The 121,896-nt window shown below is 45.1% G+C and overlaps 8 protein-coding genes across 20 annotated transcripts; 2 read left to right on the plus strand and 6 right to left on the minus strand.

Annotated features, from left to right (window-relative positions):
* Window positions 1–13,055: 13,055 nt before the first annotated feature.
* On the plus strand, window positions 13,056–23,518 carry LOC111856311 (uncharacterized). Its single transcript, XM_023836158.2, has 2 exons — window positions 13,056–13,390; window positions 18,962–23,518. The coding sequence occupies exon 2, from the start codon at window positions 19,475–19,477 to the stop codon at window positions 21,230–21,232; it is 1,758 nt and encodes a 585-aa protein (XP_023691926.1). The 5' UTR covers window positions 13,056–13,390; window positions 18,962–19,474; the 3' UTR covers window positions 21,233–23,518.
* A 17,258-nt stretch (window positions 23,519–40,776) lies between these two features.
* On the minus strand, window positions 40,777–58,057 carry LOC111856310 (ral guanine nucleotide dissociation stimulator-like 1). 4 transcript variants are annotated; one of them, XM_072704952.1, is made up of 19 exons: window positions 58,002–58,057; window positions 57,207–57,283; window positions 56,499–56,559; window positions 50,884–51,173; window positions 50,431–50,475; window positions 50,157–50,326; window positions 48,665–48,798; window positions 48,193–48,432; window positions 48,006–48,109; window positions 47,750–47,834; window positions 45,801–45,872; window positions 45,025–45,111; window positions 44,521–44,553; window positions 44,183–44,307; window positions 43,699–43,785; window positions 43,398–43,518; window positions 42,559–42,846; window positions 41,687–41,801; window positions 40,777–41,561 (listed from the first exon to the last, which is right to left on the minus strand). In XM_072704952.1, exons 3-19 carry the CDS (start codon window positions 56,538–56,540, stop codon window positions 41,395–41,397), a joined length of 2,205 nt encoding a protein of 734 aa, XP_072561053.1. In that variant the 5' UTR covers window positions 56,541–56,559; window positions 57,207–57,283; window positions 58,002–58,057; the 3' UTR covers window positions 40,777–41,394. The 4 variants fall into 4 exon arrangements, with proteins under 4 accessions (XP_072561053.1, XP_072561054.1, XP_072561052.1 ...); XM_072704953.1 differs by having other exon boundaries at window positions 57,207–57,278; window positions 58,002–58,017; XM_072704951.1 differs by lacking the exon at window positions 58,002–58,057 and having other exon boundaries at window positions 57,207–57,430.
* Window positions 58,058–61,977: 3,920 nt separating this feature from the next.
* On the minus strand, window positions 61,978–78,078 carry LOC111856312 (choline transporter-like protein 2). 4 transcript variants are annotated; one of them, XM_072704790.1, is made up of 22 exons: window positions 77,818–78,075; window positions 71,948–71,996; window positions 71,775–71,848; window positions 71,037–71,121; window positions 70,451–70,535; window positions 68,912–69,025; window positions 68,745–68,805; window positions 68,483–68,606; window positions 68,164–68,247; window positions 67,896–68,008; window positions 67,662–67,793; window positions 67,399–67,498; window positions 67,224–67,316; window positions 66,885–66,969; window positions 66,516–66,778; window positions 66,296–66,390; window positions 66,034–66,137; window positions 65,580–65,653; window positions 65,408–65,478; window positions 65,189–65,277; window positions 64,565–64,649; window positions 61,978–62,852 (listed from the first exon to the last, which is right to left on the minus strand). In XM_072704790.1, exons 1-22 carry the CDS (start codon window positions 77,852–77,854, stop codon window positions 62,746–62,748), a joined length of 2,124 nt encoding a protein of 707 aa, XP_072560891.1. In that variant the 5' UTR covers window positions 77,855–78,075; the 3' UTR covers window positions 61,978–62,745. The 4 variants fall into 4 exon arrangements, with proteins under 4 accessions (XP_072560891.1, XP_072560892.1, XP_072560889.1 ...); XM_072704791.1 differs by lacking the exon at window positions 77,818–78,075 and adding an exon at window positions 72,828–73,081; XM_072704788.1 differs by lacking the exon at window positions 61,978–62,852 and adding an exon at window positions 63,512–64,067 and having other exon boundaries at window positions 77,818–78,078.
* A 923-nt stretch (window positions 78,079–79,001) lies between these two features.
* gcdhb (glutaryl-CoA dehydrogenase b) lies at window positions 79,002–83,798 on the plus strand. 3 transcript variants are annotated; one of them, XM_023836245.2, is made up of 12 exons: window positions 79,002–79,160; window positions 79,688–79,802; window positions 79,925–79,963; window positions 80,053–80,193; window positions 80,652–80,714; window positions 80,895–81,065; window positions 81,303–81,432; window positions 81,616–81,832; window positions 81,915–82,018; window positions 82,104–82,229; window positions 82,530–82,690; window positions 83,234–83,798. In XM_023836245.2, exons 2-12 carry the CDS (start codon window positions 79,700–79,702, stop codon window positions 83,305–83,307), a joined length of 1,329 nt encoding a protein of 442 aa, XP_023692013.2. In that variant the 5' UTR covers window positions 79,002–79,160; window positions 79,688–79,699; the 3' UTR covers window positions 83,308–83,798. The 3 variants fall into 3 exon arrangements, with proteins under 3 accessions (XP_023692013.2, XP_023692014.2, XP_023692012.2); XM_023836246.2 differs by having other exon boundaries at window positions 79,003–79,131; XM_023836244.2 differs by having other exon boundaries at window positions 79,040–79,174.
* Window positions 83,799–83,987: 189 nt separating this feature from the next.
* Window positions 83,988–86,963, minus strand: syce2 (synaptonemal complex central element protein 2). 3 transcript variants are annotated; one of them, XM_023836249.2, is made up of 5 exons: window positions 86,586–86,963; window positions 86,188–86,268; window positions 85,745–85,824; window positions 85,138–85,252; window positions 83,988–84,341 (listed from the first exon to the last, which is right to left on the minus strand). In XM_023836249.2, the coding sequence occupies exons 1-5, from the start codon at window positions 86,586–86,588 to the stop codon at window positions 84,147–84,149; spliced, it is 474 nt and encodes a 157-aa protein (XP_023692017.2). In that variant the 5' UTR covers window positions 86,589–86,963; the 3' UTR covers window positions 83,988–84,146. The 3 variants fall into 3 exon arrangements, with proteins under 3 accessions (XP_023692017.2, XP_023692015.2, XP_023692016.2); XM_023836247.2 differs by having other exon boundaries at window positions 85,138–85,336; window positions 86,586–86,950; XM_023836248.2 differs by having other exon boundaries at window positions 85,138–85,336; window positions 86,541–86,945.
* A 6,296-nt stretch (window positions 86,964–93,259) lies between these two features.
* Window positions 93,260–102,419, minus strand: farsa (phenylalanyl-tRNA synthetase subunit alpha). Its single transcript, XM_023836258.2, has 13 exons — window positions 102,226–102,419; window positions 101,001–101,138; window positions 100,313–100,411; window positions 99,966–100,081; window positions 98,256–98,348; window positions 97,557–97,685; window positions 97,177–97,292; window positions 97,010–97,094; window positions 96,505–96,604; window positions 96,232–96,400; window positions 95,984–96,061; window positions 95,255–95,369; window positions 93,260–95,160 (listed from the first exon to the last, which is right to left on the minus strand). Exons 1-13 carry the CDS (start codon window positions 102,370–102,372, stop codon window positions 95,055–95,057), a joined length of 1,491 nt encoding a protein of 496 aa, XP_023692026.1. The 5' UTR covers window positions 102,373–102,419; the 3' UTR covers window positions 93,260–95,054.
* Window positions 102,420–103,331: 912 nt separating this feature from the next.
* ilf3b (interleukin enhancer binding factor 3b) lies at window positions 103,332–114,463 on the minus strand. 3 transcript variants are annotated; one of them, XM_023836184.2, is made up of 19 exons: window positions 114,379–114,463; window positions 113,123–113,244; window positions 112,649–112,881; window positions 112,056–112,239; window positions 111,821–111,968; window positions 110,314–110,405; window positions 109,235–109,330; window positions 108,901–109,012; window positions 108,693–108,790; window positions 108,498–108,609; window positions 108,303–108,413; window positions 107,962–108,167; window positions 107,626–107,796; window positions 107,292–107,429; window positions 106,864–107,001; window positions 106,646–106,775; window positions 106,526–106,573; window positions 104,248–104,625; window positions 103,332–104,070 (listed from the first exon to the last, which is right to left on the minus strand). In XM_023836184.2, exons 2-19 carry the CDS (start codon window positions 113,123–113,125, stop codon window positions 103,949–103,951), a joined length of 2,520 nt encoding a protein of 839 aa, XP_023691952.2. In that variant the 5' UTR covers window positions 113,126–113,244; window positions 114,379–114,463; the 3' UTR covers window positions 103,332–103,948. The 3 variants fall into 3 exon arrangements, with proteins under 3 accessions (XP_023691952.2, XP_023691953.2, XP_023691954.2); XM_023836185.2 differs by lacking the exon at window positions 114,379–114,463 and adding an exon at window positions 114,170–114,372; XM_023836186.2 differs by lacking the exons at window positions 103,332–104,070; window positions 104,248–104,625 and adding an exon at window positions 105,348–105,958.
* A 477-nt stretch (window positions 114,464–114,940) lies between these two features.
* Window positions 114,941–121,545, minus strand: ptger1b (prostaglandin E receptor 1b (subtype EP1)). Its single transcript, XM_023836226.2, has 3 exons — window positions 120,971–121,545; window positions 118,523–119,404; window positions 114,941–117,412 (listed from the first exon to the last, which is right to left on the minus strand). The coding sequence occupies exons 2-3, from the start codon at window positions 119,345–119,347 to the stop codon at window positions 117,089–117,091; spliced, it is 1,149 nt and encodes a 382-aa protein (XP_023691994.2). The 5' UTR covers window positions 119,348–119,404; window positions 120,971–121,545; the 3' UTR covers window positions 114,941–117,088.
* Window positions 121,546–121,896: the final 351 nt, after the last annotated feature.

Below are 121,896 nucleotides of genomic sequence, written 5' to 3' on the forward strand. Positions count from 1 at the left end.
AGCTGGGAGGTGAAGTTGAACTGCAGTGCAGTAAGCGAAAAGTCAAAATACAAAAACACACTACAGAAATCAAGGCATCATGAAAATTACTATTAAATGCTGAACACATGATTTTTTGCACAAAGCTGTCCTTTTATTAAGCCATTCACTCTGAATCTTCTACTAAACTTGGGAAAATTAAGAAAAAAAGGTTGATGTTGAAGAAGGCAGAACTACACTCTGGTAAGGTGCGATTTCTATATAAGGAGGTGGAACTGCACTCCAGCAAGGTGCAATTTGAACATAAGGAAGTGGCGTTGCACTCCAGCATGGTGCAATTTGAACATAAGGAAGTGGCGCTGCACTCCTGCATGGTGCAATTTCAACATAAGGAAGTGGCGCTGCACTCCAGCATGGTGCAATTTGGACATAAGGAAGTGGCGCTGCACTCCAGCATGGTGCAATTTGAACATAAGGAAGTGGCGCTGCACTCCAGCATGGTGCAATTTGGACATAAGGAGGCCGAGCCGCACTCCAGCAAGGTGCAATTTGGACATAAGGAAGTGGCGCTGCACTCCAGCAAGGTGCAATTTCAACATAAGGAAGTGGCGCTGCACTCCAGCATGGTGCAATTTGGACATAAGGAAGTGGCGCTGCACTCCAGCATGGTGCAATTTGAACATAAGGAAGTGGCGCTGCACTCCAGCATGGTGCAATTTGGACATAAGGAGGCCGAGCCGCACTCCAGCATGGTGCAATTTGGACATAAGGAAGTGGCGCTGCACTCCAGCAAGGTGCAATTTCAACATAAGGAAGTGGCGCTGCACTCCAGCATGGTGCAATTTGGACATAAGGAGGCCGAGCCGCACTCCAGCAAGGTGCAATTTGGACATAAGGAAGTGGCGCTGCACTCCAGCATGGTGCAATTTCAACATAAGGAAGTGGCGCTGCACTCCAGCATGGTGCAATTTGGACATAAGGAAGTGGCGCTGCACTCCAGCATGGTGCAATTTGGACATAAGGAGGCCGAGCCGCACTCCAGCATGGTGCAATTTGGACATAAGGAAGTGGCGCTGCACTCCAGCATGGTGCAATTTGGACATAAGGAGGCCGAGCCGCACTCTAGCAAGGTGCAATTTGGACATAAGAACATGTTTAAATCATGCTCTAAGCTATCCAACCACAAAAATGGTAGCCTCTGGTGATGACATTGCTTTTATGGTGCAGATTTCAGCATGCTTGTCAATAGCACTAACAAGTTCAGCCTTGAAGTAGAACATCCCCGCCAACTCAGGGTGTGTTCCTTATTTCTTGGAAAGCCGGGGTGCTGGTTTAGATAAGTGCCAAACTTCATGGAGCTGGAACAAGTGACTCAGGTTGCTGCTATGGAAACATGAGATGGAGGGAAGAATAGATAATAGCAGCGGCTGTCCTGCACCCCCCATCATGATTGTAAAGACCCTGTGTGTGAGGATAAAGCAGGTTGACAATGGTCTGGCGCCCCAAAAAATCCTGCCCCCGACTGTAACCCCATGCAACCTCTTGTTATAATTCTCCTTCTCAGTCTTTTGTACCGAAGCAAATGCAACAATCATGAAAACTGCTTTCTTATCCCTCAGTTACAGAACTGGCTGTCCTGGGCAGCTCAGTGACAGACATCTGCAGTAGTACACTAATATATAATATATATTCGATTTTGCATTATTATTTTATTTTATTATCTTTTTACTTGACATATATCTGAGTTCCAAACATTTCTTTTAAAATGAAAAAAACCTTCTCCATGTGTTAACAGAAACAGAAAACAGGACACAAAAGCTTAAAACCAGCTATTGTTTTATCACAAATATTCACAGGAACATGTGGGATGAAGGACAGGGGGGGGGGGGGAGACAATAACACAGTAATGGTTGCCAAGCCCAGAATAACAGAAAATAACAAAGCGAAAGACGCAGAAACCAAAACGACCACAATGCGGATTGGAGCCAATCCTGTGGTCCGAGCTGCTGGGGCGACACCCAAATTATCCACGCAGGGAATCAAGGGCAGGTGGTCAATATAAACCCAAAACGATTAGAATCAGCCCCCCCTCCCTCCTGAAATGGACAGCAGTTCCCCCACCCTCACGGGGCAAGACATCACACTATCAGTACCAACCCTGGAAAGATGACCTCAAAAATAAAAGAAATGGGACATCCTAACTGAATGCCAGGTTTATGAGTGTGTGTGTGCGCATGTGTGTGTGTGTGCGCGCGTATTTGTGTGCGTATGTGTGTGCGCGCGCCCTGGAGAGGAACAAGCGGATGTGTGATGATAAAATAGGCCAGTCGGCCTGCCTGATGATCCCAGAATCCCATTGGCTCAGAGGTTCCTTCCTCCTCATGTCGTCAATACTTACCCTCCTTGGCAGGCGAGTCCAACAGAGATAAACTGAACAGAAACCGCAGGGACAGGCAACTCAGTTTATACTTTATAGGATAACTGAAAGGCAAAAGATCACAAAAAGACTTAAACCTTTCAAAACAGTAACAGGCAAACTTACATATGCAAGACAAATCCATAAACTGAATTTGCAGGTGCTCAGTAAAACACCTTCAATTCAGAATCAATTCAGATAGCAGTATTTTAACTTGTCAGTTCCATTACTTTGTCATTCTGGTTAACTACCATTTTATGAAGTATCAGTTAAGCCTGTGAAGGGGCAGACTGATATTCAGAGAGTATCATTTTGGTTTGTAGGAGGCACTATGAAGAAGGGAGGGTAACATGAGCAATGGGCACCACAGAAGCCGTACATGCTGGACTCCGGGCCTCATGTAAACCTTCGGTATGGGGCGGGTGTTTGTTTGTGGGCTCCAGGAGACCGGGACGGCACTTTGCTGGGCAGTGTGTGGCAGGCAGGAAGCAGCTCAAGGAGGAATACCACAGAAAACAGCGAAATGTTTGGTCAGGGAAGGGTAACGACTCCATGTGTGCATCGTGAATGTGATGTACTAATCAGATCCCTCATTGCATTCATTCCTAATGAAAATTAGGGATAACTGGAAAAAAACATAGGATAAACAAACATTGAACAGTGGAAAACATGCTGGGTTCCAGGGTTGGGGCCATTCCGGGAATGCATTGATCAATTCCAGTCCAAATCAGGAAATGGAACTGGAGTTGGAACTTAAATCTCCCTGAAATTCAAATTCCAACTCCAATTCTGTTCCCTGTAGTTTTTTTCCCAATCCCAGCTCCAGTTGCATTTCCTGATTTGGAAACAACCGGTCAGAAATATATGCGTCGGGCTGACTGAGCGAGAGCGTCTCCACACTGAACCATGAGACATAAATCGACATAAATCAGAATTCGACATAAATCAACACGATTAAACAGCTGTAAAAAGTGTCTTTATGTTTTCTTTACGTCTTTTTTAGGATATACTGGACGGATAAGCCTAAGGATATTGGAATGTAAAATGATCTGTTATTCAGCTGGGGTTGATGGATTGATCTACTGTGTCTAGTTCTTACACAAAACTGAGATAACAAAGTTTGAAACGGAATCAAAGTAAACATGCAGGTGATGGTTATTTACATCCCTGAAGAGCTGCTCCAACACCAGGCCACTGTGTGGCGCTCATTTGATGAAAAAACCTCCCCTCAGCCCATGCTGGAGCTGCTAGCACTGCTGATTTATAAGCATGCGGGCGGTTCATAGAATAAACAATATGAGGCGTCCCTATGAGACCCGTCTAATTCTGGAAGCTTGTTTGTCTTAACCTTGGGGTGGGGAAAAATGTACGGGAATTAAACAAAAAATGGCAACAATCCAACAGGAAGGAATGTGAGCTTGCTGAACATTCTTGGCATATCTTGCTTATAATGTTACAAGCTAATATTAACCGGCGGGATGAACACTTTCTGGGCAGCTGAGACTAATAAAACAAACCAGCAGCTGAAATAGTGAAATCTGTGAAGGCAGGTACACATACACACCGACACGATTAAACCCCCAACCTGTGGTGCTCTGTGATTGGCTGGCATGCTGTCCAGAGTGACCACTGTCTTGTGCTCTGTGATTGGCTGGCATGCTGTCCAGAGTGACCACTGTCTTGTGCTCTGTGATTGGCATGCCAGGTTAGAGATGCTGTGTTCAGTGCCTGTGTTGTCATGATGAAAAGTCATTTGTTCCTTCAGTTTGTCTATTTGACCAGCCTACAGTTCAATGGCATGTGGGGGGGGGGGGGGGGCATGTTGTTTTGGAACAGAGTGGTTCTTTATATCTTTATAATAATTAGAAAAAAGAAAATTAGCATAGGAGTGGGGGAAAATGTTTTACTTAATTTATAATAAATCTCTTGCACATCTATAATGGAAGCCAGCATCAAACATTCTTATCGACCAAAGGCTCCAGATGATGTGCGATAGGTGTGTGGCCCCACACATGAGGAAGTGTGTGAGACCTGCAGAAAAATTTTGAGGGGTTGGATATAAAGGCATTATTGCGATCAAAGTTGTGACTGGAGGTTGGGGGGTAAGGGTTGGGAAATGTTTTTTTCAAGGTCATCAAAAATCGAATTGCTATCATTTTTATATTTTTTTGGTTTTATTAAATAAAAATTGCACGTCTGTATGCTCATCATATCGTCCTGTCAAATCTGTTGCAAGTGTCAAACTAAAATTTACTTTTAACGGCACCAATTAAAAATAATCATTAATTGCAAACGATAACACACAACCTCGTTTAAATATTTCAAGGTAAAGTTCATTTTCATGAATTATGCATAAACCATTTATATACACGGTTCAATTTGAAAACATTTTTTATGCTTAAGGAACTTGTATTGCCATTTACCATCCAGAAAGTCACCGACATATTCCGGTAAATGATAAGAACCAGGTAGATATGCAAGTCGAGCAGTATGGCATTTGTTATAGCTGGTTAGTTCAGTTTTTCTGTACTTATCTCCTCGAATTTTTTATTTGTATGCCTTGGTACGATACAATGTTCTGCTGTTAAATGATAAAACTACAGAAGAAATATACTTACGTTCCAAAATCAATCTACGACACATCGTACTGTTGTATGTGACAGTAAGTACAGAGGTGCGACGCCCACGTGATGAATAAAACTACTGCAGCTTGCGGCTAAAAACGTAAATAACAAACTGATTTCACCAAATGATTACAGAACACATGCCACTAAAAGAATACGCTACTTCTTATAACTACAAATCACTCGAATAATCCATATGTTACCATAATTGTGAACATTACAATAGTCGCGTACAGCGGAACATGTAACATGATTACGTAATACTTGCAAGGCTCGTTACGTAACTAATAAACATTCCCCTTTTCTGATTGCGCCACTAGGTGGGGTCGTAGCAGCAGGAAACGGAAAACCGAGAGCAATGGAATCAGGTGCCTGGGGGGGAATCAGCCAGGGTGACAACTGAGATGTTTGAAGAAGAGCTGTAAGATAGAAGGGAACTCGACAGCATGTCACTGTGCCTGGACATGAGCCAGACCACGTGCCCTGCACACCTGCCAGCTCCCACGCTGGTGCTCCCTCCTTCCCCGAGGAGGTGTTGGCCATCCCGGCCACACGCTCTTCGCTGGCCTGCTCCGCGCCACGTCGGACGGCACGCCACAGTGGAGGTGCGCCCCACGAAAAGACGACTGCTACTGAGACAAGTGGTGCAAGAACATCAAAGCAGCGTGCCGCTCGGAGACAAGCAGCATTCCAGCACAGGGCGGCCCGTACGGCAGCTCCAGCATGGGGGCGCCGATGAGGTCGGCTACGAGTTGCACCCACTAGAGGGAGACCGCAGTGCTGAGTCCAGAGGAGGTGTGGGGCCTCCTTCTGAGGTGGTGCTCTCTAAAGCACTCCCTCCCAAAAGGTGCCACTTCTCCGGCACGGAGGCTGAAGGTATCTGGTACCGGCGCCAGGGACGGCAGCACGTGATGGAAGATGGCCGAGGAGGCCGCATGTCACCAGAACAGCAGTAACACCCCTGACCTGCAGGGTCCTCCAGCCAACCGCATCACAACCCAGCGGATCCTCCCCCAGGAGCAGGAGAAGACCTTCCTCAAGTCCCAGCTGAGCACCCTAAGCAAGGAGGTGGGCCAGCTAAAGAGACTCTTCTTCTAGCAACTGGTCTCTAAGGCCCAGTACAACTGTAGCAATGCAGCTAGAGTAACATCTCCGGGGATTAAATGATCCAAAGCATTTGGGTCGGGATAGACACTGTTGTCGACAGCAACATCCCAAATTGGGTAAAGGACTCAGCACAATAGGCTCACCTTAGACTCTGGGCCGTTTCCACTTCCCTTCTCATGGTACTCTGATTTACCCAGAATGAAACACTCATTCACTCCATGACTTGCCAGAGTCATTAGCCGTGACATAGAGGTCACCAAGCTGTTAAATCATAGGCTAGTTATGTTACGCCATCTTTACTGGCTCCTATATTAGGATGTCAGACTCTCAGTCTAGGCAGGGGGCGGTGGGTGGCTCAGTGGGCTGAGTCTCTGTGCCCGTGCCGGTTTGAGGTCCTGCCTCGGTAGAATAGTGATATGTCTGTGCACCCTTGAGCAAGGCCCTTAAGACACCCTGTGCAGAACCAGCGGCATCACATGCATGGCGTTTGCCGCAGTGCTGCAGAAGATCACAGCCAAAGCAAACAACAGAAGCACCACACCAGCTGGAGGGAAAAAAACATGTTTTTGGCTGGTTACCGAAACAGGACATTAATCTGAAAATCTGAAAAGTTAATCTGAAAAACGCCTAGATTTACAATAATCTGAAAAGTACGCTTTCTTGGTTGAATGAATCTGTACGTTTCTCCAAATTATACGCAAAAAATTGTCCCAATTTTTGATGCCATTAATTCCTCTTTTTTTTTTTTTTTTTAATCAAATAAAATGTTCTCTTACTGGACAGAGTCATGTTACACTTTTCTAATACATTAAGTATGTGACCTGTATATAACTGAACCACACATGTAGCAAATTAATAAAATCCATGTTTTCATTTCTTTCAGTTTTCAGCCTTTCTGATACGATCAGATGCATTCGCTGGAAGAAGAACCGTTCTGGTCCTCTGCTGTCCCATCATTCTGGTACATACTGTATCTCACTGATGTTTGGAAGTGGAAGGTAATGTGTGGATAACAGCGGGAACCCCTACCTCTTACCTAGAAGGGATCTGTGAGGTCACAGTGAGGTCACAGTGAGCCTGCGGACAGCAGACACTCATGTACAGAACACAAGCAAATCACATCCATTCATATGCAGTCTTACACTCTGCTCACTGACCTGATACTCTGATGCAATACTGAGGAGAAATGTGGAGTAATGTGTAATGTGTAATGTGCTACTTGCCTCAGTTTCATGTCGCTTTGGATGTAAATAAAAGTAAATGTAAATATACTAGCCTTTTGACATGCCCACAGATTCGTAAATCTGTATTTGATTCCACTTTTATATTTGTGCTGAATGAATTTGAATAGAATGTGCAGCTTTCTTAAAGTGTCTGGAGGGGGTGGTTTCTGGTCCCCTAAAGCATCCACACACCAGCCCTGTTTTGACCCCCCCTCCCCCATCAATGAACCCAGCTCCTTGTTGTGTAATCCCATCTCTCTATAAACCACACAAGGGATGATCTGTAAACACGCCCCTTTAAATCTCTGTGTCACATAGTTCTACTCGCTGGTTCTACTCGCTGGTCCAGATGGAGACACAGCCTCGTACCATTAGCTGTATTAGACGGGACCTTTGCCACCTGTTTAAAAACATCCATCAAAAATATTTAGCACAGCGCAAAGATACTATGACAGTGAATTTTTCCAAAGGAAGAAAATGTGTTTTTAAATGACAATAAAATTATAGTGATGAATTATTTCAAAGTTACTTTGTTTCATAATTTTATCTGGGTCATTTCACATCTCGTCTCCCTCGGTCCTGCCCTGTGCCCATTTGACCAGCAGAGGTCTCCCTTGCTGGCCATCCCTTATCCCCAAGCAGTCACACCTGCCCCTTACGTAGCCCTCATTGGTCATACTTACAACCCTCACCTGTGTTTGAGAGCAAGCTACGTAGCAGTTCTGTCCTGCCCCTTCGCCACCTTATCTATGTGGTGAGCGTACTGGCACAGAATGGCTGCCGTTGCCTCATGCAGGTCGGGGCCACACAGTGGTGGTGATTGAAGTGGCTCCCCATTGGTTCTGTAAAGCGCTTTGGGCATCGTCAAAAGCGCTATATACGAATGTAACATTCATTCATTCATTAATTCACCTGTCTGTACTCAGTGTATATATGTGCCCCTCTGTCTGGTGACTGTTTACCTGTTGTTCATCCTAACTCTCAGTAGGTCCACGTAGGGACCTCATTCCTGGGTTCCTGGGCTCCAAGGCTACCTCTACCATTATGGACCAGCTGCCACTGGTGCAATCAGCACCTATTTAGCAAAGTAGGATCACAGTGACCTAGAGCTGATCCAGATCGGGACACGTAAGCAGCTATAGATCGAACACACGGGCAGCCGGGGGAGGACTCACAGTCCTGTGGGGCATGTGGTAACAGCATGCCCCACTTAGCCACTCGGTCGCTCTCACAAGGGACAGGTAAAACCGGTGCCAGCACAACCCAAGATGTAATTATTCCTGCCATACACTCCATTATGTAGCTCAGACGTGGCAGCGAGGTCGTAATTGACTGAGGCACATTTTCAATGGAATCGCTGAATGGTACGGTACGCTGCTGGTGAGTGACTGGTAAATATAGCCTAGCTATTCTAAAATCACAAAGTGTGCTATTGATTTCTGTCCTGGCCAGCTAACACTGAATGTTGCACTTTTCTTATATTATACAGAATTGCTGGTGTGCAGGAGTGAGACAGTAAGATAGAGGAATGATGAGCGATGGGAGCAGAGAGAATGAGAATGGGGAGGCGAAAATGGCCTATTCTAAGGATGGAAGATTTCATGTAAGAACTTGATCTCCTTTCCTTAAGATATAAGCAAAATGATGAAAGATGAGCATCACACAAAAGTAAAATCCATCCAACCATTCATCTAGCCCTATTCCAATGGCTTTTCCTAACCCCGGCAGCATAAGGAATAAGGCAGAGAAGGGCCCTAAAGAGGACGCCGTCAAAGAGAACATACATACTCACACATACAATTAAAGACTATGAGCATTTCAGAGACACCACTTCTATACACTCCATAGACTGCAGGAAGAAACTTGAGCAGCCATAGAAAACTGCAAGATATAATATGAATGATAACCACGATTAAAACCCCCAAAGGAACATAAATGAAAAGCTACTAAGCTTAGTGGCCTCCACAAGACCACTGTTCCTAGAGAAAACAACCACAGAGAAATGCGTTTTTTCCATTAAGGATTTTTTTTTTCAACATTAAGCCACAAAGCGAACAAGATGTTTTCCATGCGGAGAGCAGGAACGCTTCTTACGTCAAGGATGTAAAGGCATTACTTCGATCTTCATGTCAGAAATGGCAGTGTGGTGACTTGGTGGATTGTACTCTGGCTTCTCGTCTACAGGGTTGTGGATTTGAATCCAGCCCCAACTCTGCGTTTGCAAAGTTTTCATGTGTGTGGTTTTCCTCTGGGTTCTCTAGCTTCCTGCCGCAATCTAAAAACTTGTGGTTTAGGTGCACTGCTTATTTTAGTGGGCATGATTCCTGTGGCAGACTAGCATCCTGTTCTGGGTGTACCCAGTACTTCCCCGCACATACTGAAGGCTTGCTGTGACCCTCCTTTTGTTCAGTAATTATTGGAAGCATAAGGATCGCATTCATGTTATTGCCGTTTGAAACCTCTAGAGGACAGCACGGTCTCACATTTATTTAGCGGTTTAAAATTCTGTTCTGGCTGCCCAAATATGTTGTGACACTCCGGCAGCATTTGGGCCTTTCGAATGTCAGGCTTGCACATCACTTAAAACTGGAGTGGGGGTCTCTCTGAATAATTCATTAGCCTTACCTGCGTATCTCTCAAACCAGGTTTCCTATTTTCTAATAGAGAGCTGGGTGTTCAAATGTGTCAATCCAGCAAAATACCTGATTACTCAGGAGTTTAAATTCAGCGGGAAATGGAAAACAGATGTCTGCACATCAGTCCAGCGGCTGTCTCGGTTCTGTCTATATTGACTCTTTTCTCATCATGTCGGCAGATAGGAAAGACACTCCTTCCAGGGGTCCCATAGAGAGAAAGCGCTACAGTGCCCCCCACAGCGCTCCTCACCCCCACCCAACACACACCTTCCCTGTCACGTATCATTGTGCCCCCCCACCCAATTTTTTTCACCGGGAGAGAAAGCCTGTTGCTAGGCAGTTGGTGCGACGGTTGCCATGGAAACCCTTGCAGCCCGGGATGGGTGGGAGGAAGCAGGGAGGGGGAAAGATGGGAGGGGGGAGTGGGCGGAGAGGATGGGGGATTTTTTTTAAGTTCAAAGCCACGGTTTCACCTCCGCCTGTGCCCTGTCGGACAGAGAACAAAGGGCGGGGGGTGGTAGGAACGCAATTGCAGTAACGGCGTGATTCTGGGATCTCCGTTCATCTCTTACTTATTGTGGAAATATTCCAGCACATATACAGCGGAGACCTCTTGTATGAAAAAGAACTAAATATAAAAGTTCATATAGAATATAACGTGTTTGTGCTGAAGTAAGCTCGATTACAGATGAGAAATAAGCCTAATTAGTAAAGCTATTCTCGATTATATGCAGCGCTTGAAAACACAGACGAAGCGAATGAGGGCGGGTCGGCAGTGCCAACACACGCCTGGCTAACACGTGGCATAGGTCTATCAATCAAAGCCCATTATCTGCTTTTTCCAACCCCATGGTGCAAGGGCAATGACCACAGAGCTAATGACAATGGACGGCGACAAAAACAGGACTTCCAGTCATTCTGCTGATGCCCGTTAGGAGGGGGAAGTTGGCCCCGTTGACATGACAAAGCTTTATCCAGTATTCTTATCGTACTTGTGTTTTCCACGTCAATCTGGAACTACCTCAGCAGAGCACATAATAGAATGACGTAAGACGGGGCTAGCACCATATCAAAGACAAAAAAAAACGTGACAGACACACGCAAAGACTCAGACGTTAAGAAATAATGTACAAATACCAGACAAGAGGCATGCAGCGAAGCCTGGACTCATACTGTGAGACCGCCACTAATGCAAATGTCAGCTTCCTAACCTGCCGACGCTGCACCCACTGAGACGCTTTTAATCCGACAACGATCTTTTTCTAAGAAAACACTGGGGCGGACAGACAAGCCAAGGCAACGACAGGCAAGCGGAAATGAAAAATGGGTGTTAAATGTAGGGACGAGTTTCAGCTCTATAGCACATATTATATTTTTCAGTAAGGGTGTGTTGATTTTTTCACTTCTCATCGCGATCGCTACTTCCCCCGAACTTGAGGTCGTAATGCTTTCAAACGCTGACTGAACAAATGAAATCTTAATCACTTCCCGAGGGATTTTAGGTTCGGCCACCCATTGTTCATAAATTTAAAAAGTAGGACGCCCTTTTAAGGAAAAGCCAAGTAAAATAGTAGACAGTGAGTTTTATAAAACCACGACAACTACCAGGTAATTATTGCTGGATTACAGGGTGAAACGAGAAACGACTTCAAAAGACCATCGCAGATGAAATAGCTCACGGTATAGTGTTAAAGGAGGTCCTTCCCATTCTAACATTTGCATAGTTTGATGTATGGAAGATAACAGATTTTTTAAGATACATCCCAAGCTAATGCCATAGTCAGTCAGGCCCACAAGTGTCTTTAGAAACTTAGCAGACTGACTTCCACATGTTTACTTTATAACTACATTTCACCTCCCCCAGTAACTGAATTCCTGTGCCATCTACCTTAAACCAACCACTCATATAGTTTTTGTCCTTTTGTTTTGTCATGATTGAAATACTGTTCTACTAAAAACAAAAGATATGAATATGTTATAGTGCATTCTGGATCACCTCTCCTTTATGCATTATGTTTTGCTATCTACAACCCCTGCCTTTACCTGGTTGTATTGTAAATGTTACACCACATTGTCGTATGCTTTTAACGTTCAGGTCTAGCGCGTGGATTTTGCTTTAACGTACTCTTGTAAAAGGTGGAATTACGATGGAATTAAATCGAATTGGGAAAAAATTAAATGCATAATTTTTGCAGGGCACAAGAAAGAGATTTTGTCAAAATACAAATGAGCATGTATTGCTATAAGATATAAACACAGAGAAACGTACTATTAAATACAGAATGGCACGTGCAGCTTCAGGGCATTTCAGTGTTGAGACCCGTTTTCCAGGCATGGACACCCTCTGAACGGTAAAGAACAGACAGACACACACGGTGACACGAGAAAGTTAAAGAATGACAGAAGGACGTAACATTTCCTAAATACAAATGGTATAAAAATAAAGCGATGCTAAATATTCAAGAAAAAATCTGTCCCAGGCAGCGAGGGTGACAAGACAAGGGTGCACTCCGGAGTGGATGCCAGTCCTGGCAGGGCACACGCTCACAGCCATAGACAATGGGCAATTTACAGAAGCCCGTCTCCCTTAACTGCATGTCTATGGACTGCAGGAGTAAAGCCAGGAGACATGGGGGAGTACAGTATGCCAATTCCACACGAACACAACCCTAGTGCTGCGGGGGTGACACTGCTACCTAGTGAGACACCATATTCCACCTAATTTATAATAAGATTAATTATTTAAAATCTGATTACATGTATGACCTTCATGGTCTAAATGTATTTTCCCCAAACGCGGACTGTCGCGTAAAATCGGCGCTTTTTATATCACGTGCTGGGGGCCTGTTTCTAAAAATGTCTCCTCGTATTCTATTTTTCAGGCTTCTAGTCTCTCTCTCTCTCTCTCATTTTGTTTAGAAACCTTATTATGGGCATCTCTGGCCTACATCTGAGCTAGCCTGGCAGAAAGCCGAGTCCCTCCCATCCCTTTGCATCACGTTGAAACTAGAGCCCAAGAAAAAAACGTGTGTGAAGGAGGGGGGAATGGGGGGGGGGGGGGGGCAGGAGGATCCGCGAGCGAGCGAGCGAGCGAGAGAGAGCGAAACAAAACGTGACTAGGCACCTAAAGCGTCCTGTTATGCAACTACTGACCTACTAACATACATTTTCAGACAGAAATCAAGAGAGGGAGAATTGGAGCACGTCACCAACATAACATGATTATCCAAAGCAAAACAGAAGACACGGAATCCGTAGCGGCACCGAAACGCGAATCATATCGCTTGTACTAGCAGCTACGAGCGCACCGTACATTTCAATTCAAACTGGAGAGAGAGGGAGCGCAAAGAATAACTGAGCAGTGGCGCGGTGCTACACACTGTGGATTTTTAATACTGCACAAAGGTAAGTTTCATGCTTTATTCTGACACGGGGCGCTGCATCTGCAAAAATGAGTGTATAACAGACCCGCATCTATGTGACTTATTCAAGGCTGCGGGAATGCGTTTAGGCTCTCCCGTCAAAGGGGACCGATTATTCATGCAATAGCCGGTCATTTTAGTTAACCTTAGGACACACTATAACTACAAAGTACATTTTAAAAATAAATACCAGGATTCCTTTATGTGCTTGTTTTCGCATTTTTTTTATCAAAATGTTTTATTTAATCTAGGGTCTGATTGTTGTAGTCCAGTCGGGGTGGTGCTCAATGTTGGAAACTCCGGTACCGTACACATAATCTCAATGTCAGGGCGTTTTTTTCGCAGTGTTTAAATGGTGGATTTTATAGGGGGAGGGTAGACTAGGAAGGACAAGGGTAATGCGAGGAGACAGAAATTCCTGTAGAAACTACAGATGTTGGGAAGGTTCAAAACAAAAGGAGCAGTTGAATCAGCGAAGGCAACACAGGGCTTGTATTCTGACACAATATGTCCCCGGATGCTTCAGCAAGTACTATTTAAAATACATTTTACGGGCTTTGATGTTTAAATTGCTTTACATTTTCCACACTGCCTTCAGAGGTGAATTGACAAGCTATTTTCACATTAAGTACCTAATCAACGGCGAAACGGTTATGTATAAAAATGTAAAATATAGACTAAATGCACCATTATCCCATAGCATGGCAATGAAATACGCATGTTTTAGGGTCAGTAAGCAGCTATTTTACTCCACACTGGCGTTCATTTTAATCGGGTTAAGAGTCCACGAGGACAACTGGAAAAAATTCCATGCGAACACTGGGAACACACTTCTCGCTGTCACGTGTAGTGGCTCTTTGCAGAGGTTAACGAGGGTGGTATGTTGTGTACTCAACCCCGTTAACCCTTTCCTGGTAATATGTATCACAACATGAAATTCACTTTAGATAACCACTAGTGGGTACAGTATTTTACTATTTACAAACCCTCTAAGAGACATGGTCATGGATACGGGAGCATACAGTTTCTCGTATAAGCGAGTTGACCGATACGCACAGTTGTATGCTATTTTTGGATGAAGAAACCCCCCACCCCCTACTCTGGGAAATAATTCGATTGAGATGTTGGATGTAAAAATGACATCTGGAAATATAAACAAGTACAGCAGTACAATTATTACTCAAAACTAGCCTACATTTTGCAGCCTATGACGTTGAAAATATATTTGTTCATTTTAGAAATTCACAGGGGTTTGCTGTAACAGTTGGTGGAAACCCGTTCAAACGGTCTTTGTTTAAAAGACATGAAGTGATTGCTTTCAAACGTAGACAGACTCTACCTATATCTGACTGATGCTAGAATGCCGGTTAAAAGTATGGAGAAGTGACTACAATTACTAGACTTACCACAAACCACAAACAGAGAAACATCTACGATTGATTAAGGTTTAAGAAAATTATGTTTAAGAAAAACATATACAATTTAAAGGCGTGCTTGAGGTTCATCATGTGAGCTGTTGGAGTAGGACGGGGTGGGAATTGACTCCATCCAGCATTTGAATTTTTCATTTGGGATGTTAACCCAAATTAAGGACACGATTTACTAATTATTTTCTTCGTATATTACTGCGGAGTGCTTGACGTGAGTTTAATGTAACTTACAATTGAAAATCCGTGCATGCATAGGTGCTGATGAAAGGTGCGAATGGACACTAATGTGCGCAAACAAATTACAGATCTAATCGTGGACATTGACCCACTGCAAAAAGCCACGTTGCTTAAAATGGTCTTTAGGCAAGTTAACGCATGACAAAGTGTGGAGACGTCAGAGAATAATATATAGGTGAACCGCGAATGGCAGTCTTACTAACTTAACGTCTCTTAGGAATTAAGTCGGGGCTTCCTGTAAGCATTTTCAGTAAGCAGAGTTGCATAATAAGTGAAATAATTAATGAAACGGGCTGGAGCGACGGATGATGCAACTAGTGGAAAACCCAGTATATGTAAGCGTCTGGTGGACGGGATCTGGCAGCGCGTACGCGATAACCTCAGATCGTTGTGCAGCGCTCAGATGTCGGTCACGCTATTAGTCATAGCAGCATTCAGACTGTGGGACGCGTCGTACTACCTCGGCTAAATACAGCCGACGCATATATTATATTCATCTAAATTATACTGAGCATTGCAAAAATTGTGCAATTTCCCGTCTAATGGCATTTTATTTTTTCCCCCATCAATAGCCAAGATTTACACATACGTTAAACGGAATATACATCATTTATTCCACTTCTCCAATATTTTTTTTTTGGGCAAGTATTTTTTTTTTTGCGTTAAGTAGTCTTGAGATCCCCCCCGTTGAGATGTCACTGAAATTGTGCAATTGAAAATCAAACTACTACCAGCGTGACAAAAATCCCGTAAAACACTTTCTCGTCTCAGCACTTACTCTCATTAGAGCGCAACAAAAAAGGCTAACACGGCATTTCCTCAGACTCGAGTATCACAACACTCACCGTCCACCTCTCACAGGTTACCCGGTAGAATGTTGCCATCTAGGATAACAGGTGGTAGCCAATGGCAGCACCTTCTGTTTTCTTGGTCGCACGTGAGCAGAGACACTCGTGTCGAGAGTAGGTGGGAGGGTCAATACCCCGCTGTATACACAGTTTATGATTGCCTGTGTCCCCGGTCTCGCCCTCTCTCTTGAAAGATGGTGGGGGGACCTCGGTATGTCTCATTTGCCACGATTAAGCATTATGCTTCCAAACTAGAACCTCTGACACCTGGGATTTATAGAGAAGCCACAGTGCAGCTCACTGAAAAAGTCACAGTTTAAATGCCATTTTAGTAGAACGCGTAACAAAACCGAGAATAAGGTTCTGATGGTTACGTAATTGAGAAAGACTCACATACAGGATACTTGAGAAAGTTAAAATCGCTAGGGTTCCTGCATGGCCAACGTATACAGGAAGAATTCAAGGTGTATGAAGTATTACGGTAATGATTGTTCAGATCGGAAGTTGTCACATATTTGGTATTACAGTATCAAAATTACAGTTAAGTTTATCAGCAAGAAAAAGTACAAGATGCAGGCAACATTAATCGAATGATGTCAGCTTGTTTTTGAGTAGTGGGCAGATACACCTATAATTCACAATTAAGCACGAAAGAACAGTTTTGTCACGCGTCCCCTTTCAGCAGCTGATCCGTCCGCTCGCGATCCGGCGACATCCGCGTGGCCGCTAATCGGCGACTCCGCGCCGTGCGGGCTGACGTGGAAGCGGCGCGTGCAATCTGGCAGCGACGGCTGGGTTTTTTGTGCGCCGCCGTGCTGGTAAAATTCCTCCCGTCTGCCCCCTCCGACCGACACCCTCCTCCGCCTCGCAGCGCCCTCCTTCCCCTCGTTCTCCCTCTATTTTTAGAGCGTGCTCTAATTCTCCCTCTCTCCCTTGCACTTGTGAGGCCCGGTGACCTATTTTTCCAGCGCGGCATAGCGGTAGCGGCAGAGCGCCGTGTTTACTGCAGGGCCCGTTTCTGGGTCAGTGGGACATAGCAGGAGAAGGTCTCCCTCCTCTCCTCTTCCATGTGCCTTTCATCACGTCTGCTGTTTATGTTCGTTTTTTGTCATTTTTATGTGTACTGTGGACTCATTGACCCTCACCACCTCACCACACCCAGTGCCAGCTCCAGGGGGTTTGGAGGGGAGGGGGGGGGGGGCTTGGGGCAGCTGCCTTGTTTTGCATATAGTCATAGTACTCAGCTTCAAATCACCTGAATGCCAAAGTTAAGACATTACAAAACCGGGTGATGGATAGCAGGATCAGTCAGACTGGGGATAATATGATAATTTGGTATTAGAAGTTAGAACAATATGCTTTAAAATTTCAAACAGTTTGCTATGAGATTGCAGGATTCGGAATGCATGTCAGGAGTACAGGCAGTGACATTACACTGCACTGACAGAAGCAAGAGGAAGGCACGCATGGCATGGAAGGGGAGCAAGGAGAGGAGGAAGGAGACAAGCTGAGGAGAGCTGATATAATATGGCGGGGCAAGCCGACGTCGTCCTGTTTATGTCCTCGGCCGGCCGGAATAGCTGTACTTCTTAATGTGTTTGAGAGAAGGAAGAAAAAAAACAGAAAGGAAGATACGAACAAAGGTCGTGAGGATTAGCTGCAGTGTGGCGGAGCGCCGCGTGCGTGTCAGCCACCAACACGATCGGCCTTCTCCTGCTGCAGTGTGGCGGGGCGCCGCGTGCGTGTCAGCCACCAACACGATCGGCCTTCTCCAGCTGCAGTGTGGCGGGGCGCCGCGTGCGTGTCAGCCACCAGCACGATCGGCCTTCTCCAGCTGCAGCCTCAATGTGCCAGAAATCCATAAAAAGTGCTAAAAAAAATCCAGCCCTGAGCTCCAATGTTGTTGTTTCCTGTCGCCATGATTTAGAAGTGAAGGCCCAGAAGCAGAAGCCCCCTAAAAAAGCTCAGAGTTTGGTCTTGATGATGCTGTACCTAACCCCGGCCCTCCACCCAGACAGCTCAACATCCTCAGTTACATGAGCAGTTTGGCATCTTACACAAGCGGCCCAGATAAATTAACCAGCACCCCCCCTCCCCCCGGAGTGCAACCCTCAGTGGCTGACCTATATTCTTCCACACTGCCACATCACTGTTGAGTTTCACCTTCCTGTTATCTTTTTTTTGTGAATCCACTCGCCATCACTCGTTTCTTGATGGGCTTCCAAACACATACGCATGTCATCTCCAATAATTTTACAGACTCATAAAATCTGGATTTTCTGTTCTTGTTTTCTATGGTATTTTTTTCCACATTTTAATTTATTGCTCAGTTAATGCTGCCAATCCCTATTTACCCCAGCTGGCTCGCACCATCTCCCTCAATAGGGGCGGCTGTGTTTGGAAAGGCTTGTTTGGGGTTATTTCTGCACCCCTGTCACTAAAACGCCGCTCATCGCTGCTCTGGGGAATTAATTATCCTAGCACAGCTCCGGGGCATGTCTGCTGGCCCGTGTGTGTCATGCTGGGAGGAAGGAAAAATAACAGACCAGTGTTAATCTCTTGCATGCCAGCAGGCGCGAGTGTTCTGTCCATTATGATGAAATAATACTTAAATCGGAATTGAATGCCAAGTGTTGGGGGGGAGGGGGGGGCTCTAAATCATGTCTGACTATTCGAGTGCCTTTTCAGAGATGTTGCATCATGAAGACTAGACAAGTAGACCAGCCATAGGTCAGAGGTCACAAGTCACAGACTGAGTACACTGGTTCACTGAGTACACAGCGGTTGCTAGGGCTGACAGACCGGTTCCCTGGTTGCTAGGAGAGACCCTTCAAACACACGGTCACAACTGGGAAAACTAGGGGTATTTGAAACAGTAACAAGTCCTTATACATGTTTTGAAAAAAGTGAATTATAATGGCATCGGTATGATTTATGATATGAATATATTTTTAAACTCATTTCATATATTTCATATTTACAATGTATTCTATATCCCCAGCTATTCGGCAATTAACGTGTTTGTACTTGTTTTGCCAGTCGCCGGTTGCCACAGGAGATCGGAGGGGGAGATGGTGTCCTCCTGAGAGTGACAAGCGGCAGCAGACGGAGTGACCTACGTCCCGCGGGCAGCCCGTTACACGGCGAAGCGAGGGTGAGATCGGAGGTCAGAGTGAATCCCTGTCCTCGGACCACAGGATCTTCCTTGCTGTGGCTCAAGCCGCCCAGGCCCCGAGAAGACGGTGGTGTGCCACTTCCTCTCAGCAGGACCGAGGCTTTGCCTCTCGCTGTCCAGGATCCCAGACGCTTGTTAAATGCAGGAGGAGCTTTGCGAGGCTCTCCAGCTCTTCCTTGTATTTTTAGCTGATTTGGACACTTGAATTTGGAACTGAGAGTAACTTTCTTAATAAGAACCACCTGACATCAGCAAAATCAATGAGGTTCATCCCAAGAAGACCCCCAACACATCGAGAAGTCTTATCTGATCCTACCACTTAGAATATCCCAAAAACAAAGAACTAGTAGGAGCAGAAGGTGTAGAGTTAAAGTGTCATGGAGAGTCTCTCCTCCCAAGTCCCAGCATCAGGTTCTGGCTCCGGTCACAGTAGTGGCCTGGAGGGATTGGACATGTACTCTAGTTACAGTGAGAGCCTCCCATCACCACCGGGCAATGTGCCGCGCCAAGGCCGCCTGCTTAAGCCCAAGCCCAATGGTAGCTGCCGGCGCAAGCGCGAGTTCATCTCTGACGAGAAGAAGGATGCCTCATACTGGGAGAAGCGCCGCAAGAACAACGAGGCGGCCAAGCGGTCGCGGGAGAAGCGGCGGCTCAACGACATGGTGCTGGAGAACCGCGTCATGGCGCTGAATGATGAGAACTTACGGCTGAAGACGGAGCTTCTGCAGCTGAAACTGCGCTTCGGCCTCATCAGCACATCCTCCTACATGGAGAAGAGCCAGCAGATAGCCAGCGGGGGCGGTCTGGCTGGAGCTGGAGGTGGTGCTGCTTCCGGACATTACTTCTCCAGTGCCTACTCCAGCAGTTCTCAGGTTCTGATGAACTCGGACTCCTCTGAGGCCGAACAATCCGGCCTGGGGGAGGGCCACACCCTCCTGGCTAAGTACTCCCCGCGTGGCTCGCTGTCCGACATGTCGGACGGCTCATCCCGCGACAGCCCAGAGCCTGTGGGGTGCGAGATCAAGCGTGAGAATGCGGCCATGGACATCGGCGGGCTGGAGGTGGACATAGCAGGCAGCCCTGGAGGCAGTGCTGCCCACATTTTGTTCGGCATCCACTCCAGCCGACTCCCCGCTCATCACCAGCACACCCACTCGCACCATCACCATGGCGAACCCGTGGCCAGCCCCCCTGCTGCTCCACCGGTCCCCCAGAGGAGCGTCATCCTCTATCGCTCTAGCAACACCCCCTACTGCACGGAGAAGAGGTCACCATCTGCACCGCCACCTCCTCCACCAGCACCTCACCAACAGACCTTCTCTGCAACCCACTCGGCCCAGACTCATATGGACCCCCCTGGTGCTAAGAACCCAGAAACCCTGGTGGAAGGGTCAGAGCAACTGGAGAACACGACTCTGGAGTCCCTGTCATACGAATTCTCTGAGAGGACAGAGGGACATGCTTACAGACACACCCGTCCTCTTCAAGAACAGGACGGTGCCACCCTCATCCCCGACCTACACCCGAGCCGTGAAGAGACACAAGCGCACTTGTACCACCAGCACTCCTACAATGGCCCTCACGATGAGGACCCTCCAGTTCTGACATATGAAGGAGGCTCCAGGCCCGAGGCATACTTCCAGGAGTGTCCAGCTTCAACAAAGGACACCTCTTCCAGTGATGGGGACCCCCGTAGCTCAGACAAAGACACTTCTACTGATGACGAGAGTCCCTCCTCCTCCTGCTCGGAGGCGGCCAGTTATCGGCAGCGGCCGCCTGCCGAGTCGCAGGCGACGTCGTTCCTGCCGCCGGGCACTGTGCCGTCAAACCAAAGCCCGGAAGCCCAGGCGGAGGTCAGAGGCACCGCCCTGCCTCACAAGCTGCGGCTCAAGCTTCGGGCAATGAGCGGCAGTGGCTCGCAGTGCGACGGAGCGTCCGCCCCTCCGCTGCCTCAGCACCCCTACCTGGCCCTTGCCCCGAGCAGCCACCAGGCAACTGGCAAGCATGCTGAGAGCTGGACGCCCGTGGCATCACACAAGCAGACGTCCTCTTTCCTGGAAACCGAGGAAGGCTGGAAGGACTGCGGCAAAAAGGAGACGGCCGGGCGGCCCTGCCGCAACAAGAGGCGAGACTGAGGAACGTGGAGGGGTCACTCGGACTGCAGAATCTCAAGGTTTACTGTGAGAGGCGCGACTGACGCGACTCAAAATAAAGTTGCTGACTACAACTGGTTCTGTTTTCTGGAGTACCCTTGACAGCCCCCCTTCCCCCAAAGTATCCTCCACCAGCATACCTGTATCCCAGTGGGTCAGCGACCCACTCTACTCTAAAGAGGATGAAGGAAGGAAGCCAAATGTACTACGTTAACTGGGGCTGAACTTCTAGCTGCACTGACTCATATCCTGTAAGGACTAATTTGGCCTTTCTCTCCCTGTAGAACACAAGCACTTAAAAGAGATGGCAGCGGGTGGGGAATCTACTTTAGCAGTTGTGTCAGGATGACGGTCAAAAAAAATATTGTCAAAAATTATTAAAATGCCATTTTTAAGTTAAAAATGTTGTTTAGAATGATTCTGTAAAGAATCCAGAAGTTTTTGTGAAGTATCAGTGCCCTGTTTATGGTAGTTTTGACATGGATACAATGTGTTGGCCACCACAAAAACCAAATGCAATGCATTCTGGGAACACTACCTTGACCAAAGAAGCAACACCGTGACCGAGAGATCTGTCTCGCTCCACCATCTCTGAACCTCTTTCACTCCTCTTTATTTTTCTCTTATTTTTCAAGCACTTGGTATGTACATTACTGTGATATAAAATATGCATATTAAATGAATATATATTTTAAGAAGAAAACAAAAAAATACTCCAAAAAAAAAAAAAATAGAATGGACCGACAGTAATGGGGAGAGGGGAATTTGAGCAGTCTAGTCATTAAAATGATTGTACAGTCCTATTTTGTCTGCAAAACCCATCAATGATTGATGTTTATTTATTGTATTTTGTAGTTCTTAAGTTTCTTTAAAAAAAAAAAAAAAAGTAGATCACCGTGTTGTGTTTCCCCCTTTCCATCATCCCATGGGGCTGTTGGCACACACTAACACTCAGCAAGGCTTGCCCTGGTGGAAAGCGGGCTCTGTGCTGTCCTCAATTGTGCCATGATCTGGGAGAGGAAACGCAGAAGGAGCCCAATGCAGGGCAAGTCTGGCTGAATGTTATAGAGTAAGAGGCGGTAAATAAATAAACAAACACGAAAGAATGAGGTGCCATGTGAAAAGGCTCCCCACAAACCGTTATGGGAACATGTAACCGGGCCAAACTGATCCCAGCTCAGTCTTGGGCCTCTGTCTTTATTCCCCTGATCAGTGTTTCCCAATCCGGCCCTTGGGGACCCATGGATGGTCCATGTTCCTGCTTCCTCCCAGCTCCCTGCCAGACAGTTCACATTTTTGCTGGCAAGAAAGGAGGGTGCAAAAATGTGGACCGTCCAGGGGTCTCTGAGGACCGGTTTGAGAAACATCGCTCTATATATTTACTGTGTATCTAACCCCCCCACCCCCAGTTACCCTGAATAAGGAGGAAATGCTTTGGTAAATCTAGGCTACGGAAGCAGATTTGCATTGTGCCGTCATGCAAAGAAATTGGAGTGTGTCAAAATAGCAAAATCTGTGAGGGGGGGGGGGGTGTTGAAATGCATTCCCCAAATGGGCTGCCCTAGACCTCTAGAATGAGCAGAAAGTTAAGCTAAATCTCCTTACCAGCACCAAGCTACACCCTGACCCCCACCCTCCAGAATCGCATCCCGGCGTTGTGGGACACACCCTCTGCTACCCAGCACAGCACCTCTGCTCACTCCCACTGACAAATCCTAATGACACTAGGAGTGGACAATAACTGAATTAAGGCCTCTTCTCTAAGGGTTACTTCCCCTTTCTCCACCGTGCTCGCCAGCGCCCCCTTCCTGTACAGCTTTCCTATTGTACAATGTGAGGCAAACACTGTATTGTATGGTTTGTATCTGTGTAAAGCTGCTTCGCTTCTTGAGGTGCCTGGAATTCAGGCTGTTGTGTATAAATGTAAAGATCTCCCGTTGACAATGTTGTAATGCTTATTTTATTATTATTTTTTTTGTTACTTTAAATTTATTCTTTTTTTTGTAAGTGTTTTTATCCTACGGTGTCTGCCCTCCTGTCGACTGTGATGAAGTGTAACTTACCTTTTGACTCTGTATTTGACGGCCATGTGTGTGTGCGCTTGCTGAAGGTTTTGAGAAAAAGAAAGGAAAAAAAAAAAGAGAACAGGAGGGTTGTGTGATGTTTACACCCCATTAAATTGTAAACAGGGGCCTAACAGTCCTTGTGACAAACGGGTGCATTTCAAACACAAAAAAAAAAGAAAATAAAAACAAGACAGTTGCTGAATTTCTTGAAGTAGCAAGACAGTTTTCTTTTTCCCTTCGGTATTTATCCGGCTTAAAGAACCATAGCGTTCAGCAGGAATCTGCACATTTTCAGCACACAGAGGAAGGCCTCCCCACTCCCTGCGTGGGCACACTCGCGGGACACTGACACACATCGTCTCCGCCGGGGGTCTGAGTGCTTTGCTGATGTATCGACGCCCTGATTATCGCCGAGTGCAGACAGACAAAGCTGTGAGCCGCCCCGGCCGTGAGCCGTTTCTGGCACAAATGCTCAGATCAGTGTCCAACCCACAATGCATCAGCGACCCCCTACTTCCTCATTGGCCCATTGTTGACTAGGCTACTAGCAATGACATCTGTCTACAGCTATATAAAAGAGTCACAGGGGCTTGTAAGGCAGGTCATTGTATGTAGGTGTGTGCTGGTGTATACTGGTGCATTCTGGTGTGTGTTGGTGTATACTGGTGTGTGAATGTATCACTCCACCTCAGCTAAAAACAATAAGCAGGTTTAAATTTAAATCACAATGTTGCATATACACACATCCACCAGGACCAAGCTGTAAAAGTTTAACCTGTACAGCACATAATTATACATATAAAAATTATTTAATCAAAATAGTAGACAATTTTATAAGACCAGCAGATGAAAGATAATTGTAAGATATAGAGTCTCAGTGCCGCAGGACTAGTTATATCTGATTAATCCCTGCTCCCCCTTTCTCCTGAACACAAGGGGGTCACATTCATAACACCAGCATGATAAGGGTTTATTTAAAAAAAAAACCTGCCACACCCAGCCCCTACTCTCTCTCTCTCTCACACACACTCACACACACACATACACACACACACGCTGTTCCTGCCAGCTTTATTCTTGTAAGCAGGAACGTTGTTTCTTGCCTGTCACCTTTCTCTCCTGGTTGCCACGACACCCGCAGGCACGGTGACGCGGTGACATTCCGTGACAGGCCGACGATGCTGCTGAATCTGCAGCCATTGGTACATGTGGGAGCGTGCACACACAAGTCACGGGAAATGTAGGTCAGCGTGCAAGGGAGGATGAGGAGAGAGAGAGAGAGGACCGCAGGTAAGCAGAAGGTTCATGTCAGAGGCTGGGCGTGTCTGCGTGGTGAGGTGGCTCCTTGTGGAATATACCATCTGGAGCGCTGTGCAGGGCAGCTCGCGGGACATGGACTTGTCCATTGCCCTTAGGACCACTTTTTCCATGAAGGAGGGTTGGAGAGGGGTGCAGGTTTTGGCACCAGGTCAAAGAGCAGAACCCACAGCCTTGTTCCCATTCCAAACTCTGAAACAGCACTTTCCCCAAAGCTTTAATTATGCCTGCCCCCCCCGATACCACCCCTCCCAGCACAAAGGCCCTGCGTGACTCATAATGCTCGTTATCGTAAAGATCACTTTCATCATCCCAAAGACTCCAGCTAGATGAACACCCATTTTGTCTCTTTTCTGCACAGGCCGTTTTCTGACAAATCCCACAGCAGAGTTGACCGCGGGGCCTAAGGCTGCTCCTCTGGGAGCAGGCGACTGTGGACTGTGGGCTTAGGAAGAACACAATGCCCACCCCCCGTTATGTAACCAGGACAATTAGCAGGAAGTCGATCAGCAGGCTGAGTGTGGCAAGGGCCGGGAGAAGGCAGGGCGAAACAGCAGCGTCCCTGTGCGACTACTTCCCAAATCTCCCCTCTTTCGATGAAAGCGGATCCCTGGCGTGCGATCAGGGGGGAGAGAGAAAGCTCTGCGGCCCGTGGGGGGGGGGGCACCTGGCAGGACAGCAGGGCGGCTACAACGCTGCAGCATACAAGCGAAAACAAAAACAAACGGTAAATAGCCATTTGATATTGAATTCAAGCGATTCAGGCGATAACTGAGCCACACGCAAACCTCCGAGGTCCCAGAGCAGACAGAGATCTGTGTAAATGATCCATGTGTCAATCTTCTAACTGCTTACCCAGTACAGGGTCCCGAGGGGCCTGGGGCTTATCCCAGGCAGCACAGGGCACAAGGTGGGAAACAATTGGGATGGGATGCCAGTCCACTGCAGGCCAAGCACATCCTTTACAGATACTAATTCACCTGACTGTCTAACATACCCTAGTGTGTCTTTGGGCTATGAGACCAATTTAGAAGAAAGGTGCATGACGCGGGGAGAATATGTGTGTGGGGTTCGCACAGAGTAGGGGCGGGACTCGAACCTCCAACCCTGGGAGGTGTGATGCGACAGCGCTACTCACCGCGCAACCTGCATGAAAGCTAAATGGAAAATCTGTTTTTAACCAAAGCTAAGCACTTCTTGGTGAATATCTCCCCCTGAACCAAATCAAGCATGAGACGGCATTAATGAGACTGCAGATAATCAGGTCGACCGGTGTGTGGAGAGGCGGATTGGTGGCGTGCCATCAGCGATCGTTTGCACGAGTCTGGGATGACTGACCTGACGAAAACAAGGATTTGCTTCTACTTCCACTTCCTCCTCTGTCTGGACTGTGACCCCGAGTGATAAACGTTGCGCAAGAATAACGGCAATGACGAGGATAACGTGACGGGCGGCTCAGCGGAGGTCGCTTGAGCAAATGTCACCGATTTATGCAGCCGGATGTGCGGATGCTCTGCAATCGTCACCGCGATGAACAGAAATGACCCCGGGCCACTTGCAGATAGAGAGACTAGGAAACAGCAGATTACAGGAACCAGGCCAGCAGTTACACCCCAGGGCACGACCATGACCGTGCGTTTTTAAGTCAGGAGGGAAAGGAGGGCAGTGATCTAACACGCTCACATGCAGAGACTCCAGATTCCAGCCAGATCTTTGAATTTTGAATAGTTTTTGTTTCATTCTGTGTTAAAAACTGGGTCATGCGGCCTGGCGCGGTGGGAAGGAGTGGGGTGGGGGGGCGGTGGGAAGGAATTTTACAGCCACCTGCGACCAATGGTGGCGGCCGTCAGTCTGATATGGCGAACAGTTATCTGCCGCCCTGGGATATGCCGGTCACTGCCAGCTCCGCTCCCCACTGCGTGTGTGTCTCATGTATATATTACACTGCCGGCCGCCCTCCTCTGAGATGCAGGTGTGTGTGGTTCCATCGCAGCGCAAAGCGATAACGCCGTTTATCAGCGAAACCCAGAGAGGGAGAGAGGGGAGGCAGATTAAAAGGGGTGCGCATACTCCACACAGTACGCGCAGGTGGTGTGAATGCCCCCTGAAAATCGACGGGGGCCACATCGGCTCAGGGACAGGCACCCAGTGGGCAGCAAAGCAAGCAGCCTCCCCCCAAAATGCCGAAGGCAGGTGCCCCCCCCCCCCCCCTTTACTCAGCCCATTGTGGTGGGAAACATTTCCTCCATAGTGGAGCCGGGTGGGGGAGGGGGTGTCGCATGCAGCTCTAACGCTTTGGTACCTTCGGCCGAAACGCTCCGCCTGCTCTTTCCTAAATGCTAATTACAGGAACAGCCGCTGCCGTTTTCATTTAAAGCCACTAAATCTGGAAATAGCCCTGGAACTGGAGAGACACTGACACGTATTAATCAAATGTCAGGGAAGGGATCCAGGGCATTGCATGGACATCAGCAGTCTGAGGAGGACTTTAAGATAATCCAGGCGGGGGCGACACCCAAGCCTCCCATATAAAACAGTCAGAGTGTCTCTGACACTTTCAGCCTGGCCTGAACCAGCGGCACAGGAGCATCGGTCAGAGGTAAACGCCGAATCGGATGTGACCACGAATCCCTGGCTTTTTGCTGCAGACGTGGCACAATGCTAAGCCAACGCCGGACAGAATGACTCCCCCAGCCGTAGAAGGTCTGAATCATCAGCTTTTCTGATTTCCCTCAATTATCCCTGATTGGTTCCCCTAGTATGCCTGCCCTCCTATTGGCCATCAGCCTTCATCGACCACGCAAGCAGTCAATCCAGCCTTCCGCACACATCGAACTTCGCCAGCCTAACTTCCTCCCGGAGGGATTTGCATGGTCGTTACGACGACAGAAACCTGTATAGCAGACAAAGGGGTGTGGGGAGGTGATGTCGATCAAAGCTCAGAGGAAGAAGCCCTGTGTTATACCTCATGAAACAATTGGAGGGTGGTGAATGGTTTATTCTGAAATTTAACCAGAATACAACTGGCAGCAAGGAAGGGCGGGATTCCTTTCGAACAGAGGGTCAGAAACAGGAGCCGCAGATGCATGGTAGGTGAAATCTGAGCGGGGGAGAGGACAGGCCCGGGATCAGTCAGAACCGGTGAAATATGATGCTGGAAGCCGGAGAAAAATCGACTGCAGCTGAAGCACGTTGCAGAATTTCAACTGCGGCTCGGCTCAGCGGGACCGCTGTCCAACCACCAGTAAGAGGCAAGCAGAGGGCAATCTGGGGGCAGCCGGAGAGATCAGCCCCTGAATAACCAGCGTCCATCAGCACACGCTCATTGTTGGGTCAGTTTCCTCCAACACTGCAGCCAATCCCATGTCATCTTGTTCATTATCATCACCATCATCATCATCAGGGCTAGAAAGGTCAGATCTAGCGCAGCTAGAAATTCTGCGCCCCCTGACACAGTGTCACCTTGGGCCCCCCCCCCCATTGAACTGTACATACAATTTTACACACTCAAGGGCCCCTGTAAAGTGCTCTGCCTACTGAATCTGCCAGGATATCCATGCCCCTTACTGCGCTCCTGGCTCAGACCCCCCCCCCCAGAATTTCTCTGAACATTATGTATTAAACCAGCACCCTCATTTCAATACACAGTGGATCCACCTCTTAACATATCTGTATAGAGGTACCTTAGCTGTGCACACTGTAAGCAGGACAGACAGGTAAGCAAGGCGATGCTGCCAAATAAAACCGGATTCTGCCAATAAAAGAACGTTCCGGCTTGTTAACCATGCCTTCCCACCTCGTTTCCATGGGTGTGGGAAGGTACGACCCGACCTCTGACAACCGAACACACCTATTCATAAAAATCGCGATGCCTTGTCTTCATATTTCCGTATCACCGGGAAAAAGAGCGAGGGGAAAAAAGCCAGAGTGGACCAGAATGGAGGGGGGTGGATGAAATGCTGCACATTCCAGGGTGATGCACCCGTGCCTTCTTGCCACAAAGAGGCTTTGAGAAATTTAAAGACACCCCCCACAAACCCAGTGCCACCGACCGGCTGTCCCACGAGACAGGACGGAAAAGCACAAAGCTGACGTCTCGTACACAGTCCACACCTTCTGCGCGAGTCACATGCTCTCTCTGAGGCACGGGAATTAAAATGCTGGGTTTTTTTTTGTTTTCCGTTTCTGGCATTTATTCCGTTTCCCACCTGCCGAGGCGCAAACAAGCAGGCCTGTGTGTCTCGTCTCTGGGTTTACAAACCAGTGGAAAGAGAACGGAAACCTCGGAGAACAGGTTTCCTTACACAAATATCGCAACTATCCCCATTTATAAAAGAACAATAAAACAGTAAACCACTTCCCATAAATGGCTTTATATGATACATTTACCAAAAACAATTCTGGGTCTTAGGATTTTTTTTCCCCACCACCTCTACACACTAGAAAGATTGAACTGCAAAGATAAAACTGTTTCTTAATTAATCATAAGTGACAAACTGTTTCAGTGTTTCCATCATCAGAACAGCAAAGGCATTTTGATTATGTTATTTCTCATGGCACATTTCAGTAAACAGTTAAGATGTGGCAGTGTTAGACTCATCAGAAGAAGTAGCATTAATCAAATAGCCCTTTTGCATATCTATGTTTTACTCTGCAGGGCTGGTGACAGTCAGGGACGGCTTTGGAGAGCCCTGCAGTAAAGGGCACCTGTCTGCGAGTCTACAGGGCCAGAGCAGGTCGGCTACCCCAGCCACCTATCGGACGGCAGCAGGCAGCTGCATTTACATGATCAGAGGCTCCTGGGCTATTCGAATTGTCAGAGGGCTCCCTGCTATTTTCGACCTGGGGGAGGTCTCTGACGGTAAAATTTGCAAGCGGGGGGCTCCAGTAATGACATTTAAAGTATGTTAGCAAGGATCATTCGCATGGGACAGGTGGCAACTCTAGGTTTTAAATTTTATTGAACAATGTTAGTTGAGGCCCCTTTTTAGCAAAAGACCCTGGCTCTCGTCCCGGCTACATTAAAGCGGGGCGGGGCCCTCGGCCCGGCTACATTAAAGCGGGGCGGGGCCCTCGTCCCGGCTACATTAAAGCGGGGCGGGGCCCTCGTCCCGGCTACATTAAAGCGGGGCGGGGCCCTCGTCCCGGCTACATTAAAGCGGGGCGGGGCCCTCGTCCCGGCTACATTAAAGCGGGGCGGGGCCCTCGGCCCGGCTACATTAAAGCGGGGCGGGGCCCTCGGCCCGGCTACATTAAAGCGGGGCGGGGCCCTCGGCCCGACTACATTAGAGTGGCCCCAGAAAAAAGGAAACTAGAGGTGGGTGATACGGCAAAAATATTATATTAGACTTCTTTTCAGACAGGATCACGGTCAAAGATATTATCACAATTGCTTAACTTGTAAAATAGTCTTAAATACCAACAAGTTACTGAACATCCCAAACAAAATCCCCTGTAATAAAGAATGTAGCCTAGGTAACAAAACTTAAAGACATACTCAGCACACTTCGGGGTGTTTTCTTTTGGGGGGGGGGGGTGGTTAAAAAGATTTGTCATGCTGCCCTCTGACATCTGAACCTGTGTGTCGGTTTTGGAGAATCAGAACAAGTTCCATATTACCGATGTCAAATTCTTCTTAGTTATTTCACTGAATAGGGAATGGGCTGCATGCTGCGCTTTGCATGCTTGGATAAGGTCACGAAAGGGAGAGAGGAAGAAATACGAAGCACTACCTACTGTTAGGTTATTACCGGTTTATTGGTGTGTTAAAACAGATTCGGCTGACAAAACAACTTCAGACGTGTGTATGAGCAATAGAACTGCAAGTCACAGAGTGTGCACTGTAGCGCGATGCTAACAATCTCTCTGTAAAAGACATATCGCGGAGACATTTTGATATTTCATGATAAATTATCGTCAACTCACACACCCCTAATGGATAAACAGCTGTTCATTCATGCATCATAGCCACAGCCCCACCCTGGAATCAGCTGGTAAAAAATTGTGCTCTGTGCCCAAGCTACTATTTTTCCTTATTAATGCTCAACTCACTTTGCTTTCACACTGAGACTTTTCACACTACATTAACACCTTCATAACGATGCCTTCCATAAGAAAAATATATTATCTTGCAAACATATTGAGTTAAACCATTAAAAACTGGGAAACGTCAATCACGGAGGACCTTGTGTAGCAATCACTCCGCTAGAAAAAACAACCAGCATTATTTTTTTTCCCCCCAAGCATTAAAACGATTTCCTCTGCATCTAAGACAAAATAAGGCAAACCCTTCCTCGGTTGACTTGTCAGCTGGTTTATAAGTTTCAGGGCACCAGTCCCCCAAACCGAAGCCAGCTTCCTAACCGCAAAGTAGGATAACCTGGAGATCTCATTCCGGGTCACCTAATCCCACCCGGGAACAACCAGAGCTGAGAATCACACCCCAGGAGAGTGACTGCTGGGCAGCGGGGGCCAGGAAGCCTCAACCCCCGAGGCATGGCGCTACGATAAGAAAAATAAGCCTCTGATAACCCCCCCAGCGGCCCCCGCCTGCCTGGATCACCAGTACATGTGACTAGAAAAGAAAAAAAAAAGGGAAGGCTTTCAGCTCCACATCTTTAGTGGTTAATGATTCATCCTTAAATCTGTATCAATGAACAAACATATACAGAGGCGTGGGGGGGGGGGCAAGAATGAGCTTGTTTCGGAAAGAGAAGATGACAGTGATATCAATATAACAGTGTGTGTGTGTGTTTGGGGGGGTAACAGTACTCGTGATTCCCTTCCACCAATATTCCGAGACACACGGGTGTCCCCAAAACATATGACCCGGACACACGCCCCGCGATCAATTTCCTTAAAGGTTGGCGGTACAGGACGCTCTTAAAATCTCGCCAAATGCTACTGCACAATTAGCCTCTGTCGCTGCTGCACAAACGGGGAAATGAAAGGGGGGGGGGGGGGGGGGGGGGAGGTCCAACAGCGACAAGACAAAAAAAAAAAAAACAAAGAAAAATGAAATGAGGGGGAGAGACCTTGGAGCAGGAAAAGGAGGACTTTCATAGGACTGCGGTGACAGGAGAGGAAAAACGTTCAGCTTTGCCAACCCCCCCCCCATTCCAAACACCTCGAGGGAGGGAGCGGGGCCCCATGTGACCGATGGCTCACATGCTGCCACAGCAAAACGTGTTACTGTAACACCTTGACCGGGGCCCGGCAGTTACATAAACTGCTAGGCAGGGGCACGGAAAGAAGGGAGGCTGACATTAAAACAGAAAGCCTCCGCTATGAATATCACAAGCGCTGGAATAAAGATCCCGCTCGTTTTTAAGCAACAGCTATTTATGATCCGCTAATTTAAATTATGATTTATTTTCTAACTCCTTTAGTAAATTTATCTTAACGCAGGCAGAGACAGTAGCCTTTCCCAGTGTTTGCTGACCTTGTTTGGTGGTGGGTTCATCCGCGAAGCTGAGCTGTTGAGTTTTGGAAGAGGGGTGGAGGCGGCCCGAGGCCAGAGGGAGTGGGGGTGTGGGGCGAATTGAGCAAGAAGTTCCACATGGGGGGGGGTGGGGGGGCTGAGGTTACGATGAGCTCAGCGGCTGCGTCTGAGGGCCAGGTTACAGCTGGAGCAGTAACGCCTGGCACTAATGGCAGCAGCGAAGACAAACAGGACCAAAATAAAGCAGGCGCACTCAGTTTGAGCTTGGGGCACCACCTGCCACATATGCCAGCAACCTAAGAGAGCCCTGCAGGCTGTAAACCAACGCCTGGACTTCCATAAGCCGGTTATGTAAAGCGGACCTTGCTCCGCTCTCTGGTCGGGTCGACATCCGCAAATAGTCAAAGGCCATCCAAGAATCTGAAACCCTAGAACCACAGGACTCTATCTAATCAAGTATAGTTTTAAGATATCAGGTTAGGTTTAGGCAATCAACACTTGAATTTGGACATTAAAATGGACATGGAGTATAGGGTACCAGACAGAATGTTCCAGAACATTTGCCAAAACTCCTTTTGAGAAGAAATGTTAAAGTCATGTGATTAAGGCATCAAGCTGTTAAAATAAATTCTATGTAAAAAAAAAACTGATAAAATAACCCATAGCAGGAAATAAATATGGAAACTCATGGTTGTATTACTAGAAACGCCAAACATAACCTGAGGTAACCTGGTTTATTCTCTTTGTTTTTCAAGAAATGAGTATGAATGTAGACATTAAGAGAGAACAGAATGGAGCTATTGTCTGGAAAAGGCCTTGGATAGAGTGGTGAGAGGAGAGGTCAAGACTGAGCAGAGTGTGAGTGGGCTTCCACGTGAAGACGTAGGGCATGCGCTCTGTGAGCCATGTGCCGCGCATGGGGGGAGGTCGGGGCGAGTGTATGAGTCTATTTGCGCTTCTCAGCCATCTGAAGAGTGAGTCACACTGCAGGAGACTCCCCTTTCAGAGGCAGACACATGTCCTCACCCAGCAAACACACCCATACACACCGCACATACGACCCAGCAAACACACCCATACACACCGCACATACAGTACGACCCAGCAAACACACCCATACACACCGCACATACGACCCAGCAAATACACACAGACACACCGCACATAGGACCCAGCAAACACACCCAGACATGTCCCACACCGCACATACGACCCAGCAAACACACCCAGACACACCGCACATACGACCCAGCAAACACACCCAGACACACCGCACATACGACCCAGCAAACACACCCAGACACACCGCACATACGACCCAGCAAACACACCCAGACACACCGCACATACAGTACGACCCAGCAAACACACCCATACACACCGCACATACAGTACGACCCAGCAAACACACCCATACACACCGCACATACAGTACGACCCAGCAAACACACCCATACACACCGCACATACAGTACGACCCAGCAAACACACCCATACACACCGCACATACAGTACGACCCAGCAAACACACCCAGACACACCGCACATACGACCCAGCAAACACACCCAGACACACCGCACATACAGTACGACCCAGCAAACACACCCAGACACACCGCACATACAGTACGACCCAGCAAACACACCCAGACACACCGCACATACGACCCAGCAAACACACCCAGACACACCGCACATACGACCCAGCAAACACACCCATACACACCGCACATAGGACCCAGCAAACACACCCAGACACACCGCACATACGACCCAGCAAACACACCCAGACACACCGCACATAGGACCCAGCAAACACACCCATACACACCGCACATAGGACCCAGCAAACACACCCAGACACACCGCACATACGACCCAGCAAACACACCCAGACACACCGCACATACAGTACGACCCAGCAAACACACCCAGACACACCGCACATACAGTACGACCCAGCAAACACACCCAGACACACCGCACATACGACCCAGCAAACACACCCATACACACCGCACATACGACCCAGCAAACACACCCAGACACACCGCACATACGACCCAGCAAACACACCCAGACACACCGCACATACGACCCAGCAAACACACCCATACACACCGCACATAGGACCCAGCAAACACACCCAGACACACCGCACATACGACCCAGCAAACACACCCAGACACACCGCACATACGACCCAGCAAACACACCCAGACACACCGCACATACAGTACGACCCAGCAAACACACCCAGACACACCGCACATACAGTACGACCCAGCAAACACACCCAGACACACCGCACATACAGTACGACCCAGCAAACACACCCAGACACACCGCACATACAGTACGACCCAGCAAACACACCCAGACACACCGCACATACGACCCAGCAAACACACCCATACACACCGCACATACGACCCAGCAAACACACCCATACACACCACACATACAGTACGACCCAGCAAACACACCCAGACACACCGCACATACGACCCAGCAAACACACCCAGACACACCGCACATACGACCCAGCAAACACACCCAGACACACCGCACATACGACCCAGCAAACACACCCATACACACCGCACATAGGACCCAGCAAACACACCCAGACACACCGCACATACGACCCAGCAAACACACCCAGACACACCGCACATAGGACCCAGCAAACACACCCATACACACCGCACATAGGACCCAGCAAACACACCCAGACACACCGCACATACGACCCAGCAAACACACCCATACACACCGCACATAGGACCCAGCAAACACACCCAGACACACCGCACATACGACCCAGCAAACACACCCAGACACACCGCACATACGACCCAGCAAACACACCCAGACACACCGCACATACGACCCAGCAAACACACCCAGACACACCGCACATACGACCCAGCAAACACACCCAGACACACCGCACATACGACCCAGCAAACACACCCATACACACCGCACATAGGACCCAGCAAACACACCCAGACACACCGCACATACGACCCAGCAAACACACCCAGACACACCGCACATACGACCCAGCAAACACACCCATACACACCGCACATAGGACCCAGCAAACACACCCAGACACACCGCACATAGGACCCAGCAAACACACCCATACACACCGCACATAGGACCCAGCAAACACACCCAGACACACCGCACATACGACCCAGCAAACACACCCATACACACCGCACATAGGACCCAGCAAACACACCCAGACACACCGCACATACGACCCAGCAAACACACCCAGACACACCGCACATACGACCCAGCAAACACACCCATACACACCGCACATAGGACCCAGCAAACACACCCAGACACACCGCACATACGACCCAGCAAACACACCCAGACACACCGCACATAGGACCCAGCAAACACACCCATACACACCGCACATAGGACCCAGCAAACACACCCAGACACACCGCACATAGGACCCAGCAAACACACCCAGACACACCGCACATAGGACCCAGCAAACACACCCATACACACCGCACATAGGACCCAGCAAACACACCCAGACACACCGCACATACGACCCAGCAAACACACCCAGACACACCGCACATACAGTACGACCCAGCAAACACACCCAGACACACCGCACATACAGTACGACCCAGCAAACACACCCAGACACACCGCACATACAGTACGACCCAGCAAACACACCCAGACACACCGCACATACGACCCAGCAAACACACCCATACACACCGCACATACGACCCAGCAAACACACCCATACACACCACACATACAGTACGACCCAGCAAACACACCCAGACACACCGCACATACGACCCAGCAAACACACCCAGACACACCGCACATACGACCCAGCAAACACACCCAGACACACCGCACATACGACCCAGCAAACACACCCATACACACCGCACATAGGACCCAGCAAACACACCCAGACACACCGCACATACGACCCAGCAAACACACCCAGACACACCGCACATAGGACCCAGCAAACACACCCATACACACCGCACATAGGACCCAGCAAACACACCCAGACACACCGCACATACGACCCAGCAAACACACCCATACACACCGCACATAGGACCCAGCAAACACACCCAGACACACCGCACATACGACCCAGCAAACACACCCATACACACCGCACATACGACCCAGCAAACACACCCAGACACACCGCACATACGACCCAGCAAACACACCCAGACACACCGCACATACGACCCAGCAAACACACCCAGACACACCGCACATACGACCCAGCAAACACACCCAGACACACCGCACATACGACCCAGCAAACACACCCAGACACACCGCACATACGACCCAGCAAACACACCCATACACACCGCACATACGACCCAGCAAACACACCCAGACACACCGCACATACGACCCAGCAAACACACCCAGACACACCGCACATACGACCCAGCAAATACACCCCAGACACACCGCACATACGACCCAGCAAACACACCCAGACACACCGCACATACGACCCAGCAAACACACCCAGACACACCGCACATACGACCCAGCAAACACACCCATACACACCGCACATACGACCCAGCAAACACACCCATACACACCGCACATACGACCCAGCAAATACACACAGACACGCTTATACACATAAGCATGCAACTGACATGCATAAAATGTTACAAACTCGCACAGGAAAACAGGCGCTATAAATAAACCTTGATGAGAATAAACCCAAGGCCATTATGAGAACAAATCTATTATGTAGAGATAATATTACATGTTTATTACGAGTTCTCGTCACATTAGGAACAAGCTCTATTTACACAGGAACCTAGAAATCAGTAGTGTCATTAAAGTAGGCCATTAAATACATCACAGCCACGCGGAAGTAAAACACAAACTGACCTATGGCATAGCGCACAAGTCCGTTACTTAGTCAGTCATTAACATTTATCAGGCAGTATCTAAGGGCTGTAACTTTCATACCTGCATTAATACTTTTACCGCGAGCAGGACAAACGGCAGGAAGTTTCTCAACTGCATCCGTTTTGTTTGTTTTAAAGTTTTTGGTAACACTTTAGCTGACGGGGCACAAATACTTAGTAACTTGGTTAAGTACTAAAGTACAAATTATGAACAAATACAATAGCTACTTGAGAAAAAAAAATGCATTGGTGTACAAACGTGAGACCGCTATTTCACTTGTGTTATTCATGACTTGTTCCGTCAAGAGTCCCTTAGTAGTTCCTTCAGTCATACACAAAAGGTTTACAGAATTAACAAATATAGAAAAGATGCGTCACGATTTATTAATGAAGGAACATGAGATCAATATGTAATAGACTATTTGTGGTTAACACGTAACTAATAACATAATACTACAATATTTGTACTCTCAAGCAAACCCTCAAGTAAAGTGTTACCAAGTTTTATTTTTTTTATTTGTCGCAGTAATAGAAAGGCTACTTTAGAAATTAGCCCTGCACAAGTTACAGAGCATATGAAGGGCCATCCTTGGAAACAGGTGGGACCAAACGACATCTGTGTGTGTGTGTGTGTGTGTGTGTGTGCGCGCGCGCGGGCGTAAAAGCATGACCCATTCTCAGTAAACCAAAGAAAGCTTTTCATTAACCTTATAAAGCAGGATTTAACCACAGAAATAGTTCATTTACATTTTTTTTTTTGGCAGACGCTTTAGTTCAAAACAACGTACAAGAAGCGAGAGAGCGCAGTGTCAAGCGGTCCCTGGAAGAATCCGGGGCGCAAAGTCCAAACCCACGTATGCACACACCGCCAGTCTGACACATCATGGCGAGGGAGAAATCAGCTAAACACTAAACTATTTGTTGTAAATGAACACACACATTTTCTTGGTATTGTGAACACACAGGCTGTTCTCAGAAATAAAAGCTTCCTATTACCAGAATTTGGAAAGGGAGTGTCTCAAAACTTCGATTAGATCATACCTTGCTGACAAATTTTGATCAGAGACATTAGATTAAAAAACACCTTTGAATACAAAGTTCATTTGGTAACGTCAAGTGATTTTCTCTTTAAAATTAAAGAAGAACATTACACGTACAAAAGCACTGAGGACAACCAGCTTTGGCAGGTTGAGTCGGAAGGACAATGAACCAACGATCATTGGCACACTACTGCCCACTTGTGGTAAAAGACAGAAGACACAAAGGCTATGACTCATTTAAATATAACGTCAAGGTACCTTTTATCCGTTTTTTTTCCAGAAGAGCGTTAACACGAAACAGCTGAGCTATTTATTTTGGCACGCCATTTAAAGACGCACCAAAGCAGCAAGCCATTAGCTATTTTAATTATACAAATACACTAAGCAATATTATATAAAAACTGTCAGCATCAAACGCTGCTGTTAAACGAAACAACTTAAAGAACAAAAGCATAAAAATACCATTTGCACAAATATAGATTAAGAGGAGAATGACTGCGATGTACATTTGATGTCTGAATTTCTAAATGATTAATGAAAACCAGTATAATTAACAAGAGACAGGAAACAGAGTGGCCTAATTTAGTAACCACTTGGTGTTTGGAAGAAATGAGACGAAACAGTATTTTGCATTATAATAAAATAAAACTTCGTATTGGTAACATGTCACAGTGGGTGTAATTCCATATGAGAAAAACGAGTTCCTACACTCCATGCTGTCACAAACCACCAAATCTTTTCCTATAGTTTTACATGGTGAACGGACCTATTATAGCCTAGCCTTTTTCAATAAACTGCCAGATGATCAATTACGATTTAGGCCTAGTCTTTTAGTGAAAGAATCCGTACTGCTACCTGATGGATGAATGTTTAAATTTATCATATTTGCTCCTTGCTCATTAAAACTGCCGTGAAAAAAAATCTTAAACCGTAATATGCCTGCTAATAAGTCAGCAGGGCTTCATTGCCATCTACTGGTTAAGTAGAAGGTTGCATTTTTTTTCCAGAATAAGGATGAACATTGACGTGAGAAAGCTTTAATTTTTGTGCTTGTGTGATGTTTTTCGTCCCTTAAACAATGACTAAGGATATTATTTATTTAGTTGTTTGGTGTTTTGGTGCATGTTTTACCGGTCGTGAATGTGACTTTATTACTAATTACTACGTTTATAGTGTCTTACCTCAGTCCGCTGAGGAGACCGAATCCATCCCGCCTGGATGCTCTCTGTGTTTCTGTACAAGCGTTTCCTTAACTGACTAAATCTTAAATCACCATTAAGGTATTTTCCACTAACTCCAGAGATTAATTAATACGACCGGACGCCTGAAGACACCACGCAGATGTTCGGCATAAAGGCAGAGGCGCCGGCTCGCGCTCGTCGGGCGTGATACTCATGCGCTCAGACGCGCGCGCACATAAGAAATCTTACGGCAAATCTGTAGTATTCCGTTATAAACCTAAAATAAGCTATATCGATAGCATTGGAGTAGTCTGCAAACACTGTTTACAAGGTAACAGGAAGGCCTATTATAAGGAGAGACATTACTAAGCCGTTCAAAAGGATAGAACCTTTCAGCATTAGGTGTTTCATACCTTAAGGAATTAAACAAGACATCTAGGAAAACTAATCCTTCCACTGAACTATATAGCTTAATGGCTCGCTCTTCTGAAAGCTCAGTAGATATGAGAGAAATTCATGCTCTCCTAGATTCCCGTAAGACTTCCGAAAGCCGTTGAAGCCTGACTGTTGTTTTGAGGACCTTCTGATAGCATGTTTATTGAACTCCTGCCTATATCAGCCTGTTTCAGACATCCTCATAGAAAGGGAGAAATCATGCAGTTTTTATTCCTTACACTCACAAATAATCTGTGATTTGATCATAAACTGTCTTCTGAATATATTGAATCTTATTTTATTCACTAATTTCTTTGAACTGCAATCAACACCTCTTTTATGGACCTTTCCTCCAAGTGAATACAACCAGCTGTCAATTTACATCAAGATAATGTGCAATGATGAGCAATCCTCAGATGACATTTTTGTATGTAGGTGATGTGTAGCTCCCACCACCTTACAGTTCTTTGTTTATTTTCTAGTGAAATTAATTGATGTGAAAATGAATGTCTATTATCTGCTAGTCTTTCAGCCTTTCAGATTAAACTCTCTGACCTTCGTGGAAAAATAGCTGTAAATCAATTAACACAGTTAGCAGTTAAGTCTAATTACCCAAGCTCACATAAGGCCAATAAGGCATGATTACGAAATACGTGTTCCACTTCAGTAGACAAAGACTCTTAGTTATTGAATGTTTTGAGGCTGTCAAATGTAATTCTACCAAATTCCACCAAAAAAAACTGAGTAACAAAATCAGTATGTCACAAGCCACTCCTAGGACCAATACTGAAATGCAAGAGAGCATTACACATCAATGGCAGTATTGTCAAAGCTGAAAGTATTCTTATTGTTGGGGCTGTAATTTGACACTGGACGTGATACTACTACTCGAAAACATTCTCCCCTGCCTCGGTGGAATGTCATTCGGCCTGTTCGACAGGACTTGTCCTTCTCTAAGTGAGCCTGCCACATTGTCCCTAATTGACCGATATGTCATTTAACAGTTGGGCTGTGGTGAGCATACAGAAATCCCAGCTGGTATGACAAGCCGGCAAGCAACAGTAATGCCAATATGTTAACAGATTTCTTTATGACCCAAACAACAACACAGTCTGTAGTGTATGACATAAATACAACTTACCATACGGTTGTGTTTACATAGCATTGCATAAGCTTATATTTAATTTACAAAGCTTGTGACGGAAAGTAATTGTTCCCTAAAGAAAACATAACATTATATATAACAACAAAAGTGTATTTTGGGAAGTTCATGTCTAATAAACTTAAATCCCAAAAGTATTTCAAGAATTTTTAAGCTTCAATTGCTAGACTGTATCCAAGTCAATTTTGGTTTGATTATTCACTATGGCAAAGTCCATAATACAAGTCCAACAGTTGTTGCTTTTCATAAAGTGCTTCTTTATATTCCATTCCTTCTCACTTCCAATTTCTTGGCTAATTCATGCCCAACTAGAGGAGAAGTCACACTGTATCCATATTTCAGATGATGTCACTCCATAGCTTACTGGGTGTTGCAGATCTTCACTACAAAACTAGTCTGCAATTCAACTCACTCTTAAAAAAAAAGTCTATTCTTGTTTGGTCAATTTTGTTTGGTAGTGTTATATCTCCATATAAATAAAGTGAATATAAATAAAAGTAGTGTCTATTGTGGCAGGGCAGGCCCCAGATCAGTTCCCAAGTGCTCCTGGTGCTGTTGCAGAGCCCTGGCTTCCTCTCAGTAAGCGAAAACTCCGCGATGATCCCAAGGGTCTCTTCTGTTGCCGCAAAATGAAGTCATAATTGGCAGAAGTAGACATGGCGTAGAACACATTGGCCTTGTCTGGAATCAGAAGCTCTTTGTGGGACAGGGGGACACAACAAAAGATTAGCAAATCCTGGTATGTGCATTGAAATTTGTGCGGTGTAGGTCAACTCCTGTATAGCAAGAGTACAACAAGTGGGCATCACCTCAAGGCTCACCTTTGTCCTGCTGCAGGACCTGGCTGAGCGTGAAGTCACGGCAACTGACGCCCTCCAGGTTGAGCTTCTCCATGGCTCTCTGGATCACCTGTGCCGTCTTGTCCTGACTGGTCAGCTGTGAGAGGAGCAAAGAGTTAGTGCTCATGATGTATCCAGACCCCGAGTTACATAAAAACACACGAGTGGCTTCCCAACGGTCTATTCTGTGCTTTAATCTCGAATGTGACTCATGAAGCATGCTGCGTGAAGGTCCTAAGGAGGCCAGCAGGTGGCGAAGGAGCAGGACTTGCTCTTTAAAATGCATACCATTATCTATTATCAGAAGCAGTAGAAGTGTAGCCTTATTTCTGGATGTGTAGTTCCTGCTGTCAAGTATGGAAGAAGCTCTGGGGTTGCCTCGCCAGTAACAGAGTTAACGATCTTTACCAAACCCCAACGTGAATCTAAACCGGCATGGCTATCATGGCAAACTTCAAAGGCAGGCAATTCCACAGCTGACTAGCAGATAAGACAAACCTTTGTTTTTCAGCAAGACGGGGAAGCTAATGACCTTTCAAACTAATGATCTGGCCTGTCCAGTCTCCAGGCTTCAATCCCATAGAAATCGAATGGGACAAACTGAAGAGAAGAGTTAGAGAAAACAAGCCCCCAGTAGGGTCATCCTCCAGTGTATGCCCTCCCCCGTGGCGCTGGGCCGGCTGCAGTGTCCTATGTAATCAGTGATGATTGGCCAATCATTGGTTGTGTCCCCAGACTCTTCGTGAGCCAACAGTGAGGAAACCATGGTTACTGCCAGCCTGCGGGGTGCTGATCAACCCCATACTGGTGCGGGGTGGTATGGAGTACAGTGGTCCGCCATGCCAGACACTCACCAGGATGCTTTTGTACATGATGCTGTTGCTGCTGTTCTCCACCCTGACCCTGACGATACAGGAGTCATCCACCTGCCGATTGTAGACAGGCAGGGAAACCATGGAGACCGAGCGCCTGTGCTGGGAGGTGTGGCCGGGCTTGCGTCCGGCCGGCAAAGCACAGGGGGTCAGCACCAGCAGGTCTGGCTGAGAGCCAAAGCAGGACGCCGGCTGAGGAGTCGGCTCACACGGGGCGATGGGGGCCGACTGGAATAGTTCAGCCATGTCCTGACAAGAGCTGGAGAGACCCTGAGGGCAATTTGAGAGTGAGAACCTGGGAGAACCAACACTCCACTAAGCAGCTTCAGGTGTGATCTCTAGAACTTTTCAGCTTATTTCCAAAAAGATTATAACATCTAGTTGATATTTACAAGTGTATACAAGATCCATGGGTGTAAATTATGGGGAGATGGGGGGGTTGTAGCCCCCCCCAATAAATCAAAACCAGCTAATATAACCCCCCCAATAATCATGTTTCCCCTGTAATGGGTGGAGACCTCAACTCCCCCAATGTTCAAGCCGAAGTTACGCCCTTGACAAGATCCAAAGGAAGACCTCAACCCTCAAAGCTTGCAGTTCTCAAGAGGTCATTAGCCACTCATATGAAATGAATTTACGCCATGTGAGTGCACTAATTTGAAAATATGCTTTAAATTCACAAACCACAAATGACTTGTGTTAAAGACTTAAATTGTGATCTACGAGCCCGCGAACAACAACAAACCAAAATTAGCTCATAGAATATGGCTCTTAGACATAAAGCCTTTGGAAGGAAGTGTTGGGTTTCTGAGCAACTCCACCTCTTGTTGGCACAGTGAGGAGGAGGGGCTGCAGTCGTCCGCTTCACTGCTGAAGCACGAGGAGTTGCTCATCTGATCTGCCACCATCTTCTGAGAGGAGCCCTCGCTCATGGAAAGCAGCCTGCATGGGCACACGCGGGTGTGTAAACACGGGCGTGTGAACACACAGTGTTGTGCACACAAGTGCACACAAAAATCCAAAGGTTGGAGCAGGTGCCTGGCACTCGCACGCCAGTGTCACACTCCAACGGAGGGAGGTGGTGCAGCTGTGGCGCCTAGATGTCAGCTGAGGGGGACTTACGAGGACAGCTTCTTCAGACGGGATCCCCAGGTACTGGGGGACTCAGGACAGGAATCCAGGGGCTCTAGATCCTGAGACAACTCATAGCTGTCGGATGACACATGACTGCAGATCACCACACAGACATGCTTATGGAATTCACTCGTCTCAAAAAAAAGTCACACATCAAAGATGGCCCCAGAAATTATTAGCGAATACTTCAGCCACATCTCGTCACTAAAACCCAGTGTGAATTTTTGTTGGCCTTTCTATTATGTAACAGATCCTGTATAGCCGATGGCCTTATCTTGAGGGACCTACAGCATTACACTTCATACAGCTAGATGCTGACTCAAGCATTTCCCGTAAGACTCCTCGTTCAAGGTCGCAAAGGTTGCCTGAAGAGCCCCTCTGTATTCATTCTGGCCCTTAACCACCATCTGCTGTGATGCTGTTATTTTTTTACCAGTTTTGTCCATCAGCCCTGAGCAGAAACCTTCCTCACCTCTCCTGGTCAGTCAGCAGTTTCTGATCCTGAGATAGCCAGAGGGCGATCTGGGGGTGGTAAGGAAGCAGGTACTGGCCACAGGAAGTTTGGAGCTGACGAATCTGGGAGAGGATCTCAAACTCCTAAGGTGGGGGCAGACGAGGAGGTTATGTAACAAACACTCTGTCCAAAGATTGCAGGCCCCCAGCTAACTGCCTCTTGGACATAATCTCAACATTCCAATGAGGCTGTTTTGAGACACCCAGACCCCCCCCCCCCCCCCCACCACCACCACCACCACCACCAAACCTTTCCAATGCTCTATTGTGGATGCTCACATCTATGAAATAACTTACCCTTCTCCGCTTCTCAAAGTTAATCAGGCCTCCCTATGGACAGAAGAAGAGAGGGATCAATCACTTCAATCAACAGCCAGCTCACCAGTCAGTCTTTGCATGCAGCTCTGGAAAAATTTACGAGTCCACTCTATATGTTTTAAAAAAAAAATCTGCATTTTTAAATCCTGGCTTAATCCTGGTTCTGCTGGCAGAGGCTACACTGCGAGGAAGGTTGTTTCCAGGCTCAAAGTTTCTAAGACAGCAGAACATGAGAAGAAGGTAAAGCAGGAGACACTGGGAACGACCTGAAACCAGCCAGGTAGAGGGCGGAAGCGACTTTCTAATGCCAGAGATGACTGTTAATTGAGAAATGAGAGAAACAAAGAATATTGCTGTGATCTCTTAATTTCTTCCAGAGCTGTACATTGAGGTGACCCAGGGTATGAATTAGGTTTGTAGTGCTTGGTTTACTCAGTGACATTCAGTGTTTGGTTTACCCAGTTTGCCTGTCAGTTAACTCACCTCCACTGTGTCTGGCAGTGCAGTATCCAGCATGGTAAGCACGGTCAGGTAGGTGCCCAGATAAGGTACGCTGCCCCCAGTGGTGCTCTGTAGAACACACAATGATCACAAAGCGTACATGACAGCCGTCGAAGTGCCCTGTCGGTATTGGTCAGAGCACAGAAAGGACCGATCGTTTCGGCCAATCCTGAAAGCGTGAGCACAGGGGAACTGGACATCCTGGGCAGGGGCAAAGTGGAGGGACAAGCTGAGTCACCTCTGCCTTACTCCCGTTCAGTACTACAGGAAAGGCACCCCCCCAGATTGATGGCTGACCCTGGAGGGCAGTCACTGTCTTTCCCGCTTTGGGAGGGGTTGCCGCTATGTACGACTGTCAGTCAGTTCCTAGCCCCTCCCCCGAAACACACCACACTCTTGTTTTACGTCATCAAGGACCTAACAGTCGGTTAACTGAGCGGTACTTAAATAGCACAAAGTTAGAAGATCCCGAAGTGCTGCATGTGACTGCATGTGACTCTCTGCAGGACACAGTGGACAGTCAGTGGGAAATAATGCGTGGGCAGTATGACGAGCTGCTTCCTCCTTCTTTGCAGGGCCACATCACAGGCAGGTCCGCAAACCTGCTCTCAGCCATGTCACTTCCTCAAAAACAAGCTATAGTCGCCTCATATACTCAGCGTGCTGATGTTATCGCAGGGGTAGGTAGCGGTCTCTCTGACTCCTGAACACGCACATCAGCACTCAATTTTACTTTCACCGCCAAACGGATGCATTACCGTCTGCTTGGTCAGGAGGCAGCGCTTTGATGACTTGGGGGAGGAATTCTGTGCATCTGATTTGGTCCCATCCTGATTCGAGAAGAAAGAACAATACGACTTCACACATAACAGCATTTGCTTTGAATAAGGGCCCATTGCAAGGAGCCATAGAGAGAGATCCCAGTCATAGTCACATAGCATTTCTCAGTCACAGTCACATAGCATTTCCCAGTCACAGCCCCAGTCACCTTCTCAGCAAACAGTTCCAGTCTGAGCCCAAATCCATAGCACTGTGGTTATAAACCTCAAATAAGTAACCTGCAAGAAATAGCCAACCACAAGGATAAAGTGTGTCACTATAAGTCCCCTGAAATAAGGTCATACGCCGAAGAAAGAAAAAAAAATGCTGAAAAGTGCTGGTTAATTTCTCGCTATCAGCAGGTGCACTAACACAGATAAAGCCCTCATTTGTTGAGCTCGCAAGTCCAGCAAAGCAGGCTGAGGGTACAGCTGAGGGTAGAGGCAAGGTGAACATGGAACCTGAACCCGGGGAGCATAGCTGGTTGGCCTCCGAGACTCACGAAATGCCTTACAATGATGCCATTGTACATTGCGGGAAACAAGGAGTCAACTTCTCAGAGCAAACAAACCTCTCTCAGCATGAAGACTGATACGAGTCCACGCTGAATACACTGGGGCGAATACTCTCTAAAAGTGAAGTGGAAAATGGTTCACTTAATCTACTTTAATGTGCTTTGTTAGTTTTACACTTCAGATTTTTTCCACAGCTGGGTTTTTCACTCAGCCGGATCAGGCAACTACCTTTCCAAAAGACAACAGACCTTCTCTTGGGATTTGAACCTACAACCACTTGGATCACAAGCATGGTGTTTCAGTCCCTGTGTTTCTCTGTTACAGTATGTGGCATGTGTTACAATTATTAGAAACATGAGATTTCATAACCCTTCGAAAACCTATCAGTGTCACACACTGGACAGGATCTGAGAACAATAAAGCAAGATTACAAAACCTTCGTGATTCTTAGATTTTTTTCTTGCCAGTGAAACTCCATGCTATAAAAACAAGCACTTCCATCGGTAAGCAGCCTCCTTCTGAACACCTCACTGCTCGTAAGAAATGCCTCTCGGCCGTCACGTTCCTCTGACGCAAAACCTAAGGTTATTAGACCGACCACCTTGCCTAGGAGAGCATTGCTATTCAAATATGGAAGAATGTGTGTGTGTGTGTGTATGTGTGAGGTAATGTATATGTTACACTGTGGGGACCAGATTTCCCCACAATGTGATAAAAACCTGTTATTTTTATACCTTGTGGGACATTTTTTTCAGTCTCCACAAGGGGAAACTCAATTTTATGTATATAAAAAAAAACTGTGAGTGCAATCAAAAAAACTAAAAATGTCAAAAGTTTTGTATTTTGTTTGGTTAGGGATGGGTATGAGTTACGGTTATCATTGTTGGGATTTGGGTTTTTCCCATAGAAATGAACAGAGGATCCCAGCAAAGATAGGAATACCTGGACAGTGTGTGCATGTGTGTGTCTGCATGCGGTTTATGTATGCAAAAATTATTTCCGCATTTTGAATGTTTGCAGTGGCTGGTTAGGTTACAAAGGGGAAGTATGGTTTGAACACTCGACTTAAAACACCAAAAGAAAGCACCGATATTGTACTCTAGGAAAAACACAGTGTTTCACCCAAACTGCTACGGTAAATGTTCATATTTAAGACTTTAACTGGAGTGAGAAGGAAAGAAAAGTGGATGCAGTAACATTAAGATGACCCTGTGTGTCACTAGATCAGCATATTCTTTATATGAGAGTCTCTGTAGCGTTTATGTCCTCCTAGAGACCTAGACCTTCACTCCATCTCAGTGATAGCAGTCGTGTCACCCGGGGTGGCCGGGTCAGTGCACAGAGAACGGCCTGCTCAGGAAAGAGTCTCTAACCTCCTCAATGATCTCCCCATTGCCAAGGACACAGTTCTCGTCAGGGAACATCCCGCACAGGTTTTCCAAAGTGGTCACGCTCTCCCTGTATGAACACAACAGAAGTTTCAGTCATCTTTCCCTTCCAGAGATCTTCATCTTTGAACGACTTGCTCCAAAATTTCGACTGGTCTGCTTTCATGCTATATTCCTACAGGCCTTCCGGTGGCAGATCATGGCAAAACCGATGAGCTTGCGTCAACCTAGATGCACCTACCTGCTGACGGCCGCCCATGTTTTCTTCAGCCTGTAGATGGCGTTGGACTGCAGAGCAGACAGGATGGCCCTCAGGGAGGAGAAGTTCTTCAGCTGTCGACATTCCTAAGGTCACGCGGTGGGGACTCGCGTTAGGTCGTGGGTGGCAGAGTTACGTGCTTTTAGCAACGAACCAATCCTATGCCCACCTGAGCTACCCGAATCCACTTCTCGATGATGCGGGCCCTCTGGACGGGGCCCGGAGCTGGGATCTGGTTTCCAGGGGAATTCGTTGCTGGGCAACAAAGCAATGAAGTAATGACTCGGTTGGTGACGGCGTTGAACTGAGCGACGGTCGCTCGTATGGTCCGGCACAGATTGACCTTCTTGTCACGCTGGGACCAGACGCAGCCCAGGCACTGGAATGGGCTGACCTTGACGAATAGTTCCTGCAAGGAAGAGGAGATAAGAAGGTCTGTGTTTGGGTATGTGAAAGGGCATCACCGCAGCTGGTGCATAGGTTAAGTATCTGTGTTTGTGACCTTGCAAACCGTAGTTGTATAGCTGGATGAAGTGCAGTACAATAAGCCATACAGGATGCCCTGCACGAGCCACCAGCTATGCAAATAAACTGCAGAAATAAACTACAATGCAAATAAGCTGCCTCACAGTTTCACTTACCGCGTCCAGCCGCGTGAGCTGCTCCGCGATGCCCCCTACAGGGAAGTCCAGGAAGGCCCCCAGGTCTTCGCACTCAGGGCTTTTGTCGCCCACAATTTCATCCTCCAGGTTCTCCTGCTCTGGCAGCAAGGCCCCTTGGGTAGAGGGACAGGCAATATTGAAAGGCATAAAAGTACTGATTTAACGCTATTAATTTCATCTAACAGAAAATGAATACAGACGCTCCTCTGCTTAAGAACTTTCAACTTACGAACTTTCAGACATACGAACGAAGCGTAGCGTGCATACTCCCAGCATCCTAGCTCTTTGTACTTGCGTATACCCTTAAAATTATCTTGAATAACGATATACGAACATTTCAAGTTGCGAACGGCCGTTCGCAACGTATCTCATTCGTAAGTAGATGAGCGTCTGTGTTGCACAAATCAAACGCCATGAAGAAAATTGCATTTTTTATACTGATGTAACAGCCAGTGCTGAGTGCAAAGGGAGACTCTTACATATGCAACAGGATCAACTCATCAAACAGGTACCAGCTGCTCATTTCTGGTCTTGCCACATCTGGGTTTGGACTTTTCCTGACCAGCACTTATCTGATCCAGAATTTACCCGTGCATTTTTGGATCTTTGTTTTACTGCATGGCCACGCTGCCCATTACAAACATGCGGCTGCGCAGTAAACCGTACAACATTCGGTAAAGGACCGGAGTCCAGGTCGAGCTGCACAGCATCTCCGCCTCCTAACTGTATTATGAGATCTTTACTCCGCCGATTGGCCTTTGTCGTACATAAACCGCCTCATCCTTCCTCTTTTGCCTCATCCATGGACAGAACATTCACTCCGAAGGTGCTTTCGACAGGCTTTGGGTCAGCGTTCACGTTCTTGTAAGTCAGCGGGGTTTTCCGGCTTCCTGCTCTTGCCACATTTTCCACTTTTGCCCGGCGTCTCCCTAACCTCGGCGCAGCTCAGAGCAACATGCAAAACACTGAATCATCTTCCCACTGACTTTTCAGTTTTACACTTTGCTGATGGAAATACCTCAGCAGAACATTCAGTCCAGGTTTGTCTGTCCCGAACTCCCCAGTTCGCATAATATTTTTCTACAAATTCAAATCTCACGGTCAGCAGACTGATCCCACCTTTGGCCCCTGGCCTTTAACCCCCAGCACTGGCTCATCCTGCTTTCTCAAAAATGTATTTTGTTTTTCAATAAAACTATAGGATATTTAATAAATAATGATCATTTTGTTTAAATTTGCCTTTCAGGAGACACAAGGTCACCTCACAACGAATAAAAACAACAACAAAATAGCACCAATAAAATCAGACATGACAAGGCAATATGTCATTAGCTTTCAGGCATGAAAATGGCAGCCAAAACGATGAGCTTTAGCGACGCGTTTGTGTTATAAAGTCCAGTTGATGGATTTAACGGGAAGGAGAATTCCAGAGTCTTCTGCACTGAAGAGCAGACAGGGCGCTCTGAGGTACCTTCACGCAGGAACTTTTTCAGCAGATTGTCAGCATCGTCTGCTAGGTGCTGGAAGGGCAGGAGGGGGCGGAGGTACGAGGACAGGAGCCGTAGGGTGGAGTGCTGGGGGGGCTCCCAGAGGTCATCTGTGTACTCCTGCAGCCAGGTCTGAATCAGGGGCCCCAACAGACTGAGAGATACAGAGGAGACAGTGGCGACATTCAAGCCAAGTCCTAGATATTCAGATGTAGGGCAAATGCAGAGCTACAAAGATGTAGTTAAAGGACGTCCCACCTGTGCTGGTTATCGCTGCCGTTAGCGTCGGCCCCCGCGTCGGCCCTGAATGAGCAAAGATATCCACTCAGTTTCCTCAAAAATTGGGACACACATCACACTACAAGGGGGCTGTTATTTAGGGTGACAAGGCAGTGTTGTCATACTGCTGTCTAATGTCTTGGAGTCTGATCCTGCCTCTGAACCTGGTGGTTAAAGGGCACCAGCGACCAGGGATCGTTTTCCTGATATGAAATTAGCCCACGAAGCTATTTTCTCCATTATATATTTCGGAAATTCATTCAGTATTACAAGCAAGCCTTCTATAATGCGGGAAATGTAACAATGTCATTTGGAAATCTACCGTTAAACTGTTACTATCTTTCACAAAGCCAGAAAAATATAAAAATAGAGTAGGGGGAAATGGAACAGTGTGAGTTCCTGAGGAGCCGGTGCCCCCCCCCCCCCACCCACCTCTGGAAGAGGAGCTCGATGAGCCTCTCAGGGTCGGCGAAAGCGCGATACATGGAGAAGAATATGGGCACAAAATCCGGGTCCTGCGGGGGGGGATGGAGCAGCTGCGTCACCAGGCCCTCCAACCCGGCGGCCTTGACCCGCCGCACTTTGCAGGTGCGGTACTGGACGAAGCTTAAGGGCAGCTGTTCCTCGGCAGCATTAGGGGGCGGGGCCACGGCTTCTCTGCGCAGGGTCACCCCGTACACAATCCCATGCTCCACTTCTTCCCCCCACTCCTGCACTGGGTCCTGACAAGACGCAGAAACACTTACTGACGAATAGGTCAGATGGGGCTGCCCCTAAGGGTGCCTGATCAAAAAACCCTTTAAACAAACTTGGGGATATTTTCTAGACTAACTAGTAAGGGTCTCTTTAGTAGATCAATATAATAATCTGTGTCATTTAAGTTCTCCATCACACCGTTGCCCCAATGGGTACACATTTAATTATAATATAATAGATTTTCTTGAAGGCCGTCCTCATGAGCGCCTGTCTTTATGCCAGTCTGGCTCTTCTACTCTGCTTTTGTCCAGAAACTTTGAATAACAGAGGCTATACAGCTGAAATAGAGTCCCCTTTGTTTTTGAAGACATGATTCAAGTCAACACATGCCAATACAGCACGCAGTCACTGACACAGACAGATGAAGTACAGAGCAAAGGCATTAACCAAAAACCAAAACAAAGTACAAAACAGCTAGTCCTCTTAAAAAAGGCCTTTGCGAAGTGACATCACCGAAAGATCCCTCAAATGGGCATGTTTGCAACGCCACAAATAGTACAGGGCTGCTCTGAGCCCCAAGGTGAGGCTTGTTTGGGACAGGCAAAGCCCCTAACAGGCAGACAAACAGGCAGGAACTAGTAGAAAAGTGGTTTTATAAAGGCAAACATTTGGATCTGATTTGCAGCTGAAGACGAGAGCACATACAAACCAAGTGAACAAAACATTACGCTCCAAGCGTCATTAATCTGCGCTACTCCGCTCCCAGGTAATTATTTAACCTTATAAATGTCCAGGTTCTAGGTAGAGTTCCTGAAACTAATCTGCACAGAGAAATCATGTGTGACAACTATAATAAACTGAAAAGTGAATCATCATAATTATTGCTACTTAAACTGATTCTGCCACAGGGTATCCGGTCGACACTGAGTAGCTGTTTTACTGAGTATTAAGCATATGTAGGGCTGGATGGGACCCTCTTTTGTTTCTGTAACCACTTTAAGGATAAGCAAGTTCTGATTTCAGGGGAGCCCTTTCATCCATTTCACTTCTACTGAGCTGTTATTTTTGCACCTGTGATCTTCCTGCTTCACTGTTCCGGGCCCCAGTTTCTCTGAACCTTCTTAACACTACGTCGTTTGTAAGTTCTGTGTTAAAAGATAAAACTTAAGAGCGACGCAGCGTTCATAAGGTTTCGGGAAGCCGGGCCCTGGCTGTTTCCCTCAGACCTTCTCATTAGCAAGGTGTGTTCTCTTAAATGACTGCCATCGACTGTTTTGCTGGCTTATCACGCCGTTCTCCGTCAACTGCAGACACTGTAGCGCATGAAAATCCCACGAGGGAGGCTGTTTCTGAGACATTGGAACAACTACATTTGCTACAATCGTACCACATATAAAGCCACTTATATCACACGTCATAGCTGCTCCAGTGCTCAGCCGCACAGTAAGTGACCGACCTGACCCAGCCTGCGCACTTTATATGCAGATCCAGTCACATGATTCACTGCTTCTGGGAGCTGGCTGTTCTCATTACTGAGCAGGTGTACTTTATGCAGGAGTAATGTAACATTTTCACATTTAAACAATTAGTAGAGCATGAGTAAAAACAAACAAAATATAACACTTATACATACTTCCACTAGCGAGAAATGTTATCACGTAAATGTTACAATTAACAATAACAGAGCTTAATAAAAACATCAGAGCTCAGTGTTTGTCATTTTACAGGCTGAGTTCATAATAAGCCTGTGTTTAGGCTAGTGCAGACTGAACACTCAGTCCTGTGAGTGACTTAGGAAAAACAGTATTCACAATAAGGATTTATGATATAGGAATATAAGTAGTGCTCTCATTGTTCCAGCGGCCCCAACTTTACATGACCTGGCAGCGGGTATGGTAATGATTTACGATCTACGAATGAAATGGCAATGACGGCCTAAGGCATACTGACGGAACACGGAGACGCCACTATTAAGACGCCTGTTATTTTCGCGAGGCATGTGACATTGCTGCGAAGATCCCATGCAGCACTGCGCTGTTCTCTGAAGGTGCAGTCCTGGAATAGGAAAACCTTCAGGCTCAAGGCTAGCTGATGCAATTTCAGATAAAGGGCAATGCTCTCATTAATACAGCAAGCCACGACAGTCAGCCTTGGCAGCCGGCTGATCGCTGCAAAAAATGTACGAAAGAATATGCACGCGCTAAAACTTGACGTCAGCAGCATTTGGACGCTACAGGATTCAAATCTTTCTGACGTACACAACAATACTTTGCTATATCTCTATGCCCACCGAACCATGGTCCACGATTCTCTGGGAATGACTTAAATAAGTGTCTTGAATGAAATACTAAAACCTCTTTGTGTTTTTACATTGTTGCAAGCAGTACTCAAACTCAAACTCAGCAAACATTATGTATAAATGACAATTATAATTTACTGTTGTCGTCATAAGTAAGCATTTCCATAAACAGACAAGTAAAGAAACTTAAGACTGTTACCATCGTCAATTCATATTTTCCCATCTTCTATAGATTCCGGTACGTTGATTGAATGGATGTTACGTTTCAAGTCCAAAAATCCAGTTTCTAAATCAGAAATCAGCTATATAAGCGCAAACAACTTTTTATTAATGTCATTTGAAGTATGCAATTGTAGATTGGTTTTCTTCCGGCTGTCCTCCGAAAATAAAACAAAACAGATCTCCTGGCCAAAATGATATGTCGCGATTTCTGAGAAGTTTCTGTCTCTGCTTGTGGTTGCAGTCCTTTCGATGAATAAGACGCCCCATTTGAGCAGGCAGTGGGAGGCGTCAAAAACGAGCCGGCAACATTTGGTCCGATGTATAATCCTAGAGGATTTGAGAAACTGTTTGAAATTGAAGCTCGGGAGGATGTTAATATATCTATGCTCTGTGTAAGAATTTTTTTTTTTTTTTGAAAAGTGATGCGAAAAGGTGAATGAGAGAAGATTATAAAATGACATCGCAATTTAGTCCTACTCCTGTTAAGAAATGTTTTCCGTGATCGTTTTACATATATCAATATATATTAGATCGTTTTGGATATATTAATGTGCACGGACAATGACATTTACTGTATTGAGCGCTTCTGTTTTTTACATTCATCTTATGGTGTTACAGTATGGGGTGACTTTGTTGACATATTTTCTGATATAATGAGCAAATACCCAATGGAATGCCACTTGTTGACTTTTTTTTGTGAAAGACATACATCAGTGACAGCCTTGGAGCCAGACAAGCCACGTGACGAGCCGCCTCTGCGTGTTACACCAGCATCGTACCAAAGACACGCGCTCATCTGTGTGACTGCAATGCTGCAGCCATATGATAGTGATTCTTATAACCCTGGAATTTTATGAATCTATTGCTTTTCCTGAAGATCTACAAACACTAAGCTACACTTAGACTCCCTTCTGGAGTAACGATTTCCTGTTATTATGAATGATCTAAAGCTGCAGTATTCAATATAGGAAGATCCATGAGCTTGCGAGGTAACCACGCGTTAGGCAGAGCCATCCCATCCTCACATTAACTCTGTTACATAACAGACCGCTATCACTTATGAAATACACGGCTATAGAAAAAATAAAAGAGCCCTCCAAAGTTTGTAAGACAGCAGTGCACGAGAATGATGTGAAGCAGGAGACACTGGGAACGACCAGAAACCAGTCAGGTAAAGGGCGGAAGCGACTTTTCTAATGCCAGAGATGACCGTCAACTTATCCGACAGTTTCTCATGAATCGTAGAACGACACCAATTAAGTGACCTTCAAAAGGAAAGGCAGGATTCAGTGCAGGCGTGAAGTGCACTGCTAGGACAGTTCATATCAGGCTCCTAGAAGCAGGACTGAAGCCCTTCATTAATGAGAATTATATATATATTTACAGATGCATTAACTAAGACATGAGTGAAACAAAAATTGTGCTTTGGTCTCAATTTTTTCCAGAGCTTTACTTAATAATTCCAATACTAGCACTTGTCTAGTCTCTGAATCTAGAGACCTTGAACAACTATTATTGCGTGTTTCCATACTCAGATTTCCCATGCCAATGATAACACTATAATTCTTGCATGGGTTAGCGTTAGGGAAAGTAGCAGCGATGGTTAGCACTCACACACATGGACAGACTTCTGGGACATGTCCAATTAATCTGATGAAGTCCAGTTCCTTAATGGTTAAGCTACCAGATCACGTTCCAGTGATAATTGGGGAACATTGTATGACATGCATAACTCTGAATGACCATAAATGCTATAATAGACACTTTATTTTTCCTTCAGATTCTGACAATCTGGGGCCAGTTTCAGAAAGCAGGATTTCTTACTTAGCTGGATAACTGGGATTTACGGTACCCCATTTTAAGAACATAAGAAATTTACAAACAAGAGGAGGCCAATCGGCCCATCAAGCTCGTTTGGGGAGAACTTAACTAATAGCTCAGAGTTGTTAAAATCTCATCTAGCTCTGATTTAAAGGAACCTAGGGTTTTAGCTTCCGCTACACTAGCAGGAAGACTATTCCATACTCTAACTACACGCTGTGTAAAGAAGTGCTTCCTCAAATTTGTTTTAAAATGTTCTCCCACTAATTTCCACTTATAGTATTCTAGTAAGTATTTAAATGGACTTTTTCTTCATTCGCTTACATTTAGCCCAGACAACCTTAAATCCGACAAGTTATTCAGCTAAGCAAGAAATCCTGCTTTCTGAAACAGACCCCAGGTCGGGATTTTATACATACAGTGTAGTAAACAGATTACAGCATGGATTTATGGTATGGAATCTATCCTGCCATTTATTCAGACTAATCTATGTGACCTATATGTAAAACAACACATATTTACATATTTACTAAAAATGGGAGCCAAGCTTGATATGCACCAGAATAGCCAGCGCTGGATTAAGTATGGCTCACGCTGTTTTGGAAGATGGCAAGCATTTTTGTAACTATACATTATTAAATAGCCCAAATTCCCCAGATTCCGACAGATGCAAGAATCCAGACTTCTGATTAATGCCAAACACAGGTGTGAATTATTATTGTTTTTTTCTCCAAACACTGTGTTGTATGAGACAATTGTGGATTAGCACAATGAAGACTAGTCCAGGCTGGTCGGCCACTTTACAATACATGGAACCCACAATACACGGAACCCACAATACGCGGAACCCATGATACGCGGAACCCAGAATACAGAAAAGAGTAGATTGCCCCCTGCTAGCATGGTGTGCACTGAGCCATTTATCGGCTCCTTTGATCTGCTCCAGTGATTTGCCTAAATTGCCTGCAGGTTATAATCTATAAGATGTGGCTCCAAGAACACAGCATACCTTTTCCATCGAAACACGGCAGGAACGTTCATCCAGAATCATCAACAGAGCCCAACGAGCACTTAGGTAAAGAAAAAAATAAAGCATAATGTCATTAACAGACAAGCCAGGGCTGAATAGGTCTGTTATCATTAGTATTATTGGCTGAGTTCGGAAGACTGTTGTTTGAAGAACACAAAGAGGCTGAGTTTGTTATTTTACGGCAAATGATTCCACAAATGTCTCCTTTCCAGTGTGTTCATGTGAATGACGCTTCTGAAAATAAACTGGGATATTTTGAAAAGTGACTGCTATCCCATCCAGGGTATACAGCACATGGCTCTATGCCACCTGGGATGATAACCAGGATAAGTGGTTAGAAGATGGATAGATAGATGGATGGATGGATGGATAGATGGATAGATGGATGGATGGATGGATAGTGTTGTTTTCGTATTCTAAATGAAACATAGCAATTCAGATTCGAAATGCATGCCTGTACTGTCACCCTCTCTACACAAGAAGACCACAATACTTATTTTCTCCTCTCTCTGGTCTTGAGTGGAAAGTTCTTTGATTGCCAATGTGATGTAATGGTAACAGCACCACCTGTTGCCATTAACCTGAATTTCGATACCTGGCAAAGATAGTGTACCCGAAACGGACGTCACGCCATATTTTTGCAGGCTCAGCTGCTGTTACGAAGAACATGAGTAAAGGACAACTCACCGCAGAAGAATCTGGTGGAGATCATCGTCCAAGATTAAGACACTTTGACTCCTCTTTTTTGCCGAAGGTTACCTGTGCTAAGAATGACGGGAATTCCAATTATCTGTCCCAGCTGTAAGACATCGCTGATGACTTTTGAAAGTACAGGAAGGCCATTTGACCTTATTACCCCTTAGTCACCGACTCAGCTCCCTACCGATGCACACAATTGGCTGCACTAGTTACCCTGTGCAGACGGACAGTTACTTTGTGTAACTACTGCTGGATTTCTTGCATATCGAGGTGACTGAAAGGTTTATGCCCAAAGCATGGGTGTAAATTACGGGAGGGATGGGGGGGTTGTAGCCCCCCCAATAAATCAACACCAGTTAATAGACCCCCCACCCAATAATCATGTTTCCCCCATAATGGGTGGAGACCACAACCCCCCACAATGTTCCAGCTAAAGTCACGCCCTTGACCCCAAGCATGTTCACCCGACACCCAAAGGCTATTTGTAAACATGGACACAGAGACCTTGCGTTCCTCAGCCTGTGGCTGATCATGTCATACTGAGTAACACATCTGACAAATTATTTACTTACCTTCTGCAAGCGGAAAGAGAAATGAGTAAAAGAATGACTTCATATATACACTTAATTTATAAATTTGCATTGATTTTGTTGTTCAGCTAGTTATTTTTCCCAAAGTTATATAGGTTTTTATTAATCTGTTTCAGTGAAAAGCAGATCAGGATGAATACCATCTCTCTTAGCCCACCTTAAATGCCTGTCCACGGTATTTTTCCAAACTGACCTGAAAGTGCTGATCTTCAAATCGGTAGGAACATCGTGTTCCTCGCAAACTTGTCTGGCCGACCTTCCGTCACGAACAAATTGTCCAAATGATCCAGGCGACCAAGGCGCCAGATAAGCATTTCAGCCAGAATTCCAACCACACAGCAGAGGCTGGAAGATGCTGGCAGAAATTCATAGTGAGGAAGCTCAGGGTTTGCAGTTACATCAGAATCCTGTCACCCATCCGCTACAAACCACCTTCTGTATCCCAGTCAGGGACATTGGGGTAGACCTTGAGTCCATCCCAGGCAACATAAGGCTGGGGTACACCTAGTATGTGATGCCAGTCCATCAGAGGCTCATGCATGCACACACTCAGAACTATGGGTGATTCATAGACACCAGTTTGCCCAGTTGCTTGTCTTTGGACTGCAGGAGGTAACTGGAGCACCAGCAGCTAAGATACCATACGGAGAACATCCACACACTCCATACACAGACAAAAGGAGGGCATCAGACCCATACGTTTGCAGGTGTGTGGCTACACTGTTACCCACAGAACCACCATTCAGAAATATATCCTGAATATAAATAAAGAAATTATCAGCACGACCTGTTTAAGCTATGGATCCAAGCCAAGCTTACACCATCCCGAAACTAGAATGTTTGTGTTTTTCTAAATAAAATTGTGTGCATATACGCTTCTGACAATTTTACTCTTTGGGCAAATAAACATCCATTTAAATTTAGCAGCGAAAGAAGCTAATATGCACAACCACGATGACAGAGTTGTGGCCTAAAGCCATAATACAGAATTCAATATAACTGCACAACGCCAAGAAAGTCACATGCCGGGTGGTGGGTGAGCTTCTCATGGTCATTCCGAGGAAGTTTTACAGAATACTTTAGTGGCAATCTCCACACAAAACAGACGAAACGACGAAAGGTATGTGATTGGTTATCTAACACACCTGGTCTGCATACTTTAGCAATCTGAGAAAGAAAAGAAAAACAGGAAGTTTGTTTCTCAATAGTTGAGAACGAGTAACATGTTGAACTATACTTTGGAAGACTTGCTGATTACAATCGTCTTAAACCATCCTGGAACATTAGACATACACTCACTGAGAACTTTACTAGGAAGACCTGTACACCTGCCTATTTGTGCATTTATTTAATTAGCCAATCGTGTGGCAGCAGTGCAATGCATGAAAAAATGCAAACACAGGTCAGGAGTTTCAATTGAAGTTCACTTCAAACACACTTCAGGAAGTGTGATCTCAGTGGCATGACTGTTGGTGCCAGGCGTCTGGTAATGCGTAATTCTGTAGCTAGTGAGGAGGAGTTCTGCGGAAGGGAACGCTTTGTTGGTGAGAGAGGTCAGAGGAGAATCTCCAGACTGCTTCACGCTGACAGAAAGGCTACAGTAACTCGGATAACTACCCTGTACAACTGTGGTGAGCAGAAAAGGGCCTTAGAATGTCAAACCAAATCTAACCTTGTGGTGGATGAGACTGTGTCAGGATCCACTGTTGTCTATGAATAACAGAGAGCTGAGGCTGCAGCGGACACAAGCTCAGCAAAACCAGGTAGCTTGTCTGCAGTCTGGTCTGAAGAAACTCGATTTCTGCTGAAGCACACAGATGGTGGGGTCAGAATTTGGCATCGACAGCGTGAATCCATGAAGACAGTCTGCCTTGTCAGCAGTCCAGGCTGGGGGGCTGTTGTAATGGTATGGGGGGTGTTGTCTTGGCACACTTTAGGCCATTAATACCAATCCACCATCCCTCGAATGCCATAGCCTTCCTGAGTATCATTGCTCGTCCCTCCCTGGCCACAATTTTCCCGTCTTCTAATGGCTCAAAGCAAGTGTCATCGCAAACCGGTTTCATGACATGTTCAGTGTTTTTTATTGCCCTTCACAGGCACCGGACCTGAATCCAGTGCAACCTTTGGGATGTGGTAGAGTGGGAGATTGGCAGCATGGATGTGCGGCTGACAAATGTGCAGAAATTGAGTGATGCAACCATGACATCATGGACCACAATCTCTAAGGAATGTTTCCAACATCTTGTGGAATCCATGGCACGAAGAATTGAGGTTGTTTTTGAGCAAAGGGAGGCCTTGCCTGGTGATAGTATAGTGTTACTAATCAAGTGCTCAGTGAGGGTAAATGACAACTCCAAATTATGTACAGAACAAATCATTTAAACCTACAATGTCTTTCAATAGCTGCTCTTGTTTCCATATTTGGGCTGATTGTAATTCACTTGGGCATGTCAAATGCATTGGTAATATTACCACAGGTAATGAAAAGAGAATCATGTTTTTGCACCAGCAACAATATGCAGAAAAACAAATACTAAGAATGTACCCGACTGAATGAGGTTTAAGTTCAATTCAAATAAGGGTGTCATGAACATTAATGTCTCCACCTTGTGGTGGGGAGAGAATTACAAGCTGAAATAGATTTTTAGAATTAATTTTAAACGAATTAATTTTCTGCCATTTAGCCAGGTTTAGTTTGGATGCGGAAACAACCAACCAAACGCGAGCCGTTTCCAAAAGAAAAAAAATTATGTTTCAATACATTCAGTGCAATTCAGGACAGTATCACAGCAAATCACAAGAGGGCACCAAAGTTCAAGCCTGTGGTTTTCATACGGAATATGTACTATACATGGGCCAGTATAGTGTGTGTGCGTGTGTGTATATATATCTATACATAAGTGATAAGTAAGAGATATTTTGCTGTGCAATTTAAGTGCAATGTGCAAGAGGCCTGAGGTATGTGCCAACGATTTGGACAGTGTGAAGCAGCACCTAGAGGCATTGAGTATTGTCCTGGTTTAGGAGCCTTATGACCTGGGGGAAAAAGCTCCTCCTTGACCTTCCCGTTCTGGTCATAAGGATGCGGAAGCGTTTGCCTGAACTCAGCAGGCAAAACAGAGTGTTATTGGGCTGGGAGGGGTCCTTGGAGATCTTTATTGCTCTGGGCCTGCAGCGGCTGTTGTAGGGAGGGCCAGGCAGATCTGGTGCAGCGCTCAGCTCCTCTGACCACCCACTGCAGCTCCTTTGTTTTGCTGACGTTCAGCTGGAGGCTGTTATGCTGGCACCAGCTTTCCAGGTTCTCCACTTCCTTCAAGTAGGCCGACTCATCATCATGGAGATGAGGCCGAGCACTACTGTGTCGTCAGCAAACTTCACGTAGGAATCTGAGCTGAGTGTGGCTACACAGTCGTAGGCCGGAGACGCAGCCTTGCGGAGCTCCCGTGTTGAGGGCGATTGCGCTGGATACACAGTCGTAGGCCGGAGACATTACAGTACATATATGTATAGTATAGTACATACAGTATATAGGTGGCCTAATGGTTAGGGATGCCACTTGGAATTGAAAGACTCTTGGTTAAAGTCCCTGGCCAGCAAAGTACCGTTGAGGTACCCCCACCCCCACTGTCATGATGTCACAACTTTTTGTTGATTGGAGCAGAATGGGGGATAGAGTCTATCCCAAAGAGCACAAGATGCAAGGCAGGAAGACATCCTAAATGGGGTGACACACACACACACACACACACACACACACACACACAATAATAAAAAAACAACAACATGCAAATCCCACAATTTGAATCCTTATTGTAGAAAGTGAGGAATCTGTGTGACCCCCCCCCACCCCGCAACCTCAGAAGGAAATTCCTTACACATTAAACACACGTGGAAGCTGCAGCCCATTCAGTTTGGGCCTAGAAGATAACAGCTCTAAGTTAATCACTGACGATCCAAAGCAGCCGCTTGTCAAGAAGCCAAAATGCTTCTAGCTGTTATCCAAGCGACAGAGTGCATTTAAAATTCAGCTGGATTCTAAAATGCACAGCAAGAACCACTCTCACTGCGCAGATCTGACCCGTGATCAACAGCCAAACCTGCTTCATCTGCACCGAGTGTTATAGAACTATAGCAAGAAGATTAAGCGGCAATTTTGCAATTCCAGATACTGAAGGTATGTAGAAATTTATTTAAAATTTTTATATCAGAATTAACACAACAACTTACAGGCCACTGTACTGAAACCAACAAAACACACTGGTAAAAAAAGGAAAAAAATTTAAAGTTACCTAAGTAACATACATTTATATATAAATGTTTGGTATTCCATGTTAGCATTTATTCCAACAAATTGCATAGCACTAGAAGCAAGTTACAAATTATTTGACAATAGTATAATGCTTCTTAGGAAATGGTTAAAAATGTGTCCATCCAGCAAAAAACCTACAGCTCAAGTAAAACCTGATGAATCCAAGTATCATAAAATAATGACCTGGCAGTGGTTATGTAACTTATCTGGTGGGAAAAAACCAGAAAACCTCACGATCCTTGTATAAAAACAGCATTGTGTCATGGATAAAATGATCAGATTGTTCTTTTCTTTGTTTTCCGGTCCTCGGGCAGCCGCAGACGGTCCACGTTCTTGCTCCCCCGGTAGATAGGTTTGGCTCATATTGCTTCTACATTGCATAGGCTTATAGAAAACATTTTCCTGGCTATATACAGACTCCCAAAAACCTTCACTAATGTGCAGTATATTTTAAGAAAAGACAATTACTTAACTATCCAGCGTCACTGTGCCCAAAAGGACACTTACATCTTTGGAGAAGAGGCAGTTCTTGAGATGGGAGACCAAACGAATCCTATGGCAGCCATGCAGCGAGGAGCCGCCCCCCGTAACTGGGAGCCGTGCCACCCACTCCGGGCCGTTCCCCTCACTGGCCCTCCGCACTGCTGTTCTTCTTCTTGAGCACTTTGAGAAGGTTATCGGACATCAAGTAGGGACGTTCCGGACTGCCGTCATTCCTCTCCAGGTCTTCCACTGGGGGGGGGGGGGGCAGAGTTGCAAAAAAAGAGTAGAGGGGGTGAACAAAGGCGGTAGGAAGGGTGTAGGAGGCAAGGGGTGGAGAATCAGAGTGGGATACAGTTACATCATTGGTCAGGCAGAACGGAAACGGCAGCACAAACGCATGCTAATGAGAAGAACTTACCGCAGGCAACTCTATCAGTCATGCCCTTTAAGGTGTGAATCGGGCCGAGTACCCAAGTGTATTTTTACAGGATTGGGCACCTACCAGACTCACAGGAACGCCAAGGTGGAAAAGGAAACTATCGTACCCCCCCCGCCAGCCCCCACCTTCAGGGAGTCACAAATAATTGCAGTAGGTAGGGAAAGGCAGCCAACAAACTGGGTGTTTTAATAAGGCATTAGAAGCACAGTCACCCGCATGCAACAGAAAGAGCTGAAGGCATGCCGATTCCCGAGTCCCGGCGCCAACCAGAGGTCGCAACTTTCAAGGCAAGTCTGTCTGTCGCATTTTTTCTAAACAAGCTGTTCTGTACAGCACTGCTGAAAGAATGGCACCAACAAAAAACTCAGATTCCCACTAACTGAAAATTAGTTTTACCAGCATAGCATGAAGAATAACACACAGTGTACGTCCGTGTTCAGCTTTCAGACTGTAAACATGACAGAAGGAGTTCCCTTGCACATATTTATTTAAAGCAGGACAGATGGCTCACACTCATCAGGCGTTGCACCTGGTTTTTGCTCTTTAACGCAGTCGAGCACATGCATGACCCATAACCCAATGCCATTTGGGGCTTTTCCCAGTTCTTGGCCAGATGTCTCAAATTTCAGCCTTTTCTTGTGCACAGGAGCGAATGCACATCTCTCCTCACTCTACATTTGCCGAATTACAGCCAACTCAAAGCAGCAGCCGCTATCCAGAGGAGCCCCTGCAGCCGTTGTAGGTCCCACGGCGCTTTGCATGAAGGAATGTTCACAGAGCTCCTCGTCACGGCCCAGACGTGTTCGATCAAGTCTGCCGTGGCTCTGGGGCGATCGACCCAGATGTGACTGCAGTTGCACCACCGCTGACTAGATGCTCGGGCCGGGAAGCCATTTCCTCTCGTTGTCCATCCCGTTCTCCCTTCTCATCCGTGGGTGCCCCGCCCTCAAGGAGAATGTCACGCAGCTTCGGGGACATGAAATAGGGCCTCTCTTCGGAGCCGTCGTTTCGCTCCAGGTCCTCGCCTTACGTAAGCGTTTTTGCGCGTGTTTGAGCATGTGCATGTGTACGCGTGCGCATTTGCGTGCCGAATGAGCAGCCGGGTTAATCCGTAGTAGAGGGGCAGCAGTCAGATGTGGGATAGAACACACAGGAGGTCGACCCGTTGGGTTGATATGGGTAAAGGAGGCAAGGGGAAGGATGAGGTAGAGGTTTGGGGAAAAACAGACAGAGATACAAGTCAGAGAAAAGCTGCAGTAGAACCAACAAGTGACATATTTAGGAAGTGTTACTGAGTTAGTGTGGTACAGAGATCTGGAAAACAGAAAATTATAAGCAGAAGCAATTAGTGTGAGATAACATGAAGCAGGCTGGGATGGTCCATCTTTCCATCTTTAAAACACCATCAGGTCACCCTCTCCTTAAATCTGCCTTCTCGGGTTCCATTTGCAGAAGTGTGACAGCATTCTTCCACTAAGTGAAATATGTGCACTTCAGAATGATTCGTTTTGGTCCTACTCACAGAAACAGAGGAAGAGTGTGTCCACACACATGGCGTAAACGCTGAAGAAACCATGTGCAATAAGGTAGGAGCCCACGACCAGTGTCTGGGGAGAAAGAGACAGGGTCATGGTCAGTGAAGCGACAGCAGTGTCCCACCGCACACACACACACACACACACACACACCCAGTTCATATACTCCTGTCATTGTGAGGACTCTCCATTCATTCCTATGAGTATAACTCTAATCCCGACAATGACGAGCTTAACCCCTAACCCAGCAGTAAACTTAACTATAAGTAACAAAACATGTTACAAGACCTTTGGCATTCTTAGTTTATTGTTTTCACAGATTGTTATACAAGGTTTATATTGTGAGAACCTGAAAAAATGTCCACACAAGCTAAGTACCACCACGTTTTGGTCCCCACAATGTGGTAAATACAAACCCATGCGCACAAGCATGCACACACACACACACACACACATCTGCTAATTCCCAAACCCAAAAATATATATTCTGGGTGTTAACAGTCATTTACACCTACAACCATTTGATCCTCAGAATTTCCACTGAAACGGACAGCCCTGCCCCTGACCTTTGTGGATAATCATCAATCCAGACCACAACCTCTCTGACTCACCAGTATGGGAACCCAGTAATAGTTGAGATGTGGCACCACATTGTCAGTTCCCTTTATCTTCCCGGAGAAGAAGAAGAAAGAAAGTATCCCTGGAGAAAAAAGAAAAAAAAAAATGCAGCAACAGCATCTGACAGTAATTGAGTTAATTACCACAGACATCAGTAATATCACTGCATACAATAACCAGGAAACAATAACATAGCCCTCAAAATTACTTACCCACGGCTCCAACAATAAGAAGCTTGCCTAAAAACAACAGGAAGTCCGTTACTTTGTCCAGCACAGCGACCCTGAGCAGCCAGAGAGACGCCCGAATCAGTAAACTCAAAGGATGACAGCAGTGACACCCCCCCTCACCCCTGACTGCCTGCTAGCACCTCCGGACTCCCACCTGATTACGTTTCTCATCAGGAGGAAGAAAGCGTCCCGCGCCGAGGTGCAAAAGTTTTTACCATATAACGCCACCTACGGTGAACAAGAGACATTACGCATGCTAGGGTTAGGTTTAGGGTTAGGGTTAGGGTTACGTTCATGGCAGTTAATAAAGACACCACCTAAAAACATTCCTGAATGGTAAATAAACTTTTGTCTCACAAGTGGGTTTGGTACATATTGTGCTATTCATAAAAAATGACACTAACTGCTTAGTGTTCGGACAGATATGTATTTACAGAAATCCAGTATGAGGTACAGTTAGGTAACCGAATTGTTTAATGGCCTGACAACTATCGGGAAGAAGCTGTATTTGGGAGGCGTTTGTTAGTGGGACTCTGATGCATCTGCTAGAGGGAAATAAGATCACTAGTAAGGCCCAGCATATCGTGGCCGGTGATGGCTAAACATACCATGATATAAGCATTTCTGTTGAGGAACTTGATGAACTTCTCCAGGCACCAGAAGCAACACTTCAGGCAGCAAAGCAGAAACTTCACGCATCTGTTCTGGGCTCCTGTGAGGGGGGAAGGGGGTGGATTATGGGGAGAGAGAAAATGGAAATTCCCAGAACAATCCTAGCAACCCTGAAGCCCATATGATATGCCTGATTATTTTCATAAATTTTTCCGAATCCAAGCAGTGAACATCAAGTAATATGGTGTCATCGGGAACCTTTCAGCTTGTGGTCCAGGTACTCCAGCAGAACCCGGATCACTTGGATGATGGCCAGGATCAGGGAACCGAAGGCAAGAGAGCCAGTGTGGTACCTGAAGGTGTTAGAGACGCGGACACAGAGATCCAGTGTCAGACACGCAAGTCCCATCCACTGCATTTCTGCGGTTCTTATTTATGGGACATGTTCGTCTGATCCCTGCCCACTACGGCACGGTACCTGAGTGCTCGGCCCAAGGATGCGAATATGGGGAATGCAGGCATGTCATCCGGCTTCTTGAAGGCCCAATAGTAGGAGGCAAAGGCACCAGCCAAGGTCATCTGACCCAGTGCCGTCACGAAGTTGGCACACCAGAAGAAGAGGAAGAGGTTGTAGAACTGAAGCACGATCAGATATTTGTGGTAAGGACTCTCGCCCCCGTAAAAGGCAAACAGGCACTTGGCGCTGGGACACGTGGCTTTGACCAGAGAAGTGCTGAAGTTCTGTTTGGAAAAGAGACAGGGTAACTTCCAAGGTTAATCTCCGGTCAAATCGGCACCGCAGTCTCACACCAGCGTGGCCCACAACACAGGGTCAGTCCGCACTCACCTCCGGACTGCAGGTCTGCCGAGAGTAACTGCACGCCGTGTCGTTGAACACTTTATAGACCGCCTCGTTGGAAGTGGACAGGAAGCTGGCCAGCGTAACTAAGGAACTCAGAGGGACTCGAAAGCATGCGTCTGTAAATGCTGCACGCCTGCTATGAAGCCTTCAAAACGCACGTCCGGTTCACTCCCTGACAGCATGGTGAAAGGATTCATTATTTGTAGTTACATAACGCTAACACAATTCACTAGCGGTCTGTCATCCACTGCTCCCAAATAAATCCTCGGAATGTGTATTGAGGGAACGGCAACGCATTACGCTTTCAGAACCCGCGAAGGATACATGGCAGTGACAGCCCAGTACGCGATCACCACCGCAAGTAGGGCAAAGGTCAAGAGAGGGTAGAAGAGGGATGACATCACATAGCCAATGGCCCTGCAAGCACAAACCATCAGCAGCTGGTTTATTTTGTAACTTCAAAAATCAAATGTATGAGGTCGCCCATATGAGCACAGACCTGCTGGCTTCCTTGATGAGCGCAATGGCGATACAGATTCTCTTCCTGAGGAAAATCAGCAGGAGTATAATGACCACTTCCACGATGCAGAGGACGATCACTGGAGGGCGGGTGAGAAAAAGAGGGCGTCCTCATCAGGCAAAAGTGACTGACAGGTAAGCCACCCAATCGCCATCCAGGCTAGGGGTCTCACATGGACCGACGGCCTATTAGTGCCGACGCGACAATTGGGCTTCTCTTGAGGATCTGCATGCAAGACTCACTGAAGGCCAGCCACGTCTGGCGGATCTGCAGGTAGACGGTGAGGTCAGTCTGGAGGCCCAACTCTTTAAGGGTGATGTTGGCTCCCTGCTGGTCCTTCAGGCTGGCGTACTCCATGTAGCAGTGAAAGATGCCTGGGCGTGGCACATAACAGGGGGAACGAGGTGTAAAACACACAAGTCACCCCCACCCCCCAAACAACATATCCAAATACAGCAATGACTTGGGAAGCGTACCATAGCCGATGAGCAGGATGACCATGACGATCATAACCCACACCATCACTCCCGCCAGGAAGCGCAGGAGAACGATGAAGACGAGGCTGATTATCATGGCCACCACCAACCCACTGTGATGAAGGGCAGGCACATACAGGTCAACATACATACACTGCTACCAAAATAATACAGAGAGAATAATACAGAGACCGATATAACAGAGAGGAAGTTGTGGGTGTCTCAGTACTGAAGAGGGGGGTGGGGGGGGCAGGCATCAACCACTCACATGAGTATCCAGTACCAGGATTGAGTGTAATCTTGGAAGATCTTCATGGCCAGTTGTCGGGCCTCTTTAACTATTGTAGCATTCCTACAAAAACCACAGGAATAAACAGCATTTGCACCAGATCGGAAGCTTGTAGAAACATGGACTGACCTAGTGCTCTGAGAACGTTACAATTTAGCCACAGTTATCGCTGAATGACAATTTACCTCAGTGTTCATATATAAGCATAAATGGTTACAAAAGTGAAGTTTGCCAAGACATACGAAACCTTGCCCTCTTCAAGTGGTTAAAGCATTTTACCAGAACATCCCAGACCAACCTGGCACCATTGACAAGGTCAACGGCATTTATGGTTGTCCCTTGTTGGTCACTGAATTGGGTGTTGTTGCCCACGACGAGGACTCCGTTCTTTTCGCCAAAAGCAGGGAAGCACCTGCGGGTCACTAACAGGACAAGGGACAGAGAAAGATGTCAACGACTGTCAAGACCTGACACCCCAACACCCATTCTTGCTGGAGTGTAGTGGTGGTTTAAACGCTTGCTTGATTGATCAGCATCTAAGCCAGCAGCATGCCACTCACCGGGTTTGCTGGGAAGGAGCATCGAGGGACAAAGCCCGTCCTTCAGGATTTCCGTCGCTGCCTAAACACACGGACACATATCCAGCATTGTTAAACAAAAAAAGAAAGTCGGTTCTTTCCTGTGCTCCCAGCCGCCGCCTCTTCCTGCATTCATAAACAACGCTCACCATATTGGAAACATCCACGTCTCCCACGCAGTACGATTTGTAGTAAGCCATATCCACCGTCTTCTGGGCTTGCATCAGAGCAATAAAGCGGTCTGGACACTTCTCCACACAGATCTGACGGCGAACACAAACGTACGCAAACGTTACGAGAAAACATAACTCAAAATAATTTAACACAGATAAAGATAAGAGTTCTGTGGTCCCATATCAATCTGTCTTATAATCGCTTATCCCGGTCAAGGTGACCTGGAGCTTGTCCCAAGCAGCACAGGACAGGAGACTGGGGGACACCCCGCCCAGGATGTCAGTCCATCACAGGACAAATATGGGTGCACATACACTGTATAGGCAATTTAGAAACGTCAACTAGCCCAATACTTGTCTTTGCACCGCAGGAGTAAAGGAGAATACAAAGAGAAATCATGCAAACACAAGGATCATAAGTGGGATTCAATCCCATAATCCAAGAGGAGTGAAGCCCACAGAGCCACTAATGTCCAGGTGGTCCATTGTATTTAATCCAAATATGTTATGACACATATTATAACAACAGGTCAAATTATTCCAATATTGCTGCAGTTATATTTCAATTTTAAACCAAGAGTAGATCTCTAGCAATCGGTACAGTGCAGAGCCAAAGTCTTGGGCAGTCAAAAGAAATGACGAAAGCTACTTATCCGAGTAGTAAGTGTATGGGCGTAGATTACTGGGGGGCTGGTGGTAACGCCCCCTCCAATCATGTTTCCCTCTTAAGTGGGTGGAGACCTCAACCACCCTCCCCCCCCCAAAGTTACGCCCTTGAGTAAGTGTATATCTGCTTGGACCAAAAAGACATTTTGGCATTAGAATATATGTAAAATTAAGAGTAACACAATAAAAACTAACAGAGATTTCTTCAGTTTTCCAAAAAGTCACTGATCTAGTTGGACGGCTCCCCTCAGGGCCACCTCAGCCATTCCATGTATTCGTTACATTTCACAACCAGCTCAACCCATTGACTAAATTAGTTTCTGAAAATCAGTGAGGCATTAATTAGCCATATGAGGCACGCTAGTGGTCAATTAAAAATTTTTTAAATACATGGGTGTGTTGGGCAGTCGCTGGAAATACTGTGTGTGGGGGTGGGGGGTGAAATGGTTAAGCCGACACTTTTACAGATATAATACTGAAATATTGATTTACACAAACTTGAAGATCATTTAAACATTTTCTTTGACTGCCTAACACTTTCACACTGTGCTATATTTTTTAATACATGTCCTTTTATCCACAATACTACACAAGACTATTTCTGTTACATTCCCAGTATTTTCGATGGATACAAGTATGGGGACCAGTGGTTTTACTGGTGTTTCACATGGGCTCTGTTCGGATTACATAAAGGAGCTCTGAAGGTCTAGGCATGGCTGAGAGGTTACGAGACCATGTCTAATGCAGCATAATCCAGCAAGGAGATCAAAGAAGCACCTGCGTGTACTTAGGAGAAATACAACTGAAAAACATGGGTGGGTGACGAGGAGATACTGCAAGATTCCTGACCTGTGTGGTTGGACACTGAAGCTCCAGTAGAACCAGTGGGCTGGCACATTTCATGATGTTGAAGTAGAACAGATTGGGTTTCTTCCTAAGTTAGACACAATAAATAGAAGGAAAAAACCACTCAGGACATGAACTCGAGTGACCTCTGTTCAATAACTCATAACCCAAAGGCATGCATAGAACCCCATAATGTTTGCTAGCTAAGCACCAGTTAATCAACTAAATGCAAATGCGAGAGAGAGCTGGTGCCCAGCAAACATGCACTTTTCACGTTACTCCCATTTACTTAAAAAGATTCTAAAGGTTGTTTATAATCTTAATAGGCAACCTGCATTTGAATTCTGTTGTCTAACAGAACTTCAACATGTTCCTAATGGGTAGTGATGGGCAAATGAAGCTTCATGAACCATTTGCTGTATTTTCTGACCCCACTAGATGGCGCTCTCTGTTCATAAAAGGGCTCAAAGTACACCCCAAAGCAAAGCAAGAGCATCATCTAGTTGGGTTCCAAAATACAGCAAATGGTTCATGAAGCTTCATTTGCCCATCACTACTAATGGGGAGTCACATCACATGTCGTACTTACTCCAGAGGGGTACCAACTTGCCCACAGAACTGCCCCCTGCTGTCCGTGGGGTAGATGACCTTCCTGGGGTCCCCCTGAGACCATGCTGAGAGAGGTATGGCAGAGCATCACAAGAAAGTCTCCCTAAAGGCCCTCACACTCAGGTTAAATGACTGACCTAAAGTTGCTGGTACAAAGATGTCTCTCCCACACACAAACAAAAGCTCACAATTCTCTGTGACTCAAATGGAAAATCCAGTTAATTTGCACTTAAGTATTTCGGATTTATGATTGGCTGGCTGCCTGTGGAGGTTTTGTTTAATCAACTAATTGCCTCCTTCATTATTTTTCTTCATTATCGCTTCTAAATACTAGAACTCGTACTCATAAGTGGAAATTAGCGGGAGAACATTTTAAAATGAATTTGAGAAAGCACTTCTTTACACAGCGTGTAGTATGGAATAGTCTTCCTGCTAGTGTAGTGCAAGCTAAAACCCTGGGTTCCTTGAAATCAGAGCTAGATGGGATTTTAACAACTCTGAGCTATTAGTTAAGTTCTCCCCAAACGAGCTTGATGGGCCAAATGGCCTCCTCTCGTATGTAAATTTTTTATGTTCTTATAACCCTCCGAAACCTTGAACGCCAGGTTGAGAATAACAAGCCCACTGTCATGTCGTGGCTGTGGTAATAGAGGGGGAACGGTGAGGTTTCAAATCTTAAGTTTAGTTGTTCTTAGGCACCGGCTCCTTGCAGACTTACCCAGAATTCCCACTGCAAAATAACCCAATATGGCCAAAATAAATAGGATGCAGCAAATGATGTCAGTGCAGCCCCTGTTGGCAAGAGATACCACAATCTAACAATGAACACAGACACGTGCGGGAATACAACAAACAGCTGTGTGGAAGAAGAAAATATCAGATTTTCAGTACCTGTTGTGTATGGGCCCTCTGAATGTAGGATCAAACTTCTTCGGCTCTCCTGTTAGGGGGGAGATAATTCAGTAAATATCACACGTACATTGTTATCCAGCCCACTAACACCAGACAGAATGAGAAGGTTGTATTTCGTTCGTGTCAGTCATTTTAATACATCATACTGTAATTACCAAAACATAACCCCAGCTAAGGCAAACACCTGAGAATTAAAAGGCGGTGAGTCACCACTTTGCGATGTTGGTCAACACCCGCTTCGGCGTCCCGACATTAGTGATCAAAAAAGCAGGGAAACAAATTCACTACCACAAGTACCTTCTGATGAAGAAATTACATGCGCATTCACATATATACATATGTAGAGACTTTAAAGGTCAAGAATGTAAACGTTTAAGTTGTATTTTAAATTATGTCTAGATTGCCTCGGTCTAAAATAGAGTCGGATCAAGCTCGTTTGGGGAGAACTTAACTAATAGAATGACGGACATCGAAATCGGTAGCGAACGACCACTTTTCTGCAGCTTCTATTGCAAGCGCAACTTATAAAAAGTCAAACGACAGTATGAAAACTACACCTGCACATTGGCATAGGAGGTCCGTAAAGTTTCGGATCCTCATTCCCAATGTGGCAGCGGGTGTGCGCCGAAAACACGCAAGTATCACCGCTCCCACGCTTTAATCTTTAGTAAGATCTTAGATTACTTTAAGGAAAATGATCACTTAACGCTTCACTTTAAAATCCTTAACCACTCCGCTTGACGGAGGATGCATGCCACATTCCCCAGAAGAAAATCTGCACACTTTCTGCGCACTTTTTTTCAAATGCAGAGAAAGATCAACAGATTACTACTGGATAGATTAATTTTTAAAGCCTCACCGTTCTTCCCATAGTATTCCTCAGGCATCGTGGAAAATAAGAACCTTTGGTTTATCTTGATAGTAATGCGGGATTTACTCTGCTATACGCTCTTGAACTCCGCTTCTTCACTTCCGCTTTTCTAAATCGTTTTAAGTGGAAACGGTAGTCAGACCTGTTAAACCAGCCCAGGCCGAATCGCCGCGTTTCCTTCGGCGGTCGCCATTGCTTTCGTTCGTGTGCGTTTCCCCCCCACTTCCTCGGTTTCGGTTCTCGTTTTCTGTCCATCACGATTTTGAGAGACGCATATAACATCCTAGGATGCCAATACTGCGGGACCAAAGGTGCGGCCAGGTGATTCAGGATTTCGTCTTTTCCCGAATTTCTCTGTTTATTTTCCCGACGACGCCCTTTTCCCTGGTTTGTGCACTTAATTGCTTGATTATATAAAATCATAAATCCTAATCTGAGAATATTGTCTACCAGATAAGTTACTTAGGCGGTCTTAAATATTATATTACTTGAATTATTATATATATTATTATATATTACTTGAATGCTAATCTGTCCCTCAACCACACCCTATAAGGATACTGCCTTTACTTCTGGTATAGTCTCTCCCATTAATGTCCCCTGTACACAGGATGAGCCGTAACAATATATACTTCAAGTCAGTGTCCCAAAGGCCCATCAACAATCTTCTGTTTAATCCCCTTTTGTAAGAGCACGGATTGGATTACTGTGCACTCAGACATGTGACATTATGAGAATGCATAGCCCTCGCCCCACTGTGAGCTACGAAGGCTGTGTTGGAGTACGCCGTCTCCACCGGGTCAAGAGATTCACAGCTGACACGTGGAGAAGGCGTACTCCAACAGCTGTGAGATGCTGTAAAAGGACTAGCTGTCTGGCTGTGTCTTTGCTTTTGAAGTTCGTCGGCCATGGTGGAGAATCGTACCCCACATTAACGCAGGGTATGGTGAGAGTGGTAAGTGCGTGTTTAAAACAAGCTATCTCTCTGCCATCTCCACTAGACAGGAAGTCACCCACAAGCTTGGTTAGTGATAAAGGTTCACAGGGTTTTTAAGAGCTGATTAAACTCTGTTAACTGACTAGTAAATATCACATAAAGGCCTTGAAGCAACATATTCTCAAAATATAACTCAAATCATAGGGGACGCCAGCTACCCCAACCGCTACACCTACACCAGGCGGAACCTGAGGAAAGCCGCTAAAATCACCAGGGACTCCAGACACCCCAACTGCTACCGCCCCCTACAGGCCACCTACACCAGGTGGAACCTGAGGAAAGCCGCTAAAATCACCAGGGACTCCAGACACCCCAGTCACTCTGCTCCCCTACTACCATCAGGCAGACAGTCTCGCAGCCGGACCAGCCGGCTCCGGAACAGCTTCTTCACCAGCTCACCAAGATGCTGAACGCCAACTGATATCAGCCACTCCCCCAGGTCACCACCCCCACTCCCCAGTGTACTGGTGAATGCCTCTAGTGCACTAACCTGTGCTGTGTTACCCCTACAGTCTGTCTGAATGTCCCACGGTATATTGTATCTATATCGTATTGTAATGTGTATGATACTGTTCCTTGTGCATATGTAGATGTTTACTGTTGTACAGTTGTTAATGTACAGTTTGCATTTATTTAATGTACCGCACTAACGGATAGGAAACTCATGACCCAAGAATTTTATTCACTAATCCCTTTAAACATTTGAATTAAACACCCTACCATTTACGTAGCTGAATTAACCTGGGGCACCTGGATAATTCCGCAGTAGATGAACAGCCTCACCTGAAGCCACACCCACACCAACCTGCCTGAATCACCCTCACAATGAGCACTGTATACACATCACATAACAATGAAACAACAAGACAGCAGACCTGCTCGCAGCCCCATGTTCTGTAATAATAGATTGACAAGATACAAGGCAGCTCGCTATTGTGGATCAGTGCCAGTCTGAGGACTCTCCATGTCTAAAGCCACTTTAATAGTTAGGACACCCAATAGAGTAATGCTGAGTATCCTACAAGAGTAATGGTGAGTATCCTACAGAAGTCAGAAACTTTATTGTCATTATACAAGGGTATAACGAAAATTGTGTGCAGTCCCTTGCAGTGCGTGGCCTGTGATACGTCAAAGGGTCGTAATCAGTAGTCTGGTTACGCTGCAAAGCTACTTTTTAGGAAGGAAGAGGTCACAGACACGGTCTCATGCTTCCCCACTGGGAGGAAAAACTTCTCATGGAAAAAAAACACTGGCCTGACAGAAGCATAAAGACGTCAGACTCGCAGCGTCTGCTGCTTCTTCGTATCTACACTTCAGTGAGGTGTCAAAGTGTCACAACGTGACTTTAACCTCACAGTGATGCTTCAACAAAACTGAGAAATTCCTGGGTCTAGTTTGCAGCATGAATATCTCATGAAAATGGCGTATAAAAAATTCAGTAATAAAACAAGCGTGTGTGTTGGGAGTTTTACTCAATACTGATTTTCCAGAAAAGGGCAAGGAGATTTAAAAAAAAAAAAGCCATCTCATCAAACACGTAAAACATACGATACCAAAGCAGGCCAAGGCCAAAACTAGCCCAGAAAATGAGACTAGAAAAATAATCACTATCACATTTCATATAACTAAGGCACGACAACTGAGGCACTAACAGAAGGTTATAATTAGCTGCAATTTGAAACCACAACATGGCGCAGACCAGCTTCAGTCCCAGCATGCTTCTCTGTTATTACGAGTTCCCTCTGAAGGACGAATACGGACTGGCACTCCTAAACTCAACTATAATTAAAAACATACAGTAGTGCCAAATTCTATATATTCCTCCCAGCCTAACTAAGATTGGCCCATGTCAGCTTCCTTTAAAGAATGATGTAGTTCATAGAATTGTAGTTTTTAACTTGAGCCAAAAATATTACTTCTTTTAAAATAAATATGACATTCCGGGCGGCACAGCAGTACACTTAGCATTGAGAATACCAAACAGAAGTTCAGAGGTTTGTTTTTGCTTCTGGCTCGAAGGAACTCTTTTTTTTCTGGAGATATCTGTGCGAGTTTCAGGTTGATTTTTTTTGTTTGTTTCTTGCAAATACTTTAATTATATACCGCTGCAGCTGCACGAGCGTCCTGGGAGACTCAGTACTGAATGTGAATGACGGGAAATCCATCAAGGGAAAGGGCAGGCTTGATGTGTGCTGTGTGCCGCCTAGTCTGAGCTCCTGGGAGAGAAATTACCAAACCAATTAGTGATGGTGAGACAAGACAGAGTGTGAGAGAATGACTGGATGGCGAGGGAGAGAGGAAGCCTGAGGGGAAGGAAAAAAATACTGACGGAAGCTAAAGGCAAGAACAGAAATCATCTCATGAATCATTATGAAGGGATCGGAGGATTCATGGAACCATCTCGGTTTTCACCCTGTTCTTACATGATCATTCCTTGTTTGTTAGATTTTGTTAAAAGGCCTTTGTTAACTCTGTTGCCATCTCAGAGGCAGCGGAGGCCGTGCCAAAAGAAGGGGAAAAATTTCCCAGAGACTTTGCTAATATGCAAGAATAATCAGGGATTGTGGGATTTCTGAATTCGCCTGCTTTGTGTTACTGAAGGAAAAGTTGAGCGCATGTAGCCACGCCCCTTCCCGCTGTCTCCTAACGCCTGCTTGTGGAATGCCCTATTTTTAGACGGACACAATCTGTGTATGTTGACAAGCTGTTTTCTTAAACGCTGCCTTCATAGTATGTAACACTATCGACAATATGCATGTATGAAAACGAGGACATTATAAGATAGATAGATAGATAGATAGATAGATAGATAGATAGATAGATAGATAGATAGATAAAGTTTAAGAGAATGAGGAGGAAAGCCTAAGACTCGATCTCTACACAGACTGCACAAACCCACTAAGGATCTATCACTAAAGAATAACCTTCATGTGACTGTGAGATGCCCTTTATTTAATATAACCGTTATTTAGTTGTTTGGTATACTATTCCAAAGTGGACAAAGTAGGATTCAGTACGATAAACAGCGAAATCAGGCAACATAAAATCTACAAGCAGCTTTATGAAGTCACTGCCTTACCACGATATTTACATTTGCAGATAATGACTGACAGGATTTAATATCTGCTATATGCAGTGAATAAGATCCCCTTTTCGCATATGATGTAATATTTGGTGTAAATGTTTAAAATGTGTTACAGTTGTAATTCTATATATAAATCACAATACATATACCGCATACACTATATAGCCTACTAATGGAAAATTAAACACATTTTGTTTTAGAATTGTAGCATTAAGAAAACCAAGTTAAAATATTACGTGGATTACGAATAAATTTCCAGTACTTGGTGGGCTGTTATGTTATTCTAATTAGGCGAAATGCCAGAAAAAGAAAATCTTTTTATTAATTCCTCTCCCGGGTCCTCCTGTTGAGTATGCATGTAGTTTCGGGGATGGAGACTCCGTCATGGTAAAGGTGTTATACGCATAGGGATAAAATTAGAGTCTACAAACTAATTTAGAACTGACAGCTAAATCAATCCGCAAACGGAAATCGAAAGTACCTTTGAGGAATTTTCGCTGACTACTGTACTAGCATCGGGAGAAAAGTCGTTTATCGTTTGAAATTGAAGAAATATTTTACTAAGTAATTATTTTAGACTGATACAGCCTCTTGCAAATGCCCAAAGGCAGCGGAAAATACCTGTTTTTAAAAGGAATCAGACCCCATGTGCTCTTCTTTCATACACTTCGCTCACTGTAGTTCATTTACGACTCAGAACTCCCTGGCTAAGTTATATGTACTACGCACCAGCACAGCTACCATTTACTGTCTACATGCTGGTCTTACTAATGATCGGAGCGGCGCTTTATACTTAAGCAATAAAACAAAAATATGCAGCAATGCAGCTAGTACATTACTTAAGCTCAAAACACAATGCCTATGGATATACTGGCTACGTTTTCTAAGACACTTACCATATTTCTTGTCAGGATTTTTATAGTCCAGCTCCATTATGAGTGTTTTTGGTCAACTAAAAGTTAAACGAGACACATCGTAACAAGTCTAACATCCGCTACTTGTGCAACCCTTCTACTGACCACAGTCGGGGACGCCTTGCTGACGGTTAAAATCTGTCCTACCCACCATAAGTACCACATGTATTATAGGGTAGAATTTTTTCTTGGACAAAAAAAGACCTTCACCAATAGAGGCTAGGGAATTCACCGATTGACTACCCGGTGGTCTGGTGGGTGGGGATTTTTTTTTAACATTTTCCCTGCCGGTACTACGAAGGAATGTGGGATCTGGCACGCTCTTCGTGAACTCGAATTAACATATTTTAATAGGATCGGACATAAAGTTTGTTATTTGAAGTGTAATCGTATATGTTGCTTGTTCAATTACCGAAATGGTCTCCGCTTTTTCTTACTGTATTTTTATGAGTCATTTTAAATGGTCTGAATCTGGTATGGAAATTAATTGGCGTTCGTAATAAATAGTGGTTTGTATTAAAGCTCAGCAATGTGATGGAAAAGTGGTGCTAATGCTCTTATTATGGACGTAGAGAAATAAGGAATACCGGGATAACCCTGTACGTAGGCTACTGGATAAACAGTTGGAACATGGATGGATGGATGAACGTGAATTACAAACTATTTCATTTATTTCAAATTGTTAAAGATAACAATTACCTATAACAATGAATTGTCTTTTTTATTATTATTTTATAAAGCAGCTTCAAAATTACTATTCTACTGAGAACTTGTTGGACTAAAAATCAGTCGTTACTATCTATGAATCTAATTATATTATGCATAAGATGCGTGCATTTTACCGAGCCGTGTTGAAAAACAATCGTCCAATGGACATGCTAAAAATATACACGCCCCCTCTAAGACGCCAATCATACCGATGAACACAGGACCATCATCTTAAATGGTCATCTGAAATTAGTCATCGAGATGCGGTCTTGTTGACTGAGTTAATACAACATTTACTTGTCTGTATATTGCTTCGAAATAACAACCATATTTTCCTTTATCCATCTCAGTCTTCTGTATGTTTGTGGGACTATAATCAGGCATAGCAATTCCAGTGTCTCGTCTTTATATAAATTGCTTTGGTGATCAAAACATCAAATCCATGTCCTAAAATTTGCCGCGCTCAAAATGGCAGAAAAGCAAGTCCAAACTGACCTCTCCAACCTGTTTTAGACTTGTCGCACTTTAGTGACGTCGGCTCTTCAGTGTTGACAGATTGCAAAAGGAATTTTTTTCCTAGAAGCACGGGTAAAGTCAACTATTCATTACATTTGAAAGTACGTTCTAACGCGTAAGTTATAGTAATATATATGTATAACTTATGGAGGTGCTACATACCTATGTTGGGGATACGACTATAATTAGCTATCTTCCGAAACGCGATGACAAGGACACTAACTTATTCATGTAACTATAGTTATTTCAAATTAATGACCTTACCTTAATGACGGATTTAATAATAATAGTTCCTTAAAGATGTAACTGCGTTTGTGTAATCTGTATAATAACCTTCTATAATTTCATTATGTTATTGTGGTGGGGACAGGGAGATTTTACAACGCAGAATAATTATTAGTATTATAATTCTTAACTTATGTCGTGTATTATTGTCAGCTGAATAGCTTCTTCGTCAAATAGCGACAAGAAAAAAGTATAAATTGTTAGCTGAATAAAAGACTAAGACGGTTCTATAAATAACTAATCTGACATATTTCGCTACTAATAGCTGCCGCGTGCTGTGTTCTGCTTTGAGAAATTTCCTTCCATATTAGTATTTATGTTGCATTGTTTCGTGTCTGTTCAGAGTACAGCAGCCATGGCGCTACGAAGAGCCGCTTTGCGCCTGCTCGTCAAACCCCACATATGTACTTTCATGGCGGCTTCGAGGGGACAGGGGACCGTCGCACCTGTTCGCTCTGGTGTGTTGCGCACCGCGTTTGACACACGACAAATGTGAAGGCAGTTTATTAAAGATTCGATGTTTGACTATTATTCCTCAAAAGTACATTACCTCATTTATTGCGGGTATTTTTTTACTCAGACGGTGAGAAGGCGAGGGATAACACGACAGTGAAACCACGTATGTAGCAGACCATATGTAGCAGATGTGTCAATTATCAGTTTTTCCTTGTCATTTTCAACATTGTAATAATTTCGGTGTTATGGTAGCCAAGGTCCAATTCAACTGGCGTGATCCCCTGGACCTGGAGGGGCAGTTGACTGAAGAAGAGATCATGATTCGAGACTCGTTCCGTACATACTGCCAGGAGAAACTCATGCCACGGATTTTGATGGCCAACAGAAATGAAGGTGTGTGCAAACAGACCACTATACATTATGCAAATACAAAATTCACAGTTTATAAAATACACATTTTAGCCCAGATATGTCTTTGTAGATTGGTGGTACCTTTCAAATAAAATACTCAGAATATGGGTCTTATACATTTTACTTCACAGAATGTTCCATGCAGTTCCCCATCCATCAAACTCCGTGAGGTTAATTGTGTTCTCGGGTGCTCCATCTCTAACTATTTTAAAGGTGGAATGAAAATTCAGAGACTGACCTGAACAGGCATTAACCAAAGGCTTTAAATTTACATCTGGGAAACAGCAATGCCCCTTTCCAATTGGGAAGAAATACCATGCAGGATCGTTTTATTGCATTTTGCTGCGGTTCTCTTCAAAGAATAATTGGAACTGGAAATGAATTGGAAAGTCCACTCTTGAATTTTAATAATACTCAGTTGATCTGTTTCTTTTGCACAGTGTTCCATCGTGATATTGTGTCAGAAATGGGGGAACTGGGAGTTTTGGGCCCAACAATTAAAGGTAAACAAAGACTGCAGTGGCCGGGTTGTCATGTATCTTACAGATATAAGAAAAGTATATGTATGGCGTGGAATTCACAGCATATCCTGTAACCAATCCCCTTCTATCCTGTTTGCTCTGGAAATCCTCTTTCTTTACTTCATGCCTTCCCTTACTCTGTCTCCTCCAAACTGTTATTAGGTTATGGCTGTGCTGGCACCAGCTATGTGGCCTATGGACTCATTGCCAGGGAGGTGGAGAAGGTGGACAGCGGGTACCGCTCAGTCATGAGTGTGCAGTCCTCACTGGTCATGCACCCAATCTACGCCTATGGCACGGAAGAGCAGAAGGAGAAATACCTCCCTAGACTGGGTTAGCAGAGGCGGCTTACTGATGTAACATTCTGCTGTTCAGTTTTAGCTTTTAGTTCTTAAAGAATTCACAGATTTCTAGTGAAAAAGCATCTTTAAATCCATCCTTTAGACTGCCATAAATACACGGTAAACTAGGCAAGTAAGAGAATATACCTTAGTTCTCTAGATTGCATTACTGTAGGTCATTTTTTCAAATCAACACCTTAATTAACTCATGTATCTTTACATGGTTCAGCGAAAGGGGATCTTCTGGGCTGCTTTGGTCTGACGGAACCAAACCACGGTAGCGATCCGGGTAGCATGGAGACTCGGGCAAAATACAACCCCTCCAGTCGCACCTTCACCCTTACAGGCTCTAAAACATGGTGAGTTCAGGACAGCACAGTTCCTCACCTGACTGCTATGAAGAGCCTATCCTATACATATTACTAACAGTTCACTACTAAAATAGTAAGTCAACAACCGTCATTTCATAACAGTGTAAAAATGCTTGATTGTTTATAAAACTATTTCATAACCTAGCACTGTAATCATGACTTGCTGGCCAGGATCACAAACTCCCCAGCGGCAGACATCTGTGTGGTATGGGCCAAATGTGATGACAACAAAATACGAGGCTTCATTCTGGAGCGTGGCATGAAGGGCCTCACTACGCCAAAGATTGAGGGCAAGTTTTCCCTGAGAGCCTCCTCCACAGGCATGATTGTTATGGATGACGTAGAGGTTCCAGAAGAGAACCTGCTACCCAAAGCCTCTGGTTTGGCTGTAAGTATGAGTAGATGTTTTTAAAGGATATTGCAAAGGTTTTAATGATTGAAATCAATTTGATTGTGTTGGGTCTGATTAGGGTCCCTTCGGCTGCCTAAACAATGCCCGGTATGGAATTTCCTGGGGTGCTCTGGGTGCAGCTGAATTTTGTTTTCACACGGCCCGTCAGTACACATTAGACAGGTATGGGGCGACTCTTTCATAGAACAGATGTGAAAGTATATAAAGACGAGTGGTGTGTTAATATTATTGCACTCTCCTATGCCAGGATTCAGTTTGGCGTGCCCTTGGCCAGGAACCAGCTCATGCAGAAGAAGATGGCTGATATGCTGACAGAGATCACCATTGGACTACAGTCCTGTCTGCAGCTGGGCAGACTCATAGATGAAAAGAAGTGAGCTTTACTTCTGTGGGCAATGTTACCTCAATATTAGTGCAGGACAAAAGCGATCAGAATCAGATCTGTGCATAAGCATGTGAAGAAATGAAAATTGTTGCCATCTCAAGCCAGGTTAAATTCTACACTTAAGATTGGTACGCCCATGAGCCCTTCAAAGTCTTTAATCTGCAGCTTTTTGGTGGTGGTTCATTTTCCTACACTATTCCAAAGTTGTTAGGAAAGGAGTCACTCTAAAAGTGACTACAATCAGAGAAAGGGGGCTAAGTTCTGCTTGTGTATCTGCCTAACTTGCAGAGCAGCACCAGAGATGATCTCTATGCTGAAGAGGAACAGCTGTGGTAAAGCCCTGGACATCGCTCGACAGGCGAGGGACATGCTAGGGGGCAACGGCATTGCAGACGAGTACCACATCATCCGACATGTCATGAACTTGGAATCTGTCAACACGTATGAAGGTGAGGTTAATGGCAAGGATGTGGGAATCTGGGCAGGAAGCGTTAAGCGTATGAGGCCAACTGAGGACCAAAAAGGAATGTCTGAAAACCCGGGGCATTATATAGAAGTGTAGAAAGGCAAAAGTATGCAGGTTCATTGTCATCGGAGCACTTCGATTCCAAGAGATTTACTTGAAAGAACCATGAAAACCTCAAACTAGTTTTTACAAAGTTCCACCAGTAGAGGTCAATAACAGCACAAATATGGAGAGTGCTCCGTGTGGCACAGAGGTAAACGGCTGGCCGTCCACACAGACTGGAGATTATCATGAAACCTCAGACACTACAGTCAGGGAAACCATTATTATCACTGCTTAGGTCTCAATGCAGAACATCCCACTTTTCCATCCATCCAACCATACAGCTACTGCTTATCCTTCTCAGGGGGATGAGGGGTCCTGAAATTATCCCATGGACCATGTGACACAAGGCAGGGGGACGCCAGCGAAAACCCACTATTCAGATGAATGTCTATAATTCACTGTTGTTTTTGCTTTTTTGCAGGTACACATGATATCCATGCCTTGATTTTGGGTAGAGCCATCACTGGGCTACAGTCCTTCACAGTAGACAAATAAATGAGATGCTGTCTCAGTACGGTAAATACACTAAAGATCCTAATTGCGGCCTGCTCATTCACAGGATGTCTCCACCTTATTTCCTCTTTTTATAGATATCTGTATAAAATAAGGGCCTTGGTTGGAAAGGTCAAAGTTAGTTAGATTGGTCAGTTTTGCATGTGACTGTGAACAGTTACATTGCTATTTCCCATTACATAATATGTGTTGATTCTGGATACGGTATAGACTAAAATTAACACCTGTAAAATTTACGCAAAACAGAAACCAGCAATTTCCACAGAAACTATTTTTGACTGACATAGCACTTATTTCATTGCCTGTGAAAATGGTAATCATAATATTTGCACTTTTGAATCTCTCTGGCCTTTGGTCCTCTGCCCTGGCTGCAAATAAAATTCTCATTAATGTTGTCAAGAGGGGACAGCGTGGACTTTTGACATCACTCTATTGAATTTATGCCGTTGCATTAATAAAATCTATTGCGATTATATTTTGTAATTTTTCAAGAATGGGTTCAAGTAATTAATTCTTGTTTCTAAATGCTTTTAAACTTTTTCTACTTCATTGGAAATATCAAGTGGGAATGAAAAGCTTAATATAAAGCGTGTCTTCTGGCTAATTGAAGATATTTGTTTAGACAGCTTTGGGAGGATTAAACAAGCAGGTATAAACATCAGTGTAACAAAGCTCTTATTTTTAATTGCACTGTATTAAACACAGACTGGCAGTTCTAAACAGAAACTAAGATGAACAGCATCTAGTACTAGTGTACAGTTGAATTACCCTCTATATTAATAGTGGCTATATTTTGCAGTAACTTCTGGGTTGAAAAGTGTTTACTGCTCAGGGGGTCTCTGCAGGCCTTTGCTGATGGCGACCAGGGTCAGACTGGCACTCTGCAGTTCAGCACTGAGCCGGCTGCTTTGGTCCAGTACCTCTGACAGCTCTCTCAGCCTGTCCTCCATCAAACGGCTGTTCTCCTCATAGGTGCTGAACATCTGCCCTTGCACCTGCTGACACACCTCACTGACCTGCAGACGCATGCTATTCTAGCCTTAAATGCATTTCTTGCTTATACAAGACAGGTGCATTGCGTATCACGGAAACATCTGATCTCTATCAGCAGTTAAAGGGTCTAACCCTCCAGCTGTTGGTGACTGGAATGAATCAATAGGGATGGGTGATGTAACGATATTATGGATAATCAACGATATCTGACAGGCGATTATCTCCTTTGCTGAGGAAGTAATATTAGGCTACACACAGATCTTGGCGTGCCCTTTTTTATGATTTGACGTTCAGTTCAGCCTCCTAACCTATGTTTCTGATGCAGATACAAAGCTGTCAGTGTATGTAAACATTGGTCATAAAGCTGTTGTGTGGGTGAGGCTTACCACTTACCATAAGTTTGTGAACTTAAATGGTCTTCAGCGTGGTTTTATATCATAATTAAATCCGGCCTTCCAATCGATCGTTTTCCACAGAAACCGAACAACGATGATCAGCACCGTTAATCAGCACCACCCCCCCGCCCCCCACTTGTGCCTCACCCGGTGTCACTTGGACATGTGCTTTTGTGTGTGGGGGTGGTGGTGCAGTTAGACATCTCGATATAATCATTTATCTCTATGTTTTTAAAATAAAATGTTGCTTATTATTTTTTTTTAATATAGCCTAGCCCTAACCACCCCTGTTTTGCAGGGTCTGTATAAATTAGCACATTCCTTTTGCATTCCTTTCGAGTATGGCCATCCACCCGTTAAGTGACTATTGCTTTTGAGATGACATTTGAAAAATTGTAAATAGTGGAAATACATTGTTTGTTACCTTATCCATTAACTTCTCCTGGAAGCTGTTCATAATTTCTTGGTCTACTGCACGGCTCTCATTAATCTTCTCTATTAGGTCCTGAGTTTTTTTCCCCATCTCATCTATCCTCGAACTGAGAGTAGAGAAATAGACGGAGTCCTCACTCTGGAATTCACAGTCGGCATCTCCGCCAGGGATGCTGATGCCTGACTCGTCACTTAATGAAAGACAACGGAAAACTTAAAACACCATTCTGTCTGCAACACCGTTCTCTATTTGGCAGCATAACTCGAGACTGGTTTTCAGGATATTAAACAGAAACTACATTTTAAAGTAAGGCCTTGCTCATTTAAAAAGAAAAATTCAAGTCACTTATTCCAATGTTACTTTTCATCATCTTTTGTTAAAAAAAAATACATATTAAAAGGACTAGGGTTTCTTTCATTTTCCTATAAATCATTTAACAAAAATCACAGGCTTCAACACAACGGGTTGCAGAAGTAGATGAAAAGTTAAATAAATATTACCCTGTGGTTTCCAAACAAGCATGATGGGTAAACATTTCTACGACTTTGTAAAATCCTCCACAGTACCTTACTGGGGAAATGATGGTATCTTTTCTCACCTTGTTTTCTGGTCGTGACTTTCATCCAGACTTAAAAATGAAGATCTTCCAAGGTCAGGTTCTAGTTGTTCCTCAGATTCCTATGCAATAAGGAAAAACAACCAAAAGCCCTATACACTAAAATACTTAAAACAGAATCATTTTTTTGTAAAATACTGGTGATTTCTTGAGAGTGGAGGGTGACATGAGGAAGTACTCCCAATCACCTACTTACACAAGGTGATTTACACTATACTTAATTTATGCAAAGATATTTTTAAATGTAGAGAATTTTGAACATCTGAACATTTTAAATCATCTGCGTGATTTTTTTAATGTAGAATGAGAGAGTACGATCTGCACTACATGAAATAAAAGGCCCACTTTTGGTGTTTCAGTCGCTACGTCAGGGTCAGGGATCTGCGGTGTCAGATTCCCACTGAGATCAACCCCCTCCACTGTACCGGGATTGCGGAGTGATCAGTCGGCTTGGGTGTAGACTGAGAGTTGGAGGCCATTTTCCCGACGAAAAACGGATCCATGACCTGCCCGGGAAAATGTCTCCAAATTAAAATCCGTCTGCTCCTAAGCTTCTTAACTCTTTTCGCTTTTTAAATAAAACTGGTTAGCCAGCCATAATAGACTAATATCCGCTATCTACGAATACTATTATATTCAGCAACAGTTTATGCAGGTAGAACCTTACATCAGTATACTGGGTGTTAAGTATTTTTGCTTACTTAGCTAGCTACCTGGCTAACCTATGTAAACACCGTGTGCTAAGTAAATAAACCCCTTCGGATCTGCAAATATTTACTTATCAGAATCTGCGGTGCTGGTCCTTGACTGTAAATGTCCTTACCATAACCTTAGGATCGTATTTATTAATAAATTGGTCTTTATTTTTGTTTTATTATGGTATTGCTAGTTACTTGGGAGAACGGACTCGTCATCATTAAGAGCAACGGCCGGGTATCTATGGCGTCTCCGCGAGACCACGCGCGCGCCCCGCGTGGAAATTCGCTTGTTAAACTTCAACGTTTTAAGTTTAATGATTTGCCAGCTTATACCACTCCGGTCCCCATGTCAATGACATGACATCCTTATAAAACACGGTATGTTTCCAAAGTTAGGCAGAAATAAATATTTACTACTAAACTTAAGCACAATCGATAGATCATTCTTCGAGTTTTGATAACCCTAAATACCCATGAGTCCAATAATAGTCTGGAAACCTAAAAATTTAATGACGAATAAGCCACTGAGTGGTGATTGGTATACATATCAACTAGAAGGTTATAACCATAACCAATCAGCATTGAGGAAGACACGTATCGATAATAAATTCATACAAATAAATATAGCCACACAATATGAAGAATCATTTGTGGGCAATATGAATAATAATATATCGATTAATTTCTTTGTCATAGCACTATCTCCCAAATAGTGAAGATTTGTATGACATTGCAACCAAATACTTGTACATGAATGTGATGCAGCATTACAATGCATTTCCTCTATTGACTCTCATGGGAGAACCTGGTTCTCTGTCAATACACTAGAAACTTCAGAAGGACAAAATGATACCATTGCATTCATAGAAAAAGTCTACACTCGGGACAGACAGACCTGGCTTTTGAGACCAAGGGGATTGTGGGTAAAACAAAGTCAAGCCAGAGGGTGTGTTTCATTAAAATGAACAACCTAAAATAGCCAGTGAGGAGTCGAGTGTGACAGGAGACATGGAACAGTTCTCTGACTTCATGTGGGGAGAGGAAACGACTTTTTTTTTTTTTTTTTATCTCAAATGAATTCCAGACCACATTATCGAGACCATGATTAGAAATCTATACATTTCTAAAAACTATAAATAAAACAAAGCTTGAGTTACTTCCTCAAGTAGAGAGAATGATCGACCATCTTTTTTTTAACATTGAAAATAAATGTTGTGAAATTCATTTCCAATATACCATTTTATTTATGCCTTGTTTTGTTTAAAAGAAAAAACTCAAAATAGCTTTTTATATTAACATCCTAACATTTGACTAACCCTGCCGATGAGATAATACAATGTATATACATGTAGATGCATGTTTTTAATTCAACCTCTCCCCAGGTTACGATGGGGTTGTGTTCTACCAAACCTATCGCAAAGCGAAAACATCTTAAGGTGAAAATGCATTTTAATACAGTACCTACCTAAACTAACAGACATCAGCCTAGCCTACCTTAAACATGTTTAGAACACTTTCATTCGTCTACAGTTGGGCAAAATCATTAACACAAATCCTACTTTGAATAGTGTCGAATATGTCATGAAATTTAATGTACTAAAAGTGAAAAAGATTTACCCATTGTGAAGCCGGAATATCGTAACATAGACCGCCGTAACCCGGGAAGCGTCTGTACTTGTTTACGTAAGGGCAAATTTGGGAACATATTGTTTCATACTCTCTCTCTGTCTGACTTTGCTCATCATCTTGAAGGGTGAAACATTGCTGCAAAAGGTATCATATTCCAATAAACCCATCAAGAGTGGCAGCTATGGGGTCTGGCTTCACTCATTGTCAATGGCACTGGCCCAACTGTAACCTAACCCTTTGTCCTTGTTGTTCCTCATTAAGAAATACAGTATTATTGTCCTTCTGCTACTCTTACATCATTATCCCCAAAAGCATGCACACATGGATGCACACAGATGCACAGAATATGCATCGTCTCTATACTTCCCACCGTTTTCTTTCCCGCAGTCCTTTATCTATCCATCAGTCCCCATCTGGCTCTTCAGAACCAAGCAGAAAGATCAGTTTCCCTACCCCAAACAAAAATAGATTGTCTATAAATAATCACCATCTTTGTAAATCAGTACAGAAAGAAATGTGATCCTGGCACTGTCTCACGCCATCTATTGAAGTCTTAAATCTCATGTATTGGGGACCACAGGCTGATTATGGTGAAGCCTTTACAAGAATCCCGGGCGAATGAACAGAGATCAGCATGCGGATCACAGTGCGAAAGCCAAGATTTGGAAAATGAGAAAAGCCAGTTGTCTGGGGAAGGTAGACAGGGATAGAGCACGGCAGTGAAAGAGGAGTCGTTTGTGATGGCCAGCTTGCTAATAGTGGAAAACTAACTATAGTAATTATTTTGATCATGCACATGCACACAAACGTGGAGCTTGGTAGGGCTTTCTGGAAAACCACAGACTGCTATTGATAAATAACCCATTAATTTTTGATGGGTAGCAGTCAAATTTATTTAATCTCTTTTTCTGGTAATCAGTGTAATTGTAGCTGTAAAACCACTGGAGAGTGTGAAAGTTGAAAGCGTGGTAATACCCTTTTTTTTTAACCTCGGCCTTTGCATGTCCATTTCTGTTGTGGAAATTAAATAAAATCAGAGAATCTCATGCATGCCCAGGCCTGCCATCATGTATTGTCTTTGATATTATTAGATTTTAATTCTAAACATTAATTGCATAATTTATAAATATATATGAAACAAATACAGCATTCTGCTATACATGTAAATGGAAACCCAGACAGGCATTATGTTAGTACAAAGATTATAGGGAAAAACTGGAGAATTGGAGCACAAAAATAATAAATGTATTTAATTATTAAATTAATACATACCCAGCGTAGATACCTGTCATTCTGTACTGCTACTTTTTTATATAACATAATAAAAAATATAACACATATTTTAGCAATTGTGCTTCAGAACACAGGTAGATAATAAAAAAATGTCTAGAACACTTTAAAAAGTCAAATTGCTTGCACCCTCGCCCAGATATTAAATGAAACAGAATCGGTCAAAAAGGTGTAGAGGAGAGCCGCTATTGAATATATTTCTGAGGCATCCAATTAAAATTCTAAGCCGACCAAAGAGGGCGGAGTTTCAGTTCTATGAAATTTATATTACAGTATCTTGTAGGGTGCGGAAACTCCTGTGGATGTTTCAGAACCGCGGAGAGCGACGTTAACGCAGGGATGCGATGCAATGCAGACCAAGCCAATGGATATCTGCTTTCCCCAATTTCAGTACGTATCACGTAAGATACCTACATAATAAACAACAATAAACATATTTGGCAGAATCAAAATTAATTCTTTTAAAACGGAAAGATGGAGGAAACTTTAGCTGAGTTGTTTTTCTTAAAATTAACGAGCGGGAAGAATTAGCGCAGTTTTTTAATTTGAAGTTTTATTTATTTAAATATTTATACGTCGGACGGATTTCCTTACACTGTTTCGGTTAAACCGTTTCCGGCGTTTTTAAAGATAAAGCATCTGGGATCAAAAGAATATGTCTAAAATTTTTGACTTCAGAACCTGGATTCAATGGGAACGTTAAAACACAAAAGAAGACGTTGTAAAATCGTTACAACTCCGAATAAGTAAGCTAAAAACTACATTCTTCTCACCCAGTTGCAGTATTTTGTGTTTTGCGATGAATCCGCTAAATATAACAAATGTAAACTTTACCGATGGATCCGGGCTCGCTTATCAATATTCGTTTCCAGACATCGACCCAATCTACAAGGATTATAAGCCCCCTCAACGGGAACTCATTCCGTTACCTAAAGCGGTACTTTATCTACTGATGGCTGCATTGGTTGTGGTGGCAGTTGCTTATACCATCGTTGGCCATATAATCAAGGATCTCGCCGGTGATGTTGCAGGTAATGTATAAAAATGGTCCGACTGATATTCGGTTATTTTGCACGAAATATTTACAGACATATTATATCAATTACGTTTAATATTGAGGTTGATTTGATTTAATTTTTGTTTTGAAACGAAACAAAGCGCAGTTGTGTACAATCTCTTTTGATAATCTTTAAATTAAACTCCCACTCCCCCTCTCAAAAGCAGTTTTGGGTGCCTGCCTAATGCCACCATTTACGATCGCTCTCCTGTCGCGGCAGACTGCGTGCTTGGCCCAGACGGGGAAGAAGCCGTAAAAGAGACGGACTTGCGGTGCATCAGCTCGCCCAAGATGCCCGAGGCGCGCCGCCACTCGCATGTCAACGCTTTCCGCGTGTGGGACCAGGAGGACGTGATCATTAACCTGTCGCCGGAAGAGAACCCCCAAAACAACCCCTTGTTGCTGACTGCCGCTCCTTACCGCCCCTATTTTCACACCCCAAGCAGCGGTTCCCCCCCTCCCAGCAGCCCCGGGGCTCATCCACCCGGTGTCTCGCGTGATGTGGAGTGTGCCACGGACTGAGCTTTGCCCACACATTCACGGTTAACCCACGTGAGATGTCCTGGAATCGGACCTTTCGGTAATGTGGTCTGGGTTAAACTGTCCCGGATCATACTGACATTTTAAAGGGTCGTATTTGCGAGTTTGATGTAATACAAAAATACAAAACTGTATTCGTACACTCTTTAGTATATTTAAAGAAAAAAATATTGTCTACAAAACGGTAAATGATGGTTATTAAGATAATTAGTAAATGCTGGATTTTCTGCATGGCCCGCAGATAAGATATATTGAATCTCCTAGCGGATCCTGAAAACTTGTACAACAGACATTAATTATTGGGGGGCGCAATGAGTGGTTGCGGGTTATCAGAGACCCGGTGGGACATCCTAAGCGCCCCCTGAAGAGACCTATGCTTCTGTGACGGGAACCAGAACAACGACGGATAAACATCTCCTACAATGACAGATCAGTCAGCCTGTCGCTGCACAATCACCGCTGCATTTCATGTGTGTCACATTATCTACCCATTTCAGAGCACGTGAATGTTATTTCAACTAGCTCGATGCATTAATCGACATGCTGTATATAACATAGCAAAAATGTTATTTGCAGTCCGTAAGTCTGTACTATTAAAATTTCCAATTCAAACTGAAAACCAAAGATCTCCCAGAAATTCAAACAATTTATTTTAGGTTAAAGTTTTCTGTTCTTATGCATAATCTATACTGACGAGATGAGGATCCGTGCGCCTTTCAATATTAATTAGTTTTGACGTGGGCATAGAAAATATATTCAAGGTCTCAGGAGAACTTTGCCTCATTGTGGGAAGATAGTCTGACAGCAGAACATCGTCTCGAACAGCCCTGTTCCAGAAGACTTGCAGTCAGTCCTCCGTTTATTAAAACCTGCAAAACCATTCTGTAGAGTGTAACTGTTTGGGGCTGTGGAAAGTGGAAAATTTTTAATTAATGTAAAGTTACGGTACATCAAGGTCGATCAGGTAAGCTTACATTACTGGGCTTCTGATACAAGGAGTGTAAGTAATCACACCCATCTTAATTGGTACTTAATGTGGATTTTTCTCCTACAACAATGTCACTGAGATACTAAATCTGGTGGAGAGGCATTTTATTGACTTTATTTTAATAACATGGAGGGTACTGAGTCCCGCCTGCATTCCCAGTGTTACTCTGCCTAAGCTGCCATTTTAAATGTAAACAAAGTATTATTTTTACCCCTGAAAGTCATTCTAGAGGGGAAAAAATGTTTGCATAAATTTCACCTCTGTCACATGGGAGTCTCACGATTCATATTCCCAAGGGCCACTTGTGTTAAGAGAATGACAAAAAGGCTTGATAGGCCAGCAGATAAAACAGCATCGTATTTCTAAACGCTATAAGAGCTTATGGAAATTCCATTATATAGCGTCTGAACCACTCGGGGGCTACAGTTCGCAGTATTTTAGCCCCAATATCAATCTTTAAAAAAACAGACATCAAGCCCCAGGTAAACTTGACTCAGTCCCTGGTCCGTGCTGTTTGGCTAAAAGGGATACCAGCTTATCCAAACATCTCGTTCCAAAACCAACTGTATTAATCTGACTTTTGGGTTCTACTCTTCTGGAACGGCTTTCCATTACAGTTTTTAAACATTGCCTGTGGGATTTGCCGCCATTGAAGTTGGGTATCGACGCTGTGTGACCCAGTCCCTGTCTGTGAGTTTCAGTGGCTCACCACATCTCCCAGAAGTATCCATTTTGCAACCACTTCACTCGTGGTTGACCGGGGCAGCTCTGGCCTACGGTAGACTTGTTGGAAAGATGATATAAAACAGAAAATGACTGACCTCTAATTTAAGCCCATTCTGCTGCTAATGCTCGTTGCCGGATATTGCATGGCTGTTTGCTTAATTAGGCACCTGTGTCTGCAGCGGGCTGGGCTCAGCAAGTCTATTCCTCTATTAACTAAGCATGTCCGTATCATTTTGATCATATAGGATAGATTTTTTTGTATCTTGCAGGCGTAGCTTCTAGGTGCTATGAAGGAAATTCAGAACACCAGTAAATACAAACTATGGATTACTAAATGGCTTCAGAATTCCATACCTCACAGGCCCAGTTTAATGGTGGTGGAGCTATTTACTTTGATTTTCATTTTTCACATTAAACAACACTAAAATATATGTCAGAAAACTACTAAACTGGATTTTCCACAACATGAACCCCTTCCTTCAAATAGCCCATCTTGTCACAAGAAATAAGCATTTTCTATTTTTTTATCCACTGACAAGAAGCAATTTTTCAGACTTTTCACAATGCAGTGTTGTTTTAAAGGTATTTAATTAATTTTTAACTTACTTCCATGTCTGCCAAACCCCCAGAGACACCAGGCATGTACAGAGAAAAATAGTTATTGGAATCAGAGAGGAGATTACAGTAAATACATAGGCTTAGCCACCCCTGCTTGGGAAGGTAGATAAGATAACCAAGAATATCCAGCTGCGCTAACCCCAAGAAAGTGAAATTTCATTAACTTCTTCACCTCAAGTCTTTCACACATTAGATATTGTACAGTTATAGAGAGAACATTGTGCTCTGCACTCCTACATTCCTTACAGAATACATGGTGCAGCATCATGCTAACTGACCCCATAAAGGCATTTATAAAATATCACAAACCCTCCAGAAAGAGATATACGGGGGGGGGGGGGGAGCTGGCAAATGTCCAGTTTGATTAAGTATAGTCAGGTATTTAAAATCAAAGCTGCAACCCAATTCTGCACTTAACATGATTTTGATGACCTCATCTCTGAGCTCGCCTCACCTTAACATGATTTTGATGACCTCATCTCTGACCTCGCCTCACCTTAATAGGATTTTGATGACCTCATCTCTGACCTCGCCTCACCTTAAGAGACCTTAGTTTAAACACCAAGTGCGGTTCTGCTGTTGCCCGTGTAAAATATCCAAGCAAAAAAAACAAAACAAAAAACAGAATATCGATTATCATCGGAGCCAGAGGTTGCATTGAGCCATTGCTGCCCTCAAAAGTGTAACAGGACGTCCCTCTTTGCCGCAGTATACAGAGTGTTAGACACCAGCTACGGCCTCAGACCTAAAACCTTTACTGTACAGTTTGTTGATCAGGTGACAGTACATGGTGACAAATGGCAGCGATTCATGCGACGCCCGGGGATTCCGCAGTGGCGACGACTTCTGGTGACCTGCTGGCATTCTCTTCAGCAACAGGCTACAACAATGGATCCACTTCCCAAATGCACCGTCTTAAAAAATACTAATTTGTCCACCAGTCTTAAAAAAAAAAAAAAAGAGGGGAAAAAAAAAAAAAGAGCAGGGCTTGATGGCCCAGATTAGACGGCGAGCTGTATATAGCAGTGACATTGCTGTGCAGGGTTTGCTGGCCCCGGTACTGCAGACACTGCGTCTTGCCTTCCCCCCCCCCCCTCAAACATATACCAAGTTAATTAGACCGTGCTGATCAACCATCTTCATTAACACTTCTCAAGTGTCACTGCTGTGTCCTTTTCTAAAAGGTAACATATGCCACAATAATACAATTTGCTTCAATAATTCCTTGAACAACTAATTAAATACCAAGTATTACACTTGGTAAAAACTAATCCCTCATTCTGGATGCATGCTAACTGAGCCAATTACAGATCTGTTGAAATGCTGTATTGCCAAATTAAAAGGACCCTGATTCAAAACAGCATGAGAAATCTGATTCTTTTAAAGTGAGTTGCAAATGTTGAGTTCTGCATTGCTTTTCAACTGTCCAGGATTCAACCAACACCAAGTCTAATATATTATGAGCACAGTAGGGGGGGGGGGGGGAGACCACAACTGGACCAGAATCAGGTAGAACAACGCCTGACGGTAAGGACATTTCTGTAGGGCAGAACCCCTATTCAGGCTCTCATGTGGCCAGCAACATTGCACAATGTCATACTGCCAATTTGTGGTGAGTTGGCTCCTGGGCTAAGAGGCAATAAATAAGGACATAGTAGGTCTGTCTGGTGACTGGGGAGTAGAGGACCCTAAATATTAGAGTGAGGACCAGCTAGGAAGGCCGTCCACAGAGATGCCTGAGAATAATTATGAGTCCAGCCGGCACAGAGGGCTGTCGTACACCATCTGCAAGTTGACTTTGTGCCCCACTAGCTCACGGATATTGTTGATGCCGTACTTGATCATAGTCGGTCTGAAAGACACAGAGTTGGCACAGCCATGAGAGCGGTGGCTAACCAGTAACTGGTAACCAATCACAGTCACATGCCTCACTCACGGCCACCTACCTTTCCAGTGACAGGCCCCAGGCAATGACAGACACCCCCTCAGGGAGCCCCATGGGCAGCAGCATCTCAGGTCGGAAAACCCCTGAATTACCCACCTCCACCCACTTCTTCAGACCTGAACAGTGCAGAGGAACCAAAACGTAAAAGTAACATTAAAATAAACAGCCTATTCTTCAGTCCACAATGACTAGAGCTCAATATTTTGTGCTACTGTCCACAAAACCACATTCAAATTTCACTTCCTGATTACGGCTGCGTGAACCACCCGACGCTTGCAAAAGGAAAGAGTGCTTACCATAAAGACAAAAAGTGCCATAAAGTGTGTTTTGGCTTGAAACAAAATCAGCTGCATTTTTGGTTTACACAAAGAAAGCTCTCTTGCTGTCGAATCAAAGTACAGAAGTGTATTTACTTCAGTTTCATTAGCTACACATGCTTACTAAAACCAACCTGGTATCCCTCATCTCTGCACTTATATACCTCCAAACAGAATATTTCTGAATTAAGTCTCGGTATGATTTTAACCCACCTATCACAAACCGAAGATTATATCTGACTGGATGCTGCTTTGCTAGAGGTCAGCGAACCGGGTGAAAGTTCGAGCGGTGCGACCAATAGGCAGAGAGAGACACAGCTCTACCTAATGACATACAACGATGTAAAAATTTTGCAGCTTGCCGTGTGGATGCAGCCTAAGACCTACGTAGACCAAATACAAAAAAAGTTCACCTTCATGGTAGCTGAAGACCTCCATGCTGGGCTCGGTATACGGGTTGTAGGCAGGTTTAAAGCGCAGTTTGGTAATTCCTAGTAAAGGGGATGATAAAAGGTTGATGACATATGTAAAAAATATCCCCATTTCATGCCTCCTCAATCCACAAATAAAACTGGCGTGACCTTGGATCAGCAGAACCCAAACGGATTCGGCGAATCTCACAGCAGGTTCAACTGGAAAACATTAGGGAACACCAGCTTACCCAGTTTGGTGAAGAACTGGTGCAGAACTCCCATCAGATCACCCAGGGTAAGCCCATAGTCGGCCACCACTCCCTCGATCTGGTGAAACTCAGCCAGGTGGGTGGCATCCAGGGTCTCGTTCCGGAACACTCTGTCGATGGAGAAGTATCTGACCGGGGTGAACTGCTCCTGAAGCGGGGGAAGGGAAGCAGGTTAAAGGACTTGAAATACAGTGACTACTTTGTGTGGGGTTGTGTGTGGTGTGTGAGTGTGTGTGTGTGTGTGGTGTGTACCTGCTGGGCTAGCTTATAGAGCATGCGTGCGCTGACAGCCGTCGTATGCGTGCGGAGGATATTTTTCTGGGCCTCCTCCAGCTTCCAGTCGTACTTGTACCTGAAGCAGTGATGTGCGGAAAAAAAAATGTTATGTCACACCCCCCACATAAAAAAAAAAACACAGATTAACAGTGTACCACAAACAACACATTATGCGCAGCGGCCCAGTTCAGGGGGGGTCCAAACTGCCCCGTGTGGGTTCCGGCTTGGAGTTGGGTCCCAACACTCGGCTGGTTATTTGGATAGAGGAGAATACATTATCTGGTCCGGCAAATGTGAATAATATATTTACTGGGTCGTGTCATTGCTGGCACCAGATTTTAACCTGTAAAAGCCCAACCGCAGGCCTTTTCTGTTTAAAGAACAAAGTTTAATTTGGGACAGGATGGAACCTGCAGGCCCAACGGCAATTGTGGGGCAGCACTGGACACCCCCGGGACGGACAATGAGTCTGGCGCCGTACCCTTGCGAGCCATAGCCCCCCTGTGAGTGGATGGTCTTCACCCTCTCCAGGTATTCCTGGGGGAACTCGTAGGCTAGCGCTGGGTCTGTTTAGACAAGGCAATTCATAAGGGAGAGTTCAGGCGTCACTTAGAGACAGGACACGAGGACCGCAAAGCCAGGACTTACCCGACAGGAAGAAAGTGTCGTGCTGATCGCGGGCAGGGTGCTGCTGCGGCTGGAACAGCGAGTCGAAGTTCCAGAAGGAGCTCTCGATGAAGTTGTTGGTGGGCATTTCGGTGAACCTGCAGCGGAAGGACATGCGTGGATGACAGTCTGCAATTCAAGGCAATCTGGATGTCAGATGCGCAAAGACAAAACGCACAAACTAAAACTATAATAAACAGGGGGAGGAAGGAGTGGAGAAACCCTAAATGGGAGCTGCACTGACACACACCGTTTTCTGTTAGCTTAGAATTGGACCCTGGGGCTCGGGACGGGGGGAGACGGCGGGACTCGGGACGGGGGGAGACGGCGGGACTCGGGCCTCCCCAGGCCAGACCACTCACCCCATCTCCAGGAAGATCTGCCGGAACTGCGTGCGCACCTTCATCAGAGGGTGCAGGTGCCCGCAGTCGGGGGCCACGCCCATCGATTCGAAGTTGTAGGGCTTGAACTTCTTCTCACGCCAGCTTCCACTGAGGTGACAAACATGCGACACCATCAGCCAACAAAAATACTAGAGGGGAAACACTGGATAGCATTTAACAACAAAGCTCCCTCTGATTTATCTGGGGCATCAGACAACCACAGAGCCGCAGCCAAACAGACAGGTACACAGGACGTCGCATTAACATGCTGACGGTAAAGGCCAACACCACAGGCGACAACAATGACCATGCGATACCCGCCAAACAGGAAACGCATTATTACAGTCAGTTTTTCCTTTTACTTTTTGTTTCTTCCTTTCTGTTTGGTTGTTCAGGGGGTGCAGTTGCCCACATTCCAGGGCCATGCCCAATGCAAACATGTATTCATCCTGGAACATGCTGCACTTATGCAATGCAGCACAATGGAAACAACACTGCATATTTCTGTTGTGTACTTTAAATGTTGGCGGTTTTACAACATGGCCACCAAACTGGTTTCAGTCTGTATCACCCCCTCCTTTATGTTATACAATTACAATCTGTTACGAAACAATGATAATACTAATAATCTACGGCCGATGCTCTCTGACGCCACACCTCCCTGTCCCTGCAGCTCACCTTGCGATCATCTCGGACGTCAGCTCCGTCTCCTGCTTGGTGATGGTTGTGCTGAAAGAGCTTCCCTTGCCGATCCAATAGGACTTCACCGTCCTGAAAATAAAATAATCAGCCTTTCTTATCTCTCCTCTGAAGGAACCGACATCATGGTCATTCCTCACCCACGGCCCTTTGCACAACCAAACATACTTTATATTTAAGTTAAATACAATATCAAAGAAGGCATTCCATTTAGAATTAACCCTGTTCACGTATTACAGCTTGTAGGATAAAATCCAGGTCACTTGCAAGCCTGCCCTGTGCTTAATAGGGGGTTACTAACAAATGCAGAGATGAAAAATGACATGGCTTGTATTGGCTGTTGATAACAAACTTAGCAACAGTCAGGCCAGTAATAAAAATCACAATGAGGGTCTCCAAACATCGGCTATTCAAGCCCATCTTCAGCACAATGCTGCTCAACTTTCTTAAAAAAAAAAAAAAAAAAAAAAAACAGCCGAAATGATTTTCATGATCACTGAACTCTGCGAGTTAAAACAATCAACCTCAAGTATTATTTTGCTGTGTGAGAATATTCTGTATGCATGGACACGGACTGCTAACCTAAAAAACAAATACATAAAAAATACAAGTAGAAACAAACACTGCCATCTGCTGGTGGAATAGTTAAACAACATTGGCAATATACATCTAAAGACAATCTGCATCACTGCGCTTGTTATTCTTAAATCTGTATGTTGGAGTGAGCTAATGTTCGGGATCAAAATGGCTATTTGATATTATGCCTTAATTCCTGTTCTATTTAAACTTCACAGGATCAGCAAATGAATGTGGACCACCAACGTGCAAGTGGATCGGAATGGATCAGATGCTGGTGTAACCTATGCAGGCCTTTTCAACCTTTATAAAACCAGGGGCCCTCAAATGAAAACAGAGCAGACTTGGGGAAACCCCTAACATTACTGCACAGGTCACCATTTCTCAACCCGGTCCACATTTATGCTCCCTCCCAGACGGTCCACATTTATGCTCCCTCCCAGACGGTCCACATTTATGCTCCCTCCCAGACGGTTCACATTTATGCTCCCTCCCAGCTCCCTACAGACCATTTTGAGAAACACTGCTATAGATAAATACGTTTACTGTTAGAAGAAGCTTCTGAGGACCTCCAGCAAGTATTCTATGAGCTGTAAAGACAAAGCTGCTGGCCTCCCTTCTTATGACCCAAAAGCTGACTCACCAGACCGTGATCACTCTGGGGGAAGTTGTGCCCCATCAAAGACATTTTTATACACTCACATAATTGCATTTTGTTATCCATATTTTAAATAGGCACCATTTGCCAGGAGTCTTCCCAACATTGGCCTTATTTGTGCTCCCCCCCCCCCCCGACATACTTGCTTGTAGAAATGATGCAATCATTAATTTATCTATCCCACAGTATATACGACAAAAGGCAGGGTGGAGCCCGGAGGTGGGACAGCGGGTCCATGTGGACACAGACAAGACAGCAGTGCATCTAAACCAGGTCTTTGGACAGAAGGACCAATGAATGAAACACACAAGGAAGGACTAATGAACATCCTGCAAACTAACAGAAGAAATTGTTTGGTATAAACAATCAAGTTTGAAACAACCAGCATCAAGAAACGCTAATGAGGGCATCACCGTGTGCAGCTAATGGGCGAAAGTCCAGAGACACACTCTTACACTTCGGTCAACAGCTTCCGCTTCTTCAGTTCATTCTTCTCCTTCTCCTCCAGCTGGGACTTTCCCTGCTGCACCCGGAGCAGCTTCTCCCTGACCAGGTCATTGATGCTCTCCACCTGGCCCACCCCCGACACACAGGGCCTAATCATTACATGTTATAGACAGCACCAGTGTTACTTCAGAAGTAAAGTAGGAGAGTCCCACTTGTCTCAGGAGTTAAAAACTTAAAGCCAAACCTGACATTCCGACACAGGTTCTTTAAAGAATATCAGCCTGGTTACTTAAGCACTTTGCTGCCTCTCTGATAATCCATACACACATACATCCTGAGCCACCCATTCCCTCACCATCTTGAACACGCGGGGGCCTCCCTCGTGAGCCTTGTCCACACGGATCCACTTGTTGGACATCGCCTTGCTGAAGCCCACTTTCCCACTAGGCAGCTTCTGTGTGAGACAGAGGCCACAGGTACCCCAACTTAAGTCAAGGGTTCCTACAATGCTCCAGGGAGTTTTACTTACACAAGAATGTTCTCAGGCCAGAAGGAAACATGATTGGTTCAGAGAGATAACCAATCAAAATGTAGAGGATGTGGGACCAAGACATCTGATTGGTGGGACCCTCCTCCTCTACAATTTGACTGGTTATCTCACTGAACCAATCATTTTCTCTTCTGCCCTCAGAACTTCTTTTTAAGTATAACTCCCATGTACTACAACACAGTTTTCTTCATCATCCACATCATTCAGAGAGAAGATGGCTACCATGGTTAGATTGGCCACATTTGGATCTTTCCTTTACTGAAATATATGTCGATCCCATTATCAATTAGCCAGCCCAAATTTCACAAGGGTTCTGGACAATCGAGAAGGACTCAGCTACTAAAACATGATGCTCAGGGAAAAACTTTCAAATAAATCACTTCAAATACCTTTGCAAACAATCTTGGCCCAAGGGCCCAGATGACAAAGGCAACATGAATACTGATCTGAAAGCTTATTTGGCAGACTGACTCCCAAGCGCACAGCTCCTCACCATAAGCTCGCTCTGTGGCAGCCCATCTTCCGGAATGGCACCGAAGACTCGCGCTTCATGGCTGCCCTGCGCTGCGATCTCCGCTCCCTCCTCCGTCAGCTCCCAGTGCTTCGATGTTTGCTGCTCAGCCGAAATCACCTGCCCAAGTAAAACGACAGATTTCGACAACTGGTTTCATATTATAAAGCCCATGGGACTGCGCTGCTGTTTGCGTTTCTCCCCGTTGCCCCTGCATCCCCCGAATACATGTGACAATAAATCTGAAAAACTTCCAACCTTGCGTAACATAGATAGGAAAATATGACAGGGCTCATAAACAAAAAGTAAAAATGCAGTTAATCGTGCCAGCTAATAGGAGGTACACATAACTATCGTGCTTTCATTTTCTACCTGAACAATTTAACGCGTTCCTGTCGAAAATACAGCAGCGCATCTTTTATAGATATGAGGTCCAATTCACATGTATATGATGGGGTTGTCAGCTCACGACACGGAGCTATTACAGTCCCGTACAATCAAACTGCTGTCCGTTTTGATGTTTTGAAAAGATACGACTAATCTACGTTTTTCACCACAAGTGTGCAACAAAATGTCAGCAAACTAACCAGGCAGCATTTTCACACTTACTACGTACACGGCACGACAGCCAACGCTAACAATGCCAGCTAGCAAGGAGAAATGCCAGTATATTAGACTGCAAAACACTTTATTTAATTATAAAGGACATGTTACCGGTATTTTTTATGGGTGACAGCCTATTAAATATATACAGTAGTCCCTCGTTTATCGCAGTTAATCCGTTCCAGTCTGTACCGCGTTAAATGAATTTCCGCGAAGTAGGATTCTTTATTTCTCTATTTTTCGGCTGCACCTGGCGTTGAAGGATTTGCGGGGGTGCTAGAATACATAGGCCTACAGTCCATACGTACAGTAATTTTAATTGTAATACAGAGGTGTATAATTGACTCAGACAACCGAGCGCGCGCTGTATCATTTTCACTATCAACTTTTTAATGAATAAATGTATTTGAAAAAACCGCGATAGAGTGAAGCCGCGAAAGTCGAAGCGCGAAATGGCGAGGGACGACTGTATGTCAATGCATACTTAAACAGTTTGCATGTGCATCCGACATCATTCTATTGACATTTTAACTGCGTTCATATTGCATCACCCATTGAAAGCAGACGAGCGGCAACCGGACTACGTAAACCTCTGGGGACCTACATCTCCTATCGCCTGTAGACTCTTCACAGCCCCGACGATAACTTGGTGGTCCACGCCAAGCAAGGCCGCCACGGCTTGACTGTCAACGCCATCATCCACTTTCTCCAGATGCCGGAGCAGAGACTCCAAAATTCCGGTATCAGCCATGCTTCAGTCCCTTTCGCTTCTTCTGGTCGAAACGGAACCGGAAATGGCTGTCTTTGACGATTACCGTATGTATTCGAAAAGAGTAACATGCAGGATTTTTCATAAATGAAGTCTTTAATGGATTTAAAAAAAAAAATTATCGTTTCATGACAAAGTACGGGGAAAGACATGAAGGAAACATATTAAAGCGATGAATTATATAATTTATTTGACGTTACATCAAACTGTACCTACCAATAACTTTCAAATAGCTGTGTATCATATTAAAGTCAGCTTGGTGATGATGTTAGAGTTATGGTCTATTTAGGATAGATAGCAATAAATCCGGATCCTAATTTAACGGAACGCACAGATGAAAAGAGTATATCCTAATATCTACATTGAGATTAGCTTAAAAATGACAATCACGACCACGAATGTATCCAGTGTAACGTACATTAATATGTGATTTTAAAACTGAGTAACTGGAAATGCCACTGTATTACATAGGCGTAAGCAGCAAAGTACGGTGGATCGGTGGGTGTTAACAGCTGCAGTCTAAATCTTCACTTAGCACAATTATATTCAAAATAGGTCTTGTTCATATCACATTATGCTCCTAAATGCTTTCAATTACAGTGTACAACTATTTTCGACTGCGGTGGTATGGGTGACTCAGGCAATATCATTGTGGAAGAACCTGAAGTTCTCCAACATTCTGCTGGATGTTTTTTTTATCGTTTTAAATTTTTAAAGGATGCTTTTAATTAACTATAAAACCGCGTAACATCAACCTGGAGAGGAAGAAAAACTAATAATGAACTGCACTCATTTGTAATACAACATGAAACTTCACCGGTCACAGAAATAGTTGATCCCATTTGTGTCTAGTTAATTGTCCTTAAATGGGGAATTCTTTAAACATACTTGGTTTAAGGAGAACTTCTGTAAAAACCCACACATGTAATGTTAGACAAATGTAAATTGTCATCCAAAATTATAACCCTTTATTGGTACAAACCACAAATGACACATACTTAGTTTAAAAATAAAGAAAGGTGTCAGGAGGGTCAACAACACAATTTGAAATAATGAAATTTCGGCCACTTGTGAAGTAAAATTTGACTAAAATGCCACTGCATTAACCTCAATCAAGAGGTTTACTATATCAAAGAAATGTCATTAGGCCATTGTGCAGTGACAGCACAGTCTTTAGGCACCTGATCTTCAGTCAGTCCCATCAGTTGTTCACTTACTGTAACTTGCGAAACTCCTAAATTGTGTAGACAATCTGACACGTTAATCCAATAAAACCGCAAGAATATCGTTCAGATTCATATATGAACCAATCTGACTTTGATCTTCTCGTCTGCACTTGGTAAGATCGGTTGGTAAAACAGGATAAATACAATGGCAAAAATGCAAAAAAAATTTTTTAAAAATTAATGTAACACTACACCCAAAGTCTATAGTCTTATAAAAAACAAAAAAAAAAAAAAAAAAACGCAGGACAGTCCAGTGACGGCGCTCAGAAAAGGGCTCCTCAAGGGCTGCTGAAGAGTGTGCAAATGGGGTCGCTGGCAACTGCAGGCCAAGCCTATCTGTACTGGTAATTCATACTGGGCTCGCCCCTCCCATAACCGCCAGGGGTGTGGCAGGGCCCAGGGTACCCCTGGTGACCTTCTCCTTGTATGCCGTAGTTTGACTGGTTACTGTAACCTGTGGAGACCCGTAAGAAGCAGAGTAAACATCTCTCTAAAGCATGTGATTATAATTCACCACCACATGCTGGATTTTACCTGGATTATTACTCACATCTGGTGTCACATTGATAATTCACAGGACGCGAGCTGCCATTACATTTAAGTGTTCTCCGAACCGCGAATCTGTTCTCACCTTCATAGCTGTAGTCTTGGTTCCCGCCACCTCCCGTCATCTGACTGGGGTAGGCAGTGCTGTAGTTGCCATAGGCCCCGCCTCCTTGATTCTGGCCGAAGTTCTTCTTGGGCTGCCCATAGCCTTGTCCAAACTGCCCGTAGGACCCGGGCCCCGGGGTGGGGGAGGCCTGGTAGCTCGGAGCTCCAACAAAGGGGGGTTTTCCCCCGAGGTGTCCAGCTGGCTTCTTTCCCAGAGGTTTTCCTGCTGTGGGCGGAGCCGTGTAGCCGCCGTCATTCTGGTAGAACGGGCCAGGACCCCCACCAGGGGGTCCGGCTGTGGGGCCCCCTGCCCCTGAGGATGAGGCCCCGTTTGCCCCACTGTTATTGTGGTAGTTATCTAGAAGGAAGGAACAAGACTGAGAGCTGATGCAGAGTTACAGGAGCCGAAGCACTAATGTTGCACTCCAGTTACCTCACTGGTCGGAACTGGGAATGATGTCACACACACACACAAGTTCCAGCACGTGAAGTCGGAAAGCCGTTCAGCAAAACCAGGGAATCGTTTCGAAAAGTAAGATTTCCTGCTTACCTGGATAACTTCTTGTATTTAATTTACCCCAGAATGACCTTTATCTTCGTTCACTTACATTTAGCCCAGACTACCTTAAATCCGACAAGTGATCTGCTTAAGCAAGAAATTCTGCTTAATGAAACGGGCCCTGGTTCAAGCCTGGTTAACTGTTAGCCATTGTTAGCAATGTCAGTGGATGATAACACATTATGCAGTATTTTGCACACAAAAACACCGTAGCAACACGTCCACAGATAGCGTTTAGACAGTACTGTGCGAACGACTGATTTAATAAGCCACAAATAAGACACAAATGCTAATATAAACAGCATAAAACTACAGCGTTAACTTCTGCTGATAAAGGGCGCAGCCATCTTGGATTCTGCGCCTGGGGTTGTGTCGATTCCTCCGAGTTCACAAGTCAGAATTCCGACTTCAGGCGTCGTTCCAGTTCAAATTTCCGACTAGGAGCTCAGAATTTACGAGTCCAAACGGAGCGCAGCATTAGTCATGAAGCAAGCTAATTACAAATAACTCCAATGTCCCACTCATGGAACACAAACCATTTATTGTAAAAGTTGCATGGACTCCTCCACAAACAGAATCTAAATAAAAATCACAGTATCATGCACAAGTAAGCAGCATCACTCATTACGATGTAGAACTGGGACCACATCAGAAGTTTCTACAGCGCTGATGTATGGCAGATATTAATGAAAGCCATTTGGTTGCTGGAAAACGTCACACAGTCTAATGTCCATTGAATCTCAGTTCGTACAAAATAATGTCCTATAACCCTCGATCTCTTATCTTCACACAGGGCCACACAACCCTTATTCTTTTATAGTTTTCCAAGTCCAGGTAAGACTGGAGGAGTGGGTTGAAGAAAGAGTAGGTATTTGGCAACAGTTTTGAATGGGGGGGGGGGGGGGGTCTTCACAGAGGTGTAGGTTGAAGCTCTGAGACAAACACAGCCTATTGATGTCCATGGCTCTTTGCAGTATTATGTTTTTGGAGACCAACTTTTAAAAGTCATCAGTTTTTGTAATCTTTAAAAAAAAGGAAAAAAAAAAAAAAATCGTCCCTTCGCAATTTGTAAAGGCTTGGCTGTTCTATGACGCAAAATCATGGTAGCCATAGTAGTCTGAGACAAAGTCACCTAAAGTGAGACAGAGCAGAGAAGAAAGAAAATATTAGGATTTGCCTTTTGCCAAAAGTAGAGGCAAGAAAAGCTAATTTTAAAAACATGTTTTTATATTTCTCTGCCCAGTCACCCTCAAGATGGTCTGTCCTCAGAACAACCTGGCGGGTAATTTTCCGATTTGGGGAAGGAGACAAAGGTAACAGATTGTGTCCTGTGGTTTAACAAAGCAGAGAAATGTAAAATGCATTTTGAGCACATCATCCCAAAAGCCGACGCGTATCAGGGACAAGTCAATGCTGAAGCCACTCATATCTGACGTCCCGAGAAATATTTATCCAAAATGTAAAGATGGTGTGGACATTTTCAAAGTTCATCGAAAATGAACAGCCAGTCTCCAGCCCTCCGAAATCACACTATATAAAAACTTGGCTATTACCAAATTCAGTCCCGTATTAATTTAAAATGCAGCTACAGAGGAACCTTGAAGCTTCCAGTCTACCTTTAAGTTAGAAGGTTGCCAGCTTTGATCAATAGATGCGAAAGAAACCGAAGTGATATTGTACAGAAATAAGCGATACTCACTGTATGCAGCGTTTGGACTGTTCCCGTATCCATAGGATCCATAACCACCTGAGAGAAATATTTTTAAGTCTTGATCCTGACGATCATTGGAAGAAGACATGCTAAAGTCGTATGTCCTACCTTGATTATAGCCTCCACCATTGTTGAATCCTCTGCCTCGTCCTCGGCCACGCCCACCTCTTCCTCGTCCTCTGGGATTGGCTCCTGGGTCCACTGGAGCTCCGCCCATCATTCCAAATCCAGGATGTTGCTGTGGGCGATGACAGTGTTACGGCCCATACAAGCAGTGATACACACAGATCCAGAGCTTCCTGGGCAAAGACTAAGGGAGACGTTACCAAGAGTTTCTTCTTCTTTGCAGCATCCGTGGTGGAACCTTCTGGAAAGAGCTGCTCCAGGGCTGCCAGAGCAGCGTAGGCCTTGGCCACCTTCTTGTTAGAGCCCGTGCCCTGGAACTTTTGCCCGTCTAGCTCCACCTGCAGGAAACAACATGCATTTATCACACTGCACTGCTTGAATTCAACTGCTATATTTATGACACACACAATAGAGAGGAATTTTGCCCGAAAACTCATGGCATCCATTCCAGAAACCCACCACTAGCCATCACACCCATGCACAAGACTTTCAGTGCAACCTTAACTGTGTAGTTGTCAGCTGGCAAAACGAAGGATCTCTGAAGGCAAAGGAACTACACAAGCGACCCAAACCCTCAGAGCCGGTGCACCTCGGTCTGGACGGCGCGAAAGGCATCGCAAGGCCTCACCTCCATGACGAACCGCTTGTCATGACTGCCCCCGCTCTCGGAAATGAGCTCATACTTCAGGCCGCGCTGCTTCTCGTTCAGCTCCATCACGGGGTTCTTGCCGTGTTTGGTCAGGATGGGGCCCTGCTGCCGCGCGCCCTGCAAGCAGAGTGAACGATCATCTCCGGCACATTCACAGCGGGTGGCGCGAATATTGAGGATGAATGTTTTCAGCGTCAGACGGTACAAATTCTACCACCATGCATCATTCCACCCAAACTGACTTAACCTTGGATGGTTATTAGCTTTGCTAATTGCCTCAGGGAAGCCTTACTTTATAAAAGTCGATCCTTACCTCAGTGGCATCTGCTACTACAGCAACCGGGGCCAGAGCAGCCGGCGCCTCTGTGGCAGTGCTGGGCGCAGTCGGGGTCTTGGTGTCCCCCTCCCCAGCCCCCTCTTCAGCTTTCACTGGCTCTGCGGTCTTTACTTCCACCCCAGTAGGCAGACCCATGTCCTGCAGAACCTGAGCAGATAGCGATGAGGCCGAAACACATTTAGTTTCAAATCTGCACCTACTTAATACACTCTACAGATACCGGCCTCCAACATACATATATTCAGCTTGAAATTCCCAACCTCTCCAACACCCTACTCCTCCATACGTAAACTTTACTCGGCGACGCCTCACCTTGACGGCCACATGCAGCTTGGCCGTGCGCTTGGACGGACCCGACGCTTCGTACGACTTCCCGTCGACCTCCACCGCCATGGTGAAGACGGGCACGTGGACGGGGCCAGTCTGTGACACCAGCTTGTACTGCAGGCCAGGCTTCAGCTGGTTCAGTCGCATCAGCGCGTTCATGGCCTGGGGGGGCTCGGCCTTCTCGTCCGGAGCTGGGGGAGGCAGAAAATGGGGGTAAAAAAAAAAAAAAAACAAAAGGTTGCATGGCATGTGCTGGTAACACTTATAGCCAGTAGACCACCAAGGCCTGCTCAGTCCCCCACATCTCACAGAAAACATCTACATACACTTCTTCTGCATCTTCTTCTTCTTCTTGGGACTCTTGTCATCATCTCCAACCTCTTCCTCGATAGGTCTTTTCACCGGAGCGACATAGGTGGTGCTGGGCGGGATTTGCACTGCAGCACAAAAACCAGCACAACTTTAATCATGAGTCCAGCCAAACTCAACTACGCATATCACACTATATATGCAGACAATACCTGTATAGTCTATTGGCGTGTCGTTCCTGGGCTTGCGTGGCATCTTGGATGGCAGCAGATCCATTCCCAGGACTTTATGGAGCTGACCAAACGCAGAAAGCCTCAAGGCATGCTGGGAACATAAAGGCAGCGATACCTTCGGATTCCTTCAGACTTCAACGGCGCACGTCTGTCGGTGCGTTTGTGTGCACAAACCTGCGCGCTCTGAGTTATGTCTTCCCGCTGTTGCCGGTCGAGATGAGAGATGGCGTCGGTCGCCTCCTTCTCGCAGGGATCCAAAATGCCAGGACCATCTAAACAACACCAGGAGAGACCGACTTGGGATTTACGGAGAACAACACCGGCACGTTGTAGGAAGTTAAGTTCCCGCCTAGCCCAGGGAACGCCGAACGCGTCAGCTTACCGGACATGAGGATTCCGGACGCCAGGCATTCCAGGACCCTACGGAGAGCCTCTCCGGCTCCCATTGGCCGGTTGCCTGTTCCAATCGCCTTCTCGCACAGCAGTTCCAGTGGCTTTTAGGAGAGCATGGGATATTCATCATTAATGAAACAGCCCTCCGACGACAATCACGCGAGTCTAACAAAAACCGAAGCATTAAACATTTAACAGATCAAGCAACGCCATTATAAATTCTTCGTAACCGTCAAGCTGTAGATGAGCACAGCACTAAACCAGAGCCCCAGAATCAGAAGCTACAGAGATGCGTAGCGGATGCAGGAGCCGAAAATACTGACCCAACCCCTAAGCGGAGCCCAGGTGGGGACTCGGGAACACAGGTCCCGCAGAATGCGGATGACAATGACGCACGACTTCAGTCCATTGGCCCGGGCCTGGGGGCACAACCAGAGGTGGGGGGGGGGGGGGGGCAGGTCTTACATCAAGGCTCTTAAAACAGGCCATCAGCAACTTTCAGATCTAGAACCTTCTGCCAAGTTTAAGGAAGATTCTGTATTCGTCCATTTCCAATAATTACCTACAAATTTAACTACTCTAAACTAGCAAACAGTGCTGACCACTTAGAGAAGGTGGACATCACCTTCCCATTTACCGTCACGCCTGCTATCTGCACCACCTGAACACAGTCTGTATCGGGGAGCCGGCAGGTTACAGGGTACAGAGCACTTTGCACTCCACAGTCACTGAACATTCTGCATTGTTAACATAGCTAAACTTTCTGAGAACGCTTGCTGGGCATTTACGTCCGGAACATTAATACAGAGAAAGGCTTTTAAATGAGAGGGGCCAGGGGGGCTTAATTCATAACGCAAGGATGTGGGCTGAGGCTCAACTGCACAGCAGAAGATTAACAGCATTTCTGCATCCTCATCGGTGTAATAAAACCCTTCATGATTAAAGCGATTGCTCTGATTGGTACAGGTTTTGTATCATAGGACATTTTAAGCCTTCCTGCAAGTGAAACAGCTTAAGAGTTAAAGGAAATACTGCAAAATTAAAATCCAGTGATCTAACAGAGCAACGCGAAGATGGATGCAAAAAAATCTGGTGGGTGGAGGGGCAAGATAAAAAATAATTAAAAAAAGAAGAAAAAAAAAAAACACAAATGGAAACCTAAACTTCACACAGCCAAATAAATACATTTGAAACATGATTAATTATTTTAATGTGTCTCCTTCACTGTATTTTTAAAATGATTCCGCATGGGGGGTGGGGGTTTAAAAAGGGGGTTAAAACAACATTTTAAGAGACACACAAACATGGGGGGGGGGGGGGAGGCGACAGGAGAGCAGCATGGGTAAATAAAACACTACTTTTTTTTTTTTTTTTTTAAGACAAAATAAGACAAGATGCAAACCTGGAACCACTTGGCGTGGCGGAGGGACGCCAAGGCTGTCAGGCATTTCTGCCTGTCCAGAGCGTCCGGCGGCGCGGTGCCTGATAGCGTTTCTATTGGCGGGTGGAATAAGAAGACAAGGTACAGTTTGACCAAGGGGGGGGTTCTGTCAGACGGGCGGGGGGGGGTGCAGGCAGCCTTCCCGAACCACAGGGCGGGGGGGGAGGACTGGGCGGGGGGGCGACTCCCCAAAAAGAAAGGATTTTAGACCCCACTTAATCTGGCTTTAGAAGAAACTCTGCCTGATCGTATTCGACCTCCAGCTCAGTCCCAGTGTGTAAGCACTGCTAAAACAATCAGCTCTGGGCCGGCACACTTCGTCTATCAAGGTTGTTTTGGTTCTTCAGCCCAGACTTTGAAAATGAAACCTGGGTGTATGTGTACATGACTGGGAAAGAGCCCCTCCCCTTGCCCCGCCCCCTTCTGGGTGAACTGCCACACCCCTTCCGAGACAGACAGCGTCCAGTTGGTCAAAGGTCCAGCGTCCCTAAAAAAATCGACAAACTAGAAGGCTTGACAGAGAGAATCAGGTTTTCAGCCACATAATAAGATGCACGAAAGGTTAAAATATATATCCCCGACACTGCAGCAAAACGAAACCGACAGCACCTCCGTTCCAAATGCGAAGCCTTTATCGGGGCACTGGGTTTAAGCTTTTATCCTCTAGAGGGAAGACTCCAAAAATGAACTGCGGCAAAATTCTGTGTTTGATGGGTGTTTTCCTGACAGCATCACTGTCAGGAAAGCTTAACCGCTGATTTGACTCCGTCTCAATATCAAGCTGCCCCAACTTTATCTAGAACAATCCCCACACTATGTGGAACAAACATCATTACCCATAATCCTCTGGGTCATAACTATAATACTACACTAACTCAGCAGTCCATTTATTATTATTATTATTATTATTATATATTTTTTTTTACTTTTGCTGCAGTGGAAACCATGCACACAGTTTCAGGATAGAAACACATGCAAGTTCCTTTTTTGGCATCTTGTGTTAAAAAAAAAAAGTCTCAGTAAGCCTTCAAGAGATCTTCAAGACATCTACTCCTCCCATCTCCAAAAAAAAGGGGGGGGACACGGGCAATGCGTTTAGCCTTCCTGCGTACTGGGCCACCAAAAAAAAAAAAATGCCAGCGTGAGTGGAGTTAGCAGAGCAGACGTGTGCAGGTCCTGTCGGGACCTGTGGCGCAAACTGCGCGTCTAACACCTGTCAGGATAGCAAGCCACACCTGACGCACTGAACCTCAGCCTAAGAAGCTCTCGCTACAAGCTGCAGGCCCGCAGGAACTGCACACTCCTGAAACAGACTCCCATAAATGTCTCAGCTGGCTATGAGCAGCAGCACTGGGTCCTACAACACAACAGTACTGTGCCACCCGGTACTGTTCACGGCCCAATAGGATTGTCTCTGGTGGCCTCAGGTCTGCCCCCTGGAGGTGGTTTCGCTGAAGGCCAGGCGTACCTCCGCCAGCCTGCCTCTCCACTTCCTCTCGCACCACCGGAGAGGTAAGGTGAACAGTGAGGCTCAGCGCCGGCTCCTTCGTGCTTTTCACCACAATGGCGGCCTCGCGGATGCACTGGATCACCTCGTACGTCTCCTCTGTGATGGCCTGTGGGTAAGGGGGGGGGTGGGGGCGAGGACATCAGCTTCCATGCCAGCCAGGCGGGAGAATTCTCAACACAGACGGGGGCCATACCTTCAACTGCACGGAGAGGTTCTCCGCGACTTTCTTGAGAAGAGAGATAGTGGGTTTATCCTTACAGAGCAGAACCAGCTCCAGGTCCAGGTCCCCTTTGAGCAGGAGACCTTTGGCCACCAAGCCCACCCTCATCACGCCCCGCAGGGATCGAGTGGCCTGCTCCAAGGGCTTCGACTCACCGCTGAAGAGGAAGGATACAGCGCTGTCACTCACTCCAGAGCGCCGTGCGTATTAAAGTTTCCGATACAACCACTCAATTTCACAGTCAGCGCGTCCTTAAAAATTCTTAAATACCAATATCTTACATCAATTGTTTACATCTCAAACATAATGCATTTTACTCAGCTATAGTGAAACGAATTAAAGAATGGCGGCAGCATCACACTGGTACTAAAACCATATGTATTCCCTGAAGTCCGACTACGACTGATATGTTAAGTGCTCATGGTAGATAAGAAGCTCTGTGGACTGATTCAGAGATTAGCTGGAAAATGTAAATGCCCACATGGTATAAGGAGTATTATAAGCAATACATTTTGATTTAGTGGGCAGCGATGACGTCACACACGTGCGATAGAGGAGCCCCTCACCTTTCCTTGTCATCCTCGGGCCCCTCAGGCACCGCACTGTTGGACTTGCCAGCTAACTTCTCCTGCTCATCCAGCCAATCGGAGACGGCCTTTAGGGCGCGCTCAGTGTGGGACACCATGTTCTGCACGGCCTCCAGCTCCTCCTGCGTGGGGTACACCGCGGCGTGCCTCGCCATCACGTGGCGGTCGTCATTCACGAAGATGCGCATGGGGCGCTGGCGGAAGGGCGGAGGCTGCCAGAGGGTGATGGATTTGAGAAGGAACCGATGGAGATGGGAGAATCCACAGAGATCAGACAGGAATTTAATGGCATGCCTGAATGCATAGCTTGTTGACATTGTACACAGTCCGCTGAACTCACACACACTTAATATAGGCATACAGTAAATATTGTACTTGCAGCTCAAGCCAACCATCAGTAATGCAACACATATAAAAAAATAAAAAATTAAAATCAAAATAAATATGGCATACCATGACTGTTCCGGCTGTCCTTGGAGGCACGCGGGTGGCAGCTGTATGACGGTGTGGCAGGGCCTCCTCGCAGTGGACACAATTGTGCAAGCAGAAAAGCTAAAGGTTTCTGAAAATAAAGACTGTCCCAACAAGCACAATGAGCTTTAAAAACACAGTAACTGACTGTGACAGATACATTAAACGCGCCACAACACCAGAGAACTAAGATTTAACTTTATAGGGATTGTAGCCTTTTAACTGTAGTATATCATATAAACGAGTCGCCTTTCAAAACATAAACACCACTTATTATTATTGTAAATGTTTGTGGTAGATCGCAGGCCATCGTACATGCAGGCGATCGGCATTTCAGATTGTTGTATTCAACAGCGCTGTTCTGCACATGGCGACAATGGCAATGCTGTAAGAAAGTGTGAAGCAAACGCACAATCTAACGATACCAGGACAAGAAAGTTTTAATTAATCATTGGCCCAACGCCCCATTGTCACAGTTGTTGGACAGCACCTACTGAGCTAACCACTGCTGCCAAATAAACTCATAAAGGGAGGAGGACCGCAAAACTGACTTCCATTAAAACACAGAAACTGACAGACCGACTGCAGAGCTACAGCATGACTACCTGGATATTTTATTAATCATCGCGTCTCACGTCAGGATCAATCCACCCTCGGAGCCCCACCGACCAAAACACAAACCGAACGGGGTCGGTCTCCAGGCCGCCATTTTACTGCCGCCGCCTCTGCGGTGCAGGTACAGCCAATACCGGCCTGCGACACCCACAGACTCGCAGCCTGCACTGTAAACTCGGCGTAACATGTGCAGCAAAGTGCAAAATAAACCGCACGCAATCGGGCGAGCGATTCCCTAAAGCGCCGCAACAAATAGGACGGGCGGCCGCCTAATGCGAATGACTGAGCCGCAACGACGCGGGTATTTTACCGTATTTGCTAAAAAAACAAAATGCTAAACACTGACGCATGCGATTCCGCGGTAAATGTCCGTTAACTAAGTGTGTATTAGTACATATCGTGATAACCACGTACGTTTGTGAACCAAAAGCCGTCGTATCCAGCAGCCCAAACAAAGAAGTTGAATAAGGAGGATGCGCCTAAGCGCTACGGGGCGGGTGCCACTGCGCAACTAGCTGTAAATCATAGCTGCCCCAACATTCAGTGCGTGGAGGCCTGGCATATTTAACGTAATTGCGATATGCATTCGCAGAGTGTTACACAAACGTTGCATTTGTCCTTACTGTTAAAGCGAAATCCGTCCCTCGGCCCCCAACCATGTAAGAAATGTACATCCGCTACTTTAACAGCACGTCATCAGTGGGCGGGAACTCTGGGCTGAGAAAACTAATCTCTCACATGATTGGTAGAACTGGGCTTTTCACCAGTTTTGTCCAATCGGACACACTGTTACAACGAGATCCCTACGGCAAAACAGACACCGGCAATTAGAAGAGGATATTTACTAGTTATGGTCCGTTATTTCCATTGCCAAAGTGGAAACATTTTTCATATATGGAAACCAATTCAGCGATCATATACTGAGGTCTGCAAGAAAAACAAAAAATCATGAGGTTCTACGGGGTGCTGTAAAGCTGTCTGGGAACTAATACAATTTTAATGGTAATATAGTAGTTAACATAATACACATTCCACCATGAATTTCTGGTTTCCATGGAAACATTTTGGCGCACTTAAGCTCTCTGAAGTGCATGAGAACTAAACTCTTACTGGAAACTTGATAGGATTGGCAGTTTATACATCCTGGAGAGAGACGACCGACAAGCGATAAGTCAAGCAGGTGGTTTTATTAATCATTCTGGCCACTGACAGCCTGAAATGACTTATTAGAGTGTATTTTGGTTTTCATTATCATAAATGCTGTTGCTGCAGGGGAGCTGAAGTCATTCTTTAAATGTGATAAAGAGGCAATGGTCATGATAACACTGTGTTGTGCCAAACTTGGCTTGAGAAACAACAATTAAATTATCTTATTTTCAGTAGCTTTATTCTTGCATTACAATTATTGTGCTTCCCAGATAATTGGGAAAAATATGCATACATAGTATTCTTAAGAAAATGTAAAAGCACTTTGTTCATATATATCAAACAGTTACAAACACTAGCTTTGTAATGTTTCAACAAAAACAAAAAACTACTCACACATACACAGCCTCCAAAAAATACATGAAGTGACAGAAAAATGTGCGTGATTGTGAGATGCAATCAGCTTTGTAGGGTCAGACACATCCCCCAAGCAGGCTAGATTTAACAGGGACTCCAGACAAATCAAATTCCCCTCTCCTAGCAGCTATGATGAAATTATACAACAGAAACTTTCTATGGCACAATAACAGAAAATATGAGAATTCAGGCTTCAAATAGATATCTACAAAGCAGACAGAAATTGAATATATTGAAGAAGAGATGGACACTGACATGAGTAACAAAAGAGAACATTACATTGGGAATGTGGCCCATTTAGAATGATACTTTCAGACAAGAAGATCAGTTGGCAGTATTTTGATACCTACACTATTTTAAAAAAGTGCCAATTTGTACTTTTGAAGGTACAATTACTTGTCACTGGGGCTGTACCCTCAAGGGTCTGCTAATTGTACCCTAACTAATCTAAATGTAAATGTAAGGTAAATGTACATTTTAGTCTAATTTAAGGTACAGTACTGGAATCTGAGGAATATTTTTGTACCATTGAGGGTACATTAATGTTGTTTGTACCATTGGGGGTACATTAATGTTGTTTGTACCATTGGGCACTGGCATGCACAGATAGAGACGAGGTGGTGCTGAAGCACTTGCCCTTTTGCCCTCAGTCCAAAAAAGTGCCCTTTTGAAAGACGTGATTTTTATTTTTTTTTTAAAGCTGCGCGATTTAAAAAGGTGTGAAAATAATGGCTTGATTTGTGCCCCTTCTTCAAAGACACCCGAACCCTGTCGCTTTTTCACTGTCACCGTGTCACGTGAACACGCTTGCAGTTCATTTGTTGTGAGGCGTGTAGCAGCGGCATGACATAGGACTACTTGGAGTAGGCATAGTAGGCTAACTATAGCGACTGGGAGGCACGGCAGACAACACGGCAGCTCTTTCCCTTCCCAACCAGTCAGGTAACCCATGAATCGAGTGAAATTATTCTGTTTGCCCTCTAAGACCAACCTGCAATTGTTTTGTTGTGAAGTAGCCTGTCAGAAACTGCACATGACAAACTTTGCCAGCTTGCCCCCTCCATCCATCCATATGGATAAACAAAAAAACGACACATTTAAAATGTAACCTAAACCATTTAGGCAACCCCACTCTCCATCAATTCCGACCTTTTTGCATACACTATTGAAAATATCACGTTATGCTATAGGCTACATGCCGTTAGGCAGAGGGCTCTTTTGAGCCCATTTTTCGTTACAAATTTTAGGATGATCTCACGGAAATCTGTGAATAAATACAAAGTTTTCAAACTGAAGTCAGTGACGGGAAGACATCACACTTTTTAGAGATGGAACTGCAGAAAAACCTAAAACCTTGACATGATTATGAATAATAGAATTATGGACGTTTCTCCGTTTTTGTGGATTAGCCTTTCCATAACTAACGTCAACTACTGTCCTACTTTGGTAAGATTGAAATTAATGTCTTTGACTGTCTTTAGTAGGTGTGATTTTTGATTTTTAGAGAATGTTTTGAAATAAAAGTCAAATTGCATTTAACCTGTGCGTTTTTTTTATTATAAAAAGAAAAGGTTTTCCACATATGCAAAAAGTGCCCTTTTTTCCCCCTGGAGCACTTGCCCCCCAAAATGTCTGTGCACGCCACTGCCATTGGGGGTACATTAATGTTATTTGTACCTTGGGGTACAAAACTATGCCTGGGCTGTGCCCTTTTTCCTGACAGTGTAGGAAGCCAGCATCCTTCAAGGATGAAGCAAATGTCTGTCCCTGTCACCCCTGCCAGAGAGGTGACCCCCCCCGTAAGCCCTGGGCTGCATGCTGCTCCCAGGTCCGCTTTAAGGAGAACTTCTCCAAACCCCGAAAGGAGCTGACCCCCCAGCGATGGGAGGTGTTCTCCCTGAGGTTTGCCGGCTGATTGGTGACCAGGCAGATCTTCCTCAGCACGGCTCGACGGAGGAGAATGTAGACCCAAGGGTCCAGGATCTGGTTCAAGGCGGCCAGGTATACGCCCTTCATCATTAGATACCGGTATTTTTCCAGGTCTTCCCCCAGCGACTGGTTGTGAGACCGTATTGCTGACATCAAGCCAAAAATCTGGGAAGTAGAGACAGAATTTACTCCCATTTTTATCAAAATTGACTTTCCACTGTCATATTTTTCTGAACCGCCACCTTTGGTATGTGTCCCATAATGGCTTTTTTAATACATTTTCTCCACATCCAGTCCTTTAAAAATCAAACAAAGTCATATATACTACATATTACTGCTGCTGATATATTCTATGGATATTCATTAATTGTCAAGAAGTATATTTTCATTCTAAAAACTTTCTTCACTTGGTAATTCTTGAAAGATACATTTCAACAGTGAAATCTTTAGGCATTTTAGTTTTTGGATGTTGATTTTTAAAAGTTTCATATTATAATTATTATATAAGTTGTAAGGAAAATAGAAGAAAATGAATCTCACTGGTGTAGAGAGAAACACACAGTTATCATGCTACATTGTTAAATAGAGCAGTTGTTAAATGAAGGCCCCATAGCTAAATATTCCTGTGGTCTTTATTACAGAAGATTTGTCAGTGTTTTATTTGACTGGCAACACTTTCCTCTGAGTATCTCATACAAAACATTTCAGAAATGTATAATCTAATTAATTAATCTAACTTATAAAGTAATTAAATATTCTGTCCAGAAGCAAAACTGAATAGCTAGTTCTGTCAGAATGCACACGTGAGACCAGAGTCACACAGTCACTGGAGTAATTGGGGTTAAGGGCCTTGCTCAAGAGCCCAGTAGTGACATCACTCTGCTGGTCATGAGATCTGAACCAGCGACCTTCCGATTATGGGCAGACAAAAAATTACACCAGCATTTGCTTGGAGATAAGGGATCAAATTACCTCCACTCCAAAGCAAAAAGCTGAAGTATGAATTGAGGCAGTAAACTATATAAACAAAATTAAATAATTTTGAAAATATGTTGCCACTTTACCTAAATGATGTGTTTTCTTGTGAAAGTTCATTAAACTCTAGAGGGAACTGGAAATTGGCAGTGACGATGATATGATAAACAGAAAGAATCACTCCTTCCTTTTTTGCTTAGAAGTCAGTATGAGTAGAGAGTGAATGGAAATTCTGAGAGTTTCTTTAGAAACCTTATCAAACAACAAGAATGTGGCAAGGTTAGTAATGCTCATACTCACCAGCAGGGGGCTCCAGCAGATGCAGGACGTGACCATTATCCCCACCAGTTGTACCACCATCTCGATGTCGTGGGACTTGGTGGAGCGGCAGCCGCAGGGTTTCCTGCGCAGCCTCGCCCACACCAGCGTGAGCCCGCTGATGGTATTGCAGACAAACGCTACAGCCAGAGACGCCAGGCCCAGTCCCGAGAAGAGCAGGACAAATGCCAGGTCCTGGGGTCCGACGTTGTTCAAGACACTGATAAAGCACCAGGTTCCTGGGTACTGGTAGGTGTAGGAACCAAGACTGAAGATGGGCATGAGAGCCATACACAGCGCTGCCAGCAAGATGCCAGACAGGCAGAGCTTAGTGCGCGTTGTGCTGACCAGCGAGGCATGCAGGAGCGGCCTCGTCACGCCCAAGCACCGCTCCACCGCCATGGAACAGCCCAGGAAGAGCGGGCAGAGGCCGAAGAAGACCATGCAGGCACCCAGGAAGCTGCACGTGGAATCCGTGGAGTCGAGGCCGGCCTCGTGCAGGTAGAGCCGCAGCACCAGGGCCCCGGCGACGACATGGCCGGCCAAATCGGTGGCCACCAGGGAGCTGGCGAGCAGCAGGAAGGTGGCTTTGGAACGCCGGTGCACCCGGTAATAGGCCTTCACCAGGATGACCAGCGCCACGACGTTGGAGAGGATGCCGAGCGTCATGTAGAGTCCCGCCACCGTGGGGCTCCTCTGAGGCAGGCCGGACCACCCCCCCGTCAGGTTGTCCCGCCGGGCGGCCAATGTGGCCAGGCCCCCCCGACTCCGGTTAGAGAGCGGCACGGGGGGCGATGGGCCCGTCATGTTTCAGTGATGCACAGCTAGTGTGGCTGGACGGTGTGGGTGAGAAACGTGGGGGAGCTGGAAGGAGGGAGGCAGAGAGTTTCAGCTGGAGACGACCAGACATCCACTGTCTGCAGCTGTTCCATATTACAGACGCTGCACAGTATTTCTTAGCTCTCCACCGCAAAGCACAATTTACTCTCCTTTTCCAACACATGTTATTAATCTCTGATAATGGTGCATTACACTTAATCTGTCTGTACCAAGACTTGGAATGTCTGCACACGATTTTTTCTTTTCCAGCAATAATATTTATAATACTAATTTCATGGCTAATTGTCATGTTTTTCACGTTTGTCTGCTGAAAAGAATGGCTGAAAAATCTGAATTTTCTAGGGGGGCATATTTGTGCATCAACACTTCATAGGGTACATTATCACAGCAGGAATATAAAATCTTGATTAAAACTTGTTACTTGTCCTGTTTGATTCCAAAGCATATCACTGCTCAACGATATTTCTACTGACTACTTCCGACAGACAAACAGAATCTCAAAAGGGTTTTATTCTCATCTGGTGAGGGTCTGTTATCAGTCTGCATTTTCCACGTTCTTCACTCTCAGAAAAAAAGGGTAAAAATTTGTACCTTTGATTGTCACTGGGGCTATACCCTTGTAATTATACATTTTAAGGTACAGAAATGGACTCCAAGGAACATTCTAAAGGTACAAACAGCATTAATGCACCATCAATTGTACAGAATTGTTCCTCAGACTCCATTTCTGTACCTTAAAAGGTACAATTACCTACAGCTATAGGGTATAATTGGCAGACCCTTGAGGGTACAGGCCCAGTGAAATGCAAAGGTACAAATTTTTACTTTTTTTACATTCATATTTAAATGTTCGTAGTTGGTATTTATGTTTAACTAATATTTAATTAATATTTATCCAATGTAAATCTCCCAAAAATCAACAAAACGTTGACATGAGACAAACATGAGACAAACAAGTTTGGTGCATGTACCCTGTGCATGTAACATTCTATGGTGACCATTAGCTTTTGATATTGCGTTTTGTTTGACAAATTCAAAATCAACCACTGACTTCATACACTGTCAGAAAAAAAATCTTTGAGGGTACAATCACTTGTCACTGGGGCTGTACCCTCAAGGGTCTGACAATTGTACCCTAGCCGTAGGTAAATGTTCCTTTTACGGTACAGAATGGACTCTGAGGAACATTTCTGTAGCATTTTTCTGACAGTGTGTGACAGGGTTCGAAAATGATAAGATTTCACAAGGTTTCTTCATGGTGTTTGCAGTGATCTTACAGGTCGGGTTGAGTCCAGTGAAACCCTGTCCTATACTCAACATGCACTCACAAAAAAAGGTGTTTAACAAATACAACAACCTAAATAAAAATTTATGGTATAAGGTAAACAGTTAGCTATAGTAATAGAGTCATCAGACACGTGATACATGTAACAGTTATTGTATTAATAGTTTCATATTTTTAAAGTAGTTATTTCAGAATATACTAAATAGCAAAAATTACATCAGTAATCAAGGCTACATGTCTTTATTATTATTATTATTATTATTATTATTATATAATTATTCTTTATGCCAAATCGAAAAGATTACCGTTTGTAGTCGAGGACGCTTGTCGAGATTGTCCATAAGTACGGAAGTCTCCATAAGCAGGATCGCTTCAAGTCTTCAGAACTTGAAAATGTCCAATTCCACTTCAATACTCAAAAGTTACCAGTGTAACGAATTAACATCCTCCAGAAATAACACGAGAGAGAAATTGTATTCTCTAATGTACGACGTCGCGACCCATAGGTGGAATGTTTTCTATTCAAAAGTGCTACACAAGAGTAGCAACATTCAAAGCATCCATAAAAATAACACGACCCAATATTTAGCCAGGTCTCATTCGCCAGTTAATCGAGGAGTCACATCTGCTCCACAGCGCCAGTATCTCCCAGATCCGCTTGGCTTCCCATTTATACCGTACGTCCCTCTGCTCGCCTCCGCAAAACAGCTGCTAACGCCTATACGTCAAGCCTGGAAGCGCTTGTTATCAAAACTTATTTCTAAGATACACCGAATAGCCTGTATACAAATTTAAAAGCAAAATAACTGAACTATTATGAACACTGAATTAAATATCTTCCTTTGGATGAAGTTTGAAAGATTTGAAAAATCCTCGCCTCACTTTTACGTTCATTTTGGTATTAGGCTATAGGCCTATTTCAAGAAATTTATTTAAAAACAGCTTTAAAAAAACGCACGCTAAAACCAAATTACATCGGCCATTGGTCTTTTTGGAGAGGACTTAAACAATGAAAATTAAACACATCATCGGATGAGTGTCCAAAAAACGTCATTTCTACTTTAAACCCGTCATAGCGGGAGGACGAGCGAATTTCTTCAAATCGATCTGATTTTCAACCTTTTCGACAGCATTCACACTTAGTCTAAATATCAGTTTGATGATTGATAAGAAGATCTGAGGGGCTTGGGACATTCTTATACCCATCCACTTAGGAAGATCATTTTTCATA

Source organism: Paramormyrops kingsleyae, chromosome 22 (genome assembly GCF_048594095.1).
Source record: "Paramormyrops kingsleyae isolate MSU_618 chromosome 22, PKINGS_0.4, whole genome shotgun sequence".
Classification (NCBI taxonomy): Eukaryota; Metazoa; Chordata; class Actinopteri; order Osteoglossiformes; family Mormyridae; genus Paramormyrops; species Paramormyrops kingsleyae.

What these genes read in the sequence shown, in the direction of transcription:
- LOC111856311 (XM_023836158.2), top strand. Translation starts at nt 19,475, where the DNA reads ATGGAGAGTCTCTCCTCCCAAGTCCCAGCATCAGGTTCTGGCTCCGGT.
- LOC111856310 (XM_072704952.1), bottom strand. Translation starts at nt 56,540, where the DNA reads ATGATTCTGGATGAACGTTCCTGCCGTGTTTCGATGGAAAAG. An exon ending in ATCGAGCTCCTCTTCCAGAG is followed by an intron (nt 50,476 to 50,883) that starts GTGGGTGGGGGG and finishes TTGCTCATTCAG; the next exon opens with GGCCGACGCGGGGGCCGACG. An exon ending in CACTGCCAGACACAGTGGAG is followed by an intron (nt 44,554 to 45,024) that starts GTGAGTTAACTG and finishes TTCTGTCCATAG; the next exon opens with GGAGGCCTGATTAACTTTGA.
- LOC111856312 (XM_072704788.1), bottom strand. Translation starts at nt 77,854, where the DNA reads ATGGAGCTGGACTATAAAAATCCTGACAAGAAATATG. An exon ending in TTCAGTGTCCAACCACACAG is followed by an intron (nt 69,026 to 70,450) that starts GTCAGGAATCTT and finishes GTTCGCCGTCAG; the next exon opens with ATCTGTGTGGAGAAGTGTCC. An exon ending in CCAGACGTGGCTGGCCTTCA is followed by an intron (nt 67,499 to 67,661) that starts GTGAGTCTTGCA and finishes CCCGCCCTCCAG; the next exon opens with TGATCGTCCTCTGCATCGTG.
- gcdhb (XM_023836245.2), top strand. Translation starts at nt 79,700, where the DNA reads ATGGCGCTACGAAGAGCCGCTTTGCGCCTGCTCGTCAAACCCCACATA. An exon ending in GAAATACCTCCCTAGACTGG is followed by an intron (nt 81,066 to 81,302) that starts GTTAGCAGAGGC and finishes TACATGGTTCAG; the next exon opens with CGAAAGGGGATCTTCTGGGC. An exon ending in CGTCAGTACACATTAGACAG is followed by an intron (nt 82,019 to 82,103) that starts GTATGGGGCGAC and finishes CTCCTATGCCAG; the next exon opens with GATTCAGTTTGGCGTGCCCT.
- syce2 (XM_023836247.2), bottom strand. An exon ending in CTGATCACTCCGCAATCCCG is followed by an intron (nt 85,825 to 86,187) that starts GTACAGTGGAGG and finishes CTTATTGCATAG; the next exon opens with GAATCTGAGGAACAACTAGA. An exon ending in AGGAGAAGTTAATGGATAAG is followed by an intron (nt 84,342 to 85,137) that starts GTAACAAACAAT and finishes ATGCGTCTGCAG; the next exon opens with GTCAGTGAGGTGTGTCAGCA.
- farsa (XM_023836258.2), bottom strand. Translation starts at nt 102,372, where the DNA reads ATGGCTGATACCGGAATTTTGGAGTCTCTGCTCCGGCATCTGGAGAAA. An exon ending in GTCTACAGGCGATAGGAGAT is followed by an intron (nt 101,139 to 102,225) that starts GTAGGTCCCCAG and finishes TTACTTGGGCAG; the next exon opens with GTGATTTCGGCTGAGCAGCA. An exon ending in GCCCCCGCGTGTTCAAGATG is followed by an intron (nt 100,082 to 100,312) that starts GTGAGGGAATGG and finishes GGGGTGGGCCAG; the next exon opens with GTGGAGAGCATCAATGACCT.
- ilf3b (XM_023836184.2), bottom strand. An exon ending in GCCACGCCAAGTGGTTCCAG is followed by an intron (nt 109,331 to 110,313) that starts GTTTGCATCTTG and finishes TTGTGCCCCCAG; the next exon opens with GCCCGGGCCAATGGACTGAA. An exon ending in CAGTCCAAACGCTGCATACA is followed by an intron (nt 104,626 to 106,525) that starts GTGAGTATCGCT and finishes CCTTCCTTCTAG; the next exon opens with ATAACTACCACAATAACAGT.
- ptger1b (XM_023836226.2), bottom strand. Translation starts at nt 119,347, where the DNA reads ATGACGGGCCCATCGCCCCCCGTGCCGCTCTCTAACCGGAGTCGGGGG. An exon ending in TCTGCTGGAGCCCCCTGCTG is followed by an intron (nt 117,413 to 118,522) that starts GTGAGTATGAGC and finishes TCTACTTCCCAG; the next exon opens with ATTTTTGGCTTGATGTCAGC.